This window comes from Aquarana catesbeiana, linkage group LG09 (genome assembly GCF_042186555.1).
Source record: "Aquarana catesbeiana isolate 2022-GZ linkage group LG09, ASM4218655v1, whole genome shotgun sequence".
Taxonomy (NCBI): domain Eukaryota; kingdom Metazoa; phylum Chordata; class Amphibia; order Anura; family Ranidae; genus Aquarana; species Aquarana catesbeiana.
In genome coordinates this window covers 311,536,116-311,680,294 of record NC_133332.1, presented here as the reverse complement: position 1 = coordinate 311,680,294, position 144,179 = coordinate 311,536,116, and the positions used below count along the sequence as shown (strand labels likewise).

At 45.1% G+C, this 144,179-nt stretch overlaps 1 protein-coding gene across 3 annotated transcripts; it reads right to left on the bottom strand.

Annotated features, from left to right (window-relative positions):
- Positions 1 to 44,440: 44,440 nt before the first annotated feature.
- On the bottom strand, positions 44,441 to 124,350 carry GTF3C3 (general transcription factor IIIC subunit 3). Of its 3 annotated transcripts, none has more exons than XM_073600676.1 (19): positions 124,219 to 124,350; positions 117,007 to 117,150; positions 112,744 to 112,858; positions 110,729 to 110,910; positions 92,212 to 92,335; positions 88,885 to 89,076; positions 87,879 to 88,044; positions 84,472 to 84,619; positions 73,935 to 74,001; positions 71,507 to 71,604; positions 68,528 to 68,699; positions 64,374 to 64,576; positions 60,206 to 60,307; positions 58,186 to 58,321; positions 56,535 to 56,772; positions 54,503 to 54,693; positions 52,234 to 52,358; positions 48,941 to 49,093; positions 44,441 to 44,617 (listed from the first exon to the last, which is right to left on the bottom strand). In XM_073600676.1, exons 2-19 carry the CDS (start codon positions 117,106 to 117,108, stop codon positions 44,495 to 44,497), a joined length of 2,637 nt encoding a protein of 878 aa, XP_073456777.1. In that variant the 5' UTR covers positions 117,109 to 117,150; positions 124,219 to 124,350; the 3' UTR covers positions 44,441 to 44,494. The 3 variants fall into 3 exon arrangements, with proteins under 3 accessions (XP_073456777.1, XP_073456775.1, XP_073456776.1); XM_073600674.1 differs by having other exon boundaries at positions 124,205 to 124,335; XM_073600675.1 differs by having other exon boundaries at positions 124,191 to 124,315.
- Positions 124,351 to 144,179: the final 19,829 nt, after the last annotated feature.

Sequence of the window (144,179 nt, the reverse complement as noted above, 5' to 3'; positions counted from 1 at the left end):
AAATCTTTGGTCGCTAAAGAGCTTCATGAGGGCTTGGCGGCTCTAGGGTGGAAATTACATGGTGAACATTAGTACCTTCAGGAGTGGACGCAATGTTTGATGTATCTAAGTGGTGGTCTCAGAGAATGGCACAAGTATAATATTAACGGAAAAGGCTACCTGGCTGTCTCATAGAAAAAAAATCTTTGGTCGCCAAAGAGCTTCATGAGGGCTTGGCGGCTCTAGGGTGGTAAGAAGATGGGGGGGGTCAGACAAGTTGGACACTTTAAGTTTATCAAGGGAGCTGGTGAGGTCTCGCTTAAGATAACAATCCGTGAAGTGAAATGGATGCATGAGATCCTGTAGTTCCTTTTGGGTGAACGTGACCTCCATATATTCACGCCATCTTGAGAAAAAGCGCGTAGTAGAGCGAAAGTTCAGTACGATGGTGTCCAGCCTCTCAAGGTTGGAGAGCAATAGTATTGTGGGCTCCTTTTTAACCCAGGATACAAGGCGGGGTCAGGATACAAGCCGGGTCAGGATACAAGCCGGAGTCAGGATACAAGCCGGGGTCAGGATACAAGCCGGGGTCAGTTCACAGCCGGGCAGTGAGCTACAGGAACATAAGGCAGAAGCAGAGTCAAGGTACAAGCCCGGAGTCTCAACAGGTAGGCATGAATCCAAAGACAAGTCAGAAGCAAGATGGGTTGTGCCCAGGAAGGCAAATATAGCAGGTCAGGGTGCAGGTAAAGCAGGAACTCGCTGAAGACCACCCAGCAATCTGTTCAAGTCACAATCCAGCTGAAATAGGCGGTTGGGCGCTAATGCCATTGCCAGGTGTGCGTGTGCATGCGGTGCTTAGGGTGCACTTGCATGCCAATACCCGTCTTGCATTGAGTCTTTGCTCCGATATGTACAGGGCTTTTCTTACAAATATAATGTCCACAAACAAAACATCTAGTAGTATATTAATGTATAAGATGAACATTAACCACTAGCCGAGCCAGCCGCCATCATTATACTGCGGCAGGTCGGCTCTCCTACGCAAATCGTCGTAGCTGTACTTCAGCTCGTGCAGGCGGGTGGGGCGGACTTGATGTCTGCCGGCGAACCCCCGATCGCCTATTACAGAGGCAGAATGGGCAACTGCCTTTGTAAACAAAGCGATTCCCCCCGTTCTGACAGGGAACATGTGTCAGAGATCTATTGTTTCTGTTGATCGGGAATAGTAATCTCTGTCATGTCCCTGGCAGCCCATCCCCCCCTACAGTTAGAACACACCCAGGGAACACACTTAACCCCTTCATCGCCCCCCTAGTGTTAAACAGTGACATTTACACAGTAATCAGTGGCTATTTATAGCTCTGATCGCTGTATAAATGTCAATGGTCCAAAAAAAGTGTCCGATCTGTCCGCCGCAATGTCGCAGTCCTGCTAAAAATCGCAGATCGCCACCATTAATAGTAAAAAATATATATAAATAATAAAAATGCCATAAATCTATCCCCTATTTTGTAGACGCTATAACTTTTGCACAAACCAATCGATATATGCCTATTGAGATTTTTTTTTTTTTACCAAAAAACCAAAAATATGTAGAGGAATACATATTGGCCTAAACGGAGGAAAAAATGCGTTTTTGTTTTTTTTATTTTGGATATGTATTATAGCAAAAAGTTAGGTTTAGGTTTTTTTTCCAAATTGTCGCTCTTTGTTTGTTTATAGCGCAAAAAATAAAAACCGCAGGGGCGATCAAATACCACCAAAAGAAAAGGACATTAATAATTTTGTTTGGGTACAACGTTGCACGTCCGCGCAATTGTCAGTTAAATCGACGCAGTGCCGAATCGCAAAAAATGGCCCGGTCATTAAGGGGGCAAAAAAGTGGTTAAAAAAAAAAAAAATAGGTCATCAAGAATGCAATCGCCAAAATACTAACATATTGATAACCTAAATGAAATGAAGATTATAATCAATATAAATTTAGGGTTTACACAATTTATAGGTGTCATTATTAGTAAAAAAAATATTATCAATAATAATATGTATAATCATAATGTATACAATAAAATGTAAAATAGTAGATTAATGTATAAAATAAACATAAAAAAAAAAAATAAATAAATAAAATTGGTCCTCAAGAATGCAATCCCCAAATTATTCATATATTGACAATCCCTATGAAAAAAGGGTCATGTTGGATACCAAAAAAAAAAAAGGGATAAAAAAAAAAAAACAAAAACAAAGAGATGTGTAGTAAAAAGCAGCACATAATACACGCATTACACATGGTGCGGCACACATTTAACCCCTTGATTCCTCTAGAAGTTAACCCCTTCCCAGCCATTGGTGTCATTAGTTTTTAGATTGTAAGCTCGAACGAGCAGGGCCCTCTGATTCCTCTTGTATCAAATTGTAATGTCTGCCCTCATGTTGTAAAGCGCTGCGCAAACTGTTGGCGCTATATAAAACCTGTATAATAATAATAATAATAATAATTAGTACAGTGACAGCGTTGCAGTGATGAGGAACTTTGGCACCCCCCCAGATGTTTTGGAAGTACATTTCCTATGATGCTCAACAACACTGCATGAGCATCATGGGAATGTAGTTCCAAAACATCTGAGGTGCCAAGGTGCCATCTGGGGTACAGTATTATCACTGTATTGGCGTCACTGGAGATGTCAGTGACAGTCAGTCAGTTCCCCCCCCAGCGTCAGTTAGTGTCAGATTGCCCGCCGCACTATCGCATGTTCCACGATAAGTCGCTGATCCCCACCATTACTAGTGTATAAAAAAAAAAATCCAGTAGACAGTAAAAAATAATGTCTTTTTTTCCCTTTATATAATTAAAAAAAAAAAAAAAACAGTGGTGATCAAATACCAACAAAAGAATGCTTGATTTAGTTACATAGTCAGTAAGGTTGAAAAAAAGACACAAATCCATCAAGTTCAGCCTGTGTGTGTGGGTCCAACCTGTGTGTAAAAAAAAAGTATAAGTAGTTAAGTAGTATAGTATAGTATAAAAAAAAAAAAAAAAACAGTATTTATCCTATAGTTTGTAGACGCTATAACTTTCACACAAACAAATCAATATACACTTATTGGGATTTTTTTTAGCAGTAGCAGAATACATTTTGTCCAAAATGTATTATTATTATTATACAGGATTTATATAGCGCCAACAGTTTGCGAAGCGCTTAACAAAATAAAAAGCAGACAGTACAGTTACATTACAATTTGGCACAAGAGGAATCAGAGGGCCCCGCTCATTACAATCTAGGAGGGAGGGTCAATGGATACAAAAGGTAATAGCTGTGGGGGGGGATGAGCTGATGGAGGAAGTAAAACAGTGTTAGTTGAAAAGAAGGGTTTTCAGAGATCATCTAAAGATGGATAGATTAGGGGACAGTCGGACAGATTTGGGGTAGGGAGATCCAAAGGATGGGAGAAGCTCTGGAGAAATCCCGGAGGCGAGCATGGGAGGAGGTGACAAGGGAGCTATAGAGCAGGAGGTTTTGGGAGGACCAAAGAGAGTGGCTTGGTTGGTATTTTGGGACTAGGTTAGTGATGTAGCTGGGGGCAGAGTTGTGGATGGCTTTGTAAATTATTGTTAGTACTTTGGATTTTATTCGTTGGGTGAGTGGAAGCCAGTGGAGGGATTGGCAGAGAGGGGTGGAGGACACTGAATGGTTGGTGAGGTGGATGAGTCTGGCAGCGGCATTCATTATGGACTGAAGGGGGGAGGAGTCTATGTAAAGGTAATCCAATGAGGAGTGAGTTGCAGTAGTCGAGGTGAGAGATGACCAGTGAGTGAATTAGAATCTTGGTGGTGTCATTAGTTAAAAAGGAGCGTATTCTGGAAATGTTGCGGATGCTAAGGTGGCATGATTTGGGCAGGGATTGGATGTTGGCCTGAAAGGACAGTTCAGAGTCCAAGGTTACCCCTAGCACCCTGGCATTTGGGGACGGACTGATAGATGTGCCATTGATCTTGACAGAGAAGTCAGGGGGAAGGGGCACATGGGGGGGGAGATATTAAGAGCTTAGTTTTAGATAGATTCAGTTTGAGGAAGTGGTTTGACATCCAGGCTGATATGTCTGTTAGTAGATCAGTGATGCGTGAGGAGATTGATGGGGTGAGCTGAGGGGCAGAGAGATAGATTTGGGTATCATCAGCATATAAATGATAGTGAAAGCCATGGGAGGCCATCAGCTAACCCAGAGAGGACATGTAGATCGAGAATGGTAGAGGTCCAAGGACAGAACCTTGGGGGACCCCAACGGTAAGAGGAGTTGGAGAGGAGGAAGTGGAGTTGTAAGTGACAATGAAGGTGCGATGAGATAGGTAAGAATCGAACCAACGGAGAGCGCAGCCATGGAGACCAAGCAAATTGAGTTTTTTGAGGAGGAGGGGGTGGTCAACTTTATCAAAGGCAGCTGAGAGGTCCAAGAGTAAGAGTAGGGAATAATGACCGTTGGTTTTGGCTGTTAGTAAGTCGTTTGTGAGTTTTAGGAGGGCAGGTTCTGTGGAGTGCTGTGGGCGAAATCCAGACTGAAGGGGATCAAGGTGGTTATTCTCAATGAGGTGGTCGCTCAGTCGGTTGTAGACTAAACGTTCAAGGAGTTTGGAGGCAAAAGGGAGTAAAGAGATGCGTCTTAGGTTGTTAAGATTGGTGGGGTCTAGCGAGGCCTTTTTTGGTAAGGGAGTGACTAGGGCATGTTTTAGAGGGTTGGGGAAGATGCCAGTAGAGAGTGAGAGGTTGAAGATATGAGTTAAAGAGTGTAGGCTTGCGTCAGATGGTGACTGTAGTATTTGAGAAGGAACAGGGTCCAGGGGGCAGGAGGTTAGGTGGGTGTTAGAAAAAAGTTTATTAACTTCCTCTATAGTAGCTGGGTTAAAAGAGGGAAGTATTGATTGTGCAGGAGGACAAGGAGTGTAAAGTGAGGGAGATATCTGTAGAGCGGGGATCTCGAGACGAATTGTCTCAATCTTATTTTTGAAGTGATTAGCAATCTCCTGGGCAGTGAGTAAGTTAGTGGGTGGAGGTAATGGAGGACGAAGTAGAGTGGTAAAGGTAGAAGAGAGTTGACGGGGACTGCGTGAGAGGGTGTTAATGAGAGTGATAAAGTAGGTCTGTTTGGCAGTGTGGAGGCAGGAATGGTATTTTTGGAGGGCAGATTTATATTGGCTGAAATCTTGCTGTGACTTAGTCACCACAGATGCTCAAGAGCGTGGCTACGTTTTTGGAGGCTTCTGGTATTGTCTGTCTGCCAGGGTTGTAGCGGTCGGGGCCTAATTCTGTGCGTAGTGAGGGGGGCGAAGGTATCCAGGGTGGATGACAGTTACCTGTTGTAGACAGAAGTGGCCAAGTTGGGGCAGGACAAGGATGAGATTTTGTCGTAGAGACAATCTGTAGCAGAAAAAAAGAAGAGAATGGTTAAGATGGTGAAGGTTTCTACGGGTAATAGTTTGGTAGTTGGAAAGCAAAGAGGAGAAAGACAAGGAGAGAGTGCAACTATTATTATTATTATTATTATTATTCAGGATTTATATAGCGCCAACAGTTTACGCAGCGCTTTACAATATAAAAGGGAGACAATACAGTTATAATATAATACAATACAATACAATTGGATTAAGAGGGCCCTGCTCAGAAGAGCTTACAATCTAATAGGGTGGGGCAGGTGGTACAAAAGGTTGTAACTGTGGGGAATGAGCTGGTGGAAGTGGTAGGAGATTAGTTGGAGACGTGATAGGCTTTCCTGAAGAGATGAGTTTTCAGGGATTGCCTGAAGGTAGCAAGAGTAGGGGATAGCCGGATAGATGGAGGTAGCGAGTTCCAGAGGATGGGAGAGGCTCTGGAGAAATCCTGGAGACGAGCATGGGAGGAGGAGATGAGAGAGCTTGAAAGCAGGAGGTCTTGAGAAGAGCGGAGAGGACGATTTGGGTGATATTTGGAGACAAGATTAGTGATGTAGCTTGGGGCAGAGTTGTGAATGGCTTTGTATGTTGTGGTTAGAATTTTGAATTTAATTCGTTGGGTGATTGGGAGCCAGTGTAGGGATTGAAGTAGAGGGTTGGCAGACACTGAGCGGTTGGTAAGGTGGATAAGTCTGGCAGCAGCATTCATGATAGACTGAAGAGGGGATAGCCTATGGAGCGGTAGGCCAATGAGAAGGGAGTTGCAATAGTCAAGGCGAGAGATAACAAGGGAGTGAATGAGGAGCTTGGTGGTTTCATTTGTTAAAAAAGGGCGAATTTTAGAGATGTTACGGAGGTGAATTCTACAAACTTTTGACAATGATTGGATTTGAGGCTGAAATGACAAGTCGGAGTCTAGGATTACACCTAGTACCCTGGCGTGAGGGGAGGGACTGATGGTTGCATTGTTGATTTTGATGGAAAAGTCATGGAGGGGGGCACGGGCGGGGGGGAATATTAATAGCTCAGTTTTAGAGAGATTTAGTTTAAGGAAGTGGTGCGACATCCATGCTGATATGTCAGTTAGTAAGTTAGTAATGCGAGAGGAGACTGAAGGAGTGAGGTGAGGAGTAGACAGATAGATTTGGGTGTCATCAGCGTATAAGTGGTATTGGAAGCCGTGGGCAGTTATTAGGTGACCAAGGGAGGTGGTGTAGATAGAGAAGAGAAGGGGTCCAAGAACCGAGCCTTGGGGGACCCCCACAGAAAGGGGCAATGGAGAGGAGGAGACAGAGTTATAGGTGACACTGAAGGAGCGCTGTGATAAATAGCCAGAGAACCAGGATAGAGCAGAATCTCGGAGGCCAAGGGAATGTAGTTTATTGAGAAGGAGCGGGTGGTCAACAGTATCAAAGGCCGCAGAGAGGTCAAGTAGTAGGAGTATGGAGTACTGGCTGTTGGTTTTAGCAGTTAGTAAATCGTTAGTGAGTTTTAGTAAGGTAGTTTCCATGGAGTGCTGCGAGCGAAAGCCAGACTGTAAGGGGTCAAGAAGGTTATTTTCATTGAGGTAGGAGCTAAGACGGTTGTAGATCTGTAGGTTGTAGACTAATGTAGGTTGTAGACTAATAAGGTGGTGATCAGAGAGAGGAAAAGGAATATTGGAGAGGTTGTGCAGAGTGCATAGGTAGGAGAATATGAGGTCAAGGCAGTTGCCAACAGAGTGAGTAGAAGCGCTTGTCCATTGTTTTAGGTCAAAAGAGGAGGTTGGGCTCAGCAGCTTAGAAGTAGCGGGAGTGTTAAGATTAACAGGGATGTTGAAGTCACCAAGAATAATTGTTGGAATTTCAGAAGAGAGAAAGTAGGGTAGCCAGGCAGAGAAGTTGCCAAGAAAGTTTGATTCCCGGTCCAGGGGGCCGCAGAGTGAGTAGAAGCGCATGTCCATTGTTTTAGGTCAAAAGAGGAGGTTAGGCTCAGCAGCTTAGAAGTAACGGGAGTGTTAAGATTAACAGGGATGTTGAAGTCACCAAGAATGATTGTTGGAATCTCAGAAGAGAGAAAGTAGGGTAGCCAGGCAGAGAAGTCATCAAGGAAGTTTGATACCGGTCCAGGGGGCTGATAGATCACAGCAATTCTCAATGAAAATGGAGAAAATAGACGAATACAGTGAGCTTCAAATGAGGAGAGGGACAGAGCGGGGGTGGATGAAGAACCTGAAAAGTGCTTTGAGGGGATAGGAGGATTTCAACACCACCTCCTTTCCGTCCACTAGGCCTGGGAGAGCGAGTCCACAGGAAGCCACCATAGGAGAGAGCAGCAGGAGAAGGAAGGTCAGATTCTTGAATCCAGGTCTCAGTAATTGTAAGTAGGTTCGGGGAGTTTGCGATAAATAGGTCATGGACGATGGTGAGTTTGTTACAAACAGAGCGGGCATTCCAAAGGGCACAGTAGAAGGGGAGGCTGGTTCTAGGCTGAAGAGAAATAGAAATTAGCTACCTTCCAAAGCTGAAGTGGTTAAAATGAATAGTTATCATTTAACCATTTGCCGACCCCAATACATATATGTACGTTGAGGTTTCCACATGGTTTCCCGGGATTATGGCTGAAGATATCATCCATAACCCCGGTACCGTTCTTTTCTGCAAGCGGCTGGCTTTCTCGGGAAACCGTTCCGAGGGGCCATTGGAACAGGTTCCTAAGTAGCGGGTGTTCCTCCCACCAGTGTTTATTGGGCTTACCGTTTCCACCGGTTCGCCCAAGAAACGATCTGGTGGCCGGTTGCTCCCATAGGAGATCAAAGAGTTTAAACTCTTTGATCGACTCTATGGCCTCGGAGGACCAGAGCGACAGGCTGGAAGAAAATCTTTTTTTTTTTTCTTTTTTTTAAAGCGAAAGATCATATTAATATTATTATTATTATTATTATTATTATTTTTAATGTTTTGCTTTTAAAGGTAAAGAAGAGATTTGAGGTCTTTTTAAACCCCAGATCTCTCCATAAAGAGGACCTGTCATCCTTATTTCATTTACAAGAGATGTTTACATTCCTTGTAACAGGAATAAAAGTGATAAAAAAAAAAAAATAAAAATAAAGAGAGAGTGTAAAAACAAAAAGTAAAATAAATAATAATAAAAAAATCTCTTTTTTGTGCTCGCGCGCAGAAGCGAACGCATACGTAAACAGTATTCGAACCACACATGTGAGGTACCGCTGCGATCGTTAGAGCGAGAGCAATAATTCCAGCGCTAGTCCTCCTCTGTAACCCTAAACGGGTAACCTGTAAAAGGTATTTAACCACTTCCCGCCCGCCTCAAAGCAGATGACGGCCGGGTGGTGGTTCAGTTATCCTGACTGGGCGTCATATGACGTCCAGCAGGATAACATGGGGGCGCGCATCGCGGCGATCGGTGGAGCGGTGTGTCAGTCTGACACACCGCTCCACCGATCTTGGTAAAGAGTCTCTGGCGGAGGCTCTTTACCATGTGATCAGCCGTGTCCAATCACGGCTGATCGCGATGTCAATAGGAAGAGCCGTTGATCGGCTTTTCCTCACTCGCGTCTGACAGACGCAAGTAGAGGAGAGCCGATCGGCGGCTCTCCTGACAGGGGGGTCTGTGCTGATTGTTTATGTACTGATCGCCATTTTATTCTCTAGGGTCTCTGCTAAATATATATTATATATATTATATATATATATATATATATATATATATAATATATATTATATTATATATATATATATATATATATATATATATATATATATATATATATATATATATATAATATATATATATAAAAATCTTTGGGGGTTCTAAGTAATTTTCTAGCAAAAAAATACTGATTTTAACTTGTTGCGGCGGCGCTTCTGATACGCTTTTCAGGTGCTTCGGAAGCGCTGCCCATGCATTCCAATGGGCGAGGAGGAGGAGGAAACGGTGTATACACACAGTATCATCTTTCACATTATAAATTGGAGTAACTATTGCTTTAAATAAAAAATCATTAAAGTATATTTTTCCAAAACAATTGCGTTTGCAAAACATCTGCGCAAATACCGCGTGACATAAAAATTTGCAACGATCCCCATTTTATTCCCTTGGGTCTCTGTGAAAAAAAGAGGGGTTCTAAGTGATTTTCTAGCAAAAATTTAAAAAAAATACAGATTTTTATTTTTTTTTTTTACACGTAGGACAGAAATATCAGAACTGGCCTGGGTGGGAGCTGGATATATAGGAGGGGAGAAAAAATAAATACTGATTTAAACAAAAAGCCTGGTCCTCAAGTGGATAATAAAACACTATGGATGCAAATCCGAGGCCGTAACATTCCCCACTCCCTCCAGAAGTTTTGGTCGGACGTCTGCTTTATATTTTCTTCTGCTAAAAGTTTCCATTGCATGTTAAATAAACTGTTTTTGCCGTATAAATGTGCTGATAGCGTGCGGGTCGGAGCCGCTGCCAGAAAGGAAATAGGAGATGAAGACTGAATGGAGAGTTACAAAAAAAAAAAAGAAAAAGAAGAAGAGAGTTGGGGGGAGAGGAGGGGGCGGGGCTTGTTATATAATAACAATGTAATTCCGTCACTGTGAATAAGAAATATGTAACAGCTGCACAACACAAAGCCTGTTTTTTTTTTGGTAGACCTGAAAAAAAAAAAAAAAAAATAACGTAGAACACAAAGTTCCATGTTATTTTTTTTTTTTTTTTTTTTTTGAGCTAATCTCAAACTGAATCACATTTACTGTGCATCTGGAAAGTATTCACAGCGCTTCACTTTTTCCACATTTTTTTATGTTACAGCCTTATTCCAAAATGGATTGAATTAATTATTTTCCTCAAAATTCTACAAACAATCCTCGATAATGACAACATGAAAGAAGTTTGTTTGAAATCTTTGCAAATTTATTAAAAATTAAAAAAGGAAAAAAAATCCCATGTACATAAGTATTCACAGCCTTTGCTCAATACTTTGGTGAAGCTCCTTTGGCACCAATTACAGCCTCAAGGCTTTTTGAATATGATGCTACAAGCTTGGCACACCTATTTTTTGGGCAGTTTCTCCCATTCTTTTTTGCCGGACCTCTCAAGCACCATCAGGTTGGATGGGGAACGCCGGGGCACAGCCATTTTGAGATCTCTCCAGAGATGTTCAATCGGGTTGAAGTCTGGGCTCTGGCTGGGCCACTCAAGGACATTCACAGAGTTATCCCGTAGCCACTCCTTTGTTATCTTGGCTGTGTGCTTAGGGTCGTTGTCCTGTTGGAAGATGAACCTTCGCCTCAGTCTGAGGTCCAGAGCGCTCTGGAGCAGGTTTTCGTCAAGGATGTCTCTGTAAATTTCTGCATTAATCTTTCCCTCAATCTTGACTAGTCTCCCAGTTCCTGCTGCTGAAAAACATCACCACAGCATGATGCTGCCACCACCATGCTTCACTGTAGGGATGTTATTGGCCAGGTGATGAGCGGTGTCCTCCAGACATGACGCTTGCCATTCAGGCCAATCTTTGTTTCATCAGACCAGGGAATTTTGTTTGTCATGGTCTGAGAGTCCTTCAGGTGCCTTCTGGCAAACTCCAAGCGGGCTGTCATGTGCCTTTTACTGAGGAGTGGCTTCCGTCTGGCCACTCTACCATACAGGCCTGATTGGTGAAGTGCTGCAGAGACGGTTGTTCTATTGGAAGGTTCTCTTCTCTTCTCAGAGAAATGCTGGAGCTCTGTCAGAGTGACCATCGGGTTCTTGGTCACCTCCCTGACTAAGGCCCTGCCCCCCAACTCGCTCAGTTTGGCCAGGGCGGCCCGCTCTAGGAAGAGTCCTGGTGGTCCCAAACTTCTTCATTTTATGAATGATGGAGGCCACTGTGCTCATTGGGACCTTCAATACTGCAGAACTTTTTCTGTACCCTTCCCCAGATCTTCTTCTGAGTACGACAAGTCAAGTTAATGACAAAGAGCTCAATTTTGGTCTTATCTGACCACAGCACTTTCTCCCAATCCTTCTCTGAATCATTTAGATGTCCATTGGCATGACTGTACATGTGCCTTCTTGAGGAGGGGGACTCACCATCTTTAGAGGAAGAAAAATGCTGACTATGACCCTAAGAACACCACCCCTACAATCAAGCACGGAGGTGGAAACAAGATGCTTTGGTTTCTCTGCTAAAGGTACAAGCTGACTTTGCCACATTGAGGGGCCAATGGACGGGGCCATGTATTGTAAAATCTTGGGTTAGAACCTTCTTCCCTCAGCCATAACACTGAACATGGGTCATGGATGGGTCTTTCAGCATGACAATGACCCAAAACATACCGCCAAGGCAACAATAGTGTGGCTCAAGAAGAAGCACACTAAGGTCATGGAGTGGCCTAGCCAGTCTCCAGACCTAATCCTATAGAAAATGTATGGAGGGAGCTGAAACTCCGAGTTGCCAAGGGACAGCCAAGAAACCTTAGGGATTTAGAGAAGATCTGTAAAGAAGGGTGGACCAAAATCCCTCCTGAGATGTGTGCAAACCTGGTCACCAACTACTAAGTCATGTTTTGCTTGGAGATCAAATACTTATTTTACTCACTGAACTGCAACTTAATGTATAGCATTTGTTTTATGTGTTTTTTTCTGGATTTTTGATTGATATTCTGTCTATATCATTTAAAATACACCTATGATAAACATTATAGACCCTTCATTTCTTTGTAAGTGGCCAAACTTTCAAAATCTACAGGGGATCAAATCATTATTTTCCCCACTGTATGGTCTTATTATATGTAATAGTATAATAATGTATAAAGTAAACATATAAAAAGTGATGAAATTGGTCATCAAGAAAGTAATCCCCAAATTATTATTTTATTAATAACCTGTATGACGGGCCTACTCAATATCAATGTAGGGTTAATACAATTTATATTTGTCATGAATAGTAAATATTATCAATAGGAGCAAAAGTAATTCAATGTATATAATAAAATATATAATAATAATAATAATGATTAAATTAAACATACAGAAAAATGATTGGAAAAATTAGAGTTGTGCATAGTGAAATCTTATCAACAGTAATTTAAGTAATCCAATGTATATAATAAAATATTTAATAATAGTAATGATTAAATTAAACATATAGAGAAATTATAAAAATTGTTTATTAAGAATGTAATCTCCAAATGATTATTTTATTGTTAACCTGTACGATGGATCCTAATCAATTTAAGATTTATACAATTTATATTTATAAATATTATCAATAATAACAAAAGTAATTATATATATATATATATATATATATATATATATATATATATATATATATACACACACACACACACAAATAAAATATGAATGATTATTTTAATATATTGTTAACTTGTATTAAAAATGGATTCTATGTGATATAAATTTAGGTTTTTACCATTTATAGTTGTCATGAATAGTGAAATCTTATCAATAATACCAAAAGTAACCCAATGTATATAATAAAATATATCATAATATAATAACATATAAAATTAAAGTATAAAGAATGATAAAATTGGTCATCAAGCATGTAATCCCCAGATTAATATTTTATTGATAACCTCTATGAAATATGAATCAAAAGTATTATAAATTTAGGGTTTTTAACTATTAAGAGTTGTCATGAGTAGTGAAGTATTTTCAATAGTAACAAAAATAATCCAAAGTATATAATAATAATGATTAAAATGAACATATAGAAAAATGATGAAATTAATCATGAAGGACGTAATCCCCAAATTATAAATAGATTGATGACCTGTATGAAAAATGGATCATAAGTGATATATATTTAGGGTTTTCATTGTCATGAATAGTGAAATATTTTCAATAGCAACAAAAGTAATCCAACGTATATAATAAAATATATAATAACATATAAAATGAAAGTATAAAAAAAAAAAAATTAAAAATTGGTCATCGAGAATGTGATCCCAAATGTAATAATTTATTGATAACCTGTATGAAATATGGATCATAATCAATATAAAGTAGGGTTTTTACCATTTATGAATGTCATAAATAATTTTTTTATTTTTTTTAATTTATTTCAGGTACTTATATAGCAACGTCAATTTACGCAGCGCTTTACATATAAATAATGAAATATTATCAATAATAATTACAGTAACATAATGCACTGTATATAATAGAATATATATATATATATATATATATATATATATAAAATTAAAATATTGTAGAAAGTGAACATATAAAAAAAATGATAAATGAGCAGACTTAAAAGAATTAATTCTAGGTTAAAATGAACATAGGGTTAATTTTTTATTTATAAAAAAAAAAAAAAAAATGAGAAAAGCTTGTAAAAGTTATACAGTTTCTCTGGAACAATGTCCCACTTTGCATGCAAACTACTTATCTAGAATCTCTGACTAACTGAAAAAGTTTCGATAAAATCTACTCAAGCTGACCAGCGATAAAAAGATATCCAAGCTCTTTTTTAATTAATTGTAATTCTTGGAGTGCCTCTAACATACACATTGAATTTTCTGTAATACATTGAGAAACTTTTCTATCTTTATCATTTTTAATAAAAAAATAATAAATGGGGATGAACTGGAAGGAGCGAAATGCGTCACGTTAAGAACTCGGTACACGGTGCTAATTGTAACTCTGCCTTCCTCTGGCATCCTGTTCGCATTCTGTGAAAATATCTTTAATCTCTTATTTATTTTTTATTGGAGTTGCTTGGAAACCTCGTCTACATCAGAATATTTTGGATGTCATTAAAGACATCAGATTCCGTATGGCTGCCAACTCTTGTCTGATTCTTTTATTTTAAGGTTCCAATTGCAGTTCACAAAGAAGGTGTTGGCTTCTGTTTAAATTCTTATTTTAGTTTCTTTCTTTCTTTTTTTTGTAATCAACTTCTGTTTTAGGCAAGAAAATTGCGGAGTCTAGTCTATGTAAGCCTCAATTGTTTTTTTGGGGGTTTTTTTTTGCTTTTTTTTTTTAATTTTATAGCACAGTAAAGCCTTCTTGGAACAGAAGGCATTCAAATGTCTCATTTCATCATACATCCCAAAAATAAAAGGATTATTCCTCATTTCAGGACAGTGGGTGGAGCCATGCAAATTGTTCCTTTACGCCTCATCGGCCACATGAACATCCAGAATGGCTGATGTATGGTGCAAATCCAGACTAATATCGTAGAACCAATTACGGCAAAGTGTTTCGTGTTTTTGTAGCCAACATCAGTGCAGAGTATGGAAGCCATGTTGTCTATGGACAAGGCTTGAGACCCAATGAGGGAGTAGGACCAAATAGTAGGGAACAAGGTGCAAAATTCCGCTACGGGCATCAGTCCTCGTTGGTCCTCCAATCCAGGGAGCTAGTTCCATCATTCAGATTGCTCTATCTGATATAGGCTTGCCCTAATGTGTTTCACTCTCGGGAGCTTACTCATACCCTATGACAGTGATGGTGAACCTTGGCACCCCTGATGTTTTGGAACTACATTTCGCATGATGCTCCACTACACTGCAGAGTGCATTAGCATAATGGGAAATGTAGTTCCAAAACATCTGAGGTGCCAAGGTTCGCCATCACTGCCCTATGAGAAAGCCTACAATTAAGTGAAACACATTGGAGCTTGCAAATAACAGTTGTAGCAGAGTATGGAGTCCATATAGTCTATGGAGTAAGCCTTGGGACCCAACGAGAGAGTAAAACATACAGTAAGGAACATGGTGAAATATTTTACTACACATATCAGTCCTCATTGGTCCCCCAATCCAGGGAGTTGGTTCCCAGCAGTCACTAGCGACTCATGAACTCTAGGCACAAACTTCAAAGCAAAAAGGAAAGGAACTGCTCACCATTTAAAATCCTTAAGTCCAATTTATTGGATTTACGATATTTCACAACTGGCATCGGTCTTCACTGGTCCTCCAATCCAGGGAGTTGGTTCCCAGCAGTCCCTGGCTACTCGTGAACACTAGGCACAAATTCCAAAGGAAATAGACAGGAACTGCTCACCATTTAAATGCCTCAAGTCTAATTTATTGGTCTCTCCGTCATTCAGATTACTCTATCTGATATAGGCTTGCCCTAATGTGTTTCACTCTTGGGAGCTTACTCATACCCTATAAGAAAGCCAACAATGAAGTGAAACACTTTGGAGCTTGCAAATAACAGTTGTAGCAGAGTATGGAGTCCATGTTGTCTATGGAGTAAGCCTTGGGACCCAACGAGAGCGTAAACCATACAGTAAGGAACATGGTGAAACATTTTACTACAGATATCAGTCCTCATTGGTCCTCTGATCCAGGGAGTTGTTCCCAGAAATCACTGGTGACTCATGAACTCTAGGCACAAACTTCAAAGCACAAAAGAAAGGAAGTGCTCACCATTTAAAATCCTTAAGTCCAATTTATTGGATTTACGATATTTCACGACAGGCATCAGTCTCCATTGGCCCTCCAATCCAGGGAGCTGGTTCCCACCGATCACTGCCGGTTTGTGAACTCCAGACACAAACTACAAAGGAAAAAGTAGGGAACCGCTCACCATTTGAAAGCCTTATGTCGAATTTATTGGATTTAAGATATTTCACGACAAGAATCAGTCCTCATTGGTCCTCTGGTCCAGGAAGTTGGTTCCCAGCAGTCGTTGGTCACTCGTAAACTCTAAGCACAAACTCCAAAGGAAAAAGACTGGAACTGCTCACCATTTAAAAGCCTTAAGTCCAGTTTATTGGTCTCTCCATTATTCAGATTGCTCCACCTGGTATAGGCATGCCCTAACATGTTTCACCCTTGGGAGCTTACTCATACCCTATGAGAAAGCCCCCAATGGAGTGCAACACATTAGAGCTTGCATATACCAGATGAAGCATAGTATGGAAACAATGTTGTCTATGTAGTAAGCTTTGGGATACAACAAGAGAGTATAACCATACAGTAAGGAACATGGTGAAATATTCCACTACAGGCATTAGTCCTCATTGGTCCTCCAATCGAAGGAGCTGGCTCCCAACAGTCACTGGCTACTCGTGAACTCTAGGCACAAACGTCAAAGCAAAAAAGAAAGGAACTGCTCACCATTTAAAATCCTTAAGTCCAATTTATTGGATTTACAATATTTCTTTCACAACAGGCATCGGTCTTCATTGGTCGTCCAGTCCAGGGAGTTGGTTCCCAGCAGTGGCTAGGCACTCGTGAACACTAGGCACAAATTCCAAAGGAAAAAGACTGGAACTGCTCACCATTTAAATGCCTTAAGTCCAATTTATTGGTCTCTCCATCATACAGATTGCTCCATCTGGTATAGGCATGCCCTAACGTGTTTCACTCTTGGGAGCTTACTCAAACCCTATGAGAAAGCCCCAATGAAGCGAAACACATTAGAGCTTGCATATAACAGATGAAGCACGGTATGGAAACCATGGTGTCTATGGAGTAAGCCTTGGAACCCAGCCAGAGAGTATACCCTTTGTGAAATATTCCACTACATGCATCAGTCCTCATTGGTCCTCCAATCCAGGGAGTTGGTTCCCAGCAGTCACTGGCGATTCGTGGACTCTAGGCACAAGCTCCAAAGGAAAAAGACCAAAACTGGTCACCATTTAAAAGCCTTAAATCCAATTGATTGGTCTCTCTATCATTCAGATTGCTCCATCTGGTACAGGCAAGCTCTATCATGTTTTACTCTTGGAAGCTTACTCGTATGAGAAAGCCCCCGATGGAGTGAACACGTTGGAGCTTGCATATAACAGATTTAGCAGAGTATTCAAACCATGTTGTCTATGGAGTAAGCCTTGGGACCCAATGAGAGAGTATATCCATACAGTTAGGAACATGATGAAATATTCCACTACAGGCATCAGTCTTCATTGGTCCTCCGATCCAGGGAGCTGGTTCACAGTAGTCGCTGGCCACTCGTGAACTCTAGGCACAAACCCCATAGGATAAAGACAAGAACTGCTCACCATTTAAAAGCCTTAATTTCAAATTATCGGTCTCTCCATCACTCAGATTGATGGAGAAACTAATAAACTGGTCTTAAGGCTTTTACATGGTGAGCAGTTCTTTTCTTTTTCCTTTAGAGATTATGCCTAGAGTTCATTAGTGGCCAGTAACTGCTTGGAACCAGCTCCCTGGATCGGAGGACCAATGAGGACTGATGCCTGTCGTGAGATAAACTGGACTTAAGGCTTTTAAATGGCAAGTGGTTTCCTTCTTATTTCTTTTGGAATTTGTGTCTGGAGTATACCCGTACAAGTTATGATGAGTAGGACCTAAAAGAATCAAAAAGTCCCTCAACAATCACTGGGTAGTCTGAGTAGCACAGAAAAGCCTTCTTAGAACAGAAGGTATTTATAGGTCTCCTTTCACCAATTATTCCAAAAATAAGAGGATTATTCCTCATTTTAGGATAATGGTAAGGCTCCTTTCACACTTGTGCAACATGGGATCCGACTTGTGAGGCCCCAAGTCACAGGACTTGGGGAATTCAGTGTAATTCTATGAGAGCCGTTTCCAGGGACAGATTTCCCACTAGGCACGGCTAGAGGGGTGCCCGTATGTAGGAGTTGCTTGGGCTCCCCCCCCATTTTTCTTTTAACCCTTCACTGCCAGGTCCTCGGGGGGATTAAATTCACCGGGATTGGGCAGGTTGAACTGCTGCAGAGACACTACTGCTTACACACACACACACAAAGGCAGGGCCTTCTCTGCAACAAGTTGCCACAGAACATAAGATTCAGGTTTGGTCTTCCCAGTGGGAAGCAGTGGTCTCTCTGCAGAGGTATGACAACTCCCCATCTGAGTCAGAGCTTACCAATAAGAAGGTAGATTGATTTTTGCTGATTGCAGAGCTGTAGGTCTGACGCAGGGGAGCCAAGCTGAACTGCTGAAGAGAGGCTACTGCTTCCACACACACACAAAGAAGGGTCATTCTCTGCAGCATGTTGGCACGAGGCATAAGACTCGGGCTTGGTCTTCCCAGTGGGAAGCAGTGGTCTCTCTGCTGAGCTATGACAACCGTGCAGCTGAGTCAAAGCCAGAGCTTACCAATCAGCAGGGAGTTTTGCTGATTGCAGAGCTGTAGGTCTGTAGGCAAGTTTAACTGCTGCAGGGAGACTACTGCTTACACACACACAAAGGAAGGGTCCTTCCCAGTGGGAAGCAGTGGTCTCTCTGCACAGGTATGACAACCTGACAACACAGGTATGACAACCCCCCCCCCCCCAATCCCCCCTGCCCCCCCCCCCCCAGCTGAGTCAGCGCTAGAGCTTACCAATCAGGTCTGACTCGGTACTGGAGGCAGCTGCTTCCACAAAGAGCAAGAGCCCTTCTCTACAGGCTTTTCTATTCAAGTTGTAGCTACCTAAAAATGAAATGAAAAGAAGACCTTGTATGGTTTTTTTTTTCTGCCCCTAAAATGTTTTGACAATATTTTAGCTCTAAAGGTTTAACAGAGGAAATCCAGTCTGTTCTCTCAAATATTTTCTCAGCATTGACTAACAGTAACATAAGCTCTTTGCTGTGGATATTGGCCAACCGAATCAAAATATTTGCTAAGAGAGCGTTTTCTTAATCTTCCCGGTCTCTCACAAAACCGGCTTCGTTTGGACCAATAAAGGGGAACTTCACTTTCTCAATCAAAACAAACTATTTGTAATCCTTATGCTGCTACCTTTAGTAAATAGATAGGAAGGTATATTAAATTTACTTGTTTTCTACTTTTTTTTTTTTACATTTCTTCAGTTACTTCCTGGTTTCTGGCCTAGGCCAAAACGATGTCATCCCAGGAGTCTTCAGAGGAAGGGAGGCACGGCTTTCTCAGCTAAGCACGCCCTCCTGCTTGCATGCCTGAGCTAAGGGCAGATGGACTCGGGGGAAGAAGTAAAGGCTACATGAATTATCTGCCCTTACCCAAGATGGCTACGGCCATCCCTATACTCATCTGAGCTGGATCTCGCTCCGGCGATGTACACGGGAGCAGCAGCTCTCTCAATTCTCATGGGCTTAGAGACAGCATCGGGAGCCATTGGCTCAAGCCAGTGAGGAGGGAGCAGTGGCGTTGGGGGTGGACTCATGCTGAGCAGCTAAGGAGCAGACTTGCACGAGTCATTACCAATCATTTTTGGATATGGATCTCTAGCAGGAGTGCCGACTTTCTACTTTTCTCAGTATCTGTTTTTATTCTGTATATATTGACAGTAGAGCTTCTCTTGTCCTGTAGGCCAGTGGTCATCAACTCCTGTCCTCAGAGCCCACTAACAGGCCAGGTTTTATGTATTACCTTGGGGAGATGCAGACTAGAATACTGCAATCACTGAGCAGCAAATTATATCACCTGTGATGTATTTCAGTTATCTTGGTAAACCTGGCCTGTTAGTGGGCCCTGAGGACAGGGTTGATGATCACTGCTGTAGGCCATGTAGAATTCTCAGTATATGTTGCATCCTTAAACCAATTTTTGAGGAAAGTCGAAAAATAGCACTGGATCCCGTAGGGTTATCTCACTGGTATTACTATCTTAAAGTACTGATGTTGATGTAAGTGATTTGGTTCCCGGGTAGGGCAGCTTCTACACCCTGGAGGATCTCCATATTCTCCTTGGTAAAAAATGAAATTGAAGCACCACACCACTGCTAAGAGGTCCACCATGGCGCTAAAAGACCACACATAGGGTTAACCCTAACCTGTTTTTTTACAGCACAGACCAAACACTGGAACAAACAGATTTTAGCTACGACCATCCAAAGCTAGACCCTTCACGAACACCATGACACTAAAAGACCACACATAGGGATAGTTGGCAGGTGGTTCTATTGAGGTGTCCAAAATGATAAGTAAAGAAGATGTTGAGCAGACATAGGATGCTGTGCGTTGCACTTGACGAGTAAGAACACACGCCAAAAATGTGTTCAATGGAAGAAAAATTGAAATTGAAGCTCCACGCCACTGCTAAAATAAGAGGTCCACCATGGCGCTGAAAAAAAAACCACACATAGGGATAGGTGTCAGGTGGTTCCAATGAGGTGTCCAAAAAAGATAAGTAAAGAAGATGTTGACCAGACATAGGATGCTGTGTATTGCACTCGATGACTAAGAACAGATGCCAAAAATGAGTTCAATGTAACAAAAATGGGAAGTGCCACACCACTAGTAAGAGGTCCAGATAAAACTTTATTTCAATAAATTCAAAAAGTTTTTTGGGGGTCCAAGAGCTATGAACTAGAAGTAAACTGGACCTTTAATGTGTGATTCCAAGCACAGGCCTAGGTAAGGGGGGGCCCTCTTGGACCCCAGGAAACTCGTTGGCTGCTTTTTGGATTGTGCCTTTGACTTTTATTGGAAAAGAAGTTGTAACTGAAGATCTTTATCTGTATCTTTATTCCAATAACAATCATAGGGACAATCCAAAAAGCAGCCAACGAGTTTCTGGGGTCCAAGAGCACTTCCCTATCTAGGCCTGTGCTTACAATCACACATTAAATGGTCCATTTTACTTCTAGTTCATAGATCTTGGACCCCCGAAACAGACGAAGAATCGTTCTTGCCAAACCAATCTATTAACCTTCTATGAGGAGGTGAGTTGCCCTCTAGATAAAGGAAGGCCCGTAGTGGTGTATCTGGATTTGGCAAAAGCATTTGACACAGTTCCACATAAACGTTGACTGTACAAAGTAAGGTCCGTTGGCATGAACCATAGGGTGAGAACATGGATTGAAAACTGGCTACAAGGGCGAGTTCAGAGGGTGGTGATAAATGGGGAGTACTCGGAATGGTCGGGGGTGGGTAGTGGGGTTCCCCAGGGTTCTGTGCTGGGACCAATCCTATTTAATTTGTTCATAGACGACCTGGAGGATGGGGTAAACAGTTCAATCTCTGTATTTGCAGACGATACTAAGCTAAGCAGGGCAATAACTTTTCCGCAGGATGTGGAAACCTTGCAAAAAGATCTGAACAAATGAAAGGGGTGGGCGACTACATGGCAAATGAGGTTTATTGTAGAAAAATTTAAAATGATGCATTTGGTTGGCAAAAATATGAATTCAATCTATACACTGGGGGAGAACCTCTGGGGGAATCTAGGATGGAAAAGGACATGGGGGTCCTAGTAGATGATAGGCTCAGCAATGGCATGCAAGGCCAAGCTGCTGCTAACAAAGCAAACAGAATATTGGCATTAAAAAGGTGATCAACTCCAGAGATAAAACAATAATTCTCCCGCTCTACAAGACTCTGGTCCGGCCGCACCTGGAGTATGCTGTCCAGTTCTGGGCACCAGTCCTCAGGAAGGATGTACTGGAAATGGAGCGAGTACAAAGAAGGGCAACAAAGCTAATAAAGGGTCTGGAGGATATTAGTTATGAAAAAAGGTTGCGAGCCCTGAACTTATTCTCTCTGGAGAAGAGACGCTTAAGAGGGGATATGATTTCAATTTATAAATACCGTACTGGTGACCCCACAATAGGGATAAAACTTTTCCGCTAAAGGGAGTTTAACAAGACTCGTGGCCACTCATTAAAATTAGAAGAAAAGAGGTCTAACCTTAAACAGGGTAGAGGGTTCTTTACTGTAAGAGCGGCAAGGATGTGGAATTCCCTTCCACAGGCGGTGGTCTCAGCGGGGAGCATTGATAGCTTCAAGAAACTATTAGATAAGCACCTGAATGACCACAACATACAGGGATATACAATGTAATACTGACATGTAATCACACACATAGGTTGGACTTGATGGACTTGTGTCTTTTTTCAACCTCACCTACTATGTAACTATGTAACATTGGATCATTTTTGAATTTATTGGATGAAAGTTCTATCTGGACCTCTTACCAGTGGTGTGACGCTTCAATTTTTGTTACATTGAACTAATTTTTTGGCATCTGTTCTTACTCATTGAGTACAATGCACAGCATCCTATGTCTGGTCAACATCTTCCTAATGCCGCGTACACACGACCGGTTTAGCCGTCGGAATAAACTCTGAAGGTTTCTCCAACGGAACTCCGAAGGAATTCCATTTAAGCGGTCTTGCCTACACGCGGTCAGACCGTCCAGAACGCGGTGACGTGCAGCACGTACGACGGGACTAGAAAAAGGAAGTTCAATAGCCAGTAGCCAATAGCTTCCGTCTCGTACTTGCTGTAGAGCAAGCGTAGTTTTTGGACAGCATACAGATGAGCGGTTTTCCCGATTCCCCATTTTGGAATTGGTTCCGTCGGTAATATTTAGGGCGTGTTCTATTTCTAGGTCCGTCAGGATTTTCGAAAAAAAGAAGTCCGATGAGGCCTACACACGATCGGAATAGACAATGAAAAGCTTCCGTCTGACTTTTTCTGTCGGACATTCCGCTCATGTGTACAGGACATTACTTACCTTTTTGGACACCTCATTGGAACCACCCACCAGCTATCCCTATGTGTGTTTTTTTTTAGCACCATGGTGAACCTCCTATTTTAGCAGTGGTGTGAAGCTTCAATTTTTATTCCATTGAACAAATTTTTGGCGTGTGTTCTCACTCGTCAAGTGCAACACACAGCATCCTATGTCTGCTCAACATCTTCTTTACTCATCATTTTGGACACCTCAATAGAACCACCCGCCAACTATCCTTATGTGTGGTCTTTTAGTGTCCTGGTGTTCGTGAAGGGTCTAGCCTTGGATGGTTGTAGTTAAAACCTTAGGGTTCCAGTGTCAAGTGCAACACACAGCATCCTATGTCTGCTCAACATCTTCTTTACTCATCATTTTGGACACCTCAATAGAACCACCCGCCAACTATCCCTATGTGTGGTCTTTTAGTGTCCTGGTGTTCGTGAAGGGTCTAGCCTTGGATGGTCGTAGTTAAAACCTTAGGGTTCCAGTGTTTGTTCTGTGCTGTAAAAAAACGGGTGAGGGTTTATTATTTTAGGTTATATTGGCTTCTAATAAAGTTTGGGCCACCTCCCCGTAGACTGTGGACTTTTCATGGCGATTTAGGATATTTGACCGTTTTACTTTTCTTAGCTCTGTGCTATTTATTGCCTAATTTGTTACCGTAGCCTTCAGTGTCCCATGTTTTCCCCTGTTTTATGGAGATGAGTTAACATTTCACAGATAATAAATTGTTAAAGTCTTGCACAGAATCAACACATGACAGAAAGAGAGCAGGTTTGTGGTTTCTGTTTAAATTGTACATGTTATTCTGCCTTTTTTGTATACATTTGTCTTGATGTATTAATCGTCTTTTCAAGATATCAACATAAAATCACTTAAACAGTAGGCAGCAACCCAGACGTACTCCTGGAGCTCCAGTGACTAATAAACAAGGTCCTGTGTTGGGTCTTCTCCTGATGTTCTGCAGATGGTTCCAGTATCTGTGGTTAATGTCTGCCTCTTGAGTAATTTGCTATGTTTTGTTGTGGTTAAACAACGTCCATTTAAGAAGGTTTTATTACCATATGCTGTATTACCTTACTTTTTCTGAATACCGTTTTTTCTTTTTCTAATTTAGTTACTCTCTCAACATTTTGAATGGAAATCATCTTAAAAATGGTCAACAGAATATTTTTTACTATTCACAGCTCTTGGTGCAATATATTCTAGTGGTTTTCTAAAGTCCTCTGTGCCCTAACATCTTAATAAATATTGTGTTTGTGTGGTGGTTGGTGGTCTTCAGGGGTCAAATGGGGTGTAACAGAGGGAGCAAGTTAGGGAACCAAGGAACGACCCAGGGTTCATGGAAAAAGGAGAGGAGCGGCAGGAGAGCCTTTATGGTATAGTATACACACTCGCCGGCCACATTATTCACATAGCTGCCAACTGTCCCGAATTTCCCGGGACATTCCCGGGACTTGGACTTCATTCCCGGATTTGTGGTGTCCCGGGAAATGTCCCGAAAAATTTGGTTCCGGTTTTTGAAACCGCCGCCGCCGCCGCTAGAGGTCGGCCATTTTGTTGAAGTTCAGGAAGACGGCTGGGGGGAGGCTAGACGAAGCTTCTGCGTCGCCGCCCACCCCCTGCCCCGCTCCGCCTCGCCCCGCTCCGCCTCGGCCCGCCTACCCCCCGCCCCGCTGCCAGTCTGATATGGAAAGGGGCGGGGGTTCTAGGTGGGGGGTGAGCGCGCGCACCGCTGTGGGACACCTGATGTGAGTGGGGGGGGGCACTGGGGACACCTGATGTGAGTGGGGGGGGGCACTGGGGACACCTGATGTGAGTGGGGGGGGCACTGGGGACACCTGATGTGAGTGGGGGGGGGCACTGGGGACACCTGATGTGAGTGGGGGGGGCACTGGGGACACCTGATGTGAGTGGGGGGGGCACTGGGGACACCTGATGTGAGTGGGGGGGGCACTGGGGACACCTGATGTGAGTGGGGGGGGCACTGGGGACACCTGATGTGAGTGGGGGGGGGCACTGGGGACACCTGATGTGAGTGGGGGGGGCGCACTGGGGACACCTGATGTGAGTGGGGGGGCACTGGGGACACCTGATGTGAGTGGGGGGGGCACTGGGGACACCTGATGTGAGTGGGGGGGGCACTGGGGACACCTGATGTGAGTGGGGGGGGCACTGGGGACACCTGATGTGAGTGGGGGGGGGCACTGGGGACACCTGATGTGAGTGGGGGGGGCACTGGGGACACCTGATGTGAGTGGGGGGGGCACTGGGGACACATGATGTGAGGGGGGGGCACTGGGGACACCTGATGTGAGTGGGGGGGCACTGGGGACACCTGATGTGAGTGGGGGGGGGCACTGGGGACACCTGATGTGAGTGGGGGGGCACTGGGGACACCTGATGTGAGTGGGGGGGGCACTGGGGACACCTGATGTGAGGGGGAGCTCCGCCGGGGACTCCTGGTGTGAGGGGGGCTCCCTTGGGGACTCCTGATGTGAGGGGGAGCTCCGCCGGGGACTCCTGGTGTGAGGGGGGCTCCCTTGGGGACTCCTGATGTGAGGGGGGCTCCGCCGGGGACTCCTGATGTGAGGGGGGGCTCCCTTGGGGACTCCTGATGTGAGGGGGAGCTCCGCCGGGGACTCCTGGTGTGAGGGGGGCTCCGCCGGGGACTCCTGATGTGAGGGGGGGCTCCCTTGGGGACTCCTGATGTGAGGGGGAGCTCCGCCGGGGACTCCTGATGTGAGGGGGGGCTCCGCCGGGGACTCCTGATGTGAGGGGGGGCTCCGCCGGGGACTCCTGATGTGAGGGGGGGCTCCGCCGGGGACTCCTGGTGTGAGGGGGGGCTCCGCCGGGGACTCCTGGTGTGAGGGGGGGGCTCCGCCAGGGACTCCTGGTGTGAGGGGGGCTCCGCTGGGGGCACCTGATGCAAGGACGGACTCTGCTCGGACATCTGAAGCAAGGACGGACGGCTGGTGGTAGGCGACGTGGCTGGTGACACGCTCAGGGATCCAACTGATTCTGCATTATGGTGAGTTGAATGATTTCATTTTATATTACAATGTAATAATAGAAATAATGCGCTTCAATCATCCTGACACCATAACAACCATGGTGCCGGGATGATTGAAGCATTAACACCAGGTGTTTGGAGTATCTTTATCTGCTGATTGTTAAACTTTCTAGAATACACATATTTCTATTGTGTAGGATCTGGGGTTGCTGTCCCGTCATTTCCCTCTCTCTCCCCCTCTCTCCCCCTCTCTCCCCCTCTCCATCCCTCATTCATTTCAGACTCTAACCACACCCTCTAGAGCCACGCCCATTTAAGCCACGCCCACAATTTCGCATAAACCACGCCCATTTTTCGGCGCGGAGCGCTTCGCGCACCGCACTTGTCTGTTTTTGCCAGGCCACGCCTGCTGACGAATGCCCCGCCCCCTAATTATTGGACAGCTCCGCCTACAGCCACAAAAGTGTCCCACATTTTTTTTTTACAATGTTGGCAACTATGTATTCAGTACACCAGTTCAATTGCTTGGTAACACAAATTGCTAATCAGCCAATCACATGGCAGCAACTCAAAGCATTTAGGCATCTAGACATGGTGAAGACAACTTGCTGAAGTTCAAACCAAGCATCAGAATGTGGAAGAAAGGAGATTTAAGTGACTTTGACGTTGTTGGGGCCAGACGGACTGGTCTGAGTATTTAAAAAACTGCTGATCTACTGGGATTTTTACGCAAAACCATCTCTCGGGTTTACAGAGAATGGTGGGGAAAAAAAGAGAAAATATCCAGTGAGCGGCAGTTGTGTGGAGGAAAATGCCTTGTTGAGAACAGTGGAGAATGGGCAGGCTGGTTCCAGATGATAACTCAAATACAGTGGAACCTTGGTTAACAAGTAATGTGGTTAAGGAGCGCTTTGAAAGACGAGCAACTTTTTTTTTTTTTTTTTAAATTCTGACTCAGTTTGCAAGTGTTGTCTTGCAAAATGAGGAGAATTCAAGCTAATGGGGTATGCAGTACTGCATTTGGCCAGAGGTGCGGGGGCGCCGGGGACACTAGGAACAGTTCGGAGCCGTTCGGAAATACTCGGAATCACTCGAAAAATACTCTGTTTCCGAGCCTTTCCGAGTTCAGCCGAGCTGTCCCTGAGTATTTCCGAGGCTCTCCGGCGCCCCCCCCCACCACCACTGGCCACATGCGGTATTGCATGTAATAGAAGTCAATGCGGAACGAATTATCTTCGTTTCCATTGACTTCTATGGCAAAACTCGAGTGCTTTGGATTACAAGCATTTTATGCTCATAATCCAAGGTTCTACTGTACCCACTCGTTACAACCAAGGTATGTAGCATACCATCTTTGAACGCACAACACATCTAACCTTGAAGCAGATGGGCTGCAGCAGCAGAAGACTACACCGGGTGCCACTCCTGTCAGCTAATTACAGGAAACTGAGGCTACAATTTGCACATTCTAATCAAAATTGGACAATAGAAGATTAGAAAAACGTTGCCTGGTCTGATGAGTCTGGATTTCAGCTGCGACGTTCAGATGGTGGGGTCAGAATTTGGCGCATGGATCCATCCTGCCTTGTATCACCGGTTCAGGCTGGTGGTGGGGGTGTAATGGTGTGGGGGATATTTTCTTGGCACACTTTGGGCCCCTTAGTACCCATTGAGCGTGGTTTAAACGCCACGGCCTACCTGAGTATTGTTGCTGACCATGTCCATCCCTTTATGACTACAGTGTCCCCATCTTCTGATGGCTCCTTCCAGAAGGATAATGCACCATGTCACAAAGCTCCAATCATCTCACCACTGGTTTCTTGAACACGACAATGAGTTCACTGAACTCCAGTGGCCTCTACAGTCACCAGATCGCAATCCACATCCTTTGGGATGTGGTGGAAGATTTGCATCATGGATGTGCAGCCGACAAACCTGCAGCAACTGCGTGATACTATCATGTCACTATGGAGAATAACCTCTGGGACATATCAACTACAGGGACAACATGTCTCCACGCAGAATAGAGTTGGTCGCTCCTAATGTCTTGGGGGTCAAAGTTCTCGAAGGAGCCATTATAGGGATAATATGCTTGCTATTTGTAAAAAAATGTAAAAACCCGTCTGTAATTTTAACCGCAGAGGCACCCACTGGGATGTGTGGTATGATGTGCCTAGGGATGGATCAAAGTCATTGTATTTGACAAACATCAAGTTGCTTTATTTCCCCAAAGATGCGTTTCGTGGCTCAAGCTTGCCACAGTTTAAGTTTAAAGGTGATTGTCAGGTACTCGCCAAGGCCGAGATGCTGAGAGCGGCTCCCCTTGCAGCTGAGCGCACTCTACCCCTGAAAGTGGTACAGAGGGTATAGGGCACAGAGAGGCACGGGTCACCAGCAGGTAGATGGGACTTGCGTGAAGATCTCCTGTAGGGCTGATATACCGTGCAAGGGTTGACTTGGCACCGAGCTGGAATAGGAAGCCCGGCCGGGGCTCGAACACCACAGATCCAGAAGTAGGGACTGGAGCAGAGTCTTGGGGAGGAGGCTGAGGGTCAAACACAGAAAGTCCAACAGAAGCAAGTCCTTTAACACAAGCCGGGGTCATACACAGGAAGCAGATAGTAGAGGAATCCTTTAAGCAAGCTGGGGTCATACACAGGAAGCAGTTAGAAGAGGAATCCTTTTAGAAAGCCGGGGTCAAAGTACTGGAGAAGATCAGAGCAGGTCAGGGTCAGTCCGGGTCACAACAGGAAAACACAGGTCCGCAGAACTTGGGACAGGAACACAGGAAGCTGAGAGACAAACCAGCAATTAGACAAGGGGCTGGACCGCCTCTTATAGGGCAGCAAGGGGGATCTAACGTTGTGCGCGCTTTGGCGTGCAGGCGTCACCACACTGTATCGTGCACCCGTATGCGCCGTCATGCTGTATCGCGCCGGAGAGCTATTCTGCCGCGCAGGCGCACAGTAAAGTGCCGATACTGGCAAGTCCGGCTTCTGCATTTCTCTAACAGTGATACACAGATATTCTATATTTTCTGGTTCTTTACCAACATCACTTTTTAAAATTTCCGATTTCAGCATTCATTCTTTAAATAAAAAAAAAAATACTGCTCAAGGCTTTCAGCTCTTACTGCAGTACAATCCTCTTCTCTGGCGCTGTCCCTAGTAGATGCAAGCTAGGAGGTTGATCGCTAGTTCTTTTTTGGATTGAATGATGCCCAGTCTTTCATTCCACTCTCTTTTAGCCCAGGGTATCAATGACCCAAACCTTTGAGGGTAGGTCATCAAGCTTCTCTGGACTCACAAGAGAAAAAGAGTGCCATATAATTGCATGAGTGTGTTCTATACAGCATTTAGGACCTGCCCACATTCAAGGACAAAAGAGGCAGAAGAGGACCTCATGGGTTGTGTTGTACGGTAGGGGACTAGATGCCCCCTTAAGTAGAGTGTGAACTAGTGGCGGAACTACCAGGGTCCCACTTGTGAGTGGGCCTGTACTATCCGTCACCATGGGGGGGGACACCAAGACCCGCTGCAGAACATGTGAATGGGTTTCTCCTCCCTTCTGTATCCTTTGTTTTTGTGCATGTGATGTGCTTAGTTCTCCCGGTACCGCCTAAATCCCCAGTGATGCATTCTGGAGATGCAGCTTTCTGTGTCCCTGTGCTCAGTGTCTGGGATCCTGTCCTCTGCTGTTCATCCAGGGCCCCAGTGAGAGAGCGGAGCCAGGGGCCACAGAGAGAGAGAGAGCGAGAGAGAGGGGGGCCCAAGCAGTGGTAGAGCTACCAGGTCAAACTTGCGACCTGGGCCTTGGCATTCCACCACCATGGCGGGGAGAGGCCCCAAGACAGCAGGGGGCCCAATGGAGAACATGTAAAAGGGTCCCGCATGACTAAGAGTCCCTCTTACAGGCCTTGGGCTTTATGGCCCATTTAAAGCACCATCTCCCATGGAGAAAGGGGTTAGGAGAATATATTTTGATGGATATTACTGGTGAAAGTTTATTGAACCGCATTCACATTTATTGAATAAATTCCTTTCATCGGTTTTGGCTGCTCAGTGTTCAGTTTCTCAAAACGAATACAATTTTCTTTCATTCACAAAAAGTTCCGAATTTTGTCTTCTACAAGTAAAAATGAGTCAGTTGCGTTCGGGAAACCTAAAATAAGCTTTTCTGGGACAATTCTTGAAAACGCTTTATCATATCAAACAATGTGTTTTTTTTTTTTTGCCCTTACAGGAAGCTCTGGAAAGTGGTGATAAAGTCAGTAGACTTCAGACATCCCGTTTGACCTGCCCCTATGAACTACTGAAAAGAATTATTGGATACATGCTTTGTTAGTTAGACAATGGCTCTTTTTAGGTTTAAAGACGAAAGATATAAAAGGTGAAAAAAAACCATAGGTGATTCATATGCTATTCAGTTAGATATCCTGTGAGCCCCCTTAAGTCAACATTGCTGGAATCCTGCTACAAATTTCTAGTGAGATGGTACAAGGTTCCAAATAGGTTATCGAAAGTCTATCCCTCAGTTTCAGCTGACTGTTGGAGAAGTTGTGGACAGAGGGGCACTATTTTGCAAATATGGTGGGACTGTCCGTATATAAAACTATTTTAGACCGAGATCTCATGCTCAGTTGAGCAGATCAAACACTCCTTCCTTCATGATATAGGAAATAGGACCCCCTTGTGATGGACTCTGGACACCCCAACTGGGTATCTGCCCAAGCTCTGGAACACAAGGCAAGTGATTATAGTTGTAGCTACCCCAAAGAACTAGACAAAAAGATTTTCTGGAGTAAACCAGAAGGCTTTTATTAGAGAAACACACTGAATTTATACAGAAATCCATCAGATAAGAAGAGCTAATCACATTATCACAAACAATGCCCGCCTCATACAGCCCAGCACCCATTTAGGAATACATTAGACATAGGAGGCAACATTTTTACAATGATAGTTCTTTTAAGGGGATCCAGAGGAAGCGGCGGCAATCCCGGGATACCATTTGATAACCCCGGACCCCCAGATAATATGACCCAAAAAGCGACATGTTCGGAGGACGGGGCCAGAGTTACAGCTACCTAAAGGTACCCAAATGTCATTTGTACAGTAACGGGGCAACAGTTTCAAAGCTGTGGTTACCAAACCCCAGTGAGATGTAACCCACCAAAAGGAGAACATAGTCCCAAAGGAGCATCATGGCAGGAAAATGGGGTCTCAAAGCAACTCCTAGTATAGTTAGCGGGTAATCCTACTGGCAGTAGCCGCTATACAGTTCCATGCGAGCTGGGACCTGGTAAAGCGCTGATGGAGTGCCCAGGCTAGATGGAAGTCTGGATGGGCATAAAAGTCAACTAGCGCCCAGTTCCTTCTGGATAACTTGAAAACACAGTAAAGTTCTCTGGGCAATGGTTCTCCTGCAGCCCCAAGTCCCTGACACCCCTGGAGGTCCTATTTCATGCCACAAGTACCTTCATAGGTAAATATACAGTTGTGCTCATAAGATTATGTACCCTGGCAGAATTTATGATTTCTTGCCCATTTTTCAGAGAATGAGAATGATAACACAAAAACTTTTCCTTTCACTCATGGTTAGTGTTTGGCTGAAGCCATTTATTAACAATCAATTGTATTTACTCTTTTTAAATCATAATGGCAACATAAACTACCCAAATGACTCAGATCAAAAGTTTACATACCCCAGTTCTTAATACCATGTATTGCCCCCTTTAACATCAATGACAGATTGAAGTCTTTTGTGGTATTTGTGGATGAGGCTCTTTATCTTCTCAGATGGTAAAGCTGCCCATTCCTCCTGGCAAAAAAGCCTCCAGTTCCTGGAAATTCTTGGGCTGTCTTGCATGAACGGCACGTTTGAGATCTCCCAGAGTGTCTCAATGATATTGAGGTCAGGAGACTGAGATTTACTCCAGAACCTTCACTTTATTCTGCTGTAGCCAATGACAGATCGACTTGGCCCTGTGTTTTGGATCATTGTCATGTTTAAATGTCCAAGTACGTCCCATGTGCAGATTCCTGGATGATGAAAGCAAATGTTCCTCCAGTAATTTTTGATAACATACTGCATTCTTCTTGCCATCAATTTTAACCAAATTTCCTGTGCCTTTGTAGCTCAACCATCCCCAAAACATCAGTGATCCACCTCTGTGTTTCACAGTAGGAATAATGTACCTTTCATCATAGGCCTTGTTGACTCCTCTCCAAATGTAGTGTTTATGGTTGTGGCCAAAAAGCTCAATTTTGGTCTCATCACTCCAAATGACTTTGTGCCAGAAGGTTTGAGGCTTGTCTGTGTGCTGTTTGGCGTATTGTAAGCTGGATACTTTGTGACATTTGAGTAGTGATGGCTTTCTTCTGGCAACTCGACCATGCAGCCCATCTTTCTTCAAGTGCCTCCTTATTGAGCATCTTGAAACAGCCACACCACATGTTTTCAGAGAGTCCCATATTTCACCTGAGGTTATTTGTGGGTATTTCTTTGCATCCTGAACAATTCTCCTGGCAGTTGTGGCTGAAATTCCAGTTGGTCTACCTGACCGTGGTTTGGTTTCAACAGAACCCCTCATTTTCCACTTCTTGATTAGAGTTTCAACAGTGCTGATTGGAATTCTCAATTCCTTGGATGTCTTTTTATATCCCTTTCCTGTTTTATACAGTTCAGCTACCTTTTCCCGCAGATCCTTTGACAATTCTTTTGCTTTCCCCATGACTCATCTCGAAAATGCTGGTTAAAGCTTGAAAACCCAATGGTGGAAGAGATCTAGCATTCCCAAAATGAAGGACTGGGTATTGAACGTTCAAGAGACCATAGGTCCTGCATTATACATGAGGACATCAAGGTCCTGCATACCTTCCAGGGCTGAAGGAGAGTGGTGGCCATATATTACAGTGTAGGTAAACCGTAACAATGACCTTATCTTATGTTCTCTATTTTTAGTCTGTTGACTATACCACTGAAAGCATTTTGTTGCATCTATTTGATGTTTGAAAGGCAAGAAAACAAAATCTGTCCTCTGCACACTTCCTGTGTTATCTCAAACAGCCGTCCTAGTTCTTATCTGGGACTACAAAGATCTGAGCTTGGCGGTGGTTGAATAGTTTAGTAAAAGACACTGGGCAAGGCTGAGAAACACACTTTTTGTGGACTAAATGGTGTCAGCCCTGCCCCATGTCTTTTTATTATAACTGATGTCTGAAGTGCAAAAAAAAAACCCCAAAAACCTGTCCTCTGCACACTTCCTGTGTTATCTCAAAACAGCCCTCCCAGTTCTTATTTGGGACTACGAAACAAATGAATCTTTATTTCATAGAGATCTGAGTGCGGTAATGGTGGAATAGTTTAGTAAATGACACTGAGCAGAGCTGATAAAACGCTGTGGTGCCAGCCTTGCCCAGTGTCTTTTTGGTACATTTTTTTTTTTATGTAACCTGTCCACTTCTGGTGTTATCTCAAACATCACTCTCAATTCTTATCTGGTGCTACAAAATGAATTAACCTTTTTGTTGTAGAGAGATGAGAGTGGGGGTGGTTAAGCCATTTAGTAAAAACACATTGGGCAGGGCTGACACCACTCAATATACAAAAATGCGTGCTGTCAGCTCAGGGCAGAACTTAGGAGCCAAGTATATTTCTGACAGATCAGCAGGAATTGTTTTAGTACTTGCAGGGAATTTGAGGGATAAAATGCAAGACAATGTACACGAGGTATACTGCATATGTTATTTTTATATTTTATATATTTTATATTTTTTTTTTATATTGCTTTGACAAGACTCAGAAATTAAGCAAAAAGAAATGAATGAAATCAACTGTGAAGTCGCGTACCTGTATGAGGAGCCCCAGATGACGAGGGGTGCCGTTGTGCACATTTCCCGTCTGAGCACCCCTGGAAGTTAAGACCTGCAAAGGTGATGGAAGGACGTGGAGGCCTAGGTGCAGGGACATCTGGAAGTGTCGGATGCTGAAGATTCCAGCGTCGGATGGGACTTTGGGAAAGAACAAAATTGGCTGCAACAGGGTAACTGTGGTTAAGTGTTATTTAAGAACTTTAACCAGCTTCCATTATCACTTGAAAAATTATTGATCTACGGATATTGGCAAACTTTGGTTACATAATTACTGTAAATGTGAGCCTTTCTCAACCTTGTTCACATGGAGGAACCCTTAAAAAATATCTTCCATTAGTGGCCAATAGGAAGTATTACTGTAAATGTGAGCCTTTCTCAACCTTGTTCACATGGAGGAACCCTTAAAATAACTTCCATTGGTGGCCAATAGGAAGTATGTTCCTTATTTTGGTGGTCAGTGGGAAGAATGTTCCTTACATTGGTGATCAGTGAGAAGAATGCTCCTTACATTGGTGATCAGTGAGAAGAATGCTCCTTACATTGGTGATCAGTGAGAAGAATGCTCCTTACATTGGTGATCAGTGAGAAGAATGTTCCTTACATTGGTGATCAGTGGGAAGAATGTTCCTTACATTGGCTGGTCAGTGGAATAAATGCTCCTTACATTGGTGATCAGTGAGAAGAATGCTCCTTACATTGGTGATCAGTGAGAAGAATGCCCCTTACATTGGTGATCAGTGGGAAGAATGTTTCTTACATTGGTGATCAGTGGGAAGAATGTACCTTACATTGGTGATCAGCGGGAAGAATGTTCCTTACATTGGTGATCAGTGAGAAGAATGTTCCTTACATTGGTGATCAGTGAGAAGAATGTTCCTTACATTGGTGATCAGTGAGAATAATGTCCCTTACATTGGTGATCAGTGAGAAGAATGTTCCTTACATTGGTGATCAGTGAGAATAATGTCCCTTACATTGGTGATCAGTGAGAAGAATGTTCCTTACATTGGTGATCAGTGAGAAGAATGTTCCTTACATTGGTGATCAGTGAGAAGAATGTTCCTTACATTGGTGATCAGTGAGAATAATGTCCCTTACATTGGTGATCAGTGAGAAGAATGCTCCTTACATTGGTGATCAGTGAGAAGAATGCTCCTTACATTGGTGATCAGTGGGAAGAATGTTCCTTACATTGGTGATCAGCGGGAAGAATGTTCCTTACATTGGTGATCAGTGAGAAGAATGTTCCTTACATTGGTGGTCAGTAGGAAGAATGCTCCTTACATTGGTGATCAGTGAGAAGAATGTTCCTTACATTGGTGATCATTGGGAAGAATGCTCCTTACATTGGTGATCAGTGGGAATAATGTTCCTTACATTGGTGATCAGTGGGAAGAATGCCCCTTACATTGGTGGTCAGTGGGAATAATGTTCCTTACATTGGTGATCAGCGGGAAGAATGTTCCTTACATTGGTGATCAGTGGGAATAATGTTGCTTACATTGGTGATCAGAGGGAAGAATGTCCCTTACATTGGTGGTCAGTGGGAAGAATGTTCCTTACATTGGTGATCATTGGGAAGAATGCTCCTTACATTGGTGATCAGTGGGAAGAATGTACCTTACATTGGTGATCAGCGGGAAGAATGTTCCTTACATTGGTGATCAGCGGGAAGAATGTTCCTTACATTGGTGATCAGCGGGAAGAATGTTCCTTACATTGGTGATCAGTGGGAATAATGTTCCTTACATTGGTGATCAGCGGGAAGAATGCCCCTTACATTGGTGGTCAGTGGGAAGAATGTTCCTTACATTGGTGGTCAGTGGGAAGAATGTACCTTACATTGGTGATCAGCGGGAAGAATGTTCCTTACATTGGTGATCAGCGGGAAGAATGTTCCTTACATTGGTGATCAGCGGGAAGAATGTTCCTTACATTGGTGATCAGTGAGAAGAATGTTCCTTACATTGGTGATCAGTGAGAAGAATATTCCTTACATTGGTGATCAGTGAGAAGAATGTCCCTTACATTGGTGATCAGTGAGAAGAATGTTCCTTACATTGGTGATCAGTAGAAGAATGTTCCTTACATTGGTGATCAGTAGAAGAATGTTCCTTACATTGGTGATCAGTAGAAGAATGTTCCTTACATTGGTGATCAGTGAGAAGAATGTTCCTTACATTGGTGATCAGTGAGAAGAATGTTCCTTACATTGGTGATCAGTAGAAGAATGTTCCTTACATTGGTGATCAGTGAGAAGAATGTTCCTTACATTGGTGATCAGTGGGAAGAATGTTCCTTACATTGGTGATCAGTGGGAAGAATGTTCCTTACATTGGTGATCAGTAAGAAGAATTGTCCTTACATTGGTGGTCCATGGGAAGAATGTTCCTTACATTGGTGATCAGCGGGAAGAATGTTCCTTACATTGGTGATCAGCGGGAAGAATGTTCCTTACATTGGTGATCAGTGAGAAGAATGTTCCTTACATTGGTGATCAGTGAGAAGAATATTCCTTACATTGGTGATCAGTGAGAAGAATGTCCCTTACATTGGTGATCAGTGAGAAGAATGTTCCTTACATTGGTGATCAGTAGAAGAATGTTCCTTACATTGGTGATCAGTAGAAGAATGTTCCTTACATTGGTGATCAGTAGAAGAATGTTCCTTACATTGGTGATCAGTGAGAAGAATGTTCCTTACATTGGTGATCAGTGAGAAGAATGTTCCTTACATTGGTGATCAGTAGAAGAATGTTCCTTACATTGGTGATCAGTGAGAAGAATGTTCCTTACATTGGTGATCAGTGGGAAGAATGTTCCTTACATTGGTGATCAGTGGGAAGAATGTTCCTTACATTGGTGATCAGTAAGAAGAATTGTCCTTACATTGGTGGTCCATGGGAAGAATGCTCCTTACATTGGTAAACAGTGGTAAGAATATTTTATATACCTATGGCTTTAATACCTTTAGGTGACCGATTCAACTAGTTCTGACTTTCCTGATCTAGAATATACCGGTAATCTAAAATATTAAAACTAGTCAGAATGCAAGTCTATGGCTGTCAAAATGTACATTTTCCAGATGCAGAAAAGACACAACTGCAAGCCTACAATGTTAAGGTGAAAACAAACCCTCCCATTCCTTACAGCCAAGAAAGCTGCCATCTTAGTCTCGGTTTGATCTTCAATTACCACGGAGCTCCAAATGTGATCAGTTACGACTTCAGCCACTTGATGGCTTGACAGTTCAGTTGAGAGCACAGATCGAAAGGAGACAGCAGAGGGCATCAGCTAAGTGTAGCATATATGGAAATGTTATTATATAGAAGCAAATGGCAACTCACATGATAAAAGCACATGGCAATTCACATGCTACAAATCAGTAGAGTCGTGTCTCTATCCCCACTCATAAATTGGCGAGATTCCTCCTAGTAAGCACTTAGTAGTGAAGGTCCGTGGTGGCAGCCGCCCGCTGCATGAAAAGCACAGACAGCCAAACCTTGAATTGCAGGAGCCACGGTGGAACGCACGAAAGGTGCCGTCACACATGAGAGGACCACAAGAAAAGGGGCGAGGCTACGCGTTTCGGAGCATCTAAGCTCCTTTGTCAGGCCTGGATGATACCTCTGAACAGCCTATTTTATACCATCGTGAGAGGGAAGGGACTACCTGAACCAGCATGACCCCAATATATACACATTGCTGCAAATCGCCTTAATTTAAAATGGAAATTGGAAATTTCAGTTGGTAAAGATTGTTAACCTACAGGAGCCAACCAAAATATATCTTTCGTTGACCAGCTTGGCTGCCATGATTTACTGGCACTTTGCATGCAAACATCGCTGTTTGAGCTGCTTTATTAATAATAATAAAAAAAAAAGTTGTGTTCATCATCCACAATGAGGAGAAATCCCCAACCATATCTCGGAAACTTGCATCCTGCCATTAGCTGATAGACTGTGCATGTTCTGATAATAACGTTATCGTTCTTTACTATGTTTTTTCGGACTGACTGCTGCCATATCTCCATAGCCCACACTCTCGCCTGTTCTTTGTTTCTCGTCATTTGATAAATAGAACTAGTTACAAAAGACGACAGTTACTTTCTTTGAAACATATTTATTGTTCCCGAAACAAGACACTGGATCATATTTATAAAGGGTTTCATACAGTGTCACTAAACCCACATCATAAAAAAACAATCAACAAATGGTGTATTCAATGCTGTTCATACTCACTCCGTCACTATGACATTCATATTCTGTATTCTGCAAAAAACCTGGTTGATCCTGCTGCTCTCTGTCTCCCCCTTCTGTCCATGTCCCCACTGCAGTTGGGGATTTTGCAGAGCACTCTGCACATGCTCGGTTTTCAGTGAGTTTCTATGCTGAGTATTTCCTCCCCATCATATCAGAGCAGCCCATGTGACTATAGAGTCACACGTGTGGGCGTATACACAATGACAGCCCGCTCCCGCCCTCCTCCCCCATTCCCACTAACCAGCTAAACACAATGGGGGTGGAATATTACATCTTGATGGATGGAGGCTTCAACTTCCTGTTATTCTAAGACACAGGATGGAGGGGCAAGACACAGCGTGTGACTGGCAGAAATCCGCTCACACCATGTTTTTGGCAAAAAATAATAACGATTTCATTTCTAACATACACTATATTACCAAAAGTATTGGGGCGCCTGCCTTTACACACACAAACTTCCCAGTCTTAGTCCGTAGGGTTCAATATTGAGTTGGCCCAACCTTTGCAGCTGTAACAGCTTCAACTCTTCTGGGAAGGCTGTCCACAAGGTTTAGGAGAGTGTCTATGGGAATGTTTGACCGTTCTTCCAGAAGCGCATTTGTGAGTTCTAAAAGACACCTGTCCACAGAATCAATCAGATTCCAATCTCTTCACCATGGCCAAGACCAAAGAGCTGTCCAAGGATGTCATGGACAAGATTGTAGACCTACACAAAGCTGGAATGGGCTACAAGACCATCGCCAAGCAGCTTGGTGAGAGGGTGACAATATTCCTATCATTTTAACGGTCGGTTTATTATAACAGTGAGAGACAGAATAACAACAAAAATATCCAGAAAATTGCATTTCAGAAAAAGTTATCAATTGATTTGTATTTTAATGAGTGAAATCAGCAAGATTTCTGGCTCCCAGGTGTCTTCTATATAGGTAACAAGCTGAGATTAGGAGCACTCTAGAGAGTGCTCCTAATCTCAGCTTGTTACCTGTATAAAATACACCTGTCCACAGAAGTAATCAATCAGTCAATCAGATTCCAATCTCTCCACCATGGCCAAGACCAAAGAGCTGTCCAAGGATGTCAGGGACAAGATTGTAGACCTACACAAGGCTGGAATGGGCTACAAGACCATCTCCAAGCAGCTTGGTGAGAGGGTGACAACAGTTGGTGCAATTATTCACAAATGGAAGAAACACAAAATAACTGTCAATCTCTCTCGGTCTGGGGCTCCATGCAAGATCTCACCTCGTGGAGTTTCAATGATCACGAGAATGGTGAGGAAACATCCCAGAACTACACACGGGAGAATCTTGTCAATGATCTCAAGGCAGCTGGGACCATAGTCACCAAGAAAACAATTGGTAACACACTACGCCGTGAAGGACTGAAATCCTGCAGAGCCTGCAAGGTCCCCCTGCTCAAGAAAGCACATGTACAGGCCTCGTCTGAAGTTTGCTAATAAACATCTGAACTGGGTGAAAGGGTTGTGGTCAGATGAGACCAAAATTAAGCTCTTTGGCATGAACTCAACTTGCCCTGGTTTGAGGAGGAGGAATGCTGCCTATGAGTCAAGGAACACCATCTCCACCGTCAAACATGGAGGTGGAAACATTATGCTTTGGGGGTGTTTTTCTGATAAGGGGACAGGACAACTTCACCGCATCAAAGGGACGATGGATGGGGCCATGTACCATCAAATCTTGGGTGAGAACCTCCTTCCCTCAGCCAGGGCATTGAAAATGGGTCGTGGATGGGTATTCTAGCATGACAATGACATAAAACACACGGCCAAGGCAACAAAGGAGTGGCTCAAGCAGAAGAACATTAAGGTCCCAGAGTGGCCTAGCCAATCTCCAGACCTTAATCCCATAGAAAATATGTGGAGGGAGCTGAAGGTTCGAGTTACGAAACGTCAGCCTCGAAAACCTTAATGACTTGGAGAGAATCTGCAAAGAGCAGTGGGACAAAATCCCTCCTGAGATGTGTGCAAACCTGGTGGCCAACTACAAGAAACGTCTGACCTCTGCGATTGCCAACAAGGGTTTTGCCACCAAGTACTAAGTCATGTTTTGTGAAGGGGTCAAACACTTATTAAAATGCAAATCAATTTATAACTTTTTTGAAGTGAGTTTTTTCTGGATATTTTTTGTTCTTATTCTGTCTCTCACTGGTAAAATAAACCTACCATTAAAATTATAGACTCATCATTTCTTTGTCAATGGGCAAACGTACAAAATTAGCAGGGGATCAAATACTTTTTTCCCTCATTGTAACAGGTTGTCTCCTAACTTTTCAAAGAGCCAGTTTACTGTCCTTCAGGCTTAAGGGGGCTGGACTGTGGCCACTGGGAGTAAAAAATATTCATGTGTCAGTGGGAGTAAACAATGCTCCATAATTGGTGTCAGTGGAATGAATAGTGCCCCATCATTGGTGTCAGTAGGCGGAATGGTGGCCAATCACTGGTGTCAGTAGGAGGAATGGTGCCCTATCATTGGTGCCAGTGGGAGGAATAGTGCCCTATAATTAGAGTCAGTGGGAAGAATAGTGCCCATTATTGCTGTCAGTGGAAATATTAGTGTCACATCATTGGTGTCAGTAGGAGGAAGGGTGCCCTATCACTGGAGTTAGCGGAAGGAATAGTGGCCCAAGGACTGGATAAATGGAAAGTTAAGGGCCACATATGGCCGTTGAGCCACAGTTTGGAGACCACTGAGACATAACCTTAGTTGACTAGAATTGGTGAGCAGTGAAGATCTCTTTCCAGGTAAAACCATGGTCATCACAAGGCTTGGAGGCTCTTCAGTACCCATGGCTCATGTTTAACCAGAATAGGGAGCTAGAAGTTGAGTGGAGGAAGGGACAGTTATTATATTTACTAATGTATTGTTTGGAACTGATCTGGACAGGTTAGTCTCCCAGTGAGTGCTCATTAGCCAGGAGGGCACCCAGAAGTTTTTGGGCTCCCCAAAGTATCGTACCCTAATGGTACTGCATATGGCACGGGGATGTAAAAAAATGCATGCTTCATTTTGTGCAAGTAACCAACATGTATAATAATTATGTAGAACATTGTAAGGAAATGACAGTGCTACCTTTTGGCATAGAGCCCAGAGGACATAGCTGAAATCGTCCTCTTGAGCGGCACAGAGGAAGTACTATCGGGTGACGAGGCAGATATGGCCCAGGCTCATGGGCCTTCTCTGCAGTTGAGTTCTGAGTATTTTGAGGCTTTGGGCGGATAGGCCTCCTGTCAAAAAGGACAAAGAAAACTGGCATAAGGGACAATTGCACAGTGAAGCAAATCCCTCTGGCACTTTGGGAACTGGGACGACAGTTGATTTTACGGTCTAATTTCCAGAAGCAGTTGTGAGCTCCCCCTCACCGGACACTTAGGGATGTAAAAAAATGAATGACCATATTGTTTATTGGCCCTATGTACATGAAGATTCACTCTTGTATCACCTGTCTACTTTAGGTAAAGCAGTGGATAACACCAAGGCCCCATTGGTTCCACTACATATGTTCCTTTCAAGAGGGCTACTGTAGATAGGAACCCTAACTATAGCTAGGAGTGTGGGAAAGAAGTATATCCACTCTATAGTAAACACCTCCAGGAGGTAAAGAGTTGTCTATGCATGCATGCAGTGCCTGCACAAGGTCATGTAGAGCCCAGGGTGAAGATGCCAAATGGCACACCTCCGAACCCCCAAAATGTATGAGCATTATGTGTCAGAAAAAATCCCCCCCCCCCCCCAAAAAAAATAAAAATAAATATTGAGCACTAAATCTTCACATTTACTCCCTAAGCATAAATTCCCTTTGTAAGCCAGAATTCTTCCCAAGCAAAAATACCCCCTCTTCCAGTACAAATCCCCCTCCCGGCTCAAGTTCTCTCCCCAAATCCCTCCTCCTAACAAAAATCCTCTACCCCGAAAATTTTCCCTCTAAAACATGAATCCTCTACACCCCCCCCCCCCAATCCCCTCTCCTACTAACACAAATTCCCCCCGCCCCCACCCTTCCTAACACAAATCCACCCTCAAAAGCAACAGGAATGTGCTGGGATGGTGTATTAGCAGACCTCTAGCTGTTGCAAAACTACAAGTCCCGTCATGCCTCTGCCTCTGCCTCTGGGTGTCATGCTTGTGGCTGTCAGACTCTTGCTAAGCCTCATGGGACTTGTAGTTCTGCAAGAGCGGGAGGTCCGCTAATTGCATATCCCTGGTGTATACCATACAACATAGCAAGGGAAGTACACATGGCAATGCAAATGGTTTGTCTCTTAAAGCTGTGCCAGCAGAAGAGTGGACAACCCCTAGGTCCAAACACTGTCATGGTGTTTCCATGATAGTCAACCCACTGTCTAAGCTCCCTCCACCAGTCAACACCCTAACTTAGAAAGGTGGATACTCTCCAGCAGGAAGGGGCAAAGCTGGCAGGGTAAGTATACATAACAGGGGGGGTTGAGCTATGTTCAAACAAACAATGTCATTTTGCCCCTAACGTGTAAATGGGACAGTGTCTCTTTAGAGTCCAGGAAAGATGTTGTCACGTACCTAGTTAGAGGCTGAAGTGATGAGAGTTTTCCTTGCGGCTCTGGTCCAAACACACATCTGTATATGGTGACATCAGGGTTGCATCAATCCAGAAAGAGAGCTGGTACCACAGTATATCTTCTGCAAACATGGGCTTTATGCAATAAACATGCACAGTGACAGCCACAAATGTGAACACGTTTCAGCCAATAATGGTCTTCATCATCACAGCATGGTTGGTCACTGGCCAGCAGAGGGGAGTCTCGGAATAGTAATGGAGAGGCAGAGCAGCTGGAAGAATGTTAACACAGTAGGATTTTTCGGGATAGGACAAGGAAGGTCTGGAAGGTAGTGGTGTTAAGGGCAAAAGCCAAGCCAAAGCCATGCACAGGTGAGCAAAAGGATGTTGTTAAGACGGACGTTGTCTGGAGCCAAGCCGAGGTCATGCACAGGTGAGCAATAGAATGCGGTTAAGGGAGACGTTTTCTGGAGCCAAGCCGAGCCAAAAACACAGGTGAGCAATAGGATTTGGCTGAGAGAGACGTTGTCTGGAGCCAAGCCAAGGTCATACACAGGTGAGCAATAGGATGTGGATAAGAGAGACGATGTCTGGAGCCAAGCCAAGGCCATACACAGGTGAGCAATAGATTGCCGATAAGAGAGACGATGTCTGGAGCCAAGCCAAGGCCATACACAGGTGAGCAATAGGATGCGGATAAGAGAGACGATGTCTGGAGCCAAGCCAAGGCCATACACAGGTGAGCAATAGGATGCGGATAAGAGAGACAATGTCTGGAGCCAAGCCAAGGCCATACACAGGTGAGCAATAGGATGCGGATAAGAGAGACGATGTCTGGAGCCAAGCCAAGGTCATGCACAAGTGAGCAATAGGATGCGGATAAGAGAGAGGTTGTCTGGAGCCAAGCAGAGGTCATGCACAAGTGAGCAACAGGATGCGGATAAGAGAGGTTGTCTGGAGCCAAGCCAAGGTCATGCGCAGGTGAGCAATATGATGCAGATAAGGGAGACGATGTCTGGAGCCAGGCCAATGTCATGCACAGGTGAGCAATAGGATGCGGATAAGAGAGACGTTGTCTGGAGCCAAGCCAAGGTCATGCACAGGTGAGCAATAGGATGCGGATAGGAGAGACAATGTCTGGAGCCAAGTCGAGGTCATGCACAGGTGAGCAATAGGATGCGGATAAGAGAGAGGTTGTCTGGAGCCAAGTCAAGGTCATGCACAGGTGAGCAATAGGGTGCGGAAAAGAGAGACGTTGTCTGGAGCAAAGGCGAGGTAAGCAGTTTACATGGAGATGTAATTCAAAAGGTGGGAGGAAAGAATCCACATTAAGGAGATATAAATTTGGGACAAGCGTTGTCTGGTACCATGTTGGAGATGATGGAGAAGTCAATAGCCACGCCAGAGTCATACATGGTAAATCAGTAGAAAAGGGGGTCTTCAGCGAGCTGAGTTCACAATCTGGAGTCAAGCAAAGGGAAGTCCAGGAACAAGCCAAGTAGGTAACAGGTAGTAAAAGTAAATGAAGGATCAGGATACACAGGAACAAGGAACAAGGACTAGCTGAAGATCATTCTGCAACTACCCGTCACTACTCCTTCCTTGGGTGTTTGGCGTCAGTTCTCGAATTAACTGGAGTTTGCATGTTCTCCCTGTGCCTGCGTGGGTTTTTTCATCGGGTACTTCAGAGACATGCTCGTAGGTTAATTGGCAAACTGGCCCTAGTATGTGTATGTATGAATGTGAGTTCCGGGACCTTCGATTGTAAGCTCCTTGAGGGCAGGGACTGATGTGAATGTATATTAAAAATATGTAAAGTGCTGCGTATATTTACGTAAATTTATTAAATAAAATTATATTGCAGTCCTTCATCAGTCAAAATTTACGACTAGTTAGTATCTCATTGACCCTAACGAAAAAGCATGCACTAGCGACTTTAGCATATCTATTACTCAACAAACACACATTTGACATTTTTATATACAAAAAGATTTATTATCCATACCATAAACTAAAAAAAAAACACGCTATATGATACAATGAGTATACAAAAGCCTTCGAGCCATTTCTGTGTTGCCACTGCTCTGGTAAATGAGAGAAAGATTGAAGGCAATGTCTCTCCTTAGGTCCACTTGGTCATCATTAATCCCCTAAAAAAAAGGTAGAATAATATAATATATAATAATAATAATATATAATTAACCAGGATATTTTTTGATGACAATGCATAGTTCTGTCTGGATGGATGTCAGAAATGAAACATCTGGCTGAGCTCCAAGCTGTAGGAACATCTGGTCTCATCGGCTATGGCTAAGAGCTAGCAGGAATGCCTAAGCTTGGAATAGACTTCCAACAGAGGTAGGGAGTCAATAACTAAAACTAGAATAATGTGGTTGCATAAGTGTGCACACCCTCTTATAGCTGGGGATGTAGCGGTGTTCAGAATTAAGCAATCACATTAAAACTCATGTTAAATAGGAGTCAATACACACCTGTCATAATTTAAAGTGCCTCTGATTAACCGCAAATTAGTTTCAGCTGTTCTAGTAGGCCTTTCCTGATATTTTCTTAGTCCCATCCTACAGCAAAAGCCATGGTCTGCAGAGAGCTTCCAAAGCATCAGAGGGATCTCATTGTAAAAGGTATCAGTCAGGAGAAGGGTACAAAAGAATTTCCAAGGCATTAGATATACCATGGAACACAGTGAAGACCGTCATCATCAAGTGGAGAAAATATGGCACAACAGTGACATTACCAAGAACTGGACGTCCCCCCAAAATTTATGAAAAGACGAGGAGAAAACTGGTCAGGCAGGCTGCCAAGAGGCCTACAGCAACATTAAAGGAGCTGCAGGAATATCTGGCAAGTACTGGCTGTGTGGTACATGTGACAAAAATCTCCCGTATTCCTCATATGTCTGGGCTATGGGCAGTGGCGTCACTAGGGGGTGGCTTTTGGGGTTATAGCCCCGAGTCTCTGCAGAGGTCTCCAAGGGGAGGGGAGGCTCTCTGGGGACCCTGATGTAAGTGGGGGGCTCTCTGGGGACCCTGATGCAAGGGGGAGGCTCTCTGGGGACCTTGATGCAAGGGGGAGGCTCTCTGGGGACCCTGATGCAAGGGGGAGGCTCTCTGGGGACCCTGATGCAAGGGGGAGGCTCTCTGGGGACCCTGATGCAAGGGGGAGGCTCTCTGGGGACCCTGATGCAAGGGGGAGGCTCTCTGGGGACCCTGATGCAAAAGGGGAGGCTCTCTGGGGACTCTGATGTAAGGAGGGGCTCTCTGGGGACCCTGATGTAAGAGGGGGGCTCTGTGGGGACCCGGATGTAAGGGGGAGGCTCTCCAGGGACACTGATGTAAGGAGGGGCTCTCTGGGGACCCTGATGTAAGGGGGGCTCTCTGGGGACCCGGATGTAAGTGGGGGGCTCTCAGGGGACCCGGATGTAAGTGGGGGGCCCTCTGGGGATATACACACATGTATATTACTGTATATACATGTGTATGCCACCCAAGCGTATGACTTTCTTTACTACCTGCTATGGGCTCTAGCCCCAGATCTTTTGTAGACCTAGCAACGCCCCTGGCTATGGTGTAAAGTGGCAAGACGGAAGCCTTTTCTTACCAAGAAAAACAACAAAGCCCGGCTAAATTTGACAAAAACACATCTGAAGTCTCCCAAAAGCATGTGGGAAAATGTGTTATGGTCTGATGAAACCAAGGTTGAACTTTTTGACCATAATTCTAATATGTTTGGCGCAAAAACAACACTGCACATCACCAAAAAAACATCATATCCACCGTGAAGCATGGTGGTGGCAGCATCATGCTTTGGGGCTGTTTTTTCTTCAGCTGGAACAGGGGCCTTAGTCAAGGTAGAAGGAATTATGAACAGTTCCAAATACCAGTCAATATTGGCACAAAACTTCAGGCTTCTGCTAGAAAGCTGAACATGAAGAGAAACTTATCCTTCACATGACAACGACCCAAAGCAGACTGCTAGATATTCAGTCTAAAGCCTCGTATACAGACGACTGTATTTTCCGCAGACAAAACCTCAGACTTTTGTCCGAAGGGCGTTGGCCAGGAACTTGCATACAAATGGCAAGGAATTGTCGGCCAACAAACACGAATGTAGTGACGTACTATGTGGTTTTCAGCTCTTTAGTGCCACCCTTTGGGCTCTTTCTGCTAATTTCGTGTTAGTAGAAGTTTGGTGAGTGTTGACTCATGCTTTTCATTTCGTTTCTGAACGGCCGTTCGTCAACCAGCCATGTGGCGGAATCAGAGGAGATAACATGTTATTTATTATTGGCCTTGGAGTTTTTGCTTTGACCCAAGTCCAGTCCAGGAACAGGAGGAGGAGGAGGATTTCTTGGACCGAAAATTGGTTGCTTTATTAATGGTGACCAATTATTTCATATGCCTTTGCTGTGGGAGCTCCAGGAGAATAATCCGGATGATTTTCGGAATTATCTCCGGACGACGGACCCCTGCTTTCACCAACTCTTAGCATTGGTGACCCCCTATATTAAGAAGCAGGACACATGCATGAGGCTTTTATTTTATTTTTTGGTTGAATAATAATTTGATTTGTTAGATTTTCTATATTTTTGGATGCATAGAATGCACTTTTTTGGTTAAGTTCTATTGGCAGATATCATGTCTAATTTTATTTGTTTTCTTTTTTTAATGCACAATAAAAAAAATTGTGGAGAATAATACTTGGCTATGTGTTTTACTTCAAATGACAGTTTGGGAGTCGGCAGTTACATTTAAAAAAATACAATGTAAAATTAACAAGGGACCCCAACATAGTTGTATCTTTGATATAAAAAACTACGGGATAATTGTGTTGTGGTAACTTGCACCAAAAAAAAAACAAAAAACAAGCATAATATTATTATTCTTGATATCACTAGAAAAAAAAAAAGCCTTTGAAAATTTGTTTGCAATAACTCCATCAGTATCACCAGCAAAGCAGCTTCATTATTATCCCAATAAAGAAGAAGAGAATTGTGCGCTGCATTTTGAGTTTTTTTATAATTTGCCGCGTCACGAATGTTAATTCTCCATTACGAACGCAAGTTTACAAGACCGACCGACCGCTTCTGGCTCGTTCCTCGCCTCTGAGCATGCGTGTTTGTACTTTGCACTTTTGTCCCACGGACTTGTGTACACACACTCGGAAAATCCGACAACAGACATTTGTCCCCGGAAAATTTTAAAGCCTGCCATCCAACATTTGTCCGCGGAAAATCCGTCAACAATTTTCCGATGGAGCGCGCACGCGGTCGGATTTTCCACCAACAGCCTGTCATGACACAATTCCCGTCGGCAAATCCGATCGTGTGTACGAGGCTTAAGAGGTAGTTTATTTGCTCATTGCCCTGGACTGAAGTCTGTCTTTTGCATGTTCAAGCCTTGGATCACACACACATATATATATATATTATATATATATATATATAAATCAAGAAAACAAATGGTGAAAATGTAGCTATTGTTATGCAAAAGATCTTTTTACATAATCAGGTATCTCAGATTTTTTTCCAGCGGTGGTAGGCACTGCTGCGACTTGGCCTGAGCCCTATTCAAAAGTACAGTTACACTTTAAGTGTACACCTATTGTATTAACACCGTTCGAGGCCTAAGTTCGCTTTCATGAAAACTACAAAGTATACCTTGCAATTTGTTGAAGTCTCTACTACTATATATGTTGAGTTCATAATATCATGGATTACATGGAATGGTATTTGGTATTGACAAACCATGAGACGTCGCCATCTACAGGTCTTACCCAGCACTGCAAGCTCAGGACCCTGCTGTGCACACCTGCTCTATTTAAGAGAACTTAAGTAGACTGCTAGATATTCAGTCTGAGTCTATTTGCTCGTTGCCTTGGACTGAGGTCTGACTTGTGCATGTTCCAGCCTTGGATCACTACCATGAATGGTTTAGACTGTGTTTGTACTCCAGTTTTCCCATTTCTGATCCGGATCATCAGACTGTTAACTCTGCTACTCCCAGTCTGGGCCCCGTCTACCTGTCTGCAAACTGGAACGTTGAGGATCGCTTAGTCTGCATCTGATCAGGCCACCAGTCTCTTCCAACCATCTGTCTGAGGACTTGCACTGCTCTAGCCTCAAATACTGAATGTCGCACGACTGACAATCCACAAGAAATAATGATTTCCATCCGGTTACCCCAGGGAGGGAACTCCACAAGCACTTGTTTTCAGAAAACCTTTGCAACAGCATCATTATCAGAATTTTAAGCGTCAAATAAAATGAACAAACACATAAAAAAGCCATAGTTAACTAAACTAGTATACAAATAAATCATAATCACCATGTATTTACAGTGGGCTTTTTTTTTACAGCATAGAGAAATTCCCTTTCAGTGTATTTGGGGAAACCTTCCTCAATAGGGCTTCATAATCTGTATATGTGAATACGGTGCATACATTCATCATCGTACCTCCAGCTGAAGTGGTGGAAGCTCCAGGGCCTGCTGGTAGTAATGAATAGCAAGGTACGTCAGACCCATCTGGTGCAGGGCACGGCCAATATTATAATAGGTTTCCTGGCAAGGGCCGCGCAAGTCCAGATATCGATTCAAAAAGGAAAATCCCTGAAAGCCAAATAAAGCAAGAAAAAATGTTTTATTAAGCGCATTAAAATATAAAAAAAAAAGTATACAGTGGGGCAAAAAAGTATTTAGTCAGCCACCAATTGTGCAAGTTCTCCCACTTAAAAAGATGAGAGAGGCCTGTAATTGTCATCATAGGTAGACCTCAACTATGAGAGACAAAATGTGGAAACAAATCCAGACAATCACATTGTCTGATTTTTGAAAGAATTTATTTGCAAATTATGGTGGAAAATAAAGTATTCGGTCAATATCAAAAGTTCATCTCAATACTTTGTTATATATTCTTTGTTGGCAATGACAGAGGTCAAACGTTTTCTGTAGGTCTTCACAAGGTTGTCACACACTGTTGCTGGTATGTTGGCCCATTCCTCCATGCAGATCTCCTCTAGAGCAGTGATGTTTTGGGGCTGTTGCTGGGCAACACGGACTTTCAACTCCCTCCAAAGGTTTTCTATGGGGTTGAGATCTGGAGACTGGCTAGGCCACTCCAGGACCTTGAAATGCTTCTTACGAAGCCACTCCTTCGTTGCCCGGGCGGTGTGTTTGGGATCATTGTCATGCTGAAAGACCCAGCCACGTTTCATCTTCAATGCCCTTGCTGATGGGAGGAGGTTTGCACTCAAAATCTCACAATACATGGCCCCATTCATTCTTTCATGTACACGGATCAGTCGTCCTGTTCCCTTTGTAGAGAAACAGCCCCAAAGCATGATGTTGCCACCCCCATGCTTCACAGTAGGTATGGTGTTCTTTGGTTGCAACTCAGCATTCTCTCTCCCCCAAACACGACGAGTTGTGTTTCTACCAAACAGTTCTACTTTGGTTTCATCTGACCATATGACATTCTCCCAATCCTCTTCTGGATCATCCAAATGCTCTCTAGCAAACCTCAGATGGGCCCGGACATGTACTGGCTTAAGCAGGGGGACACGTCTGGCGCTGCAGGATCTGAGTCCCTGGTGGCGTAGTGTGTTACTGATGGTAGCCTTTGTTACGTTGGTCCCAGCTCTCTGCAGGTCATTCACTAGGTCCCCCCGTGTGGTTCTGGGATTTTTGCTCACCGTTCTTGTGATCATTTTGACCCCACGGGGTGAGATCTTGCGTGGAACCCCAGATCGAGGGAGATTATCAGTGGTCTTGTATGTCTTCCATTTTCTAATTATTGCTCCCACAGTTGATTTCTTCACACCAAGCTACTTGCCTATTGCAGATTCAGTCTTCCCAGCCTGGTGCAGGTCTACAATTTTGTTTCTGGTGTCCTTCGACAGCTCTTTGGTCTTCACCATAGTGGAGTTTGGAGAGTGACTGTTTGAGGTTGTGGACAGGTGTCTTTTATAATGATAACAAGTTCAAACAGGTGCCATTAATACAGGTAATGAGTGGAGGACAGAGGAGCCTCTTAAAGAAGAAGATACAGGTCTGTGAGGGACAGAAATCTTCATTGTTTGTAGGAGACCAAATACTTATTTTCCACCATAATTTGCAAATAAATTCTTTCAAAAATCAGACAATGTGATTGTCTGGATTTGTTTCCACATTTTGTCTCTCATAGTTGAGGTATACCTATGATGACAATTACAGGCCTCTCTCATCTTTTTAAGTGGGAGAACTTGTACAATTGGTGGTGACTAAATACTTTTTTGCCCCACTGTATGTGTAAAATGCTTAAACTATTTTCACAACATTTTCCATCTCATCATATGACATTAACTATTACTCTATAAGAGTGGTCTAAAAACGTTGCTTGCCTTTATCTGGCCCTTGTGGCACTGTTCCCTCCCACTGATAGAAAGTACTATTCCTCCCACTGACACCAATGATGGGGCACTATTCCTCCCACTGACACCAATGATGGGGCACTATTCCTCCCACTGACACCAATGATGGGGCACTATTCCTCCCACTGACACCAATGATGGGGCACTATTCCTCCCACTGACACCAATGATGGGGCACTATTCCTTCCACTGACACCAATGATGGGGCACTATTCCTCCCACTGATATCAATGATGGAGCACTATTCCTCCCACTACTATCAATGATGGGACACTATTCCTCCCACTGATATTAATGATGGGACACTATTCCTCCCACTGATACCAATGATGGGGCACTATTCCTCCCACTGATATTAATGATGGGGCACTATTCCTCTCACTGATACTAATGATGGGACACTATTCCTTCCACTGATACCAATGATGGGGCACTATTCCTCTCACTGATACTAATGATGGGACACTATTCCTTCCACTGATACCAATGATGGGGCACTATTCCTTCCACTGATACCAATGATGGGGCACTATTCCTTCCACTGATACCAATGATGGGGCATGATTCTTCCCACTGATGGGGCACTATTCCTCCCACTGATACCAATTAAGGGACACTATTCCTCCCACAGATACCAATGATGGGGCACTATTCCTCCCACTGATACCAATGATGGGGCACTATTCCTTCCGACCAGAAACGCTATGTAATTTCTTTACTCCCTTCAGGGTGGGCCCCACACATCATGTCTCACTTTCTAATCCTCAATTTCTCCTTTCCCCCCTCGTACTCCTTTTCTTAATCTCCACTGGCTCAAATTTCCATCCCTTCCCTTTCACCCCCTCCTCCCACCACCCACATGCGGCAGGAGATCTTTTTTGGGGTTTTCTTTTTTTTTAAGGAGCCCCCGCCAGCCAACATCACTCACATTTCCCTGAGAAGTCCCTTATATTGAGTGTTGCCCTCCCTAAGTCCCGCTATGCTGATTTCCAACATTTGTTAAATATCTCCCGTTTGTTCTTCTCAACTGCCGTTGTTTTTGTACAATCCTCATTCAATTAAAATAGTAAAAAAAAAAAAAAAAATAAATAAAATTAATAAAACTCATGTAGAAGAGAATAATCCAATATTTTCACTGGCCTGGTTCTCTTCTAGCAGACTTCACAGCACAGAGAGAGAAAATTCAACAAAAAAATAATCTGCAAAGTCGCTCAGTATTCCCAGAGATGGTAAAGGAGACGTTGTGTTTTTGAAATTATGGTTGCTCCTAAAATTCTATCCCCGCTACTGCCAGGCGATTTTATAAAAAAAAAAAAAAAAAAAAAAGAAAAGAAAAAATACCTGTACAAGGAGAGCGTGTCTTTTCAACACAAACTTTTGGGATGCCATATGAATGAAAGTCAATCCGATGCAGAGAGAGTGCATCGGATCGTCTGATTTTATCCGGAAGGCTTGAACGTACTGAGCTGCAAGAATTAGAATAAAATAAAAAAATAAACAAATGCACGCTGAATTTTTTATTTAAAACAATTAGAGAAAAAGAGTTTTATTTATATATATATATATATATATATATATATATATATATATATATATATATATATATATATATACACACACACACACACACACTATACTGCCAAACGTATTCGGACGCCTGTCTTTACACGCACATGAACTTTAATGGCATCCTATGTCAGCTAATTTCCAGCTCCTATCTCTCTCCACAGTTACTCAGCTGTTGATGATATCCTGCTCGTCAGTCCTGCCTACTTAAGCCGTCCGGTCCGGAGGAGCTCTGCCTTCGCCTTGGTCAACATCACAGAGACTAGCTAGCCAGCAGGACAGGCTGTCGGGGCTGGGCTCAGCCCTTCCTTCTCTGAGCTGGCCGCTCAGCTGTCGGCTAATTGCCAGCTCCCATCTCTCTCCACAGTTACTCAGCTGTTGATGATATCCTGCTCATCAGTCCTGCCTACTTAAGCCATCCGGTCCAGAGGATCTCTGCCTTGCCTTGGTCAACATCACAGAAACCATCTCTTGCGATCCTGTTCAAGAATTGCTTTGCTGACATCCCTTCTGGCTCCAAATCCTGCTAGCTCTTCCACTACATTGATCCCTGACTTCTGGCTTGGCTGACTATCCTTTCCAGTTACTGAACTTTGGCTATGTTTTGACTACATTTGTTCTTTTTACTTTTATTATTAAACAAGTGTGATTTAACTGTACTTCTGTCTCGGCCTGATTTCATGGTTTCTGACAGGTGTTCTATCGGGTTGAGGTCAGGACTCTGTTCAGGCCAGTCAAGTTCCTCCACCCCCAAACTCGCTCATCCATGTCTTTATGGACCTTGCTTTGTGCACTGGTGCGCAGTCATGTTAGAACAGGAAGGGGCCGTCCCCCAAACTGTTCCCACAAAGTTGGGAGCATGAAATTGTCCATAATGTCTGATGCCTTAAGAGTTCCCTTCACTGGAACTAAGGGGCCAAACCCAACCCCTGAAAAACAACCCCCCCACCATAATCCCCTCTCCATCAAATGGTTTGGACCAGTGCACAAAGCAAGGTCTATAAAGACATGGATGTAAGACTTTGATGTAAATGAGGACTCTGATTGGGACCCTGATGTAAGGTGGGAATCTAATGAGGACTTTGATGGGGACCTTAACCACTTCCTGCCCAAGTTACATCCCTGGACGTCCTTGACTTTGAGCAGGTATATCTGAATGATGCCTGCAGCTACAGGCATCATTTAGATATTGGCTTTTTCAGCCGGCGATTCCCTACACCATAAGAATGATCATAGCGTCTGTGCCGCCGCTTGATCATTCTTACGGGCAGCGAGAGGGGATGCCCCCCTCCCGCCGCCCTTCGGTGCGTCCACTGACTCACCGCTTCCATCGGTGAGTCGGAGACAGGATCCGCCATCCCCGGATGGTAACCATAGAGAACTTCCGGTGGACCAGATGGTCGCCGGAGTCTCTATGATTACGATGGAGGCCGGCCGGGGCGCGATGTTATGACATCATGCCCGGCCTCTGCATTCAAACAAATGGCGCCGCCTCGGCTGGAAAGCCGAGAACGTTTATTTTTTTTTTCAGGCTTCCCAGCCTAGAGGTGAGATATGGGGTCTTATTGAACCCCAGATCTCACTGTAAAGAGGACCGATTTTTTTTTTTTAAAGTGTCAAACTACAAAAAGAAAGGTAAAATTAACAATAAAAAAAAAAAAGAAAAAGAAATTTAAAGCGCCCCTGTCCCAGTGAGCTCGCACGCAAAAGCGAACGCAAACATAAGTCCCGCCCACATATGAGAACGGTGTTCAAACCACACATGTGAGGTATCGCCGCGAACGTTAGAGCGAGGGAAATAATTCTAGCCCTAGACCTCCCCTGTAACTCAAAACATGTAACCAGTAAAAATTTTTAAAGCGTCGCCTGTGGGGATTTTTAAGTACCGAAGTTTGGCGCCGTTCCACGAGCGTGTGCAATTTTGAAGGGTGACATGTTAGGTATCTATTTACTCGGCGTAACTTCATCTTTCACATTATGCTAAAAAATTGGGCTAACTTTAATGTTTTGTTTTTTTTTAAAGCATCAAGCTGTTTTTTTTTACCGAGCGCATGTTTGAAGCTTCCAGACACGAACGCGTTGTGGCCGCTCAGGACGCACAGGGCCAGATTGTCGGGATTTTTCAACATGAGTCTCAGGCAGAAGCGATGGTGCCGCACGTCCTGAGAATGCATGGTCACCTGATTGAAGATGTTCCAGAGCTGCGGCCTGTTCACATTCTCCATTAACATCAACCTGGAAAAGAAAAGACATAATCCTAGAAGGATGGCATAGGTAAAACCAACATAAAATAGGCATTTAAAACATTCAAAAAGTTGTATTAAGCCCTCTGTGTGTTTTTTTTTAGCTCAATACGTTGAGCCCAATTTACTGCATGTATTATGTTTATTGTGTTAGATTGTACATTCATCTTTTAGATGCATAAAATGTTCCTTTTATTTTCCTGTGTGGCACATAATGGGGTTCAGCGGCAGAATGTTTGTCTGCACAAAGCACTGAGCTGTCCCCATTATCTGAATCATCCCCAGTTCTGGGAATCTCCTGGAGAGACATCGGAGAATGTTAATAACAGTGCGTTTATATGAAGTGACCTGCGCAACATTCTGAGCCCTTCTGATCGGCCGCATGGTGGAATTCCAGAAACCTGGTTCATTAACTCCTTCCCACCCGCCCACAGCCTGGGCACTCAGCAGAGCTTCCCCTCCTATGGGCACAGGGCACTGAGCAGAGCTCCTCCTCCCATCCAGCACTGCACACAGCCTGGGCACAGGGCACTCGGCTGAGCTCCTCCTCCCATCATGCACTGCACACAGCCTGGGCACAGGGCACTCAGCAGAGCTCCTCCTCCCATCATGCACTGCACACAGCCTGGGCACAGGGCACTGAGCAGAGCTCCTCCTCCCATCATGCACTGCACACAGCCTGGACACAGGGCACTCGGCTGAGCTCCTCCTCCCATTCCGCACTGCACACAGCCTGGACACAGGGCACTCGGCTGAGCTCCTCCTCCCATTCCGCACTGCACACAGCCTGGGCACAGGGCACTCAGCTGAGCTCCTCCTCCCATTCCGCACTGCACACAGCCCGGGCACAGGGCACTCAGCTGACCTCCTTCTTCCACCCCGCACTGCCCATAGCCTGAGCACAGGGCACTCAGCAGAGCTTCTCCTCCCATCCTGCACTGCTCATGGCCTGGGCACAGGGCACTTAGCTGACCTCCTCCTCCCATCCCACACTGCACACAGCCTGGGCACAGGGCACTCAGCAGAGCTCCTCCTCCCATCCCGCACTGCCCATGGCCTGGGCACAGGGCACTTAGCTGACCTCCTCCTCCCATCGCCCACTGCACACAGCCCGGGTACAGGGCACTCAACAGACCTCCTCCTCCCATTCCGCACTGCGCACAGCCTAGGCACAGGGCACTCAGCTGACCTCCTCCTTCCATCATGCACTCCACACAGCCTGGGCACAGGGCACTCAGCAGAGCTCCTCCTCCCATCCCGCACTGCCCACGGCCTGGGCACAGGGCACTTAGCTGACCTCCTCCTCCCATCCCCCACTGCACACAGCCTGGGCACAGGGCACTCAGCAGACCTCCTCCTCCCATCCCGCACTGCACACAGCCCGGGCACAGGGCACTCAGCTGAGCTCCTCCTCCCATCCCGCACTGCACACAGCCCGGGCACAGGGCACTTAGCTGATCTCCTCCTCCCATCCCCCACTGCACACAGCCCGGGTACAGGGCACTCAACAGACCTCCTCCTCCCATTCCGCACTGCATACAGTCTGGGCACAGGGCACTCAGCTGAGCTCCTCCTTCCATCCCGAACTGCACACAGCCCCGGCACAGGGCACTCAGCAGACCTCCTCCTATTGCTAATGCAAAATTGCGTCCCATTGACGTTAATACAAAAACGGGTCCCATTGATATCAATGCAAAAAGGCATCCCATTGACTGCAATGCAAAAGCACATCCCATTGACTGCAATGCAAAATCGTGTCCCATTGACTGCAATGCACTAAAAAGAAAAGATGATTTACTAATCTTATGGCTTGTAATCAGATTTATAATGTACCTTATATAGTTGTATGCCTTTCGGAAATTTTTGTCAAGAATAGCGGTGGAGAGACCGAAATATTCCAGCTCTTTCCTTTTCAGTCGGTCATCATAAAAGGAATAATACTCCAGGGAGGAATCTACAAGCAGCTCCCCTTCTTTATAACGGTGGAGGTCACAGAGGGCGTAAATGGCTTTTAGAAGAAGATTCCACCAGTCGTCCTTGTTGAGCACGCTGGTCAGTACAGTGAAGATTGCTATGGGGGAAAGGCAAAAAAGACGTTATTTCTGGGAATCCTACATGAACAACTGCCACTTAGTAACAAATTCAATTGAAGTGACCCTGTCACTGAGCTGAAGGTAACATTTGTTAAGGCAAAGAAGTAAATACTTACCTCCCCTGCTGCCCATATTGCTGAAAGCTGCTCTAATGAAAAGAGGTCACCTCCCCAACACGTATCATGTCACAACGTTTTGATCTCCTCTTCTTCTTCTGCACTCAGTGGTTCCTCCTGCTGACCTTCGCGTCACCACAGGACACTGCAGATACATAGGGATTGGTAGGAGGAACCACTGAGGGACCTTTGATCTGCATGTAATGGTGGAAGGAACCACTGAAGGACCTTTGATCTGCATATAATGGTGGAAGAAACTACTGAGGGACCTTTGATCTGCATGTAATATTGGAAGGAACCACTGAGGGACCTTTGATCTGCATGTAATGGTGGAAGGAACCACTGAGGGACCTTTGATCTGCATGTAATGGTGGAAGGAACTACTGAGGGACCTTTGATCTGCATATAATGGTAGAAGAAACTACTGAGGGACCTTTGATCTGCATGTAATGGTGAAAGGAACCACTGAGGGACCTTTGATCTGCATGTAATGGTGGAAGGAACTACTGAGGGACCTTTGATCTGCATGTAATTGTGGAAGGAACCACTGAGGGGCCTTTGATCTGCATGTAATGGTGAAAGGAACCACTGAGGGACCTTTGATCTCCATGTAATGGTGGAAGGAACCACTGAAGGACCTTTGATCTGCATGTGATGGTGGAAAGAACTACTGAGGGACCTTTGATCTGCATATGATGGTGGAAGGAACCACTGAAAGACCTTTGATCTGCATGTGATAGTGGAAGGAACCACTGAAGGACCTTTGATCTGCATGTAATGGTGGAAGGAACTACTGAGGATCCTTTTATCTGCAAAGGATAGTGGAACGGACCACTGAAAGACCTTCGATATGCATACGATGGTAGGAAAAACCACTGAGGTGCCTTTGATCTGCACATGATGGCAATTAAAGCTTCTCACAATGTGCATTAGAATCTGCAGCAAGTCAGATAGAGGTCTTCTTTTTTCCACCATCATCTACTATCTTCTTCTCCAGCCTAAGTGTCCCTGGCCCACCCCTTTCATTCATTGGATTTCAGTTCATTCCATCATAAGCATCACATTTGAACGTTACCTAAAGTGGTCAGACAGAGGTTGGCTCGGAGTAAGCCTTTTCAGTCCAGGGTAGGAGCCTGTACAACTGTGCAAGACTGAAGGGAAGGCTGGAGTTCTGCTCTAATCAATAAGCCCATAGTGGAAATATAAAATTGCTCCGGTCCATCAGCAACTTGCAGTGGAGAGGGGTAAACACCGAAATAAGTACAACTTCCTTACCTTTTGCATCAGAATTTGCGATCTCCTGTTCATCACTTGCAGAGATTTTATCCCTTGACACTTTTATCAGATACAAATGCCTTTCTCCAGACTTTGAACTTGAAATCAAACATACTTGGGCTCGATTCATTGCCATCTGGAAAAAAAAATTAACAAGAAGAAGTTACAGGAAGGTAAAATGTAAATTTTTCCCCCAATTTACACCCGATCCTGCAGCAAATCTGTTGCATTGGTTGGTTTGAGTGGGTTGTGGTAGTGAGCTGGGTTGGTTTGTTTGGGTGGATTCTGATGGGCGAGTTGTGTTGGTTGGTTTGGGAGGTCTGTGGTGGGTAAGTTTAGTTGGTTTGTTTGGTTGGGTTCTGATGGGCGAGTTGTGTTGGTTGGTTTGCATGGGTGGGTTGTATTGCACTGGTTGGTTTGAGTTGGGTGTGGTAGGCGAGTTGGGTTGGTTGGTATGTGTGGATTTTGATGGGCGAGTTGTGTTGGTTGGTTTGGGAGGTCTGTGGTGGGCGAGTTTAGTTGGTTGGTTTGGGTGGGTTCTGATGGGTGAGCTGTGTTGGTTTGGGTGGGTTGCATTGGTTGGTTTTGGTGGGTTGGTTTCAGTGGGTTGTGGGGGGTGAGTCGCATTGGTTTGTGTCAGTTGTGGTGAGTTGGCTGCGGTAGGTGATTCGCATGCCAGATGTAAGAGATGAAAGTGGGCAGGTAGCGGTGGGTAAGTTACATTGATTGGTTTTGGTGGGTCGTGGTAGATGAGTTGGGTTGGTTGGTTTGGGTGGATTCTGTTAGGCGAGTTGAGTTGGTTGGTTTGGGAGGTCTGTGGTGGGTGAGTTTAGTTGGTTGGTTTGGGTTCTAATGGGTGAGTTGTGTTGGTTGGTTTGGGAGGTCTGTGGTGGGTGAGTTGAATTGGTTGGTTTGGGTGAAGTCTGATGGGCAAGTTGTGTTGGTTGGTCCGATGGATTGGGTTGGTTGGTTTTGGTGGGTTGATTGCACTGGTTGGTTTGAGTGGGTTGTGGTGGATGAGTCACGTTGGTTGGTTTGTGTCAGTTGTAGTGGGTTGGCTGCATTGGTTGGTTTGAGTTGGTGATGGTAGGTGATTTGCATTGGTTGGTTTGGGTGGTTAGATACATTGGTTGGTTTGAGTGGTTTGTGATGGCTGGGTTTTGTTGGTTGGTTTGGGTGGGTTGTGTTGGTTGGTTTGGGTCGGTGGGTGAGTTTTGCTGGTTAGTTGAGGTGGGTTGTGATGGGTGGATTGCATTGGTTGGTTTGGGTGGGTTGCATTAGTTGGTTTGGGTGGGTTGCAGAAAGGCTTGCACCTCATTTCACTAATATGAACAAAGCTCCTTCTAAAACGTAATTTCCCATGAGCGGGGAGGAGAAGGTGCAATCAACCAATCTACTATCATCAGCTGTAGCTGTGATCTGGGTATTACTACTTGTTGATGGGACGTTTTAATATGCAAGTCAGTCAGCAAGTGCCTAATTCCCATGAACCTGTTCAATACACAATGCTTCACGACAGTGGACATTTGTGTAATGTATTACTTTGTAATTTTTACTTTTTTTTTTTTGTTTATTTTTATTATAATTTCTTTTAACAGAACAAGGTATACATATTAGTTTGGATTAAAACAAACATACATCTGTTTTAATTCACATGAATATGTTGAGTGACCAATGTTTCATGGACACTTGTGTAAAATACTACTTGGCTATTTTTTTTTTTTTTTGTAAAATGTTATTTGGGGCAGTTTTGAAAGCCTGCCGGTCAACTCTAACCCTTCCATGGTCGGTCTCTACAAATGTTGGTGAGCATGTATTTACAGTCAACGTGATGACGACACCATAAACAAAAACATGCAAGGAGCATTTAACTTTGACCTCGCCTGTTCACTACATTTTTAAAAAAGCTAAAATAATTGATATATGGTTATCAATTAAAAAACAATCGCAATACTTTCAGTGTTCTCCTTGATAAAAAAGAACGGATGATATTAGAAATCCTTCTCCGATACACTCTCACCTTCAGAAGCATGGCAAGCATGGTGAGTAAAGTATCCACATAGTCATACATCTTTCCCTGAGAGAAGAGAAGGGTTGACCGGTGCAGAAGAAGCTTAAGTTCCTGAAGAAAAAAAAGAATACATTTGTATATTAATTGACCAGCTCAGTAAAATGGTGGAAAGAGCAAAAGAACAAAATAAAGAACGTGTAGCAACAAGTGTGACTGCAGCCCAAACTTTGTTCAAGTTGTGGACAGTATACAAGAACCAGAACCTCCGTTGGGCTTTTCATTATGTAGAATGGTCCAGTCAGGAGTGGCACTGGATCTAAAGATATTTTGAAAGCCAGAAGGCTACTCAACCATAGTTACGCTCTACGCACCAAAGGACCTTGGGTGAGACTTCTAATCTAAAAGGTAATTTGGAAGCCAGGAGGCTACTTAACCACAGTTCCCATCTATGGACTAAAGGAACTTGGCTGAAACGTCTAATATAAAGGTTATTTTAAAACCAGAAGGCTACTCAACCACTGTTACCTTCTATGGACTTTGGGACCTTTGGTGAGACTTATAATCTAAAGGTCATTTGAAAGCCACAAAGCTACTCAACCACAGTTCCCATCTACGAACTAAATAACCTTGAGCTAGACTTCTAATGTAAAGGTCGTTTGAAAGCCACAAGGCTACTTAACCATAGTTACCCTCTACGCAGCAAGGGACCTTGGGTGAGACTTATAATGTAAATGATGTTTAAAAAGCCAGAAGGCATATGCAACCACAGTTACCATCTATGCACTAAAGGGCCTTGGCTGAGACTTCTAATGTAAAGGTCATTTAAAAGCCAAATGGCTACTCAACCACAGTTCCCATCTACAGACTAAAGGACCTTGGCTGAGACTTCTAATGTAAAGGTCATTTGAAAAAAAGAAGGCTACTCAACCACTGTTACCTTCTATGAACCAAGGGACCTTGGGTGAGACTTTGAATGTAAAGGTCATTTGAAAACTAGAAGGCTATTCAACCACAGTCACCATCTATGCACTAAAGGACCCTGGGTAAGGCCTGTGTACAAAGAAATTGAGCTGAAGGTGCTTGGGTTTGGGTCTACAACTTTTAGTATGTTCAAAGTAAACCAATGGTGTATTTACATTTAATAAACTGCCCCCGACAAGTGGACAACACACCTTCAGTTCATTTCAACAAGAAATTAACCCCGGAAGCTGTGCCCCAACAAAAAGCATGTAGAGGTCATAGGACTAGAATTGGTCACCAGTGGTCTACTTCCAGCTGATATTTTCCCCATTACGGACTTAATAGGCCTTGTTCTGCACTGTAACCCAAAAAGAGAGATGGGTTGAGGTGCTGGACACAGATCCCTAACCTATAACAAGAAATCATCAGCTAATGCCGAACAGCTTAGATTCAGTAGCTCTCCACAAAGTGGGCCTCCCACCAAGATATTTGCCAAACAATCATCTCAGAAGTCCAAGTTCCTCCCGCACATTAAAACAGGAAGGCAAAAAGTGCATTTTTAGAGGGGGCAAAGTTCCCCTTCATCAAGGCTTGGACAAAGTAGCAAAAAAGGAGTCTATTTGACTCAATGCATAAGCTCCTAGATATAAAGGATCTTGGATTCTTGTTCTGTACTGTGTCTCTGTATGAAGGTGGCCATCTTGGTAGAGGCAGGGCTTTGTTTCCTCCTGTCAAAGCTTCCAGCAGAGAAAACTGTGAGACAACCAGCCAGAGGCTGCAGTGCCTTAGCTCTCACACTACATATATACAGCTATGACCCTCAAAGCACGTGGGGAGTCCCCTGCTATTTTTTAGGGGCAATTTCGGAGGTAAGATTTTCCAGGGTAGTGCTTAGGCACAAATAACATTTCCAGATAGTCCCTATAAACAGGAAACCTTCAATTTTTGAATTGGGGTCCACTTCAAGAGTAGTGTTGGCATATGCAAAAGAAAACAGCCCTTCCTGCAGGTTCACCAAGCCAGACACAAAGTCACACTCTGATGCCATCACTCATAAAACATTATATGCCACCACAGAAAAACAAAGGAGACCCCACCTGCAGACCGTCAAATCTAACGCGTTTTGCCCAAATGCAGACCTTATCGTATAGATGCCCTTACCCCAGAGTCACTAAGTCCCTATTCATATGTTATTGCGTGCTCTTTCACATGCATGTGAGCAAGCTAAGTTGGGGCACCATTAAGATTTATTGGCACCAATGTGTGCCGGCAAAAGAGATGCACGTTTCATGAGAACTTTTGAAGTTTTGAACTTGACCTTTTGAAGAACACCTGGTATCTAGTGTTATTTTTCTCCCCAAGGGGTTCAGTGTAATTTTAAAAGTTTTAATTTTTGGATATCCGCAAGCCCTCATGCAGACAAGTCCATTGCTTCTGGAGAACGGGTCACATAACAAGCAGTTTCCATAATTCTTTCATCTATCCTTTGATGCCTATAAGCAAGATTCGAACACGCAAACATAGCGCAGATGTTTTAAGATAAGAATTATCACAGATGTCCTGGTGATGTAAGGGGGGGGTGCCACCAGCACAAGGGCACTTAAAATTTCCGAAAATAGGAAAAATGAAAAAAAGGAAAACACACAAAGTGTTATGAAAGAGATGATGACAGACCATCCGGGAAATTGACTGTAGGAAAAATGAACCTCAGAGGTGATATAATTACTATGTACAAATATATACACCGATCGTCCAAAAACAAATGTTTATATACATATATTTAAGTTTTATATATTATGTATATATATATATTATGTATATATATATATATATATATATACATACATACACACACACACACACACGCTGATCAGTCGTGACTTTATGGCCAACCCAGTTAATATTGAGTAGGTCCTCCTTTTGCCACCAAAACAGCCCTGACTCGTCAAGGCATGGACTCCACTAAACCGTTGAAGGTATGCTGTGGTATCTGGCACCAAGCCATCTGTAGCAGATCCTTCCTTCCATTTTCATGAAGGGATGTACTTGGTTTACCAAATGTTTAGGTGGGTGGTACGTTCCAAGTAACACCCACATGAATGGCAGGACCCAAGGTTTCCCAACAGAACATTTCCTAAAGCATCACACTGCCTCCGCCTGCTTGCCTTCTTCCCATACTGCATCCAGGTACCATCTCTTTCCCAGGTAAGTGACACACCCGGCCATCCACATGATGTAGGAGAAAACGTGATTCATCAGACCAGACCACCTTCTTCCACTGCCCCGGGGTCCATTGTAGGCACTGCGAACACGGGTCAGCATGGGTACCCTGTACGGTCTGGGGTTGCACAGCCCCATACACAACAAACTGTGATGCCCAAACTGCAATGGAAAAATGTTTTTTGTTTGGATTTCACGCCTGGTCATCGATCTGATTCCAAGCTCTGAGGGGTTGGATTTTAGCACCAAGTTTGAAAGGTTTAAAAAGTATACACTATGAGAGAAACACATTCCTCAGTAATGGTGTTTGTATACAGGGTGACACTGTTTTACTTACGATGCTGGCCCCTGAATAAGGTCCAGGTACTTGCCCCTCATCACGGTGGGCATACCCTCCAAAGGGGTCTTTAGGGTCTGGGTTCTATAGGGATGGACCACGGCATTGGACCTGCGGATGACTTAACGCGTTGCACAAAGTGCCAAGGTGAGTGCCAATGCAGAATACAGTTTCCAAAGCAACATTACAGGTTGACACCACAGTGTGGTGTCTAGGTACGGCGACCAAGGTTAGACCAAGGCTGCACCGATCCAAATGCACTGCTTCTATGTTGGTACTAGAAGACAGTGAGGAGATGACTGAAGAATCTAAATTAAATTAGTTGGCCAAGAGAGATTTCTCCAGGAAGGAGGTCCATCACCTTAATACACTAGCAAAAAAACGGAGGACTCATGGGAGTGCGGTGGGGTTATGAAGGGAGATCCCCATGGGACATGTCCTTCAAAGCTTTGCCAGAGTCCAATCACCTGAAGGTACGGGCCTATAACCCAGGGTCTATGAATACCTGGGTTCTGAGTCCTATACTGTATGATGAAGACATCTACTCTACAACCCCTATTAATGTCAATGTACCATTTGCTGGGCGCCCCTGGTATCACATTCTAATGGTAACATGCCTTGAGAAGATAACTTTGGGTGAAGCCACTAGGTTCCTCCTACCTGCTGAGCAGCGTTTGCATCTTGCGCTAATGTATCCGGGTCATACATCGGTTCCAAAGCTTCCAGAGCTTTCTCAGGATGTCCCAACTGTTGTTCAAGAGTAGAAAGGGAAATCCTGGCATCCAAGTGTAGCGGTGCCATTTCCACCACCTTGGCGTAACTCTCCGCAGCTTTTTCCATATGACCAAGAGCCTTTAAACAGTCTACCAGAGAACACAAATATAAACAAAATATAGGAAATGTGCCATCCAAAACTAGCAACACAGAATAGTCAATAAAATATAAATTTAATTATAAACATTAAAAATATTATTATTATATAATAAAATTCCATAGTAAAATAGCAACATAGTTACATTGTTCAACCGTTGGATGTGATAAAAGCCTCTGATGACTTATCCTTCTAAATTCTCAGTTTATCATACTGTACGTCATACAACATTTGTTTCTTAGTTTGACTTTTTCATGGAAGCTTGAATACAGACCAAGTCAAGACTCAACGTGTTTCGTCAAAAAGCTTTATCAAGAGTATGAAGGCAAAGATATATATATATAAAAAAAAAACTTTTTATATAAGTACCACAAGAGTAAAACCACAAATTCAACTCAGGATATGAATCAAGTCAAAGGGGAGAACATCGCTAATGCCAATGCAGACTAGTATTTTACTGTGCTCCATAGTAGTGTCCTGCCTGATGAAGCTTTTCAGTGAAACGTGTTGAGTCTTGAGTGTAAGGCTGGCCAAAGACCGAGCGAATTTCTTTCCTGCAAAAAATTTTGCTCGATTCCCCCATCAACACAGACAGTGTTGACGGGGGAATCCCTCCCACTGAGTGATTGGGGGGGGCAGGGGAAGCTCTCCCTGTCAGGAGAACACACTGATTATTGCTAGCGATTATAACAGCCCCTAGCGATAATCGCATGTAAAATCCGGCAGGCTGGTTGTACCCAAGTTGATCGATCAATCTACATGGGTACATTCAGCCTGCCCATACACGGTTCGAATCAGCAGGAACCCTATAGAAGGATACTCTTTGTTTATTTTTCATTTCAGAGATTTAAATACGAGATCTCAGACGAGTTTGTGGCCTCTCATGGATCTTTCATGGATTTGTTCATACATGCCTCTCTCCTTTTCCTGTAACCTTCTCACCTCTCTGTTGATCTAACCTAAACGTCATTCATTTTTCCTCTCTCTACATCATGTTTTATTTTCACTTCAGGTTGAGATGGGCTGATGGAATGCTGGAATCTGGCTGTACCCGGCACCGCATATGTCTGAAATCGTACAACTAGAGATGGAAAAAAGGTATTCTTCACGTCTAAAAGTGAAATCAGATTTTCCAGGCTTTAAAGAAGAGCTGCAGGCAAAACCTGCCAAAGGATTTGGATTTCGGTCCATCCACTCCTGAAATTTACACAGCTCTGCCACACAGCACAGGTCTAGGGCTTGTTTTATTCCTCAGGTGCAGCTAACCCCTTTTCCTGCCTGCCCTTCATCCCTTTAAAATGCTCTAAATGCCCGGGAAGGATCAGTGATCTGGGTTTTTTTGTAGTGTGGAATCCATCACTTGCAATGGCCTGTACAGCAGAGCTCAGAAGGGAGGAGCAGCACAAGAAGTCAATCACCAGGAGCCAGGAGTTCTCTCTCAATCGAGGGTTGCACCATCTGCTGCAGCACAGGTCTCTCTCTTCCTGGTCTCACAGGAGACTCTGAGAGCAGTAGGAGCCATAGGCTGACTTGGGACGGGGGGGTGTGGCTGAGCTGTGCTGTGCCTGTCTGTGGACTCACACAGTCCAGCTCAGCAGTACAACCGCTTGGGTGCACCATCAGCAAGCTGAGTGTGGAGGCGGCACCCGTGTGGGCACTTTTTATATCTATGCCTTCATACTCCTGATGAAGCTTTTTGACGAAACACGTTAAGTCTTGACTTGGTCTGTATTCATGCATGAAAAAGTCCAACTGGGAAGCAAATATTGTATGACATAGGATAAAAACTGAAAATTTCGGACAAGTCTTCAGAGGCTTTTGTTACATCCAAGGAACAATGTAAATACGTTGCAATTTTACCATGGAATTTTAATAACATTTGCAATAAATTTTTTCGAATATTCTGTTGCTAGTTTTGGATGGCGTGGTTGAGCTGCTCTGTGTGTGTCTATGGACTTACACAGTCCAGCTCAGCAGTACACCCGCTTGGGTGCACCTTCAGCAAGCCGTGTGTGGAGGCGGCACCCGTGTGGGCACTTTTTATATCTATGCCTTTATACTCCTGATGAAGCTTCTTAACGAGACACGCTAAGTCTTGACTTGGTCTGTATTCAAGCATGAAAAAATTCCAACTGGGAAACAAATATTGTATAACATTTGATAAAAACTGAGAACTTAGGACAAGTCTTCAAAGGCTTTTGTTACATGCAAGGGGTTGAACAATGTCAGCATATGGCTCCCACTGCTCGCAAGAGTCTCCTGTGAGACCAGGAAGAGAGACCTGTGCTGCAGCAGATGGTACAGCCCTCGATTGAGAGAGAACATTCAATAAAATTGACATTTATTGCAAATATTATTAAAATTCCATGGTACAATTGCAACATATTTACATTGTTCAACCCCTTGGATGTAACAAAAGCCTCTGAAGACTTGTCCTAAATTCTCAGTTTTTATCATATGTCATACAATATTTGCTTCCCAGTTTTTCATGCTTGAATACAGACCAAGGCAAATCTTAACATGTTTCGTTAAAAAGCTTCATCAGGAATATGAAGGCATAGCTATAAAAAGTGCCCACACGGGTGCTGCCTCAACACACGGCTTGCTGATGGTACACCCAAGCGGGTGTACTGCTGAGCTGGACTGTGTGAGTCCATAGACAGACACAGAGAAACTCAGCCACGCCATCCAAAACTAGCAACTAAATATACAAAAAATTGACATTTATTGCAAATATTATTAAAATTCCATGGTAAAATTGCAACATATTTACATTGTTCCTTTTATGTAACAAAAGCCTCTGAAAACTTGTCCTAAATTCTCAGTTTTTATCATATGTCATACAATATTTGCTTCTCAGTTGGACTTTTTCATGCTTGAATACAGACTAAGTCAAGACTTAGCGTGTTTCGTTAAAAAGCTTCATCAGGAGTATGAAGGCATAGATATAAAAAGTGCCCACACGGGTGCAGCCTCAACACACGGCTTGCTGATAGTGAGCTGAGCTGGACTGTGTGAGTCCATAGACAGACACAGCGCAGCTCAGCCACACCCCCTCCCCCCTGGTCCCATGTCAGCCTTTGGCTTCCACTGCTCCTGTGAGACCAGTAGGAGAGACCTGTGCTGCAGCAGATGGTACAACCCTCGATTGAGAGAGAACTCCTGGCTCCTGGTGATTGACTCCTTGTGCTGCTCCTCCCTTCTCCGTTCTGAGCTCTGCTGTACAGGCCATTGCAAGAGATGGATTCCACACTACAAAAAAACCCATATGTGATTTTTTTTTTTTTTTTTTTTGGAGACAGGTTCTCTTTAATGAGACATCATTGGTGTAAAAGATGTCTCACCTGCCTTCCCATAAAGCTAATAAGAGAGAACTCCTGGTTCATTGTGCTGCTCCTCCCATCTCCAGTCTGAGCTCTGCTGTACAGGCTACTAATGTGATTCCACATTACAAAAAATATCATATGTGATTTCTTTGGAAACAGAGTTCTCTCTAATGAGACATCATTGGTTTAAAAGATGTCTCACCTGCCTTCCGATAAAGCTAATGGAGCACAGATTGAGCTCCATTAGCTTCCTCCCCAGGCATACTGACTGTAAAAAAACGACAACAGGACCCAGAAGTGGCGCTTCCGTATCACAAGCAGGAAGGGGAGATGTTCGTTGATCTCCCTCCCCTCATCCCTGGTGGCACCCGCCATGCCGGTCCCAGGTCCGCCCATGGGCACGCGGAGCCCAAGAAACATGGTGGGGTTGCGCGGAAGTGGGGGTGGGGGGTGGAAAGAACTTATGGGGGTAGAGTGGAAGTTATTTGCGAGCTGACGCTTCCATGTGACAGCCAACTGACCCCCTGCCGCCAACGCTGCGTGCCGTAAAAGGGCGGAGCTTCTTGTATTTTTGCGCGCCATTCTCCATTAAAGGTCGTAGAGTCCCAACCACCTACCTGCATGGCGCAGCCACACCACAGCCATGTTATATTTTTCGGAGCACACCAAAGCGCTCAGGAGAGGCAAAGCGGAATTATATTCTCCAATGTCGATATACCCCTCGGCCACATCCAGATACAAGTCCCCCACTTCCTCCGGATTCTGCTCCATTAGGGACGTAAGCATCGGCTGAGAAAAAAAAAAATCACAATAAAGACCAATAAATAATATAAAGGATTCGATTTCCCAATAATTATACCAGGCAGCAACATGTTACATATAATGATGGGTAAGGGGTACGGACAGGTTGACCGAATACCTACTGAATGGGTAAGAAAAGGGCCATACAGAATATTTATGCCAGTTATTTTACACTTCAGGTTTTCAGGTTTCTTCTCTGGTTTTCCTACCCTGAGGATTCCCTCCATTGTAACCAGGCCTTTGGCTTGAAAAAAAAGTTATCTAAATAATACGGGCGTACCTGGTACGCCAAGGGCTTTACCCAAGCCATTTTTCGGTGAAATTGATAACAGCCGGGTCTTCGATTTGTGTCTCGGGAGTGCTACGGGCCTCTTGTATAAATGAAGCCTGCAAACTGTGGCTGCAGGCTTTATTCCTAAATATGTTAATGCGTTTACGACAGCAAGACGCACAGTTGTGGGGTAACGTAATCCAAATAACGAAGCTCTTTTTCTGTGAAATTGACAACCGCCGGGTCTTGATCTGTGGTGCAATAGGGCCTCCTGTATAAATGGAGCCTGCAAACACCAAAAAAGTGCAATAATAAGGGCATACCTGGTATGCCCAGGGCTTTACTGAAGTGCTTTTCAATTAAAATTACAATAGCCAGGTCTTGATCTGTGTCTCAGCAGTGCAATAGGGACTTCTGTATAAAATGAAGCCTGCAAACACCAAAAAAGTGTAATAAGGGCATACCTGGTACGCCCAGGGCTCTACTGAGGCTCTGTTCAGTGAAACTGACAACAGCCGGGTCTCAATCTGTGTTTCAGGAGTGCTATGGGCCTCCTGTATAAAGGAAGCCTGCAAGCAGTGGTTGTAGGCTTTATTCCTAAATATGGTAATAAAATTATTACGGTTAGCCCCATTAAGACAGCAATAAGCACAGTGGTGGCGCAATGTAATCCAAATAATAAGGGCACACCTGGTACGCCCAGGGATCTACTGAAGCTCTGTTCCATGAAATTGACAGCCTTGATCTGTGTCTCAGTGCTGTAATGGGCCTCCTCTATAAATGAAGCCCACAAATAGGGGTTGCAGGCTTTATTCCTAAATATGTTAACCCCTTTACGACAGCAAGACACACAGCTGTGGTGTAATGTAATCCAAATAATAAGGGCATACCTCGTATGCCCAGGGCTTTACTGAAGTGCTTTTCAGTGAAAATTACAACAGCCGGGTCTTAATCTGTGTCTCCTCTGTGCAATGGGCCTGCAGTATAAATGAAGCCTGCAAGCAGGGGTTGCTGGCTTTTTTTTCACAAATATGTTAACAAAATGATTATTGTTAACCCCTTTCAAGAGAGCAATAGGCAGAGTTACAGCGTAATGTAATCCAAAAAATTGGGGCATACCTGGTACGCCCAGGGCTTTACTGTAGCGCTTTTCAGTGAAAATTACAACAGCTGGGTCTTAATCTGTGTCTCATCTGTGCAATGGGGTTGCAGGCTTTTTTTCTCAAATATGTTAACAAAATGATTATTGTTAACCCCTTTCATGACAGCAATATGCACAGTTGCGGCGTAATGTAATCCGAAAAACACGGGCATGCCTGGTACGCCCCCAGGGCTTGACTGAAGCTCTTTTCAGTGAAATTGACAACAGCCAGGTCTCAGTCTGTCTCAGGAGTGCAATAGGGCCTTCTGCAGTGCTTTTCAGTGAAAATGATAACAGCTGGGCCTTGATCTGTGTCGCGGGAGTGCTATGGGCCTCCTCTATAAATGAAGCCTGCAAACTGTGGTTGCAGGCTTTATTCCTAAATATGTTAACCCCCTTTACGACAGCAAGACACACATTTGCGGTGTAATGTAATCCAAACAATAAGGGCATACCTGGTCTTGATCTGTGTCCCATTAGTGCAATAGGGCCTTCTGTATAAATGGAGACTGCAAACACCAAAAAAAGTGTAATAATAAGGGCATACCTGGTATGCCCAGGGCTTTACTGAAGCTCTTTTCACTGAAAATTACAACAGCCGGGTCTTAATCTGTGCAATAGGGTTGCGGGCTTTTTTTTCTCAAATATGTTAACAAAATGATTACGGTTAACCCCTTTCATGACAGCAATAGGCACAGTTGCGGCGTAACGTAATCCAAAAAATACGGGCATACCTGGTACGCCCCCAGGGCTTTACTGAAGCTCTTTTCAGTGAAACCTACAACAGCCGGGTCTTGATCTGTGCTTCAGGAGTGCAAAAGGCCTGCTGTATAAATGAAGCCTGCAAACAGTGATTGCAGGCTTTATTCTCAAATGTTAACAAAATTATTACTGTTAACCCCTGTAGGACAGAAATACGCATCTTTGTAGCGTAATACATTCCAAATAATAAGGGCGTACCTGGTATGCTCAGGGCTTTACTGAAGGGCCTTTCAGTGAAAATAACAGCCGGGCCTTGATCTGTGTCTCAGGAGTGCAGAGGGCCTCCTGTATGAATGAAACCTGCAAACTGTGGTTGCAGGCTTGATTCATAAATATTATAATATTATTACTGTTAACTCTTTACAACAGCAATACGCACTGTGTGGGTGGGCCTTAACGGCTGTCCTGTCTGTCTTTTAGCAAGGGCTCCCCAGGACCTAAAAATGTGAAGGGTTCCTCTGGGGTCCAAAAGTTTAGAACGGCGGGGTCAGATCTTCTGATCAGTTATAATTTAATAGCATTGTGTACACATTGTGATCTCGGCTATGGAAAAAAAAAAAACACGAAGGAAATAGAATATAAATGATATATAAATGGTATAATAATAGTCCAATGACTCACACCAACGGGTTCTAGGATATTCAGGTGAATCAAACAAAGCATCATCTTCACTGTGATGTCAATTGGGACGCCTTCCGGAACACGGCAGATAACAATTTCTAGAAAATAAAAAAAAAAAACATAATACAAGATTGTTCGTGTGGCCCTTTGCTAGCCTTTATCTGGCCCTTGGGGGCACTATTCCTCCAAATGATATGAGGAACTATACCTCCCACCGACACCAGCAATGGGGCACCATTTCTTCCACTGATACCAATGATGGAATACTACTACTCCTCCTAATACTCCTCCTAATACCAATAAGAGGGCACTACTCCTCCTAATACCAATAAGAGGGCACTACTCCTCCTACTAATACCAATAATGGGGCTCTACCCGTCCTGCTGACCACCAACCCTGAGGCCATATTTATTCTCACTGATGCTGGGCCCAGGACATTTTCTACCCCCACTGGCCAAAACCTGGCCCTCCTAAATTCTGAAGGACAGTAGACTGGCCCTTTCTTTGTAAAGTTTGGAGACCTCTGATCTAATCTAATAAACACATTTTATTAGAAGGTAGTCAAGAGGAAGTTTATGGTCATCTTCTAGTCCAAGTATGTAGTGTGTTTGCCGTTCAAACTCATAATAATATTAAGTTAAACCAGAGGAAGGAAGTACTTGCCCAAAAGGGAAGTGGTGGCTTCTGGGAATCCAAAAAGCCCTGCTCCTGGAAACCAGTTCTAGAGGGGAGAGGGAGTCGGGAGGCTTCTTTTTTTTTTCATGGTAGTCTTAGGTGGACCATAAGTCAATCTTCTGCTGTACAGTTAGCCTTAAGCCTCATTTGCAGCCTCAATAACTCATTGGCCGTTTTTTTAAACAAGCTGAAACATGCAAAGGGTCTTAAACCAGTCCTAAATTACCATAAAGCACCACTTAAGAGGCCCAAAAATCCAAAAAGTTAGATCTGTCTAAGCCAAAGGCTGCCAATGCTTTAGTAGACATTCAGAAGTTTCTGGACTTTATGGTCATCTTCTAGTCCAAGTAATGGAGTGTATTTGCCGTTCCAACTCATAATAATATTAAGTTAAACCAGAGGAAGGAAGTACTTGCCCAAAAGGGAAGTGGTGGCTTCTGGGAATCCAAAAAGCCCTGCTCCTGGAAACCAGTTCTAGAGGGGAGAGGGAGTCGGGAGGATTCTTTTTTTTTTCATGGTAGTCTTAGGTGGACCATAAGTCAATCTTCTGCTGTACAGTTAGCCTTGAGCCTCATCTGCAGCCTCAATAACTCATTGGCCGTTTTTTTAAACAAGCTGAAACATCCAACGGGTCTTAAACCAGTCCTAAATTACCATAAAGCACCACTTAAGAGGCCCAAAAATCCAAAAAGTTAGATCTGTCTAAGCCAAAGACTGCCAATGCTTTAGTAGACATTCAGAAGTTTCTGGACTTGGAATGAATGTTCATTCTGGACTTATGGTGTGGCTAATGGAAGGAAAAAGAAGTGTAGTGGTGGCTTCTGGGACTCCACAATACCCTGCTCCAAGAAAGAGGTGTCGGGGAGAAGGGAACGGGAGGCTTTTTTAATGGCGATCTTAGGGGGACCGAAAATTTATCAACTAGAAGAAACATCCAATAATAATAATATGAAAAAACAGAAATACAGTACAACAATTTAAAGTCCAGCTGAACTTTCATTCTAAATAAGGTGCATGAAAACAATAGGTGTTGTAGAGAAGCCCGTTTCCTGCCATCATATTGTAGAGAAGGACCCTTCCTCTCTGTGTGGAAGCAGCGGTCTCTTTGCAGAGCTTCCGGGAACCTAAAGGTCTGCAATCAACAAAGATCATGCTTTCAACTGATAGGAGGGCTCTAGTTCTGACTCAATTGGGAGTAGGTGAAGATGGACCACTGCTTCCACATAGAGAGCAAGGAACCTTCTCTACAGCATGCTGCCAAGGGTCAGGCTTGTTTATGCGGGGTGTGGCTGCTTTCATAAAAATAAAAACAAAAAAGAACCCGTAAGACACCTTTTGTTTTTGGAAGGACCTGGATGGATTTAGCAGACTTTAATAGGAAAGTTCAACTGGAATTTAGGAACTTATAAAAAAATTAATATAATATAAATATAAAATATAATAGAAAACATAAATATTAAATAAATATAAAAACTTACATATAATAAAAAAATATATAAAAACTTACATATAAAATATAATATTAAATATAAATATTAAATACATATAAAAAAAATTACATGTATTAAAACATAAATATAAAATATAATATGAAATATAAACATTAAATAAATATAAAACTTACATATAATAAAAAATAAATATAACATATAATATAAATATAAAATATAATATTAAATAAATATAAAACTTACATAAAAAAAAAAAAAAAAACTATTATAGTTTCCTATGAACAGTGCGTCCAATAAACTACCTGAACTGTCCTCGGGGCTTGCGGTCTCTTTCTTGTTCAGAGTTATTCCGGAAAACTGTGTTATGACCTTTGGGAGAAATGAATGCATGATATAAAACCACAGAGCCTGGTGAAGGATGAACGCAGCACAATAGCTTTGGAAATTTATCACTATATATAGGCACACGCCATGGATTTTTCCAGCACAATGTAATTACTGGGCTTTCTTTTTTGGGGGGGTGAGGGGAGTCGACGGTATCAATGTTTTTTAATTCTGTATTTAATTTTTTGTATTATTTTTTACAATTTAACCTTTAAATATTTGTTTCTTACAATTTTTTTCTTTTTAATCAGCCCTGTTGGGGGGGGGGGGTTGGTTCCCTGGCATCTCCCTTTTGAGATAGAGAAAGGGACTGCGGACAGAGATTCCCCAGGCCCTTTCTTTGCAGCCTCAGTTGCACTTAAGATGAATGGAGAGGAGACAGAGGCTCCTCTCCATTCATAAACTGAGGCATCGTAAACACAGATTACTATGCTCATTTATGAATGGACAGTCAGCGAATACGGACTCTCTGCATTCAGAAAAGGAAGGAGCCGGTAAATGACAAAAGCTCAGAACTCTGTATGTAGCACACCCCTAAATTCTGCACATAGCACACCCCTGAGCTCTACTCTCTGTACAAAGCGCAACCCTGAGCTCTGCACTCTGTACAAAGCGCAACCCTGAGCTCTGCACTCTGTACATAGCACACCCCTGAGCTCTGCCCTCTGTACATAGCGCACCCCTGAGCTCTGCACTCTGTACATAGCGCACCCCTGAGCTCTGCCCTCTGTACATAGCGCACCCCTGAGCTCTGCACTCTGTACATAGCGCACCCCTGAGCTCTGCCCTCTGTACATAGCGCACCCCTGAGCTCTGCCCTCTGTACATAGCGCACCCCTGAGCTCTGCCCTCTGTACATAGCGCACCCCTGAGCTCTGCCCTCTGTACATAGCGCACCCCTGAGCTCTGCCCTCTGTACATAGCGCACCCCTGAGCTCTGCCCTCTGTACATAGCGCACCCCTGAGCTCTGCCCTCTGTACATAGCGCACCCCTGAGCTCTGCCCTCTGTACATAGCGCACCCCTGAGCTCTGCCCTCTGTACATAGCGCACCCCTGAGCTCTGCCCTCTGTACATAGCGCACCCCTGAGCTCTGCCCTCTGTACATAGCGCACCCCTGAGCTCTGCCCTCTGTACATAGCGCACCCCTGAGCTCTGCCCTCTGTACATAGCGCAACCCTGAGCTCTGCACTCTGTACAAAGCGCACCCCTGAGCTCTGCACTCTGTACAAAGCGCACCCCTGAGCTCTGCACTCTGTACAAAGCGCACCCCTGAGCTCTGCACTCTGTACATAGCGCACCCCTGAGCTCCGCACTCTGTACATAGTGCACCCCTGAGCTCCGCACTCTGTACATAGCGCACCCCTGAGCTCTGCACTCTGTACATAGCGCACCCCTGAAGGCTGAGTTCATCCCTTTGATCTGTATATGAATAAACAGAAAGATACAATGTTTCTTTTTCTCTGTCTCCATCAGCGCTGAGCAATGTTGTTGATAAACATTGCCTGCTGCTTCTCTTTTTTTTTTAAAGCTGTGAGTGGGGGGGAACTGCTCTGCACTTCTTACATGAATTGTGGAAATGCTGGATTAAGATCATGAGGGAGGGTCGAATCAAGATTGCGATCTTTTAACTGCTTGCCAACCAGCCGCCGCAGTTTTACTGCAGCAGAATGGCACGGCTCGGCGAAACGACGTTACCTTACGTCGACGCTTCGCCTTTTGGCCACTAAGGGCGTGCGCGCGCGTGGTGTGCGCCTGCGATTGCCGCCGGGCACCCGCGATTGCCGCCGGGCACCCGCGATTGCTCGTGACAGAGCGAGAACCGGGATCTATGTGTGTGAACACACAAAATCCCGGTTCTTTTCAGGGGAGAGGAGACAAATCCTGTGATCCTACTAAGTATGAACACCGATCTCTCTCTTCCCCTAGTCAGTCTCATCCCCCCACAGTTAGAACACACATTACGGAACACAGTTGATCGCCCCCCCTAGTGTTAACCCCTTCCCTGCCAGTGACATTTTTACAGTAATCAGTGCATTTTTATAGCGCTGACTGCTGTATAATAGTCAATGGTCCCAAAAATGTGTCAAAAGTGTCCGATTTGTCCGCCACAATATCGCAGTTCCGATAAAAAAAAAAAAAAATCGAAGATCGCCGCCATTACTAGTAAAAAAAAAATTAAATAAATAAATAAAAATGCCTATTTTGTAGATGTGATTTTTTTTTTTACCAAAAATATGTAGAAAAATACACTTCGGCTTAAACTAAAGAAAAAATGTGTTTGTTTTTTTTTTTTTTTTTTTAACGTGGGATATTTATTATAGCAAAAAAGTAAAAAATATTGTGTTTTCTTCAAAATTGTCGCTCTTCTTTTGTTTATAGCGCAAAAAAATTAAAACCGCAGACGGGATGAAATACCACCAAAAAAAAGCTCTATTTGTGGGAGAAAAAGAACGTCCATTATATTTGAGTACAACGTGGCACGACCGCACAATTGCCAGTTAAAGCGACACAGTGCCGTATTGCAAAAAAAAAAATGGCCTGATCATTGAGCAGCCAAATCTTCCCGGGGCTGAAGTGGTTAACCACTTTCCGCCCGCGCTACAGCCGAATGACGGCTACAGCGCAGGCTTCCAGTGCCGGGAGGGCGTCAATAGAATGACGGCCGGCGCGCACTGTGATCACCCAATTCCTTCGGACTCGGGCTGATCACCGAACAGGGTAAAGGGCCAATCACAGCGGGCCCTTTACCACGTGATCAGCTGTCAGCAAATGACAGCTGATCATGGAAGTAAACAGAAGCCGGTCATGGGCTTTTTTTTCTCCTCACGATCAGCGTGAGGAGAAAAGAATAAAGCCGGTATCCGGCTTCTGTTACAGGGACATCGGCCCCGATCTGTGCCACCTATCATTGCCCACGAATGCCATCTATCAGTGCCAATCAGTGCCACCTTTCAGTGCCTCATCGTCAGTGTCACCTACAAGTGCCTATCAGCGCCCATCAGTGCCACCTATCAGCGCCCATCAGTTCCGCCTATCAGTGCCCTTCAGTGCCACCTATCAGTGCCAGCTATTCAGTGCCACCTATCAGTGCCAGCTATTCAGTGCCACCTATCAGTGCCCTTCAGTGCCACCTATCAGTGCCGGCTATTCAGTGCCACCTATCAGTGCCGGCTATTCAGTGCCACCTATCAGTGCCAGCTATTCAGTGCCACCTATCAGTGCCCTTCAGTGCCACCTATCAGTGCCGGCTATTCAGTGCCACCTATCAGTGCCGGCTATTCAGTGCCACCTATCAGTGCCGGCTATTCAGTGCCACCAATCAGTGCCGGCTATTCAGTGCCACCTATCAGTGCTGACTATTCAGTGCCCACCAGTGCCACCTATTAGTGCAGCCTCATCAGTGCCCATCAGTGAAGGAGAAAAATTACCTGTTTGCAAAATTTTATAACAAATTATGAAAAAAAAAAATTTTTTAATTTTTTTTTTAATTTTCATTCTTTTTGTTCAGCAAAAAATAAAAACCCCAGAGGTGATTAAATACCACCAAAAGAAAGCTCTATTTGTGTAAACAAAATGATAAAAATGTCATATGGGTACAGCGTTACACGACCGCGTCACTCAAAGTGCAACAGCGCTGAAAGCTGAAAATTAGCCTGAGCAGGAAGGGGGTGAAAAAAAAAAAAAAAAAAAACACAACAAGCAAAAACAGGTCTTCCAGCAAAAAAAGGTTAATGACGATACAGTTATACATGTGAAAATACATAGTCCACCTCTTGCAATGGGTGCTTGACCCAGGAAGCGGGTCCGTGACCTGTAATGATTTTTTTACGATGCACCTCCATGCCATAGAGGGCTCAGTATTAGAATTATGAATCTTATCTCTAATGCGGTTCTCCTGATCATGTTGCCAAGGGGCGTAACATGTTAAGGCGGACTTTTGTTCCCTTTTATCTGCATTCAAATCAACAGCAAAAAAAAAAAAAAAAAAAAAAAAGGCACGGGTCATGGAACTGAATCCAATATGAAAATAATATGGAAAGCAGGAGCATGATGTATATTATCATCACCGAAAAGGTATTAAATTCCAGCCCAGCTGACCTTCTACTTAGTTTTCTAATAAAAGAAAACTAAAAAAAAACAAAAAAAAAAAACAAAAAAAACCCCTAAAATAAAATCAGACATCCAATATGAAAAGCTTTCTATCTTTCTATCTATCTATCTATCTATCTATCTATCTATCTATCTATCTATCTATCTATCTATCTATCTATCTATCTATCTATCTATCATGTTTGGGGGTTATAAGTAATTTTCTAGTAAAAAAAACAAAAATCTATTTTTACATGTATAGGAGAAGTGTCAGAATTGGCCCGGTATTGAGGTAGTTAATGAATAATAATGAATAAATATTATATACCGTATATACTCGAGTATAAGCCGAGTTTTTCAGCACATTTTTTTGTACTGAAAATACCCTCCTCGGCTTATACACGAGTCAAGCACTTTTCTGCAGCAAAAAATGTCATTTTCCGAACCGACTTTGGGGCCCCGTATCTCGGGGCTACCTGGTGCTAGGAACCCCAAAAATTTGGTGTGCAAACCCACTGGAATTAGTATCTCAACATATCCAAAGCTGGGGTTCCTAGCACCAAGTGGCCCCGAGATACGGGGGCCCCAAAATCGGTTCGGAAAATGACATTCTCTGCTGCAGAAAAGTGCTTGACATTTTCCGAACTAACTTTGGGGCCCCGTATCTCGGGGCCACTTGGTGCTAGGAACCTCAGGTTCTACTAGTTCCAGTGGGTTTGCACACCAAATTTGGGGTTCCTAGCACCAAGTAGCCCCGAGATACGGGGGCCCCAAAGTCAGTTCGGAAAATGACATTTTTTGCTGCAGAAAAGTGCTTGACATTTTCTGAATCGATTTTTGGGGCCCCGTATCTCGGGGCCACTTTGGATATATTGTGGTGCTAGTTCCACTGGGTTTGCACACCAAATTTGGGGTTCCTAGCACTAAGTGGCTCCGAGATACGGGGCCCCAAAGTCGGTCAACTGTGTCCATCTGCAGCAATGTCATTTCGGGACCCTTTGGGTCCAGAGACCCCAAATTTTGGCTGTAGCTAGGGGGCATCTAGGAACCCTTAACTACCGAGTTTGGTTCGGGGGGACCTATGGCTGCAAATGGGCACAGTGAGGCTGCAAATGGGCACAGTGAGGCTGCAAATGGGCATTGTTGACCCTCTTTTCCACTTACAGTAGCTGCGCATTTCTCACCCTCGTCTTATACTCGAGTCAATAAGTTTTCCCAGTTTTTTGTGGCAAAATTAGGTGCCTCGGCTTAAATTCAGGTCGACTTATACTCGAGTATATACCGTATATAATTATATATAGATCTATCTATCTACTGTATATATCTCTCTCTCTATTTTATATATATATATATATATATATATATATATATATATATATATATAGAGAGAGAGAGAGAGAGAGAGAGAGAGAGAGAGAAAGAGAGAGATCTATATATATATATATATATATATATATATATATATATATATATATATATATATATATATATATATATATATATATATATATATATATATATATAGATCTCTCTCTGTCTCTCTCTCTCTCTATATAGATATAGATCTATATCTATATATATTTAGCAGAGACCCTAGAGAATAAAATGGCGGTCCTTGCAATATTTTAAGGATGCTTTCACCATGTCAGAAAGTGGTAGATAGTTGCCACATCCCTGATATGTAGAAAGAAGGAAATACCCCCTGTGTGGGATTTTTAACGGCAACACCACCACTGATAAAGAATAAAAGAAAGTTTATTGATTAACTTATTGACAAGACCAAAAACACAAAAACAAAACGAACACATAGTGAATTAATTGCAAGCATACAAAAATGTATTAGGATAGTATTACTCTCCAATGTCCGAAAAGAAAAAAAAAACTCTTCGGTACCGACGCGTTTCAGGTTCAAGCCCTTCATCAGGGAAGGTATTGGATAGGAGAACGTATATTCAAATATTTGTCAAAAAGGTAAATAAGAAAATGGTGCAATGTTCGATGAGCTATGCAAGCAGGAATCACAAGGATCACTGCAGAAGATGGCGTCAAATGGAGACCTCCTGACACCGCCCCCCAGAGGCCAAAGACAAAGTATCTCCCGGAGGCCCCCCACACTGGTTGGTCACAAATCAAGATGATATACGGGATACAATGGGATAAAAAGAGGTGCGTGTAATAGGTATCATATTGTGAGCCTTAGTGCGGCCCTTCTTGGTCCTTTAGATGCCCAGACAGCTGAAGTAAGTGGCCTACACCCTCTTCCTGTGATCTCCTGCTGTGAGTCTTGTCGGTCAGGATGCCATCCTCCCTGGCACCGCCATCTTCTGCAGTGATTCTTGCGCTAGAATTATTGCTCTCGCTCGAATGACCATGGCGATACCTCACATGTGTGGTTTGAAAAGTGGTTACATTTGCGGGCGCGACTTACGTATGCGTTCGCCTTGGCACGTGAGCATGGAAGGATAGGCTACTTTAAAAAAAATATATACATTTCTTATTTTTTTATTCATTATTTTTTTTTTTTACACTGTCCCTTTAGATAAAACATTTTTTAGACACTTTTATTACCCTGGTGACAGTAATAGGCAATGACAGGTACTCTTTATGGAAGGATCTGGGGTCTATAAAATCCCACACCCCTCCTCTGCACTTGAAAGTATTCAGAACGCCAAGATCGGCGTTCTTGAATACTTTGGGATTTTGAAAAATGGTGTAGTTGGCTGCCGAGTAGACTGGAAGGGACGTCGCTTATGGGTTAATACTACGATCAAAGCCGATTCCATCTTTCTTCGGGTCTCAGAAGGACACAAGGAAAAATATTGAACACGATAACTGAAATGTATTGAATACTTGGTACAAAATCCTTTGTTGGTAATGACGGCTTCAAGACACCTCCTGTATGGAGGAACGAGTCGCACGCGTTGCTCAGGTGTGATTTTGGCCCCATTCTTCCACACAAACAGTCTTCCAATCTTGAAGGTCCCGTGGTCCTCTTCTATGAACTCTAAACTTTAGTTCTTTCCATATATTTTCTATCGGATTCAAGTCAGGTGATTGGCTGGGCCATTCTAGTGACTTTTTTTTTTTCTTTCTTTGAAACCAATGGAGAGTTTCCTTGGCTTTGTGTTTGGGATCATTGTCTTGCTGAGATGTCCTCCCTCGTTTCATCTTCATCCTCCTGGCAGATGGCAGCAGATTTTTATCAAGAACGTCTTCTTGGTACATTTTTCTTTTTATCCTTCCTTCAATGATATGAAGTTTGCCAGTACCGTATGGTGAAAAAACAGCCCCACCCACCCCATGATGTTCCCACCTCCAAACCTCACTGTTGGTATGGGGGGTGTTTTTGGAGTGATGTGCCATGTGGCCTCCAAAACATGGTGTGTATTATGGCATCAAAAGAGTTCCATTTTGGTCTCATCTGACCAAACTATAATCTCTCAGTATTTCGCAGGCTTGTCTAAATGTTGTGCAGCAGAATCTAAACGAGCTTCAACATGCTTATTCTTCAGTAATGGAGTCTTGCGTGGTGAGTGTGCATACAGGCCATGGCGGGTGAGCGCATTACTTATTGTTGTACCCGCTAATTCCAGGTCTTTCTGAAGCTCTCCACAAGTGGTCCTTGACTCTTGAACAACTCTTCTCATATTTCTTTTCGCTCCTCGGTCAGAAATCTTGTGAGGAGCACCTGGTCGTGGCCGGTTTATGGTGAAATGATGTTCTTTCCACTTCCGGATTATGTCCCCAACAGTGCTCACTGGAACATTCAGAGGTTTAGAAATCCACCTGTAACCGATGCCATCAGTATGTTTTGCAATAATAAGGTTGCAAAGATCTTGAGAGCTATCTTTGCTTTTACGTATCATGAGATGTTTCTTGTGGGACACCTTGGTAATGAGACACCTTTTTATAGGCCATCGGATGAGACTGAACCGGCTGATATTAATTTGCACTGACAAGGGGCAGGATTGACTTCTAATTACTGATAGATTTCAGCATCAAAAAATGGTGCAAAGCCAGCAGCATGACACCAAATATTTTTTTAGCTGTCTTTAAGGGTGGCATTCTGAACAGACATTCTTTCTATTGACCACCAATATAAGGAGCATTGTTCCTATTGAGCCTTGATGATTTGATTTTGGTAAGGGTTCCTCGAGACAAGAAAATAATTTTTGGGGTTCCTCTAGGGTTAAAAGGTTGAGAAAGCCTGATCTAGAGGAACCAATTGCCTTCAGAAGTCACCTAATTAGTAAATAGAGTCCACCCGTGTGTAATCTAATCTCAGTATAAATACAGCTGTTCTGTGAAGCCTTCTTAGAGAACCTTAGTGAACAAACAGAAGTTTAAAGCAGGGTTGGGTTATAAAAAGATATCCCAAGTTTTGAACATCTGACGGAGCTCTGTTCAATCCATCATCCGAAAATGGAAAGAGAACGGCACAACTGCAAACCTACCAAGATATGGCCGTCCACCTAAACTGACCGGCCGGGCAAGGAGAGCATTCATCAGAGAAGAGCCAAGAGGTCCATGGTAACTCTGGAGGAGCTGCAGAGATCCACAGCTCAGGTGGGAGAATCTGTCCACAGGACAACTATTAGTCGTGTTCTCCACAAATCTGGCCTTTATGGAAGAGTGACAAGAAGAAAGACATTGGTGAAAGAAAGCAATAAGAAGTCCCGTTTGCAGTTTGTGAGAAGCCATGTGGAGGACACAGCAAACATGTGGAAGAAGGTGATCTGATCAGATGAGACCAAAATTCAACTTTTTGGCCTAAAAGCAAAACGCTATGTGTGGGGAAAACTAACACTGCACATCACCCTGAACACACCATCCCCACTGTGAAACATGGTGGTGGCAGCATCATGTGGTGGAGATGCTTTTCTTCAGCAGGGACAGGGAAGCTGGTCAGAGTTGATGGGAAGATGGATGGAGCCAAATACAGGACAATCTTAGAAGAAAACCTGTTAGAGTCTGCAAAAGACTTGAGACCGGGGCGGAGGTTCACCTTCCAGCAGGACAACGACCCGAAACATACAGCCAGAGCTACAATGGAATGGTTTAGATCAAAGCATATTCATGTGTTAGAATGGCCCAGTCACAGTCCAGACCTAAATCACATTGAGAATCTGTGGCAAGACTTGAAAATTGCTGTTCACAGACGCTCTCCATCCAATCTGACAGAGCTTGAGATATTTTACAAAGAAGAATGAGCAAAAATGTCCCTCTCTAGATGTGCAAAGCTGGTAGAGACACCCCCAAAAAGACTTGCAGCTGTAATTGCAGCAATTGGGGGTTCTACAAAGTATTGACTCCGGGGGGCGCCATACAAATGCCCCTCACACTTTTCACATATTTATTTGTAAAATATTTTGAAAACCATTTATCATTTTCCTTCCACTTCACAATTATGTGCCACTTTGTGTTGGTCTATCAAATAAAATCCCAATAAAATACATTTAGGTTTTTGGTTGTCACATGACAAAAAGTGGAAAATTTCAAGGGGTGTGAATACTTTTTCAAGGCACTGTAGACATCCGCCCACAAGCTACATATATGAATCCAAAGGCAGCCGAGGTTTCCATGCCGAGATTGCGCTCACTGCGCACCCCCAGCTGACATAGACAGCTCCCCAGTCTCTAGTAGTGATAGCTATCCAGCGGGACAGGCTGTCAGGGCTGGGCTCAGCCCTTCCTTCTCTGAGCTGGTTGCTCAGCTGTCGGCTATTTGCCAGCTCCTATCTCTCTCCACAGTTACTCAGCTGTTGATGATATTCTGCTCGTCAGTCCTGCCTACTTAAGCCGTTCAGCCCAGAGGATCTCTGCCTTGGTCAACATCACAAAAACTATCTCCTGCGATCCTGTTCAAGACTTGCTTTGCTGACACCCCTTCTGGCTCCTGCTTGCTGTTCCACTACATTGATCCCTGACTTCTGGCTTGGCTGACTATCCGTCCCGGTTACTGAACTTTGGCTATGTTTTGACTACGTTTGTTCTTTTTACTTTTATTAATTAAACAAGTGTGATTTAACTGTACTTCTGTCTCGGCCTGATATCATGGCTTCTGACACAGGTTTACCATCATGTGACCACCATGACAGCCTATCACAGTGGTCAGGCAGTCCCCCCCTGGGTTTAAAGGTCCATTTAAAGCAGGGGTAAGGCAACCTCGGCCCTCCAGCTGTGGTGAAACTACAAACCCCATCATGCCTCTGTCTCTAGGAGTCATGCCTGTGATTGTCAGGGTCTTGCAATGCCTCATGAGACCTGTAGTTTCACCACAGCTGGAGGGCCGAGGTTGCCTACCCTTGAGTTTGAAGGGATGCTGGGGGCTGGGCAGGAAAAGGGTAAAGTCGTAGCAGACTCACCTCCAGGGCTTTGTCATACTGGTTGTTGGAGATGTACAGCTCCGCAGCGATATTCACATCTTCTATTGCAACCAGGTTCTGGTGTTTGGAAAAAGCTTCTTCAATGATGACGATGGCCGAGGCGACGTCGTTCGTTTCATAATAACTCCTGCGGATAAATGATGCGCCAAGCTGATCAAACCCAATCAAATCGAACCTGATCAATACATTAATACTAGACATGTGCACTGACAAAAAATGTGTTAGTTTTCGTTTCATTCGTTTTTTTGCTTTTTTCGGAGATTCGAAAATGAAAAAATTCGAAAATGAAAAAATTTGAAAATCTGAAAAAAAATAAAATCAATAAAATTCGAAATAATAACTAACTGTTCAATTATATATATTGGAATTTCCTTTCAAATTTGGCTGTTTGTGAACGTAACGAATAAAAATGTTTTATCTGAAGTTACGAATTATCCAAAATAACGAATGCCGCATCTAAACAAATGGAGTGGAACAAATTAATAATAAATAATAATAATAAAAAGGTTTTATTATTATTGTTATTTATTATTATTAGATCGTTACGTTCTATTCTTTTAGATACAGCATTCGTTATTTCAGATAATTCGTAACTTCGAATAAATTCATACTCGTTACGTTCACTAACAGCCAAATTTGAAAGGAAATTCCAATACCTATAATTTAAAAGTCTTATTCTTAGTCTTAGTCTTATTTTATTGTTGACATTAGCATATTCGCAAATTCTTCACCAACAATAAACAAGCTTTAAAACAAGCCCTCAATGACCTCTGTAGCTGCAGGCACCGTGGAGCAATTCATCCTCAAAGTCAACCAGATTGTTCTCTCCGTAGCTCAGCTCCCTCCTCCTCACCCCTTTCTCAAATTTCCTACCCCAGAAATATCCCTAAAATAATTTTCAGGTCTTGAAGAACCCTTATTAAAAAGGATTTCAAAGGAGGAATGCCACCTCACACTGGTGTTCAGAATGCCACAGCTAATAAGATACAGTGAGGGAAAAAGTATTTGACCCCGCTGCTGATTTTGTACATTTGCCCCACTGACAAAGAAACGATCAGTCTATAATTTTAATGGAGATATAAAGTGTAGAGCTACACTTTATATCTCCATTTGTACAACAATTAGTCTAATTGTTGTGTTGGCTGCTTATTTTTTTCTATCGGTTGGTGCGGTATTTCCCATATTCCTATCATTTTAACGGTCGGTTTATTATAACAGTGAGAGACAGAATAACAACAAAAATATCCAGAAAATTGCATTTCAGAAAAAGTTATCAATTGATTTGTATTTTAATGAGTGAAATCAGCAAGATTTCTGGCTCCCAGGTGTCTTCTATATAGGTAACAAGCTGAGATTAGGAGCACTCTAGAGAGTGCTCCTAATCTCAGCTTGTTACCTGTATAAAATACACCTGTCCACAGAAGTAATCAATCAGTCAATCAGATTCCAATCTCTCCACCATGGCCAAGACCAAAGAGCTGTCCAAGGATGTCAGGGACAAGATTGTAGACCTACACAAGGCTGGAATGGGCTACAAGACCATCTCCAAGCAGCTTGGTGAGAGGGTGACAACAGTTGGTGCGATTAATCGCAAATGGAAGAAACACAAAATAACTGTCAATCTCCCTCGGTCTGGGGCTCCATGAAAGGGCTCACCTCGTGGATCTTCAACGATCATGAGATCGGTGAGGAATCAGCCCAGAACTACACGGGAGAACCTTGTCAATGATCTCAAGGCAGCTGGGACCATAGTCACCAAGAGAACAATTGGTAACACACTACGCCATGAAGGACTGAAATCCTGCAGCACCCGCAAGGTCCCTCTGCTCAAGAAATCACATGTACAAGACCATCTGAAGTTTGCTAATGAACATCTGAATGATTCAGAGGAGAACTGGGGGAAAGTGTTGTGGTCAGATGAGACCAAAATCGAGCTCTTTGGCATCAACTCAACTCGCCGTGTTTGGAGGAGGAGGAGGAATGCTGCTTATGACCCCAAGAACACCATCCCCACCGTCATACATGGAGGTAGAAACATTATGCTTTGGGGGTGTTTTTCTGCTAAGAGGACAGGACAAATTCACCGCGTCAAAGGGACGATGGACGGGGCCATGTACCATCAAATCTTGGGTGAGAACCTCCTTCCCTCAGCCAGGGCATTGAAAATGGGTTGCGGATGGGTCTTCCAGCATGGCAATGACCCAAAACACACGGCCAAGGCAACAAAGGAGTAGAAGCACATTAAGGTCCTGGAGTGGCCTAGCCAGTCTCCAGGCCTAAAGCCCATAGAAAATATGTGGAGGGAGCTGAAGGTTCGAGTCATCAAACGTCAGCCTGGAAACCTTAATGACTTGGAGAGGATCTGCAAAGAGGAGTGGGACAAAATCCCTCCTGAGATGTGTGCAAACCTGGCGGCCAACTACAGGAAACGTCTGACCTCTGTGATTGCCAACAAGGGTTTTGCCACCAAAGTACTAAGTCATGTTTTGCGAAGGGGTCAAATACTTATTTCACTCATTAAATTGCAAATCAATTTATAACTTTTTTGAAATGCGTTTTTATGGATATTTTTGTTGTTATTCTGTCTCTCGCTGTTAAAATAAACCGACCAGTAAAATTATAGACTGATCATTTCTTTGTCAGTGGGCAAACGTACAAAATTAGCAGGGGATCAAATACTTTTTTTCCCCTCACTGTAAATGGTGTCATGTTGCTGGCTTTGGCACATGGAGTTGGTCCCGGTACTATGCAGGCACCACCAAATGGGAGGTCAATCAGCTACAGCTCAAGGAACCCCCTAGACACCACTGGAGGAATGGCTGTATTACTAATTAGAAGCGCGGAAGGCTACTGGCAATGATAAGCTTCCAAGTCACTGCTGGGAGGGGGAGAAGGTAAGTTGAGCTGTTCAGATAATAAACCAAATTACTTTAGTTTTTCTGCTGCAAACTTTAAGGATTATTTGTTCCACAGTGCTTGCAGCTACAGAGAGCGATGAAGACTTGTTTTAAAATGATTTTACTGTAAAGTATTTGCAGATGCTTCAATGTTCATAGCCTGGCAAAATGCAAAGCACTCCGTAACTTGGATGAGGTGGAGATCATGACATCACTACACCTCCTCTCCACCTTGTCCAATCAGAAGACCCTTTGCGTTCATTGAGAAAAACGCAAGGAGTTCTCTGACTGCAAGAGGGAAGTTGCACGGCATGACCAAGACCACGGCCAATAATGCAGTAACTCGGGCCTACAACTTACACATGGGGTGATCAGGTATCACATATACTGTACATACTTACACCGCGCCAAGCTGGCCCAATGTAATTATGCAAAATATGTCATCCGTGAAGTTCTGTTTTTAAAGAGAAACAGGTTACAATGACGTACTTTGCCATATCTCTTGCCAGCTGCATGAAGCGTTCTCCATCGGACGGAGACAACAGATTCAAGATCCGACGGTATCCATCCATGGCCAGTTTGTGTTCTCCCACCTGCTCATAAAGGCTCGATCGTTCCCACAAGTAACGGACGTTTGTAGGGTTGTACTTCAGCGCTGTAAAACACAACATCAATTATTCTACATTACAATATCTAGATAACAAAATTATCCAATGGTTGTTACCACACACAAATCCGGGATATTTTTTATATATATATATATATATATATATATATATATATATATATATATATATACAAATAATATATTAAATATATATAATAAAACATATTATTAAGTATAAATTTATACTAAAACTATCATTCAAAATGCTGACAAGCCCCTCCCCCCCCCTCTGCATTCCTGTTGCTACCACTTGTCTTGGGCACCAGCTATTAATGCAGCCGTTACCTTGCTACTGAAACTGTTGAATGGCCAGGGATGGTTGGGTCTGGACATGCCACCACAACCCTCCACAGCCATCCGAAAATGCAGTTAGCAAGGAGATAGCTGCATTTGCTGGCATGCCCTTCCCCCCCTTGCATTGCCACCACTTGTCTTGGGCACCTACTATTGATGTTGCCATCCCCTTGCTACCAATGTTGTCAGTTGACCCACCCTCTACAGCCACTTGAAAACATAGTTAGCAAGGGAATGGCTGCTTGCCCCCCCCCCTCATGCATTCCTCTTGCTGCCGCTTGTCCTGGGCACTGACTATTAATGTAGCCACCCCCTTGCTACCAATGAATAGCCCGGGAGGGGGAATTAGTTGGGCGTTCTGTCCAGCTTCATACCCAGCCTTATATAGAACGTAGGAACATGGGACAAAGTACTACATGAGCGTTGCACCCAGGGGGACAGAACGCTGAAAAAAAATTAAGAGTTCTTCTATAGCTTCAAACCACATAAAATAACAAGGACAAGGATGAATCAATGCCGCCATTATTATTTTACCTTTGGAGTAGCAAAAGATGGCTTGCTTGATGTTATCCTGTTCCAAGGACATCTCAGCCAGTCTCACCCACTCTTCCGTATCACTGGGGTTCAGATGGGCAGCGATCAGCTCAAACTGCAGAGACTTCTCCATGTCCCCCTGGTCCTCATAGATCATTGCCAGAGTAGAGAAAGGCTCATAGGCTAGAGGCGCTAAAAAAAAAAAAAGCAAAAAAAAGTTGACACGTAAGCCCAAAAACACATCAATGAAAATTTACTGGATCTTCAAGAGTGGACATTGTCTAGCCAGTTCCATGGTTCATGCGTCAAGTGCAAGTAATTCAACGTATGTCTGGAAGGAACCTACTCATAGAGATATGTCCTACGGTACAATGACAGATTTATTTATAAAAGTGGATTTGTCCAACAAGAGTTCTGTGACGTTCTCCTCTCCTGCATTCCAGCACCGGGTCTCCTCTCCGGCGTGTGGCCACATCCAAGTATCACCTGGAGCACCAGCCTTGTAGACATTCATGGGGCAGCTCTTCTAATCGGTGCCGGCTTTAAAATGTGAAGCGGTGTGTGCCTCGATGTTCAAGTAATGCAACACTATGCCTAAGCCGGGCCCCCTGCAGAAGTATCTTCTGGGTTTCCAGTGTCACCTTGTGACTGCAGAGCACCTTGAGCTTCCAGTGTCACCCCATTACCCCTGTGACTCTAGAGCACCCTGATCATCCAGTGTCACCCCATTACCCCTGTGACTCTAGAGCACCCTGATCATCCAGTGTCAACCCATTACCCCTGTGACTCTAGAGCACCCTGATCATCCAGTGTCACCCCATTACCCCTGTGACTCTAGAGCACCCTGAGAATCCAGTGTCGCCTGTAACTCCAGAGAACTCCAAGCATCCATTGTCACCCTATGACCTCTGTAACTCTAGAGCACCCTGATCATCCAGTGTCACCCTATTACCTCTGTGGCTCCAGAGCACCCTGATCATCCAGAGTCACCACATGACCCCTGTAACTCCAGAGCACCCTGATCATCCAGTGTCACCACATGACCCCTGTAACTCCAGAGCACCTGGATCATCTAGTGTCACCTGTAACTCCAGAGCACTTCAAGCATCCAGTGTCACCCTATGACTTCTGTGGCTCTAGGGCACCATGATCATCCAGTGTCACCACATGATCCATGACTCCAGAGCACCCTGATCATTCAGTGTCACCATATGACCCCTGTAACTCCAGAGCACCCTGATCATCCAGCGTCACCACATGACCCCTGTAACTCTAGAGCACCCTGTGCAACCAGTGTCACCTGTAACTCCAGAGCACTCCAAGCATCCAGTGTCACCCTATGACCTCTATGGCTCTAGAGCACCCTGATCATCCAGAGTCACCTGTAACTCCAGAGCACCCTGAGCATCCAGTGTTACCCTATGACCTCTGACTCCAGTGCACCCTGAACCTCCTGTGACACTCTATGACCCCTGTGACTCCAGAGCACCCGGAGAATCCAGTGTCAGCTGTGACCCCTGCAACTCCAGTGCACCAATAGCATCCTGCGTTTCTCCATTACCCCTGTGACTCCAAAGCACAGAGAGAATCCAATGTCACTCTGTGACTCCAGAGCACCCTGAGCATCCAATATCACCCCATTACTCCTGTGACCTCAAAGCACCCTGAGAATCCAGTGTCACCTGTGAACCCAGTGCACTATGAGCATGCATCACCCCATTACCCCTGTAACTCCAGTGGCATTCCAGTGAGCCATGAGCAACTTGTGTCACTCTGTGACCCCTGTGACACCAGAGAACCCTCAGCATCCAACATCATCTCATTACCCTGAGAACCCAGTGTCACCTGTGACCCCTGTGACTCCAGTGCACCCAAAGAATCCTGTATTACCCCATTACCCCTGTGACTCCATAGAAACCATGAGCATTCATTGTCACCCCATTACCCCTGTGACTCCATAGAACCCATGAGCATTCGTTGTCACCCCATTACTCCTGTGACTCTAGTGCTCCCTGAGCATCCAGTGTCAGACCCATTACTCCTGGGACTCCAGAGCACATAATGTCACCCCATTACCCCTGTGACTCCAGTGCACCCTGAGCATCCAATGTCACCCGTGACCCCTGGCATTCCAGCACACCCTGAACATTTTGTGTCACTCTGAATCTTTTGACTTTGAGCACCCTGAGCATCTAGTGTTCCCCCATGACCCCTGTAACCCCTTAGCATCCCGTGTCACTTAGTGACCCATGTGACTCTAGTGTGCCCCCGTGTCCCCTTATTGCACTCTGTGTTATACTGTTATAGAGTAATCGTTGTGGTACAAAGATGAAGTAACTATAAGGTTGAGCAAAGTAACAATGTATACACGTGTACAAGGATGAGTTCCTGTTGCTCCTTATATCAGAACATGTAAGGATGACGCACATGTATGTGACGCGAGATGGACTGTCCATTGCCACCAGAAGGCACCATCCTGGGGTGTCACAGATTTTTATTTTCAGTATACACTATATTACCAAAAGTATTGGGACGTCTGCCTTTACACGCAGAGGCCAGTCAAGTTCCTCCACCCCAAACTCGCTCATCCATGTCTTTATGGACTTTGCTTTGTGCCCTGGTGTGCAGTCATGTTGGAACAGGAAGGGGCCTTCCCCAAACTGTTCCCACAAAGTCCAAAATGTCTTGGTATGCTGACGCCTTAGGAGTTCCCTTCACTGACCTCAACCCGGTAGAACACCTTTAGGATGAATTAAAGTAGAGACTGCGAGCCAGGCCTTCTCGTCCAACATCAGTGCCTGACCTCACAAATGCTCTTCTGGAAGAATGATGAAACGCTCCCATAGACACACTCTTAACCCTTGTGGACAACCTTCCCAGAAGAGTTGAAGCTGTTATAGCTGCAAAGGGTGGGCCAACTCAATATTGAACCCTACGGACTAAGACTGGGATGCCATTAAAGTGCATGTGCGTGTAAAGGCAGGTGTCCCAATACTTTTGGTAATATAGTGTATTGAGTGTTGTGGTGGTGGGGCGGTCAGGAAAGTGTGTTGCTTGTGCATTGAGGAGGGATAGTAAAGAAAGAGTCGTATTTGCAGCCGTTGAATTGCGTTTTCAGAAGATCTTTACTAACAACGTAATGCACTTTCTATAAAAACATTTCAACATTTGATCCTCGATGCAATCAGTACAACCTCAAAAACACACCACAAAAAGTTCCTTAAGCTCTTTTACACAATTATGTGGTTTATCCGTCGTTCCTTCTTATAGCTACCGAAACAAAGATTTACATTGAAGCTGTCAGACCTAAATACCGAGAGTGCATACCTTGTCTAATGATTTCCATACACATCATAATGGCTTCCTCCCGCTCACCCCGAGCAAAGCGGATGTTGGCCTCTCCCATGAGGCCCCTGAGAGCTCTCGGCAGTTTGCTGCGTGGCCTTTTAGCCTAATGCAAGAGAAGTAAAAAGGTAACTGTCGTTAAAATGAACAAACGCATCAATGTTGCATGCAGACATCATCAGGGGCCAGTTTAAAGCTGAACTTTGAGATTTTTGTAAAAAAATATGCTTGCAGTGGGGCTCCCCTGCACTACAAGAAATACACTTTATTTATCCAACCGATGAGATATGCAAAAAAGGAAGAACCACATAGAGGATGTAGACCAGGCACAATATTAGATTAAATTAAATATTAATATTAAATTAAAATTATTAATATTAGCAGTAGCCATAAAAACAGCCAATACATTTCATGGACTCTAATGCCGTGTACACACGAGCGGACTTTTCGGCATTCGGAATGAATCCGTCGGGCATTCCCATCATGTGTGGGCTTCATTGGACCTTTCCTGTCGAAAAATCTGACGGACTTTAGAAATAGAACATGTTTCAAATCTTTCCGAGGGACTCGAATCCTATTGTAAAATCCATTCGTCTGTATGCTAGTCCGACGGACCAAAAACGACGCAAGGGCAGCTATTGGCTACTGGCTATGAACTTCCTTATTCTAGTCCGGTCGTACGTCATCACGTTCAAATCAGTCGGACTTTGGTGTGATCGTGTGTAGGCAAGACCGTTTCGTCGGAATTCCATCGTAAGGTCCTTCGGAGTTGAGTCAGATGAAAAGACCGGTCGTGTATACACGGCATAAGAGGCACCTTCATCAGGGCTTTAGGACTTGTTTTGACGGGTTTCAGGATCTGTGCTTGAAGGCCTTCGGGATCTGTGCTTGAAGGCCTTCAGGATCTGTGCTTGAAGGCCTTCAGGATCTGTGCTTGAAGGCCTTCAGGATCTGTGCTTGAAGGCCTTCAGGATCTGTGCTTGAAGGCCTTCAGGATCTGTGCTTGAAGGCCTTCAGGATCTGTGCTTGAAGACCTTCAGGATCTGTGCTTGAAGACCTTCAGGACTTGCGCTTGAAGGCCTTCAGGACCTGCGCTTGAATGCCTTCAGGACCTGCGCTTGAAGGCCTTCAGGACCAGCGCTTTAAGGGCTTCAGGACCTGCGCTTTAAGGGCTTCAAGACCTGGGCTTTAAGGGCTTCAGGACCTGCGCTTTAAGGCCTTCAGGACCTGCGCTTTAAGGCCTTCAGGACCTGCGCTTTAAGGCCTTCAGGACCTGCGCTTGAAGGCCTTCAGGACCTGCGCTTGAAGGCCTTCAGGACCTGCGCTTGAAGGCCTTCAGGACCTGCGCTTGAAGGCCTTCAGGACCTGCGCTTGAAGGCCTTCAGGACCTGCGCTTGAAGGCCTTCAGGACCTGCGCTTGAAGGCCTTCAGGACCTGCGCTTGAAGGCCTTCAGGACCTGCGCTTGAAGGCCTTCAGGACCTGCGCTTGAAGGCCTTCAGGACCTGCGCTTGAAGGCCTTCAGGACCTGCGCTTGAAGGGCTTCAGGACCTGCGCTTTAAGGGCTTCAGGACCTGAGCTTAAAGGCCTTCAGGACCTGCGCTTTAAGGGCTTCAGGACCTGGGCTTTAAGGGCTTCAGGACCTGCGCTTGAAGGCCTTCAGGACCTGCGCTTGAAGGCCTTCAGGACCTGCGCTTTAAGGGCTTCAGGACCTGCGCTTTAAGGCCTTCAGGACCTGCGCTTGAAGGGCTTCAGGCCCTGCGCTTGAAGGGCTTCAGGCCCTGCGCTTGAAGGGCTTCAGGCCCTGCGCTTGAAGGGCTTCAGGACCTGCGCTTGAAGGGCTTCAGGACCTGCGCTTGAAGGGCTTCAGGACCTGCGCTTGAAGGGCTTCAGGACCTGCGCTTGAAGGGCTTCAGGACCTGCGCTTGAAGGGCTTCAGGACCTGCGTTTGAAGGGCTTCAGGACTTGCGCTTGAAGGGCTTCAGGACGTGTGTTGATAGCACCAGTTTGAGATGCTTCTAAGATCCAGAATTCAAAGACAGATGCATTTGACCTGCAGATGACCTCCTTCTGACCTGCTTTATACTTATAGATTTTATGAGGATTTATTACCCAGCTGATGTGATTAAAAGCCCATTGATGTGCATATCACTGCGGATTCGACCACCACCCACATTTGATCTACCAGTTTCACACTCTGACACCCACACCCTTCAGGGCCTCCACACCCTTCTTGAATACCAAACGGCTTCCATATGGACACACCCTCCCCTTACATAACCTTCTACCATATATACCCTCCTCAATCAAGATTTACTACCTGTTCGGTGGGACATACCCCATTGACTGAGTGAACTTATCTCCACCATCCCTAGTCCCTCTCCCACACAGTGGTAACCAGTATTACGCCTATAAATCCCCATTTACTCTACTAGCAGGTTCTCGCCAGTCGCCCAATCCTCCCCCGTGTTCTAACGTCTCAATTTCTCAGCCCTTTTTATAGATACCCCTTAGCTTGCTTTCCTACACAACCCAAATATATCTTCCCCATTCATTTTCCTTTCCTCTTCCCTCTCTTTTCCCCTTTTTATCTTGACCTACCTTCCTCTACCAGCCCCTTATTACCTACTCCTCTTCCACCTCCTCCTACAACATTTTTATCTGATCAGCAAATAACCCTGACATACTAGAGTGATGGAAGTTAAACCAGCCCATACAATGGCACATCTGTCATCTAAAAACACCAAGCCCTCAATCAAAATTATCTCCCTAAAACGCACGCGGTCTCAACATCCCAGAAGAACGCTCCCAATTACTTCTCTCAGGGCACAAAAATAAAGCCGACATTATTTTCTTACAGGAAACACATTTTAAAGCAGATTTCATCCCGAAACTTTCCAATGCCTGTTGCCCAACGACCCTACATGCAACCAACCACGATTCAAGATCTAAAGGGGTTTCCAACCCATTCACCAGACATTGCCCGTTTCAAGTTTCAGACAACTGTGTGGACAAGGAAGGCCGTTACTTCTTTATGAAGGGTTCACTACACGGAAAACCTGTCACCATAGCAAATATCTATACACCAAACACAAAACAAGTCCCCTTCTTTAGATCAATGATGCAACTACTCTCAGCCTTTCAGGAAGACCTCCTAGTTCTAGGCGGAGACTTTAATGTTCCCCTTAACCCCCCACATGACACATCGACTGGAACCTCCACTATACCATACAGAGCATTATGTGCAGTTAAAACACAACTTCAGGACCTTGCGCTGCACGACTCCTGGCGTACGCTATACCCCAACGTGAAAGACTACACATTCTACTCAGCCCCCCATAACTGGTTTTCCAGACTTGACTATCCATTCATCACGCAAAGAGATTTAACGATGCTTACCACATCCACCATAGACCCCATGTATTTATCTGATCATCACCCTATTTCCATGTCCATAGAATTTTCAGATATCCCAACTCAATCCTCGATATGGCGCCTAGATCCCTCCCTACTCACAGACAGCACTATTGCACCTGAAGTAAACAGAATTCTCCTCCGAGAGAACAATTCTCCGGACATATCTCCAATGCTGAGGTGGGAGGCACACAATTGTACTATACGAGGAGAACTAATTGTAATCTCCGCAAAACGCAGTCACACATTAAAAAACTGACGACCCGTATTCATATGTTAGAACGAGCACATAAATCTACACAAGCAGCATCCTCCTTTCACGACCTCATCCAAGGGCAGAACTATTGAAGGAACTAGATAAAAAAAAATGAAACAAAATTATATATTATCCCCAAAAATATTCTATGAATACTAAAATAAACCCGGAAAGTTTCTGGCGAAAGCCCTCCAATCTAAAAAAGCGTCCATAACAGTTCACTCTCTTACCGAATCAATTTGTTCACTACTACACTCACCTTTATAATCTAGGCCCTGTAGACCCACAGACAGAAGACACTTCAAGAACACAAATAATGAAGGAAATCCTCACAAAATATAGCCCCGAAGCTTTATCCAATTTGGAAGCAAAAGACCTGGATCACCCTCTCTCCTCTGAGGAGGTGGATACAGCACTCAAACAGTTGAAAGCTGGAAAGAACCCTGGCCCAGGCAGCTTGATGGCAGGCTATTATAAAACCTTTATAGATACGCTTAAGCCACATTTTCTAAGAGTATTTAACTCCCTTACGTCCGACCGTCCTCCACCCCGAGACCTCCTGACGGCACACAGAACTGCGATCCCGAAACCAAACAAAGATCCCTCACTAGTCACTAATGATCGCCCAATCTCCCTACTAAATGTAGACCTTACATTTTTTGCCAAAATCTTAGCCAACCGTCTTCTACCCTTTTTGCCTAAACCCATTTTGCTAGACCAGGTGGGCTTCATACCAGGCAGAGAGGTGAGAGACAACACCATCAAAGCCATTAATATACACAACGGGTTGACATCTACACACCATCGCGGATTCTTTTTGTCCCTGGATGTGGAGAAGGTATTCGATAAAGTGGCCTGGGACTTAATGTTGGAAGCTCTCAAAGCGATTGGCACACATGAACGTATGTTACAATTCATTTTGGCCCTTTACTCCTCCCCAACTGCCAAAGTTCAAGTCAATGGCCACCTATCGAATGCCTTCCCGATTTCAAACGGTACACGACAGGGCTGCCCCTTTCTCCCCATTAATATTTGTCCTCACCCTGGAACCATTAATTCAACGCCTCAGGTCTAACCCCGATATCAAAGGTGTCTCTATTTCCAAGACTACCTATAAGCTAGCCGCTTTCGCAGATGACATCCTGTTATTTCTAACAGAGCCACATATTACCTTACCCAACTTGCTCAAAGATTTCGCCACGTTTAAAACCTTGACCAACCTACAAAAAAACTTCTCTAAATCAGAAGCACTAAATATATCTCTACAGAAAGATACGCTCGCACAATGTCAAGCGAATTTCCCATTCAGATGGAGTCAGGACTCGATCACCTATCTTGGAATCCAACTACCCTTTAAAATATCTGACTTGTATACCAAAAATTACCTCCCGATCCTTCAAAACATTGAAAATGATTTAAAGTCATGGTCTATGGGTATTTTTTTGTGGTTTGGCAGAGTGTCGATAGTCAAAATGAACTTTCTCCCGAGAATATTGTAAGTACTGCAAGCAGTGCCCATAAGACTACCACAGGCCTTTTATGCCTCCTATCGTAAAGATTTACGGAATTTGTGTGTGATAAATCACACCCTAGATTAAGTTTTAAGAGGCTTACTTTACCCAAGTTGAAAGGAGGCATAGGCTTTCCAGACATTGCTAAATACCACTGGGCCTGCCAGTTAGCGAAAATAATAGATCGGAACATTCACTCTCATACCAAAGCATGGATAAACATCAAACATGCGTTCCCCCCAATACCATTAAGTCAACTACCATGGACCGCCTCAACGCACACACCGCTAGAATACAAACAACATCCTTTAATTGGCAACACGCTAAAAAATTTTTTAAAAAGTATGCCATTAATTCAAAATATCCTCCTCATCAGGCCCGCCAAAACCCATTCGTAACAACGCGCAATTCCCACCAGGTCTAACAGACTCCTTCCTCTCGAAAATCTGGCCCCACATCGACGTACAAACTGAACACTTCTTCCCAAGGAACACGTTCCTAACCCTACCCGCTTGATCTGCACAGATGCCAGGACGTTCCTTCTCCTTCTGGACTAATGTCTAACTAAGACACTTCCTGAATAACCCCCAAACACGCCCCGAATACTCTAGACAACACACACCATTCAAAGTAATATGTAAAAGAAAAGAACCGCAGAGACACCCGATCTCAGATATGTACTCCATTCTGTTTTCTGACCACAGCCCAAAATCCAACATAGCAAGCCTTAGGTGGGAACGGGAACTCTCACTAAACCTCTCGGAAGAGGATTGGGAAAATATCTAATTTTAAATCCATAAGGGGTCAATCAATGTATCTGCACAGGAAAATGGCTTCAAGGTCTTTTCTATATGGTACAAGTCTCCTCTTAGACTACACAAAATCTCTCCCACCATCCCCCCCCCCCAACTGCTGGAGATGCTCTAATGAAGAAGGATCAATCCTACACATATGGTGGTCATGCTCTCTTATCATCGCCTCACTACTCAAAATACCACCTATCAGATAGACTATTCTCTGGTCCAAATGCTTCTACAATACTCATCCATCCCAAAAAAAGAACATCACTGATCCCTCTCTTTTCACCTATTAAACCAGGGGTCTTCAAACTATGGCCCTTCAGTTGTTCAGGAACTACAATTCCCATCATGCCTGGTCATGTCTGTGAATGTCAGAGTTTTACAACGCCTCATGGGATGTGTAGTTCCGCAACAGCTGGAGGGCCGTAGTTTGAGGATCCCTGTATTAAACTAAGCGAAAATGTGTATTCCAGCCCAATGGAAATCGGCTAATCCCCAACCACTGCAGATTGCATCAGACGCAAAAATAAAGTTGCAGAAATTGAAGAATTGGTACATCAAGCTAAAGACACACCTACCAAATTTCGGAAAACCTACTCTTGTTGGCACCACTACCAAACAACTAATGAATACTACCAAATATTATCTCAGTGAAAACTGCGGTTACACGTTGTCAGGTCGGAGGACCTCCCCACTCATCTTTACCTCTACATTTCCCATTTCACCCCCCTCCTACCTATTCACTGTGGTAACACTCTAATCACCTCCTCTCCCAGGAGGTGATAATTTCGCCCAGTTCCCCCTCTTATCACATAGCACCTGTCCCAGCTAACTCTTTCTAATATCCTCTTCTGACACCCCCTACCTTTCAATACACATAGCAGCATCTTCCTACCACTTTGTTCAAGCAATGTGACCACCGACTAGGCCGACCAGGAGACCAGGAGAAGCGGCGGCGGGTGACCCGGGGGGGACTGTGAGAGGCAGTGGGCGGGGGTGACCGAGGACAGAGGAGGCGGTTTGACCGGGAGAGAGACGGAGGGGACCGTGCGGTGACAGGTCTGACCGGGAGAAGCGGCGGGTAAGTGTGCCGCGGACTGGAGGGGGAGAGCCACAGGCAGACAGGGGAGCGGTGGGAACAGTAACAGGCAGGCTGACCAGGGGAGACCTTAGGCACTGACAAGCCCTGCAAGTGTCAGATTGCATAGACGATTGAGCAGAGCAGTCATAACCAGTTAACATAAAAAAAAAAAAAGAGACTGACTGTGTCTAGCGTGGATGCCGTGTATTGTGGAGTAACTGTTTGTGTTGAGTATTGTGAGTACCTGAGTATTGTGTGTGTATAGTGAGTACCTGTGTACAGTGAGTACTTGGGTATAGCGAGTACCTGGCTATAGCGAGTACCTGGGTATAATGAGTACCTGAGTATTGTGAGTACCTGAGTATTGTAAGTACCTGAGTATTGTGAGTACCTGAGTATTGTGAGTGTTGGGAGTACCTGTGTACTGTGAGTACCTGAGAGTATGAGTACGTGTGTGTTGTGAGTACCTGAGTGTTGTGTGTATCTGAGTAGTGGGTGTGTATTCTTAGTACCCGAGTATTGTGAGTGCACGTGGGCAGTGAGTACATGAGTGCACATGGACTGCGTGTGCACGTGGGCTGCAAGTACCTGTGTATTGTATTGTTGAGAACCCTTGTATTGTGTTGTTGAGAACCTGTGTATTGAGTATTAGTGTATTCCAGTTTCCCTGGAAGCCCAGGTTCTGAATCTGGGGAAGCAACTGTCAGCACTGAGAAGTCCCTCCATACTAAAGGAGAGCTGGGAACATACCCAGCACGGGCCAGCAGCGGGTGGAGACAAAGAGGTGCAGGCACTAAGAAAGAGTAGATGGGTGACAGTCAGGAAGGGTAGAGGGGAAAGTGCCAGGGAGGCCGATCCAGGGCTTGTGCATCCCAATAAGTACGCTCCATTGAGTGACATTGGTGAAACCAGTCAGAGACCAGCACTGCTGTAACTGAGGGACTCTCCTAGCTGCCGGGGGAAGAACTCCTCCAGTGAGGGTAGGAGTAAAGCCAAGGGAAAGGAAAGACAGATTCTGGTGGTAGGGGACTCAATTCTGAGAAGGACAGAGAGGGCAATCTGTCACAAAGACCTGAAGCACCAAACTGTATAATGTATACCGGGTGCTTGGGTTCAGCACATCACAGATCTGGTGGACAGATTACTGGGAGGGGCTGGGGAAGACCCAGCTGTCATGGTGCACGTTGGCACCAATGAAAAAGTCACAGGAAGATGGAGTGTCCTAAAGAACGATTTTAGGGACTTAGGAGCTAAATTGAGGAAAAGGACCTCCAAGTTAGTATCTCAGGAATACTACCGGTACATCGAGCCACACCAGAAAGGCAGAGGGAGATTAGGGAAGTAAATAAATGGCTGAGGAGCTGGTGTAGTAAGGAGGGGTTTGGGTTTCTGGAGGACTGGGCCGACTTCTCAGTCGGTCACCAGTACTATAGAAGGGATGGACTGCACCTAAATGAGGAGGGTGCAGATCAGCTGGGAATGATGATGGCCGAAAAGTTAGAGGGGTTTTTAAACTAGGCGATGGGGGGGGGGTCCAGAGGGAGAGATAGTCAGCGCGGAACATATTCCAGAGGGTAGTATTGGGGGCATTAGTGGTAGGTTGACTAAACCACATAAACCCAAGGTAAGTAAAGTAACAAGTCCTATTTGCAACCTCAGAACACCCAATAAGAAGACAGTATGCGACCAACCTAAACTACGTGGCATGTTCACCAATGCCAGGAGTCTGGTGGACAAGACGGAATGTACGAGGAGGATTTCGATTTTGTGGGAATTTCAGAGACTTGGTTCAACAGCTCTCATGATTGGCTGGCAACCATTCAAAGGTATTCCCTTTATCGCAGGGACAGGGAGGGTCAAAAAGGGGGAGGGTTATGCCTGTATATCACAAATAATGTACAAGTGAATGTGAGAGATGACATCACTAAGGGAGCTGGGGAGGAGGTGGAATCCGTATGGGTAGAGCTCCAAAGGGATGAAACTAAGGGGAAAATAATACTAGGAGTATGTTCTAAGCCCTCTAACCTGAGGGAGGAGGGGGAGACGGACCTCCTATCACGATTTGGATTAGCGGCAAGGATGGGAAGTGTCATCATAATGGGGGGATTTTAATTATCCAGACATAGACTGGGTGGACGAACTGCACATTCGTCTAAGGCTCGCCAGTTCCTAAATGTTTTGCAGGACAATTTCATGGGTCACATAGTAGATGCACCAACTAGAAACAAAGCATTACTAAACCTACTGATTACCAACAATACAGACCTGATCATGGATGTGGAAATACGGGGCAATTTAGGAAACAGCGATCACAAGTCAATTGGCTTCAGTATAAATCACACAAACAGGAAACATAAGGGGAATACAAAGACACTGAATTTCAAAAGAGCCAACTTCCCTAAACTAGGAGCCTTGCTAGAAGATACTAATTGGGATAAAATCTTAGAAACAAAGAACATGGAGGAGAGATGGGTTTGCTTTAAGAGCATATTAAATAAGGGCATTAGTCAATGCATCCCACTGGGAAATAAATTTAAAAGAGCAAATAAAGTCCCGGGTGGTGTAACACCAATGTAAAAATACATATAAAAGCAAAGGAGAAGGCCTTTAAAAAATACAAGGCTCAGTCATCCAAACTTTACAAAGAATGCAACAAGAAATGTAATGGTGCAATAAGGACGGCTAAGATAGAACACGAAAGACGCATAGCGGAGGAGAGCAAAAAAAAATCCAAAGAAATTCTTTAAGTGTATAAACAGTAAAAGAGGGAGGACAGACCATATTGGCCCCATAAAGAATGAGGAAAGACATCTGGTTACAAAGGATGGGGAGATGGCGAAGGTATTGAATTTATTCTTCTCCTCAGTCTTCACGAGTGAATCGGGGGGCTTCAGTAACCAAAACTGCAGTGTTTATCCTCATGACACATCACAGGAAGCACCTCCATGGTTAACAGAGGACAGAATTAAAATTAGACTTGGGAAACTTAACATTAATAAGTCACCTGGGACCAGATGGCTTGCATCCGAGGGTCCTTAGGGAACTCAGTCAGGTAATTGCCAGACCATTGTTCCTATTTTTTACTGACAGTCCACTGACTGGAATGGTACCAGCTGATTGGAGAAAAGCCAATGTAGCACTAATATTTAAAAAAAGGGCAAAAATACATCCCAGGGAATTACAGATCAGTTAGCCTAACATCAATAGTATGCAAGATCTTAGAGGGGATGATAAGGAACTATATACAAGATTTTAGTAATGAGAACTGTATCATTAGCAGTAATCAGCATGGATTCATGAAGAATCGTTCTTGCCAAACCAATCTATCAACCTTCTATGAGGAGGTGAGTTGCCATCTAGATAAAGGAAGGCCCGTAGACGTGGTGTATCTGGATATTGCAAAAGCATTTGATGCAATTCCCTATAAACGTTTACTGTACAAAGTAAGGTCCGTTGGCATGGTCCATAGGGTGAGTACATGGATTGAAAACTGGCTACAAGGGCGAGTTCAGAGGGTGGTGATAAATGGGGAGTACTCGGAATGGTCAGGGGTGGGTAGTGGGGTCCCTCAGGGTTCTGTGCTGGGACCAATCCTATTTAATTTGTTCATAAACGACCTGGAGGATGGGATAAACAGTTCAATCTCTGTATTTGCAGACGATACTAAGCTAAGCAGGGCAATAACTTCTCCGCAGGATGTGGAAACCTTGCAAAAAGATCTGAACAAATTAATGGGGTGGGCAACTACATGGCAAATGAGGTTTAATGTGGAAAAATGTAAAATAATGTATTTGAGTGGCAAAAATATGAATGCAATCTATAGACTGGGGGGGAGAACCTCTGGGGGAATCTAGGATGGAAAAGGACCTGGGGGTCCTAGTAGATGATAGGCTCAGCAATAACATGCAATGCCAAGCTGCTCCTAACAAAGCAAACAGAATATTGGCATTGCTTAAGAAGGGGATTAATTCCAGAGATAAATCAATAATTCTCCCGCTCTACAAAACTCTGGTCCGGCCGCACCTGGAGTATGCTGTTTAGTTCTGGGCACCAGTCCTCTGGAAGGATGTACTGAAAATGGAGGGAGTACAAAAAAGGGCAACAAAACTAATAAAGGGTCTGGAGGATCTTAGTTATGAGGAAAGGTTGTGAGAACTGAACTTATTCTCTCTGGAGAAGAGACGCTTGAGAGGGGATATGATTTCAATTTACAAATACTGTACTGGTGACCCCACAATAGGGAGAAAACTTTTGCGCAAAAGGGAGTTTAACAAGACACACGGCCACTCATTAAAATTAGAAGAAAAGAGGTTTAACCCTAAACTACATAGAGGGTTCATTACTGTAAGAGCAGCAAGGATGTGGAATTCCTTCCACAGGCTGTGGTCTCAGTGGGGGGGAGCATCGATAGTTTCAAAAAAACTATTAGATAAGCACCTGAACGACCACAACATACAGGGATATGTAATGTAATACTGACATATAATCACACACATAGGTTGGACTTGATGGACTTGTGTCTTTTTTTAACCTCACCTACTATGTAACTATGTACTAGAACCGCCCTCTCCCCTACGGGTTGCTAGTGGTCCAGTGACGGCAACCCTACGAGGAAATAACATCTCTTGGGACACCAGGCTGACAACTACTGAAAACACTATATAACCAATACACGACAGTAGATAACATACCTATGACACCACCACATACACTGAGCTTGCATACGAATGCATATGGCCCCAACCTCCTGTACGAAATATATTCTTGGACTCTACTGTTACCACAGAAGTATTACACACGACATGGGTTTTCAAAGCTACTCCAACTGGTAGGCTCCCTGGTATATACAATACTGAAACTACAACACGCTGTTTTAAATACCGTATCTGTAACAAACATGTAACTACTCTACTATACTTGGGTCTAACCACCCACAATGTTCAAAGGTTTTTGACACACCCTGTTCATGTATATTGTATTAGTGTTAAATTTGACATGTCTAATTAATACAATGTAATGGGCACTGTATCCTATACGATCCCTATTCTCCGTGTATTCCTTCTTTTGTATATAATTAAAAAAAATTTAAAAAATTTGAAAAAAAAAAAATTTGAAAAAATTTGAAAAAAAAAAAAGAAAAGCCCATAGACACAGGACCTTAAAAGGTTGAACCCATTTTAATAACAGCAGTAGCCATAAAATGACCAATACATTTCATGGGTTCTAAGAGACCCCTTCATCAGGACTTGCGTTGAAGGGCTCCAGGACTTGCGTTGAAGGGTTTCAGGACTTGCGTTGAAGGGCTCCAGGACTTGCGTTGAAGGGCTCCAGGACTTGCGTTGAAGGGCTCCAGGACTTGCGTTGAAGGGCTCCAGGACTTGCGTTGAAGGGCTCCAGGACTTGCGTTGAAGGGCTCCAGGACTTGCGTTGAAGGGCTCCAGGACTTGCGTTGAAGGGCTCCAGGACTTGCGTTGAAGGGCTCCAGGACTTGCGTTGAAGGGCTCCAGGACTTGCGTTGAAGGGCTCCAGGACTTGCGTTGAAGGGCTCGAAGACTTGCGTTGTCGGGCTCGAAGACTTGCGTTGACGGGCTCGAAGACGTGCGTTGACGGGCTCTAGGACTTGTGTTGACGGGCTTTAGAACTTGTGTTGACGGGCTTTAGGACTTGTGTTGACGGGCTTTAAACATGTATTACACATCTGATGTGATTAAAAACCCACTGAGAAAAGTTTAACCCAAGTTCATAATAGCAGTAGCCATAAAATTGCCAATATATTTCATGGGTTTCAAGAGACCCCTTTATCAGGGCATTGGGACTTGTGTTGATGGGCTTTAGGACTTGTTTTGAAGGGCTTTAAAACTTGCAATGAGGAGGGATGGTAAAGAAAGGGCCCGTTGTATTTGATTCCATTGGATTCAGTTTTTTTAGTTAATTTTTGTGTTTGTCGGACCCAATGAAGGCTCTCCCAGGCATGCCAGCTGTTTTTTTCCTCTGACAATATAATGAACTTTCTATAAAAACATTTTAGCATTTGATCCTCGATGCAATCAGTAAAACCTCAAAAACACACCACAAAAAGTTTCTTAAGCTCTTTTACACAATTATGTGTGTTATGTGTCTTTTCTCCTTACAGCTACCGAACAAAAGATTTACATTGAAGTTATCAGAACTAAATACTGAGAGAGTGCATACTTGTGTTGAAGGGCTCTAGGACTTGTGTTGAAGGGCTCTAGGACTTGTGTTGAAGGGCTCTAGGACTTGTGTTGAAGGGCTCTAGGACTTGTGTTGAAGGGCTCTAGGACTTGTGTTGAAGGGCTCTAGGACTTGTGTTGAAGGGCTCTAGGACTTGTGTTGAAGGGCTCTAGGACTTGTGTTGAAGGGATCTAGGACTTGTGTTGAAGGGATCTAGGACTTGTGTTGAAGGGCTCTAGGACTTGTGTTGAAGGGATCTAGGACTTGTGTTGAAGGGATCTAGGACTTGTGTTGAAGGGATCTAGGACTTGTGTTGAAGGGATCTAGGACTTGTGTTGAAGGGATCTAGGACTTGTGTTGACGGGCTTTAGGACTTGTGTTGACGGGCTTTAGAACTTGTGTTGAAGGGCTCTAGGACTTGTGTTGAAGGGCTCTAGGACTTGTGTTGAAGGGATCTAGGACTTGTGTTGAAGGGATCTAGGACTTGTGTTGACGGGCTTTAGGACTTGTGTTGACGGGCTTTAGAACTTGTGTTGAAGGGCTCTAGGACTTGTGTTGAAGGGCTCTAGGACTTGTGTTGAAGGGCTCTAGGACTTGTGTTGAAGGGCTCTAGGACTTGTGTTGAAGGGCTCTAGGACTTGTGTTGAAGGGCTCTAGGACTTGTGTTGAAGGGCTCTAGGACTTGTGTTGAAGGGCTCTAGGACTTGTGTTGAAGGGCTCTAGGACTTGTGTTGAAGGGCTCTAGGACTTGCGTTGATGGGCTTTAGAAATTGTGTTGACGGGCTTTAGACATGTGATACACATCTGACGTGACTAAAAACCCACTGACAGAGGTTTAACCCAAGTTCATATTAGCAGTAGCCATAACTTGTGTTGATGGGATTTAGAACTTGTTTTGAAGTGCTTTAAAACTTGCAATGAGGAGGGATGGTAAAGAAAGGGCCCGTCATATTTTCTACCGTTGGATTCAGTTTTTTTAGTAGATTTTTGTATCTGTCGGACCCAATGAAGGCTCTCCCAGGCATGCCAGTTGTTTTTTTCCTCTGACAATATAATGAACTTTCTATAAAAACATTTCAGCATTTGATCCTCGATGCAATCAGTAAAACCTCAAAAACACACCACAAAAAGTTTCTTAAGCTCTTTTACACAATTATGTGTGTTATGTGTCTTTTCTCCTTACAGCTACCGAAACAAATATTTACATTGAAGTTACCAAAACTAAATACCGAGAGAGTGCATACTTGTGTTGAAGGGCTTTAGGACTTGAGTTGATGGCGTTTAGGCTTGTAATACACACATCTGACGTGATTGAAAGCCCATTGACAAAGGTTTACCCCAATTTAGTAATAGCAGTAGCCAAAAAAATTGCCAATACATTTCATGGATTCCAAGAGGCCCCTTTAATCGGGGCTTTAAGACTTGTTTTGAAGGGCTTTAGAACTTAAATTGGTGGCATTTGACCTGCAGATGACCGCCTTCTGACCCGCTTCATTCCTTTAGACTTGTATAGGAATGTAATACTCATCTGACGTGACTGAAAGCCCATTGACGCAGGCCATTAAAAGGCCGAACCCGAAGGAGGTCTGGACAATAGAAATGTTGTATCTTTAGCAAGCAACTCGGGCAGAAGCCTAAAATGTATTCCAGTCCCATTGTAACCACCTCCTTACAGTAAGACTATTGATAGGTCGAATGGTTACTCTAAGTGGACTTTTGGACCTTCAGCTCAGTATACATGTTACAATCTGTCTATACAATTGACCTTAGATTCACCACAACTATGTAATATGAGCACCTATCTAATGGGACCGATCAATTTGTATCCAATCAGGCAGGCCCTTTCACTACATCATTTTTGGTAGATTTAAAGGAGATTGTACAATCAAGCTTGTAATGTGGTGCCTGGGCCCCCCCCCGCCAGCTCCCCCATCCGATCTTCTCCCCCGATCCCCGCATTCAGGGGCGGGACAAGGGGCGGGGGGACAGGGGAAGTGTCAGCGGCAGAGAGCCGGGAAGAGGTGCGGGCTGTGCTCTCTCCCCATCCAATCAGTGGAGCGCTCCTCCATACAGCAGATCTTCGATCGTACGGTACACGGATTAATTACCCGCCTCCCCCACCCACATTTCCGGGAGGGGAGCAGTCTTTGGAGGAGATAGGGGGCGGGTAATCAAGCTGCGTACCGTTCGATGTAAGAGGGACCCTGTGTAATCTGGAGTGCTGTTATGACAGGAGGGGGGAGAGTATAGAGAGCCCACACCTCCTCATTACTCCTGTAGTTCCTGCCTGAAAGACTGGAAGGGGGGGGGAGCTTGTGGAGGCGGGGTGATGGGTGGGGGTGGGGGGGCTGTTTGTGCTGTGAAGGGTAATGGGGGGGGGGATTTGTGCTCGGAGGAATGGGAGGGAGGGAGTGTGTGTTAGAAGGCAGGATTGGGGAAGATTTGTACTAGTAGGGTTGAATGGGGGGGGGGGGGGGATTTTTGGAGGGGGTTGTGCAAAGAGGAGGGATTTGGGGAAGAGGATTTGTACTAGGAGGGGGATATTAGGGGGAAGATCTGCGTGGGAGCATTTTTGCTAGGAGGGGGAAGATTTCTGCTAGGAGGCGGGATTTGAGGGAGATTCACGTGAGAGGATTTATCCTAGGAGGGGGGATTTGTACTAGAAGGGAAGGATCTGGAGGGAGGATTTGTATTAGAAGGGGGGATTTGGGGGGGAAGATTTACGCTAGGAGTGGGGATTTGGGGGAGAGGATTTGTGCTAGGATGGGGGGAGAGGGAAGATTTACGCTAGGAGGGGGGATTCGTACTAGAAAAGGAGTTGGGGGGAGGATTTGTACTAGCAGGGGGGATTTGGAGGGAGAAGATTTACCCTAGGGGGGATATGGGGGAGAAGATTTGTGCTAGGAGGGGGATTTGGAGGGAGCATTTGTACTAAGTGGGGATTTAGGAGGAGGATGTACACTAGGAGTGGGATTTTGGGGGAGAAGATTGGTACTAAAATGGGAAGTATTTGGGGGGGAGGATTTGTACTACGAGAGGGATTTGGGAGGAAGAATTTCGCTAGGAGTGGGGATTTGGGGGGAGAGGGAAGATTTATGCTAGGAGGGGGGATTTGGGGGGAAAGAATTTGGGGGGGGGCAGAGGATTTGTACTTGGGGGGAGGGTTTACGCTAGGAGCGGGGATTTGGGGGAGAAGATTTGTGCTAGGAGGGGGGATTTGTACTAGAAGGGAAGTATTTGGGGGGAGGATTTGTACTAGGAGGGGGATTTGGGTGGAATAGTTACGCTAGGAGGGAGATTTGTACTAAGGAGGGACTTGGGAGGAGGACTTACACTAGGAGTGGGGATTTGAGAGAGAGAATTTGTGCTAGGAGGGGGGGATTTGTAATAGGAGGGGGGATTGGAGGAAAGAATTGTACTGCGAGTGGGATTAGGAAGGAAAAATTACGCTAGGAGGGGGATTTGGGGGAGAGAATATATGCTAGGAGAGGTATTTGTAATAGGAGGGTGGATTTTGGGGAAGAGTATTTACGCTAGGAGTGGGGATTTGGGGGAAGAGGATTCGTCCTGAGGGGGGGGTGGAGATTTACGCTAGGAGGGGGGATATAGGTGGAGCGTTCATGCTAGCAGTGGGGATTAGGGGGAGAGGATTTGTACTGGGGGAAGGATTAACGCTAAGAGTGGTGATTTGGGGGAGAAGATTTGTGCTAGAAGGGAAGGTTTGGGGGGGGGGGGGGATTTGTACAAGGAGGGGGGATTTAGTGGGAGGATTTAGACTAGGATTTGGGATTTGGGGGAGAGGATTTGTACTAGGAGGGGGATTTGGGGTGGAATATTTACGCTAGGAAGATTTGTACTAAGGGGGAACTTGGAGGGAGGATTTACGCTAGGAGGGGGGATTTGAGAGAGGGAATTTGTACTAGAAGGGGGATTTGGGGGAGAGGATCTGTGCTAGGAGGGATATTTGTAATAGGAGGGGGATTGGGGGGAAGATTAGTACTAGGAGTGGGGAAGAGGATTTGTACGGGGAGGGGGGGGGGTTGTACTAGAAGGGAAGGATTTGTACAAGGAGGGGGGATTTGGGGGAGATGATTTGTACTGGGGGGGGGGGTATTTGTAATAGGAGAGGTATTGAGATGAAGGATTTGTACTAGGAGTGGGGATTTTGGGGAAGAGGATTTGTACAGGGGGGGGATTTAGACTAGGAGTGGGCATTTGGGGGAGATGATTTGTACGGGGGGGATTTAGACTAGGAGTGGGCATTTGGGTGAGAGGATTTGTACGGGGGGGGGGGGGGAGGATTTGTACAGGGAGGGGGATTTACACTAGGAGTGGGGATTTGGGGGAGAGGATTTGTACTGGGGGGGGGGGGATTTGTACTAGAAGTAGGGATTTGAGGGAGAGGAGATTTATGCTAGGAGGGGGATTTACACTAGGAGTGGGGATGTGGGGGAGAGGATTTGTAATGGGAGGGATTTATTCTAGGAGGGGGGAATTTGGGGGAGAGGTTTTGTACTGGGGGGGATTTATGCTAGGAGTGGGGATTTGGGGGGAGGATTTGTACTGGGGGGGATTTATGCTAGGAGGGGGGATTTGGTGGAGAGGATTTGTACTGGGGGGGGTTATGCTAGGAGGGGGGGATTTGGGGGAGAGGATTTGTACTGGGGGGGGGTTATGCTAGGAGGGGGGGATTTGGGGGAGAGGATTTGTAATGGGGGGATTTATTCTAGGAGGGGGAATTTGGGGGAGAGGTTTTGTACTGGGGGGGATTTATGCTAGGAGTGGGGATTTGGGGGGGAGGATTTGTACTGGGGGGGGGGGTTATGCTAGGAGGGGGGGATTTGGGGGAGAGGATTTGTAATGGGGGGATTTATTCTAGGAGGGGGAATTTAGGGGAGAGGTTTTGTACTGGGGGGGATTTATGCTAGGAGTGGGGATTTGGGGGGGGGGATTTGTACTGGGGGGGGGATTTATTCTAGGAGGGGGAATTTGGGGGAGAGGTTTTGTACTGGGGGGGGGGGGGATTTATGCTAGGAGGGGGGGATTTGTACTGGGGGGGGGGATTTATGCTAGGAGTGGGGATTTGTACTGGGGGGGGGGGGATTTATGCTAGGAGGGGGGGATTTGGGGGAATACTGACTCCTAACTTTTTAAAGCTCATTTACGGCTTGTTATGAATAAGTAGATAATGTAATCTGCACAGTCTGGGCACACACACCCCTCCCCCCTCCGGGGCGCACAGATTACCTTCATCATCTTCTTGTTTTCTCGGTCCAGTTGCATCTCCAGGGCAAAGACATCCCCGGCGGAGAGCTGCTCGGAACGATCGTCTCCTTCATCGTCCTCGTCCTCCTCTTCCCCGTCGTCTTCTCCCAGCATGGACGCAAACGCACGCTGAACGGACTTGCTGACGCCATCGGAGGTTTCTTCTGCAAAACGAGAAAAAAAAAAAAAGCCCCACAAAAATATTTATTATATTTATGTTTTATTTTTAAATTGTAAATAAATTAAAATTAAATTAATTTAATTGAATTTAATACATTATTTTTTAAAAAAGAGAAAATTTAATTTTATATTTGAATAAACAGTTTCTATCAAGACCTGTAACCTTCCATAAAATGGAAAAAGAGTAAAAGGGGGCAATTGAGTGGTAATGTTTTTTTTTTTGTAATAATAAAAAAAAAATGTAATTAAAATTTAAATAAATTAAGAAAAGTGAAAGTCTGGGCTAAACCTATATAATGTTAAACCTGCTTCCACCCCCCACTCTGAGCCCTATACTAAGTAGCCTGTAGAGGGATAATGTCTCTGCTTACTTATTGTAAGGGCGCTATAGTCTGGTCACATGATCGGCTCCCAACGCCCCCTTCAGGGGAGAGGAGACATCGCAGACAGCGGCTGCAGAGCCTATGTGGTGAAATCACTTATAGACTTATTATGGAGTATCCATTGTCACCTGTCCTTCCTCTACACCAGGGCTCTCCAATTCGTGTCCCATCATTGGTATCAGTGGGAGGAATAGTGCCCCATCATTGGTATTAGTGGGAGGAATAGTGCCCCATCATTGGTGTCAGTGGGAGGAATAGTGCCCCATCATTGGTATCAGTGGGAGGAATAGTGTCCCATCATCGGTATCAGTGGGAGGAATAGTGCCCCATCACTGGTATCAGTGGGAGGAATAGTGTCCCATCATTGGTATCAGTGGGAGGAATAGTGCCCCATCATTGGTATCAGTGGGAGGAATAGTGCCCCATCATTGGTATTAGTGGGAGGAATAGTGCCCCATCATTGGTGTCAGTGGGAGGAATAGTGCCCCATCATTGGTATCAGTGGGAGGAATAGTGTCCCATCATTGGTATCAGTGGGAGGAATAGTGCCCCATCATTGGTATTAGTGGGAGGAATAGTGCCCCATCATTGGTGTCAGTGGGAGGAATAGTGCCCCATCATTGGTATCAGTGGGAGGAATAGTGTCCCATCATCGGTATCAGTGGGAGGAATAGTGCCCCATCACTGGTATCAGTGGGAGGAATAGTGTCCCATCATTGGTATCAGTGGGAGGAATAGTGCCCCATCATTGGTATCAGTGCGAGGAATAGTGTCCCATCATTGGTATCAGTGGGAGGAATAGTGCCCCATCACTGGTATCAGTGGGAGGAATAGTGCCCCATCATTGGTATCAGTGGGAGGAATAGTGCCCCATCACTGGTATCAGTGGGAGGAATAGTGCCCCATCATTGGTATCAGTGCGAGGAATAGTGTCCCATCATTGGTATCAGTGGAAGGAATAGTGCCCCATCATTGGTATCAGTGGGAGGAATAGTGCCCCATCATTGGTATCAGTGGGAAGAATAGTGTCCCATCATTGGTATCAGTGGGAGGAATAGTGTCCCATCATTGGTGTCAGTGGGAGGAATAGTGCCCCATCATTGGTATCAGTGGGAGGAATAGTGCCCCGTCATTGGTATCAGTAACAAACATTAGTTATAATTATTATTACTTATATAAATGTATTATAATTCCTTATTTATTAAATTCATATGTAAGCAAATTGTTTATTATTTTAATAATTATTGTATTATATTCATTATTTATCATTATTATATGAACGTATTGTAAATTATTATTTATTAAACATATATGTAAGCAAATTATTTATTGCCATTTATGTAAGTAAATGATGAATTATTTTGTATTATTTATTATTCATATGTAAGGAAATGATTTATTAGCAGCTGTGAGTGATCATTAGAGAAGACTTACCTGTATCCTCGGGGTCCGGCGTGTTCTCTGAGTGCAGATGCTGGGATGTGGACGGCTCTCCGGGGTCCTCAGCGTCACATTCGGCTCGGTCTGCTTCCACCTCCTTCGACTCGCCCTGATCCCGGCACAATGACATTCGTTTTATTAGATTGTATACAGGAATCATAAATGACAGATAGTGACCTATGATGAGATCTGCGGATATGGACCATTCATGATGAAGTCTTGTCATTTCACAACCAATAATGTATTTTATTGGGATTTTATGTGATAGACCAACACAGAGTGTCACATAATTGTGAAGTGGAAGGAAAATGATAAATTATACAAATAAATATGTGAAAAGTGTGGGGGAGGGGCATTTGTATGGCGCCCCCCGGAGTCAATACTTTGTAGAACCTCCTTTCTCTACAAGTCTTTTTGGGGATGTCTCTACCAGCTTTGCACATCTAGAGAGGACATTTTTGCCCCATTCTTCTTCTTTGCAAAATATCTCAAGCTCTGTCAGATTGGATGGAGAGCGTCTGTGAACAGCAATTTTCAAGTCTTGCCACAGATTCTCAATGTGATTTAGGTCTGGACTGTGACTGGGCCATTCTAACACATGAATATGCTTTGATCTAAACCATTCCGTTGTAGCTCTGGCTGGATGTTTCGGGTCGTTGTCCTGCTGGAAGGTGAACCTCCGCCCCAGTCTCAAGTCTTTTGTAGACTCTAACAGGTTTTCTTCTAAGATTGTCCTGTATTTGGCTCCATCCATCTTCCCATCAACTCTGACCAGCTTCCCTGTCCCTGCTGAAGAAAACCATCCCCACCACATGATGCTGCCACCACCATGTTTCACGGTGGGGATGGTGTGTTCAGGGTGATGTGCAGTGTTAGTTTTCCCCACACATAGCGCTTTACTTTTAGGCCATAAAGTTGAATTTTGGTCTCCTCTGACCAGATCACCTTCTTCCACATGTTTGCTGTGTCCTCCACATGGCTTCTCACAAACTACAAACAGGACTTCTTATGACTTTCTTTCACCAATGTCTTTCCTCTTGTCACTCTTCCATAAAGGGCAGATTTGTGGAGAGCACGACTAATAGTTGTCCTGTGGACAGATTCTCCCACCTGAGCTGTGGATCTCTGCAGCTCCTCCAGAGTTACCATGGACCTCTTGGCTCTTCTCTGATGAATGCTCTCCTTGCCCGGCCGGTCAGTTTAGGTGGACGGCCATGTCTTGGTAGGTTTGCAGTTGTGCCATACTCTTTCCATTTTCAGATGATGGATTGAACAGAGCTCCGTGAGATGTTCAAAGCTTGGGAGATTTTTTTATAACCTAACCCTGCTTTATACTTCTCCACAACTTTATCCCTGACCTGTCCGGTGTGTTCCTTGGCCTTCATGATACTGTTTCTTCACTAAGGTTCTCTTACAAACCTCTGAGGGCTTCACAGAACAGCTGTATTTATACTGAAATTACATTACACACAGGTGGACTCTATTTACTAATTAGGTGACTTCTGAAAGCAATTGGTTCCACTAGATTTTAGTTAGGGGTATCAGAGTAAAGTGGGCTGCATACAAATGTTCCCCCCCCCCACACACACACATTATTCACATATTTATTTATTTGAAAAAAATGTTGAAAACCATTTATCATGCAGGTCGTGCTGGCTCGCCCCCACCTGCTGCCCACCCTTAGCCAAGCGGCCCGACCCCCCCCCCCCCCCCCAACAGGAGTGGAATCGGTCCGCAGCCCGGGGGTTGAGGACCCCTGCTACAGGAGATGGTCAGAGACTGTGCAGATACTACAGATGTGGGGGGGGGGGGGAGACATCCTGCCAGAGTTTGGGGGGCGTATCGCTCGGGGCTGCTGGAGAACATTGAAGGAGATTTACTAAAACTGGGGCACTCCGAATCTGGTGCAGCCAAAAGGCGTAACAAGAAGCTTCAGGGCCCCGGTGTAAGAAACCCTGAAGGGCCCCCCCCCTCCCGCTGGGGCCCTTCCCACTGTTCCCAAGGTCCTTTACTCCCATTGGAGGGCCCTTTATTACGGTCCTGTAGTGGGACCCTTTCACATGTTCTGCAGTGGGCCCCCCCTTCTTGCCGTCTTGGGGCCGGCCCCACGGTGGGAGAACTCCAGGGACGCAAGGGTGACCTTTCCTACCCCGGCGGTTCCGCCACTGGTGTCAGTAGTTTTTATTCTTGTTGTAGGTCAGTCATAGTAGGTTGTCGGGTCGTAATGAATACTTTGTTGCCCCTCGTGGGCTCTTCTGCCCCCCACCCCCCCCCTCTGGGACTTGTAGTTCGGCCTTCTCTGGATCCCCTTCACCCATGACAGGTCCTCTGCCCCCTCCCACTGACTGCTGTAAGGCTCAGGAAGGCAGGGCCAGCTCAGTGAACGGGGGGTGGAGTTACCAATCTCTAATCCCAATGACAGGTCTTCTTTACCCCTCCCCACTGGCCAGTGAGAGGTTCAGGGACAGGAGGGCGGATCAGGCTCAGTGACGGGGGGCGTGGTTACCAGTTCCTTAATCCCCTCCCCCCATGATAGGTCCTCTTTTCACCCTCCCACTAATTGGTATAAGGCTCAGGGACAGGGGAGAGGGTGGGTTCAGTAACAAGGGGGTGGGGTTACCAGTCTCTTAATCCCCTCCCCCATGATAGGTCCTCTTTACCCCTCCCACTAATTGGTATAAGGCTCAGGGACAGGAGAGAGGGTGGGTTCAGTAACAAGGGGGGCGTGGTTACCAGTCTCTTAATCCCCTCCCCCATGATAGGTCCTCTTTACCCCTCCCACTAATTGGTATAAGGCTCAGGGACAGGAGAGAGGGTGGGTTCAGTAACAAGGGGGCGTGGTTACCAGTTTCTTAATTCCCTCCCCCCATGATAGGTCCTCTTTCCCCCTCCCACTAATTGGTATAAGGCTCAGGGACAGGAGAGAGGGTGGGTTCAGTAACAAGGGGGCGGGGTTACCATTCTCTTAATCCCCTCCCCCATGATAGGTCCTCTTTCTCCCCTCGCACTGATTGGTATAAGGCTCAGGGACAGGGGAGAGGGTGGGTTCAGTTACAAGGGGGCGGGGTTACCAGTCTCTTAATCCCCTCCCATTAATTGGTATAAGGCTCAGGGACAGGAGAGAGGGTGGGTTCAGGAACAAGGGGGCGGGGTTACCTTTCTCTTAATCCCCTCCCCCCCATGATAGGTCCTCTTTCCCCCTCCCACTAATTGGTATAAGGCTCAGGGACAGGAGAGAGGGTGGGTTCAGTAACAAGGGGGGCGGGGTTACCAGTCTCTTAATCCCCTCCCCCATGATAGGTCCTCTTTACCCCTCCCACTAATTGGTATAAGGCTCAGGGACAGGAGAGAGGGTGGGTTCAGTAACAAGGGGGGCGTGGTAACCAGTTTCTTAATCCCCTCCCCCCCATGATAGGTCCTCTTTCCCCCTCCCACTAATTGGTATAAGGCTCAGGGACAGGAGAGAGGGTGGGTTCAGTAACAAGGGGGCGGGGTTACCATTCTCTTAATCCCCTCCCCCATGATAGGTCCTCTTTCTCCCCTCCCACTAATTGGTATAGGACTCTGGGACAGGAAAGAGGGTGGGTTCAGTAACAAGGGGGCGGGGTTACCAGTCTCTTAATCCCCTCCCCCATGATAGGTCCTCTTTCCCCCCTCGCACTGATTGGTATAAGGCTCAGTGACAGGATAGAAGGGTGGGTTCAGTAACAAGGGGGCGGGGCTACCAGTCTCTTAATCCCCTCCCCCCATGATAGGTCCTCTTTCCCCCTCCCACTAATTGGTATAAGGCTCAGGGACAGGAGAGAGGGCGGGTTTAGTAATAAGGGGTGGGGCTACCAGTCTCTTAATCCCCTCCCCCCCATGAAAGGTCCTCCCCGATGCTCCCTTGAACCATGCTGGGTACTATGGATTTCGGCACAGGGGAGTCGCATGGGGCCGGGTCACTATTGAGACCCCCTGAGACCCCTATAGCTACGCCCCTGATAGTAACCAATTAGCTTCCAACTTCAGCTTGTTCAATTAAGCATTGATAATAAAACCTGGAAGCTGATTGGCTACCATGTGCAGCTGCCCCAGATTTTGCACTTTCCAGTTTTAGTACCCCCCCCTCCCCCCCCTTTCCTATAAATCAAGGTTCTCGCTGCTTTTTTTCTGCAGCCCAAGGGCCAAAGCACGAGCACAAAGCTTACATGTGGCCCCCGGGGCCACAGCTCGGACACCAGGAGCGCGTCAGTGGGCCGGCTGTTCTTTCTGTACCTTCCTCTCATTGGCTTGTCGTTCCTCTCTGCGTTTCTCGAATTCCTCGAATGAGATCTTCCCCTCCAGGTAGTCGATGAGCTCCGGGCTGAATCCAGACATTGTCAGAGGGGGGAAGGGAGCATCCTCCGGACGTCAGAATCTCTGCAAGAAAAAGAGCGATCAGAATTCTAACCGCACACAACACGATCGTTATATATATCAGGATCCGCACACAACACGATCGTTATATATGTCAGGATCCGCACACAACACGATCGTTATATATGTCAGGATCCGCACACAACACGATCGTTATATATGTCAGGATCCCAACACGATCGTTATATATGTCAGGATCCGCAAACAACACGATCGTTATATATATCAGGATCCACACACAACACGATCGTTATATATATCAGGATCCACACACAACACGATCGTTATATATATCAGGATCCGCACACAACACGATCGTTATATATGTCAGGATCCACACACAACACGATCGTTATATATATCAGGATCCGCACACAACACGATCGTTATATATATATATATGTCAGGATCCGCACACAACACGATCGTTATATATATCAGGATTCACACACAACACGATCGTTATATATGTCAGGATCCGCACACAACACGATCGTTATATATGTCAGGATCCGCACACAACACGATCGTTATATATATCAGGATCCGCACACAACACGATCGTTATATATATCAGGATCCACACAACACGATCGTTATATATATCAGGATCCGCACACAACACGATCGTTATATATATCAGGATCCGCACACAACACGATCGTTATATATATCAGGATCCACACAACACGATCGTTATATATGTCAGGATCCGCACACAACACGATCGTTATATATATCAGGATCCCAACACGATCGTTATATATGTCAGGATCCGCACACAACACGATCGTTATATATATCAGGATCCACACGATCGTTATATATATCAGGATCCGCACACAACACGATCGTTATATATATCAGGATCCGCACACAACACGATCGTTATATATATCAGGATCCACACGATCGTTATATATATCAGGATCCCCACACAACACGATCGTTATATATATCAGGATCCGCACACAACCGATCGTTATATATGTCAGGATCCGCACACAACACGATCGTTATATATATCAGGATCCGCACACAACACGATCGTTATATATATCAGGATCCGCACACAACACGATCGTTATATATATCAGGATCCGCACACAACACGATCATTATATATGTCAGGATCCGCACACAACCCGATCGTTATATATATCAGGATCCGCACACAACCGATCGTTATATATATCAGGATCCCCACACAACACGATCGTTATATATATCAGGATCCGCACACAACCGATCGTTATATATGTCAGGATCCGCACACAACACGATCGTTATATATATCAGGATCCGCACACAACCGATCGTTATATATATCAGGATCCCCACACAACACGATCGTTATATATGTCAGGATCCGCACACAACCCGATCGTTATATATATCAGGATCCGCACACAACACGATCGTTATATATGTCAGGATCCCCACACAACACGATCGTTATATATGTCAGGATCCGCACACAACACGATCATTATATATGTCAGGATCCGCACACAACCCGATCGTTATATATATCAGGATCCGCACACAACACGATCGTTATATATGTCAGGATCCCCACACAACACGATCGTTATATATGTCAGGATCCGCACACAACACGATCGTTATATATATCAGGATCCGCACACAACACGATCGTTATATATGTCAGGATCCGCACACAACACGATCGTTATATATATCAGGATCCACACGATCGTTATATATGTCAGGATCCGCACAACACGATCGTTATATATATCAGGATCCGCACACAACACGATCGTTATATATATCAGGATCCGCACACAACACGATCGTTATATATATCAGGATCCGCACACAACACGATCGTTATATATATCAGGATCCGCACACAACCGATCGTTATATATATCAGGATCCCCACACAACACGATCGTTATATATGTCAGGATCCGCACACAACACGATCGTTATATATATCAGGATCCGCACACAACACGATCGTTATATATGTCAGGATCCGCACACAACACGATCGTTATATATATCAGGATCCACACGATCGTTATATATGTCAGGATCCGCACAACACGATCGTTATATATATCAGGATCCGCACACAACACGATCGTTATATATATCAGGATCCGCACACAACACGATCGTTATATATATCAGGATCCGCACACAACACGATCGTTATATATATCAGGATCCGCACACAACACGATCGTTATATATATCAGGATCCGCACTCAACCCGATCGTTATATATATCAGGATCCGCACACAACACGATCGTTATATATGTCAGGATCCGCACAACCAGAGCACAGGAATGTTATAATCACTGGTTTGAAGTACATCTAAAGCCATCATTTTTCTTAGGGGGTCGACGTATAAAATTTGTTGGATGAAGGTCACAAGCGTTCGCCTAACCCTGACGAATTCTAACTGTATTTTGCCTATTATTTCATTTCCTATAATCGCCAGCTCCATCTAGTGGCCATAAGATACATATTTTCCTGTAGTTCCTCGGGGCAATACCACATTACAGCCACTAGATGGAGCTGACAATCACAATACTGTATAATACAATTAGAATTAGAGAGCAAAGCGAATGCTTATAACCTTCGTCCAATGAATGTTTTATACAAAGACCCCCTTAGTAATTGACAGAATGGAAAAGGGTTCAAATAACTTTATATATAATACAGTATCTTTACATTTTTGTAAATATTTTCTTCTATCTTTTCATGTGACAACACTGAAGAAATGACACTTGTCTACAATGTAAAGTAGTGAGTGTACAGCTTGTATAACAGTGTAAATTTTCTGTCCCCTCAAAATAACTCAACACACAGCCATTAATGTCTAAACCGCTGGCAACAAAAGTCAGTACACCCCTAAGTGAAAATGTCCAAATTGGGCTCAGCTCACCCTCGCTCCCCCCTCCCAGCTGTGACTCAGCAGCCCAGCTCCTCCCTTCCCCCAGCAGTGACAGAGGATTTCCAGGTGCCCAATCCAAACCCCACTGCCGGCAGCCTATCAAAATCTACACCGGGCTAAAGTACTTGGCGGCTGGACGCTGTACCAGTCGGGGACCCCCAAACACAGAATTCCTGCATTCTGGTCACACGTCCCTGAACGCCATCCGCCCCGATCCTGAGCTCCGCCCCGATCCTGAGCTCCGCCCCGATCCTGAGATCCGCCCCGATCCTGAGCTCCGCCCTGATCCTGAGCTCCGCTCCGTCCGGCCGCCGCGGATTTCTGAGTCCGGCATGGATTCTGCTGGCCATGAGTCCGGGGCGCTGCGCCTGTGCCTCTGAGCTGCATGAAAAGCCCGGAATCTGACGGGTCTATTTGTCTAAAAGGGGACCAGTAAAACCCCAGAGCAATGGTTCCCCCGCTCAGCAGATCCCCGGATCATTGAGGTGTAGTCTTCACATATACAAGTACAGGACTCAGTAATAACCCCCAGCTCTGCTGATCCCCCTCTCAATAGTAACCCCCAGCTCTGCCGATCCCCCGCTCAGTAGAAACCCCCAGCTCTGCCGATCCCCCGCTCAGTAGTGACCCCCAGCTCTGCTGATCCCCCTCTCAGTAGTAACCCCCAGCTCTGCCGATCCCCCGCTCAGTAGAAACCCCCAGCTCTGCCGATCCCCCGCTCAGTAGTGACCCCCAGCTCTGCTGATCCCCCTCTCAATAGTAACCCCCAGCTCTGCCGATCCCCCGCTCAGTAGAAACCCCCAGCTCTGCCGATCCCCCGCTCAGTAGTGACCCCCAGCTCTGCTGATCCCCCGCTCAGTAGAAACCCCCAGCTCTGCCGATCCCCCGCTCAGTAGTGACCCCCCCCCAGCTCTGCCGATCCCCCGCTCAGTAGAAACCCCCAGCTCTGCCGATTCCCCGCTCAGTAGAAACCCCCAGCTCTGCCGATCCCCCGCTCAGTAGTGACCCCCAGCTCTGCTGATCCCCCTCTCAGTAGTAACCCCCAGCTCTGCCGATCCCCCGCTCAGTAGTAACCCCCAGCTCTGCCGATCCCCCTCTCAATAGAAACCCCCAGCTCTGCCGATCCCCCGCTCAGTAGAAACCCCCAGCTCTGCCGATCCCCCGCTCAGTAGTGACCCCCAGCTCTGCTGATCCCCCGCTCAGTAGTAACCCCCAGCTCTGCCGATCCCCCGCTCAGTAGTAACCCCCAGCTCTGCCAATCCCCCGCTCAGTAGTAACCCCCAGCTCTGCTGATCCCCCTCTCAATAGTAACCCCCAGCTCTGCTGATCCCCCTCTCAATAGTAACCCCCAGCTCTGCTGATCCCCCGCTCAGTAGTAACCCCCAGCTCTGCCGATCCCCCGCTCAGTAGTAACCCCCAGCTCTGCCAATCCCCCGCTCAGTAGTAACCCCCAGCTCTGCCAATCCCCCGCTCAGTAGTAACCCCCAGCTCTGCTGATCCCCTGCTCAGTGGTAACCCCCAGCTCTGCCGATCCCCCTCTCAATAGTAACCCCCAGCTCTGCCGATCCCCCGCTCAGTAGTAACCCCCAGCTCTGCCGATCCCCCGCTCAGTAGTAACCCCCAGCTCTGCTGATCCCTCGCTCAGTGGTAACCCCCAGCTCTGCTGATCCCCCTCTCAATAGTAACCCCCAGCTCTGCCGATCCCCCTCTCAATAGTAACCCCCAGCTCTGCCGATCCCCCTCTCAATAGTAACCCCCAGCTCTGCCGATCCCCCGCTCAGTAGTAACCCCCAGCTCTGCTGATCCCCCTCTCAGCAGTAACCCCCAGCTCTGCTGATCCCCCTCTCAGCAATAACCCCCAGCTCTGCCGATCCCCCGCTCAATAGTAACCCCCAGCTATATAATGAGTGAACTAATGCGCAAACCAACAATGATAAATGAGCTGAAGAGGCATGTAAAATAAGAGCTGCCAACATACAAAAGTGTCCTCACGTGAACTGAACTATGCAATTAAATTATAAAACATATGTAGCGCTCATTCTGCCCACAATATGTGAATAATAATAAACTGTGAAATGCCAAAATCTAAAAAAAAACAAATGCAAAGTGCAATGCCATTCCACTGTAACGCATGGAAAATGCAAGAATATATATGAACCCGTGGCGTCCCAAAACGTATACATCCAAAAACAAGTACAAAAAACTATGTGGAAATATCTAAAAAAAACTCGTACAAAGTGCAATGCGATTCCACTGCGACGCATGAAAAAATGCAAGGATATAAAGGCTTTAAACATAAAGATCCAAAACAAGTACAAAAACAAAAAAAAAATGGTAGATAAACACCGAAAAACAAATAAATAATGCAACGCGTCTCTCACAAAGACGTACGCAAAAATACAAATAATTCTAAAAGCCCGTGACTCATATAAAAATATCCAGCCATTCATACATAACTATACCATAATGCATAAAATAGAATAAATGGAGTAAAATTCATAAATAGCGAAGTGTAATGCAATCAATCAACCCCCAGCTCTGCTGATCCCCCTCTCAGTAGTGACCCCCAGCTCTGCTGATCCCCCTCTCAGTAGTGACCCCCAGCTCTGCTGATCCACCTCTCAGTAGTGACCCCCAGCTCTGCTGATCCCCCTCTCAGTAGTGACCCCCAGCTCTGCTGATCCCCCTCTCAGTAGTAACCCCCAGCTCTGCTGATCCCCCTCTCAGTAGTAACCCCCAGCTCTGCTGATTCCCCTCTCAGTAGTGACCCCCAGCTCTTCTGATCCCCCTCTCAGTAGTGACCCCCAGCTCTTCTGATCCCCCTCTCAGTAGTGACCCCCAGCTCTTCTGATCCCCCTCTCAGTAGTGACCCCCAGCTCTTCTGATCCCCCTCTCAGTAGTGACCCCCAGCTCTGCTGATCCCCCTCTCAGTAGTGACCCCCAGCTCTGCTGATCCCCCTCTCAGTAGTGACCCCCAGCTCTGCTGATCCCCCCCTCAGTAGTAACCCCCAGCTCTGCTGATCCCCCTCTCAGTAGTGACCCCCAGCTCTGCTGATCCCCCTCTCAGTAGTGACCCCCAGCTCTGCTGATCCCTCCCTCAGTAGTAACCCCCAGCTCTGCTGATCCCCCTCTCAGTAGTGACCCCCAGCTCTACTGATCCCCCTGTCAGTAGTGACCCCCAGCTCTGCTGATCCCCCCCTCAGTAGTAACCCCCAGCTCTGCTGATCCCCCTCTCAGTAGTAACCCCCAGCTCTGCTGATCCCCCTCTCAGTAGTGACCCCCAGCTCTGCTGATCCCCCTCTCAGTAGTGACCCCCTGCTCTGCTGATCCCCCTCTCAGTAGTAACCCCCAGCTCTGCTGATCCCTCCCTCAGTAGTAACCCCCAGCTCTGCTGATCCCCCTCTCAGTAGTGACCCCCAGCTCTGCTGATCCCCCTCTCAGTAGTAACCCCCAGCTCTGCTGATCCCCCTCTCAGTAGTGACCCCCAGCTCTGCTGATCCCCCTTTTAGTAGTGACCCCCAGCTCTGCTGATCCCCCTCTCAGTAGTGACCCCCAGCTCTGCTGATCCCCCTTTTAGTAGTGACCCCCAGCTCTGCTGATCCCCCTTTCAGTAGTGACCCCCAGCTCTGCTGATCCCTCCACTTTACAGTCACTTCTTGTCTACATGCACCCCTGCAATAGCTGCAGAGCAATTCTAAGGGGTGGGGGATGGGGGTGTCTGATGGTGACAACACAGAATCATTTGGAGGCAGGGGGCGGAGCGTTGTCACCCTATCACAGGAAGTGACCTTCATGGCAGGATCAGCACACATTATAATGACATTGCAGAACAATAATAGGAGGAATGATGAATTCCCTCTATAGGGGATCATAGAGAATATAATCCTTATCATTGGGGGAGGGGATTACTAAGACTGGAGGGGCAGTGCCTGACAGCCAATCCGGGTCCACCTTTCATGTTCAACGCAAGCAGCTGAAGACGGAATCTGATTGGTTGCCGTGCCCACAGCTCGAGTCTCAGGACACGCCCCCTCATACAGTAGAAGGAGACGAGGATACAATATAACAGTATATAAGATCGGAGATCACATGACCCTCCCCCCCCGTACATTGTAATACACACCGCGCTCCGCTCACCCCATCCGCACCACGGAAGACACTGATCCCGGGCAGTGGGAGGAGACGGAGGTGACGTCATGTGACAGGGGGCGGGGCCGAGACTCGGAACAGAGACCACGTGTGTGCTGAGCGGAGGGAGGGGCCAAGTCTGGAGGATGATCGGAGGGGGGGCGGAGTCTGGAGGATGATCGGAGGGAGGGGGCGGAGTCTGGAGGATGATCGGAGGGGGGCGGAGTCTGGAGGATGATCGGAGGGAGGGGGCGGAGTCTGGAGGATGATCGGAGGGAGGGGGCGGAGTCTGGAGGGTGATCGGAGGGGGGCGGAGTCTGGAGGATGATCGGAGGGAGGGGCAGAGTCTGGAGGATGATCGGAGGGGGGCGGTGTCTGGAGGATGATCGGAGGGAGGGGCGGAGTCTGGAGGATGATCGGAGGGGGGCGGAGTCTGGAGGTGGGTGCGGTGGCGGCATGGTCTGCGCTGTCACACTTTGAACGACAATTACGCGGTCATACAACACTGTACCCAAATGAAATTTTTTATCATTTTTCCCCACAAATAGAGATTTCTTTTGGTGGTTTTTATTTTTTGTAAAAAAAAAATACAAACCATTTTATATTTTGTTAATAAATTTTGTAAACAGGTCATTTTTTTTTGTTGATGAGGTTACACTGATGGACACTGATAGGCGGCACTGAAGGGCACTAATAGGTGGCACTGGTGAGCACTGATGGGCAGCACTAAAGGGCACTGATAGGTGGCACTAATGGGCACTGATGGGTGGCAGTGATGGGCACTGATCTGCACTGATAGCTGGCACTGCTGGTTGGCACTGGTGGGCATTGATTGCTGGCACTTACTCCTGTGGGCACTGATTTGTGGCACTGGCAGGCAGTACTTGTGGGCGCATATGGGGCGGCTTCGCCTCTCCCTCTTCGGGACCGATGTCCCCTCAAACAGAAGCCGGCGATCGGCGTTTTTTCTTCTCGCACAGCGTGAGAAAAAAATATATATATATACCGATCCTCTGTCTACGTCACGTGATCAGCTGTCATTGGATGACAGCTGATCACATGGTGAGGGGTCGGGATCGGCCCCTTACTCGGATCTGTGATCACCCGAGTCTCATTGATTGCCCTTCGGGGGGGGGGGCGTGGCCTTTGAAAGGGGAGGACGTCAATAGACGACCTCCCGGCAAAGCAGATCCGCGCTGTAACCGTCATTCGGCTATAGCGCGGCTCTGAACAAGTTAATTACCCAGTTTCTGTGGCTGATTGAGGTGGTAATTAAACGCGCTTTATCTGCATTAAATTAGCCTCAGAACCTGTGTAATTCAAATGTGTTCAGGTTTAAAGGGATGAGGTGGCAACCCTGGTGCGGTGGCGGCATGGTCTGGGATGGGGGTTCAGTGGCGGTGTGGTCTGAGTTGGGGGTGCGGTGGCAGTTTGGTCTGGGACGGGGTGTGGTGGGGGTGGTGAGGTCTGGGTTGGGGTGCGGTAGTGGTGAGGTCTGGGATGGGGTGTGTTGGTGGTGGTGAGGTCTGGGATAGAATGCAGTGGTGGTGAGGTCTGAGATGGGATGCGCTGGTGGTGAGGTCTTGGATGGGGTGTGGTGGTGGTGAGGTCTTGGATGGGGTATGGTGGTGGTAGTGAGGTCTGGGATGGGGTGTGTTGGTGGTGGTGAGGTCTGGGATAGAATTCAGTGGTGGTGAGGTCCGAGATGTGATGCGCTGGTGGTGAGGTCTTGGATGGGGTGTGGTGGTGGTAGTGAGGTCTGGGGTGGGGTGCAGTGGTGAGGTCTGGGATGAGGTGCGGTAATGGTGAGGTCTGAGATGGGATTGCTATGGTGGTGAGGTCTGGGATGGGGTGCGGCAGTGGTGATGAGGTCTGGGACAGGGTGCAGTGGTGGTGAGGTCTGGGATGGGGTGAGGTCTGCGATGGGGTGCGGTGGTGAGGTCTGGGATGGGGTGCGGTGGTGGTGAGGTCTGGGACAGGATGCAGTGGTGGTGAGGTCTGGAACGGGATGCAGTGGTGGTGAGGTCTGGAACGGGATGCAGTGGTGGTGAGGTCTGGAACAGGATGCAGTGGTGGTGAGGTCTGGGACGGGATGCATTGGTGGTGGTGAGGTCTGGGATGGGGCGCAGTGCTGCTCTGTGATGTTGTGAGGTCTATGTGATGAGGTGCAGTGGTGGTAATGTGTGGTGGTGAGGTGTGTGATGAGGTGCAGTGCTGGTGAGGTGCAGTGGTGATGAGGTGTGTGATGGAGTGCAGTGGTGGCAATGTGGACTGGGATGCGGTGGTGGGGAGGTCTGGGATGGGATGCAGTGGTGGTGGTGAGGTCTGGGATGGGGTGTGGTGGGGAGGTCTGGGACGGGATGCGGTGGTGGTGGTAAAGTCTGGGATGGGGTGTGGTGGTGAGGTCTGGTATGGGTGCGATGGTGGTGGTGAGGTCTGGGACGGGATGCGATGGTGGTGGTGAGGTCTGGGATGGGTTGTGGTGGTGGTGGTGAGGTCTGGGATGGGGTGCGGTGGTGAGGTCTGGGATGAGGTGCGATGGAGGTGAGGTCTGGGACAGGATGCGGTGGTGGTGAGGTCTGGGTTGGGGTGCGGTGGTGAGGTTTGGGATGGGGTGCGGTAGTGGTGAGGTCTGGGACGGGATGCGGTGGTGGTGAGGTCTGGGATGGGGTGTGGTGGTGGTGAGGTCTGGGTTTGGGGTGTGGTGGTGAGGTTTGGGATGGGGTGCGGTAGTGGTGAGGTCTGGGACGGGGTGTGGTGGTGGTGAGGTCTGGGATGGGGTGCGGTGGTGAGGTTTGGGATGGGGTGCAGTAGTGGTGAGGTCTGGAACGGGATGTGGCGGTGGTGGTGAGGTTTGGGACGGGATGTGGCGGTAAGGTCTGGGACGGGATGCGGTGGTGGTGAGGTCTGGGACGGGGTGTGGTGGTGGTGAGGTCTGGGATGGGGTGCGGTGGTGAGGTTTGGGATGGGGTGCGGTAGTGGTGAGGTCTGGGACAGGATGTGGCGGTGGTGGTGAGGTTTGGTACGGGATGCGGTGGTAAGGTCTGGGCTGGGGTGCGGTGGTGGTGGTGAGGTCTGGGATGGGGTGTGGTGGTGAGGTCTGGGATGGGGTGCGGTGGTGGTGGTGAGGTCTCAGATGGGGTGCAATAGTGGTGAGGTCTGGGAAAGGACATGGTGACCCCAATGTGAGTTCTGTAAAGCACTGGTTTTGGAATTCCACTGAAGACCAACCTTTTCTCAACCCGGGTTCCTCCTGAGGTTTCTGGGGGTGCCTAGAGCATTAAGTTATGGAGAATCGGTCTCCCAGCTCCAAGGACCACCAATGCAGGGGGGCAGTTTTCTATTTATCTATTTTTCTATCCTGACCATTCACGTTGGGGCACCACAGTGTTCATGATGTACATTTTGTTAATATTATTATTTATTTTAATTCAAGTTAATTTATAAAAACTCCCCTTGGGTGTCAAATCCTCAACATATGAGACTTTTTTTTTTTTTAATTAGAATTTTATACAACTTACTGATCATCCTAATGTCTCGGGATCTGGGGGGTGTAATAATATTAAGCAGGGGCCCCTCCCCCCGAGACCTTCCAATGATTTCACCGACTCCTCGGTGGTAAATAAAAGGTTGGAAACGGCCGCCATAGACAGAAGAGGGACCCCCCCCCCCCCCGCCAGACCGGACCAGCTGCACATTCTCCATTCCTGAAATGTTTACGCATACCGAGAAAATGAAATCTGCAATAAATAATCGCATGAAATGTTTATATTATCCGTCTTCTTGTGTATTTTCTATGTTATAAACAAGCAACATGTTACCGCTCGCCGCATCGCGCATCGATCCCCGCAGTACATTCTGAAGTCTCCACGGTCCTGAAATATTAATTACTTTCCCTGTTTCCTTATTTACTGGCTGTTACAAAGTTTAAAATTATATTAAAAAATGATTGAACACAAACAAAAAAAAATATTATTTACTGTTTATTGATTTAGCCGTTTCACTGCCACTGACGTACCTCATACGTCAGCAACACCGGGTGGGGGAGGTTGTGTAATTCTGACAAGCCAACTGTCAGATGGAAGGGATTGGCCCACTGTACAGTTGTCTGATTGCGTTCACACCCCCCAGCAACAGTGTCCACCGCCCCCCCCCCCCCCACAGCAACAGTGTCCACCGCCCCCCCCCCACAGCAACAGTGTCCACCGCCCCCCCCCCCCCCACAGCAACAGTGTCCACCGCCCCCCCCCCCCCAGCAACAGTGTCCACCGGCCTCCCCAGCAACAGTGTCCACTGCCCCCCCCCAGCAACAGTGTCCACCGCCCCCCCCAGCAACAGTGTCCACTGCCCCCCCAGCAACAGTGTCCACCGACCCCCCCCCCACAGCAACAGTGTCCACTGCCCCCCCCCCCCACAGCAACGTTGTCGACCGGCTTCCCCCCCCAGCAACAATGTCCACTGCCCCCCCCAGCAACAGTGTCCACCGGCCTCCCCAGCAACAGTGTCTACTGCCCCCTTCTCCCCAGCAACAGTGTCCACTGCCCCCCCCCCCCCAGCAACAGTGTCCACCGGCCTCCCCGGCAACAGTGTCTACTGCCCCCCCCAGCAACAGTGTCCACTGCCCCCCCCAGCAACAGTGTCCACCGACCCCCCCCACAGCAACAGTGTCCACTGCCCCCCCCCCACAGCAACGTTGTCGACCGGCTTCCCCCCCAGCAACAATGTCCACTGCCCCCCCCCCAGCAACAGTGTCCACCGGCCTCCCCAGCAACAGTGTCTACTGCCCCCTTCTCCCCAGCAACAGTGTCCACTGCCCCCCCCCCCCAGCAACAGTGTCCACCGGCCTCCCCAGCAACAGTGTCTACTGCCCCCCTCTCCCCAGCAACAGTGTCCACTGCCCCCCCCAGCAACAGTGTCCACCGGCCTCCCCAGCAACAGTGTCCACTGCCCCCCCCACCCCAGCAACAGTGTCCACCGCCCCCCCCAGCAACAGTGTCCAGTGTGCTAGTAATGGCGGCAATCAGCGACTTATAGCAGGACTGCGATATTGTGGCTGTCAGTCTGATACTTTGTTGGAACCAGTGACACCAATACAGTGATCAGTGCTAAAACTATGCACTGTCACTGTACTAATGACACTGGCTGGGAAGGGGTTAAACATGTAGGGTGATCAAAGGGTTAAATATGTGCAAAACACTGTGTGGTGCTTTTACTAAGGGATGTGCTTTGCAGGGAAACAATAAGCGGCACCTCCCTGCTTGTTTTAAGGACAGAGCTCTATATTGTTTACCTGGACGGAGCTCTGTCCTCTCTTCTTCTTCTTTTTCTGGCCTGAGTTCAACTTTAACCGATTCCTTACTGTGCTATAGCCGAAAAACGGCGGTGATCGCTTGTGTCCTTTGCACACATTCGATCACAGATCGGGGTAAAGGGCCAATCACAGCAGCCCATTGTCATTGATCAGCGGCGTCCAATCAGCTCTGATCACAATGTAAACAGATTTGCCGGTTATCGGCTCTCTTCACACTTCAGGCGCTGTCACAGCATGAGGAGAGGAGAGCCGGTAACCAGCAATCCTGACAAGGGACATGTACACAGATAATCAGGGCACTGGTCATCAGTGCAGCCTCCTCAGTGCCTCTGTGTCCATTAGTGCCTCCTCATTAGTGTCCATCAGTGCAGCCCCATCAGTGTCTATTAGTGTCCATTAGTGCAGCCCCGTCAGTGTCTATCAGTGCCTCCTCATCAGTGTCCATCAGTGCAGCCCCATGAGTGCCTCCTCATCAGTGGAGCCTATCAGTGCCTCCTCATCAGTGTCCACCAGTGCAGCCTCATCCTTGTCCATCAGTACAGCCTCATCAGTGTCTATCAGTGCCTCCTCATTCTTGTCCATCAGTACAGCCTCATCAGTGCCTCCTCATCAGTGTCCATCAGTGCCTCCTCATCAGTATCCATCAGTTCCTCCTCATCAGTGCCCTTCAGTGCAGCCTCATCAGTGAAGCCTCATCCTTGTCCATCAGTACAGCCTCATCAGTGCAGCCTATTAGTGTCTATCAGTGCCTCCCCATCAGTGCAGCTTCACCAGTGCCGTCTCACCAGTGCCCTTCAGTGCAGCCCCGTCAGTGCCTCCTCATCAGTGCCCATCAGTGCAGCCCCATCAGTGTCTCCTCGTCAGTGGAGCCTCATCCTTGTCCATCAGTACAGCCTCATCAGTGCAGCCTATCAGTGTCCATCAGTGCCTCCTCATCAGTGCCTCCTCATCGGTGTCCATCAGTGCCTCCTCATTGGTGTCCACCAGTGCCTCCTCATCAGTATCAATCAGTGCAGCTTCATCAGTGCCTATTATCAATATCCATCGGTGCAGCTGCATCAGTGCCGCCTAGGGCGCCTGGCCACTGGTGTTTCTACTCTCTTCTCTCTGCAACAAGTAGCTAAGTCTCAGCATCAGTAGACAGCCGCCACTCCATTCACACATAGTGTCAGAGACGCAGCGACGATGGAGGACTGTGTCTGTGTCCTGACTCCCGAATGAATGGAAGCAAGCAAACATGAATTGATGGGCACTGGTGAGGCTGCATTTGATGGGCGCTGGTGAGGCTGCATTTGATGGGCACTGGTGAGGCTGCATTTGATGGGCACTGGTGAGGCAACATTTGATGGGCACTGGTGAGGCTGCATTTCATAGGCGCTGGTGGGGCTGCATTTGATGGACGCTGGTGAGGCTGCATTTGATAGGCGCTGGTGAGGCTGCATTTGATAGGCGCTGGTGAGGCTGCATTTGATAGGCGCTGGTGAGGCTGCATTTGATGGACGCTGGTGAGGCTGCATTTGATAGGCGCTGGTGAGGCTGCATTTCATAGGCGCTGGTGGGGCTGCATTTGATGGACGCTGGTGAGGCTGCATTTGATGGGCGCTGGTGGGGCTGCATTTGATGGGCACTGGTGAGGCAACATTTGATGGGCGCTGGTGGGGCTGCATTTGATAGGCGCTGGTGAGGCTGCATTTCATAGGCGCTGGTGGGGCTGCATTTGATGGGCGCTGGTGAGGCTGCATTTGATGGGCGCTGGTGAGGCTGCATTTTCTTTCTTCGTTTTTTTCCCCCCTTTTATTTGCACCTGGTGATCCTCCTGGAACCTGTCCCAGGGTGACAACGCTCACTTACTTTACGGAGGAGCAGCGCTGTCACCCCAGGACAGGAAGTGTGCCAAGACCACAACCCCCCCCCCCCTCCATCCCCATAACATAGGGGGAGGTGTTCTGTAATCCAACAAAGAGAACCAGGCAGAGATGATAACCTTGCTTGAGATCTCAGTGCAGCATTGTCCACTCACTACAGGAAGGTCCGAGTCCGCTGGATTGCTGGGCATTTGACTAGATAACAGGGAACAATGGAAATGATAGAGATGAACCACGGGACATTATTGATATTATGGATTTCTGGCAGGATCAATTCCCCGGTTGTCACCAGAACTAGTGTCCCCATTGGAAAGATCTCCACTCTATTACTGCTCTGGTGACAACTCAAAATGTGAGATTTTCTTTCACTTTCTGGGATAATGGTAAAAAGGACTAATTGGGACACAGAGAGCAATAAAAACCTGACAGGCGTTCTAATCCCTCTACACCCAAAACTAAAACTAAAAAAAAATGTTTGCCTTTAGTTATACTTCTATTAATATACTTTACATATATATATATATATTGTAATAGTCTCTTTCACTGGGAAAAGGGATGGGATCTCCAACCCTGTGTCCATGTCTTATGGAGAGCCAGCAGGTTGTGTGCCCAGGTGCACACAGCCCATATAACGAGGGGCTAGTGAGAGCAGAGGGTGGAGGAAGGTGGAGTGTGTGCAGCTTGTTGCTACTGCTGTGTGAAGACAGACCTGTGTCTGGAGAGTGGTCTGCCCTGTGGGAGTCTGCAGCCTATGTAAAGGGGATTCTTTGCCCAGGGACTGGGAAAGGCTGGCCAGCCTTGAGAGTCGGGGAGACTGAGGAAGCCAGTGAGTCCAGGGGGCTGTAAAGAATTGCCAAATCTGTTGAGAGCAAGCAGAGGAACTGCTGACAAGAGAGCCAGGTGGCTTGGTATGTTTTTCCCTATTTTTGGAGTGCTTAATGAAGTTAAACCCCTGCGTGGGAATCCTGAATGGACCTTTTTGCTTTTGTTTTTCGGTTTAATAAACGTGGGCTACCAGGCCCTTAACTATAATGCCTGTCTGATGTGGACTCACTGCACTAAAAACGCATTTATCGCTTGAGCTAAATACCCCAAACATTACAAGTGGTGGAGAATGCGGGCAACAGACGGTGAAGTCCGGGTCTCTGCACCAGTAGTGAGTCATTTCAGGAATTGCTGCTAGCGGTGTGTGGCAGCCAGGCAAACTGCATTGCGCAGAAGTTAAATTGATGAACTGTGTTGCATACAGGCGTTTTACCTGTGGAAGTGAGCTCAGCGTGGCCTGAGAAGATGTCTCCACCTAGGAGGGCCAGTCCAGAAGGCCAAGTGATGTGCGATACAGTGAATGAATGGTTCAAGCGGAATCGCAAAAAGTGGGCCGCAGTGCAAGGGGCTGAGATTGTGGCCTCTGACTATGTGCAACCCATGCTACCTACAGAGGAGGTTGGGGACTTCCTGAAAAAATTTGAAAAAGTTGCTGTAAGGAGAAAATGGCCTAGGGATCGGTGGCCAAAATTGTTGCAACCCTTGTTACGGATAGAGTACCGGTCGGTTTACCATTTGATGGATTGGGACCAGGATGACTACTGCAAGTTTAAAGAGGAAATTCTTCTTAGAGGAGTGTTCCAGCGTATCATGGGCCGCCAGCAATGCTCCAGGATGGGAGAGGTGTCACCGGAAGACCAAGATTTTGGAAATGCAGAGAAACGCAAAGTTTTGTGTCATGGCCGCTTAGGGAAAGTGGTGAGCTCAAAAAGGAGGGTGCAACAGTCTACATCCTGCATGAGGTATAGCCAACCGGTTTTGGAGTGCAAGTCTGCTGTTACCCCTAGCAACAGGAATCTTGTGTTGCCTACAGGGGGCATCAGTGGGTCTAGAAAGGCTGCAGTATTGCTCCGTGACCACATGGGGGCGTCAGCCTGTGGAGACACCACAGATGAAAGACATCGCACTCAAGTGAAGGCTATGACACCAGCTGCAGGAACTGGTAAGACTGTTTCAGTTTATGATGCTGAACCCAGTGGAGTGGGAGTAAGTCCAGTGGGGAGATCCGCAGTACAAATGGACATGGACTTGCTGCAGTGTGCTACCCAGAGCAGTGGGGAGGCGCAGCGTAAAGCCCAACTAGCTGCAGGGCTAGAGACTGGAAAGGACATGGGGACTCTGCATGTGCCTGCTATAATCCAGCAGATGGCTGAGAAAATTGAGCTAGGGGTGACCAAAACAGTGCTGGTGCCATGTTCCCTAGTTACAGGTGCTGCAGGGTTGCCCAGGGAAACTTCCAAGGAGCTCGCAGTGACTGAGCAGAGAGTTTCCCAGGTCAGCTATGGAGCTGCCCAAATAGGTAAGAGTACCCCTTTACCGAGAGCGGGCGCTATGAAGAGTCGCTCAGAGGTTATGGTGGCTCATAGACAACCCCCAAAAATGGCAGTTGTATCTACATGCAATGAAAATGCTAATGATTGTGCTGACAAAAGTGTTACTATGGGTAAAAGTGATGTGGATTGTAATGACATTGAAACATGTATTTCTTGTAATGTCATATCTGAGAGTGAGGTTGGTAATGTATTCACTACCAATGATGAGAGTAGATCTCACGTGACAGGCAGAGGCATAGGATTGTCCATGGAGGTCTCAGGGGGTCTCCATGTGATGAAGCCAGAGTCTGTCCAGGATGGTTCTGGTCCTACTCTGGTGGAACAAGGTTGGACTGAGTCACACAGTGAGCGTGTGTGGGCACAGCCCCACAACCCTAAGTGTAGCCCAGTTGGCAAGGGGTTAATTCAGCCTGTAAAAGCTGAGAGTTCAAAGCTAGATGTGTTTGTAGCGCCACCAAAGCAAGGTGGTCAAAATAAGGTATTGCACATTGCCTTGGTTGAGGATGCAATCTCTCACGTTGATGTGAGTAAAAAAAATATTGTCACAATGTGAGGTAGAAGTGACAAGTGTGCTGTTTTGGCTAGTGAATCCCAGGTTCCTGTGGGGCCTTCTAGAGCAGCTGATGCAGCGCTGTGGAGCACTGGTGATGGAACCACAAGGGACTTGGATGATTGGTGCAAGAAAACACTTGCAGCACTAGACCAAGTGACAAAGACTTACGAAACAACGATGTGTAACAAAGGTGTGGACAGAACACCTGCTATGCCCAATGGAGGGATCACAGAATGGCCGGTGCTCAAGAGTACGCTAGCCTCTGTAAAGACTGATGCCCTCCAGTCTGAAGGAACGGTTCTGGGCGCAGACATGGCAGATGGGTTGTCCACAGCCCAGCAACTAAGTAATAGCAAGTGTCAAGGTGACAATGTGACTATTGTTGACCTGCAGAGGCTCATTGTTGAGTTGGAGGGGAAGAGGAGACATGTGGCTGACAGTGCTCCAGGGGAGCAACAGGCAGTGATGGTGGGTACCTCCAAGGAGGTGGAGGTCTCTTCCAAGGTCTCATCCTCTCAGACTACAGTGGATGAGCCCCTCCACGTCGTTAGTAAGGGAAAAGTCCCTAGAGTTCTGTGTTTAGATGTGGCATGTCTAGAAATAACTGAGATGTTGTTGGAATTGGTGAAAATCTTTCCGCTGTATACCTGCATGTATCCACCGCAGATGGGCGACCTGGTACTGCGTAGTACCAATCAGTGGAGGCACGTGGTACAGGCGATGTTAAGCAATGTTGATAAAGATTGGTTACTGCAATGTTGGTTACTTTTGCAGAAAGTGGTCTCGCAGTTCTCTGCGAGAATGCTTCCAGCGACAGTTATGTGCGGAAGGCGTTCAGGGGAACTGCTAAAGGAATCAGAAATGATAGACATAGTAGAAGTCTCTCCGTATGCTGGTGTGATGAGGTGCATTCCTGCTGGTGCGATCCGAGGTGCAGCTGAGCAGTGGTTGGTACATGGCGCGTGTGCTGTCTCACCCGCTAGACCTCGTGAAAGGGAAGGGCCCGGAAAAGACGCAGCAGTAGTGGGAATTCAATCCATCACTCGCAGGGAGGTGCAGTTTGAGGTACCCGGAGACACTTTGACAGGAAATGGCAGTGTTGGTAACTGTAATGAAAAAGTGTATGAGAAGCACTGTAGAGCACTGTCGGACAACTCAGAGGTATTGGTTGAGGTACCAATGGACACAGAAATGGTTAAAGAGATTGGTGTGGAAAAATGTGCGTTGGTAGGACAGTCGCTATTGGAGTGTTGGACAACAGGGAGCGATGTGAAACTGCGGGAATGTCCCATAGGGAGTAACTGCTTGCCTGTAGATGGTCCCTCCCTAGACCCTGTCCTAGCAAACCAGGTGACAAGAGGTCTTGATGATGATGATAATATTGAATTAAATAACCCCTTGTGGAACATTGCTATCGAGGTTAAACAGAAGTATGTGGTGTTGATCTCAGATGATTTGGTTGCCAAGGGTAACCACACAGGGGTTAGTGAACCTGATAAACAGATGTTGTTGGTTAGTGTTGCGTCAGGTAGTGAGAGGGGTCAGTCCCTGACAGATTTCATGGAAATGGGTCCCCAACAGTCCCAGGAGAGTAGGTCTGTGGGAGGGAAAAGGAGGATCCCGTGGCCAGAAGGTGGAAGGGATAGAGAGATTAGTGGGAGCCCATGGTTCAAGGTGAAGTGCTGGTGGAAACATACCCGGAAAAAGAAATGGGCCTACGCAGCGAATGGCTGGCACAGAGGTGTCCCATTCTTAGTGACTGGTTTATGTGTTCCTCCCTCCGGTGCGAAACAAGGGGGGAGTATAGGGAAATGTAGGACCCTGTTAAGATCCAGGGTGGGACGTACCTGGAAGCGCACCCGAAAAAAAGGTTGGGCCTACGTGGCTGACAGCCAGCACAGAGGTGTCCCAACCATGACGGGTGCTGGTGTTCCTCCCTCTGGATCGAAACAAAGGGGGGGGATATGTAATAGTCTCTTTCACTGGGAAAAGGGATGGGATCTCCAACCCTGTGTCCATGTCTTATGGAGAGCCAGCAGGTTGTGTGCCCAGGTGCACACAGCCCATATAACGAGGGGCTAGTGAGAGCAGAGGGTGGAGGAAGGTGGAGTGTGTGCAGCTTGTTGCTACTGCTGTGTGAAGACAGACCTGTGTCTGGAGAGTGGTCTGCCCTGTGGGAGTCTGCAGCCTATGTAAATGGGATTCTTTGCCCAGGGACTGGGAAAGGCTGGCCAGCCTTGAGAGTCGGGGAGACTGAGGAAGCCAGTGAGTCCAGGGGGCTGTAAAGAATTGCCAAATCTGTTGAGAGCAAGCAGAGGAACTGCTGACAAGAGAGCCAGGTGGCTTGGTATGTTTTCCTTATTTTTGGAGTGCTTAATGAAGTTAAACCCCTGCGTGGGAATCCTGAATGGACCTTTTTGCTTTTGTTTTTCGGTTTAATAAACGTGGGCTACCAGGCCCTTAACTATAATGCCTGTCTGATGTGGACTCACTGCACTAAAAACGCATTTATCGCTTGAGCTAAATACCCCAAACATTTATATATATATATATATATATATATATATATATATATATATATATATATATATATATATATATATATATATATATATATATACACACATCTCACAAAAGTGTGTACACCCCTCACATTTTTGTAAATCTTTTCTTCTATCTTTTCATGTGACAACACTGAAGAAATGACACTTGTCTACAATGTAAAGTAGTGAGTGTACAGCTTGTATAACAGTGTAAATTTGCTGTCCCCTCAAAATAACTCAACACACAGCCATTAATGTCTAAACCGCTGGCAACAAAAGTCAGTACACCCCTAAGTGAAAATGTCCAAATTGGGCCCAATTAGCCATTTTCCCTCCCCGGTGTCATGTGACTCGTTAGTGTTACAAGGTCTCAGGTGTGAATGGGGAGCAGGTGTGTTAAATTTGGTGTTATCGCTCTCACTCTCTCATACTGGTCACTGGAAGTTCAACATGGCACCTCATGGCAAAGAACTCTCTGAGGATCTGAAAAAAAAAGAATTGTTGCTCTACATAAAGATGGCCTAGGCTATAAGAAGATTGCCAAGACCCTGAAACTGAGCTGCAGCACGGTGGCCAAGACCATACAGCGGTATAACAGGACAGTTTCCACTCAGAACAGGCCTCGCCATGGTCCACCCTAGAAGTTGAGGTCACGTGCTCAGCGTCATATCCAGAGGTTGTCTTTGGGAAATAGACGTATGAGTGCTGCCAGCATTGCTGCAGAGGTTGTAGGGGTGGGGGGTCAGCCTGTCAGTGCTCAGACCATACGCCGCACACTGCATCAAATTGGTCTGCATGGCTGTCATCCCAGAAGGAAGCCTCTTCTAAAGATGATGTACAAGAAAGTCCGCAAACAGTTTGCTGAAGACAAGCAGACTAAGGACATGGATTACTGGAACCATGTCCTGTAGTCTGATGAGACCAAGATAAACTTATTTGGTTCAGATGGTGACAAGCGTGTGTGGGGGCAACCAGGTGAGGAGTACAAAGACAAGTGTGTGTTGTCTACAGTCAAGCATGGTGGTGGGAGTGTCATGGTCTGGGGCTGCATGAGTACTGCCGGCACTGGGGAACTACAGATCATTGAGGGAACCATGAATGCCAACATGTACTGTGATATACTGAAGCAGAGCATGATCCCCTCCCTTCAGAGACTGGGCCGCAGGGCAGTATTCCAACATGATAACCACCCCAAACACACCTCCAAGACCACCACTGCCTTGCTAAAGAAGCTGAGGGTAAAGGTGATGGACTGGCCAAGCATGTCTCCAGACCTAAACCCTATTGATCATCTGTGGGACATCCTCAAACAGAAGGTGGAGGAGCGCAAGGTCTCCAACATCCACCAGCTCCGTGATGTCATCATGGAGGAGGGGAAGAGGACTCCAGTGACAACCTGTGAAGCTCTGGGGAACTCCGTGCCCAAGAGGGTTAAGGCAGTGCTGGAAAATAATGGTGGCCACACAAAATATTGACACTTTGGGCCCAATTTGGACATTTTCACTTAGGGGTGTACACACTTTGGGCCCAATTTGGACATTTTCACTTAGGGGTGTACTCACTTTTGTTGCCAGCGGTTTAGACATTAATGGCTGTGTGTTGAGTTATTTTGAGGGGACAGCAAATTTACACTGTTATACAAGCTGTACACTCACTACTTTACATTGTAGACAAGTGTCATTTCTTCAGTGTTGTCACATGAAAAGATAGAAGAAAAGATTTACAAAAATGTGAGGGGTGTACTCACTTTTGTGAGATGTGTGTGTATATAGAAGTTGCCTTCTTTAATTTGGCCACTAGATGGTGATTCACACTGACAGTTTTCCATTGGTTTCTTTGTAACCGATTTGATATCCATTTTTTTTAAATTTAGATCTATTATTAGTTTTAGATATTGTATTTATTTTTAAATTATGCAAATCAGTGCTAATACATTTTTTTTCAAAGTATCCACAATAATTTCCTCTTTTTCTTTATTTACATAGATTCTCTATTTAAAAAAAAAAGTGGAGGCATTTGAAATAGTAAATGGTGTTTTATTTTAGTACATTTATTTCTACATATTTTATTAAAGCAAATTCATTTTTTTTTGCATAATATTGATGAATTTATTTCATGCTAATCCATCAGGGGAAAAGGGAAAGAAAATTAGAGCCATCCTTGGACATTTATTAATCCATCAAGTGCAAAAGCCTTCCACCCGCACATGTTTCACTCAACAATGAGTTTATTCATGGCAGCAACCGATATTTTTCTATATTTGAAGAAAATGTTCTTACCCTGGGAAAGAAAACGAATGCAGCCACCCCATCTAATGGCTGCTAGGCTGTAGTATATTTTTTTATTTGCTAAAACATTGTATGTTAGAAACAGTTACCATGGGGCCTATGTATTACAAAAATAATAAAATAAATAAAAACAGAAAGTGGTTCAAAGAGGCTGGATGAAATTAGCAGCATTGGGATGCAAAAAAAAAATATATATATATATATATATATATATATATATATATATATATATATATATATATATATATATATATATATATATATATATATATATATATATATATATATATAAAAAGTAAAACAGTATTGCAAAACAATAAATATAAAACAGATAGGGGTCTATATATAAATAATTTGTTGAACAAATGTCACAAGCGTTCGCCTAGCGTTCATGAATTGTGACAATATTTGGCTTAAGACATCGATTTTCTAATAATCGTCAGCTCCATCTAGTGGCCATATTGCGGTATTTGCCTGTTCATGGTATTTCAGGAAATATATAGATTTTGGCCACTAGATGGAGCGGACAATCATAGGAAATCAACATAGCGAGGAAAATATGGTCAGAATTTGGCAGGGTTATGGACGAATGCTTGTGACATTCATCCATTGAAAAATTTATACAGAGACCCTCGTATGTGTTTTTTTTTTTTTTTTTTTTTTTTTTTTTTTTTTTCATAAAATACTGTTTTTTTTTGTTTTGTTTTTTTATATCTCAGTGCTGCTGTTCTCCTGCAGCCTCTTTGAACCTTTTGCTATCTACATGCATCAGCTGCATATTATTGCTCTAAAATCGCTTCCTGATACTGTGGACCATGTCTGAGCAATGTGTGGCAGAATGGCCATCTGTAGAGCCATCTGTAGTGCCATCTGTAGTGCCAGCTATGGCTACATGTGACAGGTAACACTGCAGGAGCGCAACTTGTCACCCCATAACAGGAAGTGCCTGAATGAGGACCCTTGTGACAGGATCACCAAGGATTATTTTAATGAATTCTGCAGATTTTTTTTTTTTTTTTTTTTTTTAATGAAAAATGTCTGAGACTATATTAACATATTAAAACTTATATGAGATTTTAATAATTAGGTTAAATCTACTGTAAGCCACGCCAGGAGCAGATGGGGGGCAGTTCTCTCAGCCAGCTGTACAGACTAGTATACTGAAATTGTTCCTGCCTGCAAGTATTGCTATTATTTTTTTTTTTTTTTAATATTATTATAAATATAACTATTATTATTTTACTTTTAATTATTATCTTATTTTTTTCTTCAATAATAATAGTTATATATAATTTATTTTTATATTAGTAAATGAACAAATACAATAACTGCTAATTATCTTTTCTTTTTTTTCTTTTTTAATTATAAATGTTTTATAATTACTATAAACAGTGCATTGGAATTTTGTGGGGTTTATAGATTTAAAGAATAATAATATAAAAAATACATGATGGCCATTATTATTATATTTTTATATTATTTATTTATAACAGGCACTTATTTAGAGCTGTCAATTTATGCAGCGCTTTACATATATTATACATTCACATCAGTCCCTGCCCTCAAGAAGCTCACAATCTAAGGTCCCTAACTCACATTCATACTATTATTAGTATTATTAGTAGTAGTAATAGTAGTAGTTATTTTAGTTATATTATTAGTAGTAGTAGTTATTTTAGTTATATTATTATTAGATATATTGTTATTTTAGTTATTATTATTAGTTATATAGTTATTATAGTTATATATTTTAGTTATATTATTATTAGTAATAGTATTATTAATAGTAGTAGTAGTAGTAAGTTTAGTTATAATAATATTATTAGTAATAGTAGTAGTAGTTATTTTAGTTATATTATTATTAGTTATATAGTTATTATAGTTATATATTTTATTTATATTATTATTATTAGTAGTAGTAGTAGTAGTAGTAGTTATTTTAGTTATATTATTATTAGTAGTAGTCATTTTAGTTATATTATTATTAGATATATTGTTATTTTAGTTATATTATTATTAGTTATATAGTTATTATAGTTATATATTTTAGTTATATTATTATTAGTAATAGTATTATTAATAGTAGTAGTAGTAGTAGTAAGTTTAGTTTTATTATTAGTAATTAGGGATGTCCCGATACCACTTTTTTAGGACCGAGTACAAGTACCGATACTTTTTTTCAAGTACTCGCCGATACCGATTACCGATACTTTTTTTTAAATGTCACGTGACAGTGTTTTTTTTTTTTTTTTAACAGTGTTTTCTTTTTTTTTGGGGGGGTGAACGGTGTGTGTGTGGTTTTTTTTTTTTTTTTTTTTTTTTTTTACAATAATATTTTTTTTATTCTTTATATGTTTTTTTTTTTTGTTTTTTTTTTTAATCAGCCCTGTTGGGGGGGGGGTTTGGTGAGATATCAGGGGTCTTAACAGACCTCTGATATCTCCCCCTTGAGACAGAGAAAGAGACCGAGGATAGAGATTCCCCAGTCCCTTTCTCTGCAGCCTCAGCTGCACTGAGAATGAATGGAGAGAAGACAGCGGCTCCTCTCCATTCATAAACTGACACATCGTAATCACAGGAGATTACAATGTTTCAGTTATGTGAATGGACAGAGTCAGCTGACTCTATCCATACACACAGCGGAGAGAGACAGCAGAGCGGAGGGGGACAGAGAAGGAGAGGGGAACGGAGGGGGACAGCGGAGAGACACGGGGAAGGAGAGAGGAACGGAGGGGGACAGCGGAGAGAGACACAGGGAAGGAGAGAGGAACGGAGGGGGACAGCGGAGAGACACAGGGAAGGAGAGAGGAACGGAGGGGGACAGCGGAGAGACACAGCAGAACGGAGGGGACAGCGGAGAGACACAGGGAAGGAGAGAGGAACGGAGGGGGACAGCGGAGAGACACAGGGAAGGAGAGAGGAACGGAGGGGGACAGCGGAGAGACACAGGGAAGGAGAGAGGAACGGAGGGGACAGCGGAGAGACACAGGGAAGGAGAGAGGAACGGAGGGGACAGCGGAGAGACACAGGGAAGGAGAGAGGAACGGAGGGGGACAGCGGAGAGACACAGGGAAGTAGAGAGGAACGGAGGGGGACAGCGGAGAGACACAGGGAAGGAGAGAGGAACGGAGGGGGACAGCGGAGAGACACAGGGAAGTAGAGAGGAACGGAGGGGACAGCGGAGAGACACAGGGAAGGAGAGAGGAACGGAGGGGGACAGCGGAGAGACACAGGGAAGGAGAGAGGAACGGAGGGGGACAGCGGAGAGACACAGCAGAATGGAGGGGGACAGAAAAGGAGAAAGGAACGGAGGGGACAGCGGAGGGGGCATGGAGGAGGATGCAGTGACAGTTAGCGGTGACCGATTACCGCTGTATGTCACTAAAGCTGCTGAAAGCCGCGGGGGGAGAATCTTGTATCTTCCCCATGCGTCGATCACAGCTGACTTCCAGGTATCGGGTGAAGCATCGGGAGCATTTGCCCAAGTACAAGTACTTGGGCAAATGCTCGGTATCGGTGCCGATACCGATACTAGTATCGGTATCGGGACAACCCTATTAGTAATAGTAGTAGTAGTTATTTTAGTTATATTATTATTAGTTATATAGTTATTATAGTTATATATTTTATTTATAGTATTATTAGTAGTAGTAGTAGTATTTTTATACACATTTAAAAAAAAAATAATAGTTATATCCCATTTATTTTTATATTAGTAAGTGGACAAATACAATAACTGCTAATTTTTCCTTTTTTTTTTTTTTTTTTTTTTTTTTACAAATGTTTTGTAATTTAAAGAATAATATTAATTATATAAAAAAATACATGATGGCCATTATTATTATATTTTCATATTATTTATTAGTATTTATTTATAACATGTACATTCACATCAGTTCCTGCCCTCAAGAAGCTTACAATCTAAGGTCCCTAACTCACATTCATACTATTATTAGTAGTATTATTATTATCATTATTATTAGTAGTAGCAGTAGTTAGTAGTAGTAGCAGTAGTTAGTAGTAGTAGTAGTAGTAGTAGTAGTAGTAGTAGTAGTAGTAGTAGTAGTAGTAGTAGTAGTAGTAGTAGTAGTAGTAGTAGTAGTAGTAGTAGTAGTAGTAGTAGTAGTAGTAGTAGTAGTAGTAGTAGTAGTAGTAGTAGTAGTAGTAGTAGTAGTAGTAGTAGTAGTAGTAGTAGTAGTAGTAGTAGTAGTAGTAGTAGTAGTAGTAGTAGTAGTAGTAGTAGTAGTAGTAGTAGTAGTAGTAGTAGTAGTAGTAGTAGTAGTAGTAGTAGTAGTAGTAGTAGTAGTAGTAGTAGTAGTAGTAGTAGTAGTAGTAGTAGTAGTAGTAGTAGTAGTAGTAGTAGTAGTAGTAGTAGTAGTAGTAGTAGTAGTAGTAGTAGTAGTAGTAGTAGTAGTAGTAGTAGTAGTAGTAGTAGTAGTAGTAGTAGTAGTAGTAGTAGTAGTAGTAGTAGTAGTAGTAGTAGTAGTAGTAGTAGTAGTAGTTAGTTATAGTAGTAGTTAGTTATAGTAGTAGTTAGTTATATTAGTAGTTAGTTATATTAGTAGTTAGTTGTAGTAGTAGTTAGTTATATTAGTAGTAGTAGTTAGTTATATTAGTAGTAGTAGTTAGTTATAGTAGTAGTAGTAGTTAGTTATAGTAGTAGTAGTAGTTAGTTATAGTAGTAGTAGTAGTTAGTTATAGTAGTAGTAGTAGTTAGTTATAGTAGTAGTAGTAGTTAGTTATAGTAGTAGTAGTAGTTAGTTATAGTAGTAGTAGTAGTTAGTTATAGTAGTAGTAGTAGTTAGTTATATTAGTAGTAGTAGTAGTAGTAGTTAGTTATATTAGTAGTAGTAGTAGTAGTAGTTAGTTATATTAGTAGTAGTAGTAGTAGTAGTTAGTTATATTAGTAGTAGTAGTAGTAGTAGTTAGTTATATTAGTAGTAGTAGTAGTAGTAGTTAGTTATATTAGTAGTAGTAGTAGTAGTAGTTAGTTATATTAGTAGTAGTAGTAGTAGTAGTTAGTTATATTAGT

Excerpts from the sequence above, each read along its gene's own strand:
- GTF3C3 (XM_073600676.1), bottom strand. The coding sequence starts at position 117,108 with ATGTCTGGATTCAGCCCGGAGCTCATCGACTACCTGGAGGGGAAGATC. Across the intron at positions 52,359-54,502 it reads AAGCTTCAAACATGCGCTCG|CTCAGTACGTTCAAGCCTTC; the intron begins GTAAAAAAAAAC and ends TAATTCTTGCAG. Across the intron at positions 44,618-48,940 it reads TTCCACCACTTCAGCTGGAG|GGGATTAATGATGACCAAGT; the intron begins GTACGATGATGA and ends CCTTTTTTTTAG.